Source organism: Fistularia commersonii, chromosome 1 (genome assembly GCF_037954325.1).
Source record: "Fistularia commersonii isolate RoL2024-O1a breed Wild chromosome 1, RoL_Fcom_v1.0, whole genome shotgun sequence".
Lineage (NCBI taxonomy): Eukaryota > Metazoa > Chordata > Actinopteri > Syngnathiformes > Fistulariidae > Fistularia > Fistularia commersonii.
The window spans coordinates 22285116-22429294 of record NC_141284.1 but is presented as its reverse complement, the minus strand read 5'-3'; the positions used below and the strand labels follow the sequence as shown (position 1 = coordinate 22429294).

Below are 144179 nucleotides of genomic sequence, written 5' to 3'. Positions count from 1 at the left end.
GTTCACCCTGGACCCGTTGTCAGTTGATGATAGGGCCACATACAGAGACACACAACCATTCACTCCCTTATTCACACATCTGGGCAATTTAGGGTCTCTAATGAACCTCCTACATGTGGGAGGAAACCGAATAACCCCAACAAACACAAGTCCACACGGCTAGGCGCCCCCCTGCAGGAATCAAACCAGAGACCTGCTGCCCAAGTTTCTCATCATTTTTCCCATTTCAGGTACGACTCTGACTACATGGACAGCTGATACATCAGATGAAAATGAGCCAATCAGCAAGAGGCTGCGCTTGTTTAATTTTCAAATAACCTTCATCTTACTGGACATAAGCAGTCTTCATTAGAAGTGGTTTCAACTCAAAGTTGATGAAGACAGTGATTCTACTTTGTTTACATTTCTTTTCCAAGTTCTTAAGTTTCCCTATCCGGATGATGCATGCAGACCGCTGCTTAGGCTTGGTGTGTTTTCATGTCCCGTAGGTGAGATTGCAAAATCGTAGTGGGATTCATGTCACATTTTGTCCTTTTTAAAGTTCGAAGAAAGACCCCCCCCCCCCCCCCCGAAGCCTTCCGGAGCCAGCTGATGTATGACATCGCCTGCATAGATGTGGAAAGACACCAAGATCCACTGCGGATCCACTTGTCCGGCCCTCTTTAATTAAAGCGTGTGCATTTTTCTATGCCCGACAAGTCCATTTGCAGACAACCATCCATCACACATCTGCCCGCTCGCTACGGGCATCAAATGAATTGAGCAAAAGTGATTTGTGGTGGTAATCCTTTAGAGAGGCTGAATGGAGCGTAAGCATCGCATGTATTTTTTAACCCCCCTCCCATGAATTGTGCCCCATAGGCACCGGTATCATATGGATGGCAGTGAACATTATGTCGAGTCAGGTTTTGGTGCCATTACCACGTATTTCTAATAAAACCAAGGCCTTAAGAGTGACTCTTGGTCTCATTTTTCATTTGCTTTAGTGCCCTTTACCTCCGGTAGTCTGCCAATTTTTCAGCTTTACAATGACCCTACTAATAACTTAACTCTCATTCAGAACATTATGGGAAGAGAATTAGAGCAGAATTTGACCATAATCGAGGTATTAGTGCAGGGAAAGTAGATGGATATTGCTCCCGGACATTTCAACTGTCACAAGGAATGTCATTAACAATATACGCCCGCTGCTGTTTTACTTATTCTTGCCTATCTTTCTTGACGGCCGATTTGTTTACCTTTGTTGCAAAACTGAAATTCAACGGCAAAGGATTACAGCAAAGACCTGTGCGCTTGTTCACCAACTTCATGAACAAAGAAAAAACCTCAGGGATTAAGGACTGGTTGTATATCTATTAGAACCAGGCTGGAAATGTATCGCCTTGTTTCATATGTATGGAATATGTGTTGAACTGTTTTATATTGCAGATTCGGGGCGCTAATCGACATGCTAATCGCCGAGCCAGACCCAACATAAACACCATCGGCCGTATTTATTGCAATGAGACCCGAGTTAAGTGATTTAGCCGACGTGTCTGTTTTCAATCACATCAACCACAACAAAGAAAGAAAATCTGTATCCAGATCGAAAGGATTTACAGATTCAAAACAGAGCTTTAAGAAACTCGGAGCAGAAGAAACCCACGTTGGGTTGGTTTACAAAGCCGCTCCATCTCCTTTTACAGGCGGAGACGTCGTAAGCGGAAAGCGTCAGCATTCGAATAATGAAAACAGTGGAAGCCAGTCTCATCCCACCTCAGCTTTTAAAGTGTTGATGCATCCTTACTCAGTTTAGGAATTATTCATTCATTCATTGATGATCACATTTATCCTGGATTCAGTGTTGCAGGGGGGGGCTGCTCCCTATCCTATCATTGGGTGAGAGGCAGGTTTCACCCTGAACTGGTCCACGGTCGATCACAGGGCCACATGCAACCATTCAATCACTCGCCAAGAAGAAGCATTCAAACATTAACTGTTTCATTTACATGTCATATAGCGACATAAAAACTACCCACCCTTTCATTCACATCTGGACAATAGAGGGTCTCCAATGCATGTTTTTGGACCGTTGGGGAAAAACATGGGATGCACACAGAGAGGCTCCCCGTTGGAATTAAACCAGAGACCTTCTCACTGTGAGGCGGCAGCGCTGACGTGACACCATCGGTTAAGCGTTTAAACACACTTAAAGCCAGGAACTCCGATCTCCATTTTCTAATTGAAAAAGGGATGGGGTTGCATTTACATGAAAGAATATTTATTTAGATGATGATATCTAAATGCGCACTACAGTCTCTCGTCTGGCCTCCTGTCATCGTGGACGATCTGCGTGTTGTTGCGAAACCACGGACATGAACCAGACCATTTGTTCTTTTTTGGCTTTCCTGTTTTTCCGCTTGGCCCCCGCCCTTGCTGGATTCTCGACAAACGACACGTCAGCGATGCAACTAAACAACCATCCTGATAAATGACAGGCTGTTTATATCAACGCCATTGTAGTTTTCACGTTCTGTTATTGTTTTCCCAACCCGGGACTCAGTTCATAAGTTTATCCTGAGCCTCCGCTTGGCCTTTGTGACGTCCTCCTGCATGAGCTCACCTGTGGCTCAGGAGAGCAGGGGGGGTCACGGCCGCATCCCTTAGCGGGCCCGCTCTAGACATGCCCAGCCCTGCTACGTCCCAAAGGCCCTCCTGTCGGCTGTGCGCCTCCACCACTGTCACAGAGTGTTCGTGCGTGTGTGTGTGTGCGTGTGTGCAGCCGCAGAACAAGAACCAATTTGATTTGCTCCACTGGCCTGTGAAGCTCGGCTGTGAGGCAGCACCTCTCTTTATTCCCCTAATGGCTTCCCTTCCCCGCTGCCGCTTACCCTTCCCCAGACACCAGTTATGTGCACTCTTGTAAATATACATATACACGATGGAGGCAGAACGAGAGGGAAAGGCCGTGATGCACAGATGACAAGAGCGGAAGACAGAAAATGAGAAAGGGAGTGGAGTAAAAGTAAGACAAAGGGTGTGGTCAAAAGGCGGGGGGTGGGTTGTTCACGCTCATAACGTGTCAGCGGCTCTTTTTTTGACGCTGACCCCAGGGTTAAGGTCTCTGTCTTCCGCTGATATTAGGGGCCCAAGATGAGCGAGGAAGATCTGCCAATCAAATTGAGAGGGGACGCGCCACACACGGTCCATTTTTCGCTGCTGTGAGTCGAACTTTCCGCCGCTATTGCATCCCACTCTTACCGCTGCAGCGCATACATGTGGCATTGCACCAGGTCTCCCTACCTATACCCCCCCTCCCCCGCCGCGGATCTAAACGGTAGCTCCTGTGAGTTGAACCATATAAGTGAGTGTGATGGAGAGACATGTAAATTGCATCGCATAGGACATGCAATTGGTAGTCTATAGCCGGTGAACAGAATGGTTCTGCTCAAATAGCTCCCAGGAGCATCCATGTGTGACTCGGAGTTTAAATGGGTCATGCTGCACAGGTACAATTCAATCACATATGAAATGAGTTTGCTGCAAGTAAACTTTAAAAATGATTTTTTCTTTGTCGAGTCCAACGTGTAGAGTTCAGGCGGCGGCGCACACGTGGTTGTGGGTCTCGGGAAATTGCAAAGGCTGTGTGGGAGGGGGCGCTAATTTAAGAGGCTTAATAATGACCCCCTACCATTCTCTGCAGGAACTGCCTTCATTCGCCCATCACATCACACGCATGGTATGACATGGAAACAGGAGATGCATGTCATTTTTGACACAGCTTGGCACTTACTGGCTGCAGGGGAAACTTCGACATGATTTTCTCGCTGCAGTACCTGCTTGTTTCAAGGGGGAAGAAAGGAATATGTCGAGAATCAGAGACCCCCCCGCCCCCATCCTTCGACACTTTTTTCCAAGAGTGAACGAATACGCTCACCATTTCACTCTTACAAACAGGAAAGAAAAAAAAAGCCAGACAGTTCCCAGCAATCACATCACCATGCAGACGCCTACGTTGCATGAGATGTTTTTTTTTTTTCAGTTTTTTACAAACAATCCTAATTAAATACATTTCAAACATGAAACTTGCAGAAGAACTAAACTGCTGTAAAACTACTGTAGAGAGGAGTTAAGACGATACATCTCACTCCCATGGACTCTGAAGAGGTGGCTGGGGACTTATTTTTAATTGACAGGCCTTTGTCCACAGCGCTCAGCACACCAACTGACAAGCGCCATGTGGGCCAGCCGGACATGTGGGTGTGGATATGGGCAATTTAAATCTTCCATGCTGTTCAGACTAAATTGATTAATCGATCCAATCCACGGCTGACAAATCAGCATGAGAGCAGTTAGAGAAAATGAGAGGTGAGCTGAGAGGGTGATGTACACTCACCATGTTTGAGGTAAATATCCAGGGATTTCCAGAGCTCAGCAAACCAATTGCATGACCCTTTTTTCTCTTTTTTATTGGGGGTTGGGCAACTAGAAGGCAGCGATACTATTAAAAGGTTGCTTTGAGCTTCACAGAGTATCTGCTTCGCGCGACTGATAAGGCACGTCAGACAACATGAATGAGCTAAACTCGGAGATATAATGACACTGACAGGCAGTAAAACGGTGCGGTGCGTGACACAAGCACGGGCTGCAGGCAGGAAACAGACACTTTGTATGTCACTTAACCTATATGCTTTCTTTGCCATGACTTTTCCCATATTTTAACCAGGGATGTGTAATACATACAGACGGACAGAGAATACAAGTAATAATCTACATCCAGTCTGTTTTTTTTTATGTGTTTCTCTTTGACCGATAATCTATTCTTTTGGTGTAACTTTTAATTCAATGGTAAAAATACAATGAATAAACTGACATTTAAAGAACTTCACACAAAACAAAAGGAACTCGCCAAAGAAACGGGCATAATAATCTCAAAATCTCAAAAAAGAGGAAAGGAGGCCTACTGAACAAAAACTCCCCGGTCCTGTTTTTCACCATGAATGTGACAGGTAATAATGATGTGATTAATTTAAAGTCAGCAATTAAAAGCTTTGTTTTGCTTGTTGGGGCTACGATCTATTTCCATAACTTTGGGTTGAAGTTTCATCAACAAAAAGAAAATGTTGGTTCCTTTTTCCAGGGTAAAGCAAAAGTCCTGCGGGGCGCCGCACAAACGTGGCCCCCTTTGCATTGCCCCTTGATGCAACAGTCACCATAATGCAAGTGGCATGGTGTGTCCGCCGCCAAATGATTCGCATGAGAATCTCTCCCTCCTTCTCCCCTCCATTTATCTCACTTCTATAGTCTTCCTGTCTTTAACTCGTGTAGAATCGAGCTTCCCATTTGGGCCTCCATGCGTCCAGTCATTTACATTTCACCACATTTAAAGCATCCCAAATAGGATCTGAAAGCGTGTCATCACACTGACTGTCAGAGAGGCAAGTCCCGTAATTTCATTTAAATTTTCATGGGTTTTTTTTTTGCATGTCACTTCAGCTGGGGTGGGAAGGGGGCTTTCTCAGAGGTGCCTGTTTCGAATGAATTTTCGGGCTCAAAGTGTAAATGTGAGTCTGATAACAGCCTAAAGTCTGACTAAACCCAAAGGGATATTCTCAATGGCTCCACTTCAATTCTCTTAAAAATCATATCAATCACAGAAGTATAATTACTGAATTGTAACCGATGGCTTTTATAGTGAATCCTCCCGAAGCAACGATTGCAGGTATATTAACACTGCAATATTTAACAAGCCATCTGGAGAACGTAAACATTGCGTGGATGTCTTTGGACACCAGCTGATGTGTCTCTTTCCATCTCATGTTGTCAACACTCTCTCCCGGAGATAATTCTCCAGGATGCTTCCAGTCCAGTTGACAAAGCAAACATTAATATTTCCCTCCTTCTTCTTCTCAAACGTTCCCATAATTTCTTAATTTTAGGTTTGTATATGTTTTCCGTGCATCTTCTGATGTGGGTTTTAAGCGAGTTTTGACTTTGACCAATAACCAGTAGAATAGTTTCTGTTTAATGTTAACGTCACATTTTTTTAATTTTCAGATAGTTGTCTGAATAGTTTCATGCTAATTTTTCATTCATTAGTTCAATATCGTTTGTTTTTTTAATTCTCCCGACGACAGAGAAGTAACATCCACATTTAGCATTTTCTGTCCTTTCTTCTTCCACCATTGTTGTTTCTATTTTCCAGGACATTCAGGCATACTCATATTCAAGGTGTATAGATATCGAGGCTGTATTTCTTTAATTGCAGACACACACACACACACACACACACACACACACACACACACACACACACACACACACTGCTCACTTCCCCTTTGATGATATTTGTGAATTAGCAGTCTTAAATCAAAACATACTGCACCACCAGGTTGGCGAAAATTCTTGTTTTTCCTTTTTTTCCCCAATTATCCCGCCCATCTTCCCGGGTCGGATGTTGTTGGGACAGAGGTTTTTGTTGACTGCACCACCGCGCAATCTTCCCAACTCTGTAATCCAAAAAGAAGCGTGACTCTTTTCAAATCAGAAAGTAAGAGCAGATAAAACAATAATAATACATTTTTCAGCTAATGAAACCGACCACGGTGCATGGAGAGCTTACCGGTAAGCCGGGCGCCGCAGCCTCATCACCGTTTGTCTGGAGCTGTTTGTTTTTACCGCCTGCCATTGTTACTGTTTTTAATCCGTCGAGAAATAAACTTATTTGAATGCTCCATGGATTAAAGACACTGTGATTTTCCACTTCAAACACATCCGGTGCGTCGGCCGATAAAACGACTGCGGCTCAGAGCTGGAGTTTCATTGTCCCTGTTCCTCCTGCGCCAAATAATGTTTATCTAAATGGTCCCTTTTCCCTGTTCCCCTGTAAAGGTATTTATTTGAACGTATTGTTTACCTCCTCAGTCAAAGCCGGGTTGGATAATTTCAGAGCCCACCTGCTCTGAGAGGACTTGGTAGGTGTGTGTGTGTGTGTGTGTGCCAGTGAACATAACATGGCAAAAAAATGCACAGTAATTCCTTCCCTTCTTTAAACCCTTTCACTTTGCTAATCCTCATATGACCCTAACATGTCGGAGAGTGTGGAGCAAAGAGCAAGTTTTTGCGGGGGTACGGAGCAATGTCACATCCGGACTCAAGAGATAAGAGAGGAGGAAGCACGTGTCGTGGAAGGAGAGGGAAGGATTGCAGAAAAGAAAAGGGGACAGCAAGGGAGAAAGGCCAAGTGTGAGGTCAATTAGGGAACCAAATGAAAGGCTCAGTTGTGTTAAGAGGGCAAAACTAAACACGCTCATGAGTGACTATGTGACGTGTAAATGTCTCTAAATGACGTGAATGAGCGAGTGAAGGCTTGTATGTCCCTACATGATGTGTGAGAGGGTCAACGGTTCAATGCCTCCACATTACATGGGAATGAGAGAAGAAAGGTTGTACGTCTCTGTACAAGATGTGAATGAGAGGGTGCGTGCTCGTGTGTTTCTGCATGCTGTAAATGAAAGAGTGAATGGTTGCGTGTATATATGTGGCCCTATGATTGACTGGCGACCTGTCCAGGATTGAACCCTGCCTCTTTTTCAATGACAACTGAAATAGGCTGACAACCCTGGGTGGAGGATAAGCGGTATAATGACAACTGACTGACTGACTGACTGACTGACTGACTGACTGACTGACTGACTGACTGACAGACTGAGTAAATCAATTAATGAAATTATGAATAATTGGTAATCCCAAACAAAAGGGGAGGTTAAGGTGATCTGACAACTTATGGTGGCCATTGTGAAAGATTTTCACGTGTCAAACCGGTAAAACTCTCCTTAACTTCAATGAAACGTGGAAAAATAAGCCCCTGATGAGCATTTATTATTTCACTAATAGCATCACAAAACACATTCTGACAGTAGGACTGTCCCTCCACCCACACTCCGCCACCCTCTGGAGCTGGGGGCATTTTAATTGGCCCACTTCCTAAGTGTAATTTTTTTTCCTTCTTAAATTGCTTGGAGACACTCTGCTCTCCTTTAAGAAAAAAAAGAAAGAAATCAATGCAGATGTAATAATATCTGTAATTGTCTGCCACGCTCCAGGGACACCACAAAAGCCTCGGATCAATGGAGGAAAGCAGGGAAGCTGGTAGGGGTTAATTTTTCCCTTTCTGTAGGTAATGACAGGGAGGCAAAGCTTGGCTCCCGACACAGAAGCACAACTCGCCGTTCCTATAGTCTCTACACTGCCTAATTGGGCCAAATGCAGTTAGTCCCCCCTGGCAGAGGCTGTCGAGGTGGTGATTAATGAAGCCTCCAGTCATGTAACCTGATAAAAAGCAACAAAAAGAATGGGGAAGGAAAGAATATCTTGCGCTTCGCCACTGCTTTTGTCAGTCGTCGGGTATGTCGGCAAGAAGTTTAAATAGTTCGCTCGGCTTATCTTTCCTCCGGCGAGGGAGGCGGCGCGGGCTTGTTGCCACGTTTCGGCTGTAATTTTAAAGGAAATGATGCGTAAAAAGGGACGCCTCGGCGCTTCAGCTCGATCTCTCTACTCCTGAAGTGCCACCATAGCATTCTTTAACGAATGAGCGTCCAACAGTGGCCGCAGCCTTCTCTCTGGCACAGTCCTCGGAGACAGGTGTCAGAAATCCGGGATCGAGAGGTCGCAGGTATTAGCCTCTAGGGATCGTCACGGCCTTTGACTAATTACCTCATTAAGCTGTTTTCAATACTTTCCACGGTGTCTGCAGCTTGGCCTTGTTGCTCCGTGAAAAGGAGGACAGAGTAGTCTTAGAACTCAGGCACGGTGACCTGGCTGAACTGACCGCAGCTTGTTGCAGCCCTGTGGGCGGGAAGAAAATCAATCCTCTGTAAATATATTAGATGCAATTACATCCTGCTGGACTTTGCCTAACACATTTATGGAAGCATTAGGCAAAGTCTTCCTTTATCAACCGCTCCAGGCCATTAGGACAATGACATGTAATTTTCACAAGTAGGTGCTGTCACGAAGGTATTGGAAAAAGAGTGCAGGGGCTGGGCGGGTGAGGGGTCGAGGGGCGGCGAAGGTGTCCATGTTCAACTTTTGATTGTACACAGGAGGAAAAAGTGTTTCTCATTGCTTTCATTAGGTTAATGTCTTTTGGTTGAGATTAATTCAGCGTGGAAACCAGGCTTATGAAGATATCTTAACAACTTTACGGTAATATCTGTTTTGCCGGAGCCCAAGGGCGGGCAGAAAGACGAACGCGGTGCAATCTCACGGTGTCTTGTATTGCGATCGGGGAGGGGCAAATAAATACAGGCCAATTATGAACGGTTCTATCAGGATAGCTGTTGTTATATAATAATATCATTGGAACAAGGCGGGGTATGTTGTTTCATCCCGGTTGTCACATTTTGAAACTGACAATAACGAAATTGCTATAATGAAAAAAAAATGACTTGCAAAAAAAAGGCCGGGAATTAAGGATTCAGCTGCCAAGAAGTCAGATTATGTCAGTCGGGACGAAGCAGTGCCGCAAAGAGTGTGATCTTAGCTCCTACCACACACACACGCAACACAGCAAAAGATTGCATTTTGGGGGAAAAGTGTGAGACAAAAGAAATGAAAAGTGATGACTTTATCCTCTTAGATGAGCCGATGTTTACAATTTGGGATGTCATTTAGAGCTAACAAATTATTAAATTGCAACATATATTTATATATACATAGTATAGTGTCCCTCCCCTAAAGTACGTATTCAGCCACATATTTCCAAATAGTCAGATGACACCTCACATGAAAAGTTGTTTCTCCAGCCACTATTTAATTTAGGGAGAACATATTCCATCCATATAAAACATCTTCATTCATATAAATGAGTTATTATCATGACATTTAATTCTGTAACATTTCATTTCAGGATTTCGCGGCCGTGCTTATCGGCGGGTGATTCATTTCTTTTTTTTATTTTTTTATTTCAATGATTTAATTAATGTTTGTTTTTTGCATATGTTCATTTTGCCTGAACTTGCGTACACAGGATAATTCCTCAATGGGAGAAAGGAAAAAAAAAGCCCAATTATCATACAACGTATGAATGATAATTGCAGAACAATGCAATGTCAATAGCCTCATGATTAATCCCTCTGAGCACAGCCAAATGGCTGGCAAAGTAAGTCAGTAAGCGATAAGCAATTTCATTTGTTCCTAATTATGAAGAACCCCATTTTGCCGCTGTCATGATGAGATTTCTAAACCCTCTTTACCGGCTAAAGCTTATACATTTCCAAAAGCATCATTTTTTAACCTCTCTCTCTCACGCTCCCAAAGCTGTTTCTCTCCCTCCTCATTCTGTTTGGAAGGAATTCAAGGCTAATTACTCACAAGAGGGCATCTGTGCTTACGGGAGCACAAGAGGTGCTTGACAACAAAGTTTATCCCAAACAGCCGAGACTGAAGTACATTCAATTACTTTTCGGGGCAAACCAGCAGTTAGGAATGGGAAAGTGTGTGTGTGTGTGTGTGTGTGTGTGTGTGTGTGTGTGTGTGTGTGTGTGTGTGTGCGTGAATTCCTGTCTGTATTGGCCTGGATGAATGAGCCTGCACAGCGGTGGACCATCAATTTGTGTTCATATCGTGGGGAAGTTTAAGGATTTCAAACCCGATTGGGCGGAATTGTTTGTGGTCATCCATGAAATAGCCTCGGGTCCATGTGCCACAGATTCTTGACCTTTTTTCCCCACCTTTCTCTTTCTTTCAGCAAAGAGTTCGGGGGGGGCTGCTCTGGTTCGGCCTCAAATTCAGCATCACACAGCAGCCTTCCTCACTTTGGCCCGGCAGCAGCCTCAAGACCGCTATTCTGGGTCTCATCCCAGACCTGAATTCTTCGTTTGGTCACACTGCTTGCTCTTGAATAGTCACCTCCGAGGAGATTAACCCTTTCATTAAAAATGCCTGACCGGGGTCAACCTACTGCCTGGCTCTGCAGTCCCTGTGCCTCACTTTGATCTATCAGCTATGGAGAAATTATTAGCAAACTCCTAAGTCTTGCCATGTGATTTGTTTTTGTAAATTTGTAGAAATGATTCATAATCCTATTATGTGGCCAAGGGCAAACCTGCATTAAATATATGAGCCCTTTGTTATCAAGGGGGAGGCCGAGGGGAGAAATGTTGAATCATGGTTGGCTGCATTTATGGGAAAGACAAAGAGTTAGAGATCTGTCCTAATCCTCTCGACCAGGTCCTTTACCTTTGAAAAATAAATGCCGGCGTAACAACCGGATTCCACCCACTCGAGATGGAGGAAATAGCGCCCGTATTTACCTATTTCCAAACTCCATCCCGGCCCTAAGTACACTCCTTTTGTTGCAGACAGGGAATAATTGTGACGTTACAAAGCTCAGTCCCAGCAGCATACATTGTCAGAAGGGCAATGTATTGCATATAACCAGGGGAAGAGGAGAAATCACAATTTTTACACCTCCCATCTCCCTTTCAGGGGCCAATACTTTGCAGAACAAAAGTCAATGTCTCAGCCCAAATCTTGTCTGACAATGCGTAGCAGCCCGTGCTATTTTAGGCTCTTTGTGGTGCCAATCTCCTATCTCTCCCGTGACATTTTTTCAAAGAAAGAGTAGATTTCCTAGAGACTCTGCCCTTTGCAACTTCCACAGTGTATTCTTACACATAGAGTAAGGACCCTCCTCCTTACTCTAATGCCGTCGCTCTCTGTAGTGACCTGAGAAAGGGAAAATTAAGACAGCGTATCAGGCTAAGAGTCCTATCTTTAGATGCCGGAGTGAAAGGACGTTATGCAGATGCCTAATTCCCAGTTTCACGTTTGGTATAAAAGGTGCAGAACCTGGGAAAATGTTGCCCACTAACTACACCCTGAACAGGCGCAATAGACCATTGTCGGACGTTTGATATGAAAATATAAAGCATTTTCATCGCCCTTTCCCCAGTAGGTAGTGTGTTGAATTCAGAAGTGTCACCAGAGTTTTTCCACCGACCCCACTTTTGAATCATCCCGCGTTCCGTTGCGCAATAATTTACCGCTAATCGACCAAAAACTTTTAACGTCTCCGTTTTTTAGATGTACTGGCTCACTGGCAGGCCCCCAACTTCACATTAATCTGGTGTGGCGTCTGAGTGCGCGGGGTCTTATCCGGGTTTGCTTTTATTCAGGGTGAAAAGGTGAGTCGTTCTAAATAACACGGGTCTAATTGGCTGTGTTTTGCACTTAATTTCCATAAAGAGCCCGAGAGACTGTCACCTCGGTTTGGGAGGACAAGGTGCTGCAGCTGGAGTCGTACACATCATCCAGTCATTAATCAGGAAACACACTTTTGCCTGCTTCTCAAAGAGCAGAGGTCAGGAGGGAGGGGCCGACACCATATCTGCACCAGAAACCTATAATTGTGGGAGTGTAAATTTGTGATGGCGAAATGCCCTGTGTCTAAAATTTAGGGAGAAAAAAAGCACATGCTGGGGCTCCAGAAGGTGCAATGAAGGACTGAGTGTCTCTTTGCGTAAGCAGAAAAGTAAGAGTGCAGAGAGTTATTTGGCCGATTATCACTGTAATAAAAACACCACGATAACTAATGAAAAACAACAAGAACAAAACACGATGCTGTTAAAGTGTCACGCCGTGTGGACGTTAATCATCGGACTTATCAATTCAGGACAACGTCCGCGTCAGCAGAGATGGATGGCAAATAGATGGCATCAGATGGAGACATCCGCAAACCGATCAGACGGTTGGATTGCATATATATCAGCCCACATACAACTGTGCGATTCATCTGCCCTGGTTAAATCTGCCAGCAGAGAACCAAGGCGCCTCCAGCATCTCCTGCACGCCATGCGAACATACTCAAACATTACTATCCTGCATATGCCTCATACATATATTCCAAATCAGTTTATTCTTAGTAACTCATCTCATTCTGCATACATGTATAATATACATCCCCTTCTTTTTTTGCATGTGTGTATTGTGTATATTAATATGTATGTGTGTGTGTGTGTGTACACACATACATACACAAACATGAATGTACACACACACACACACATATATATATACATATGTATACTCACATTTCTAATTCCAGAGACACCTCTGCTTTTGGCCATGCCACCTCTTATGTGTGAATGTACCTGGCTACTAAGTTAATTTCCCTCTGGTGTTAAAACAGTCTGTCTATCTATATGTAATTGGGTGGCCATTTCCAGCAATTTGCAATCATATATCAAACGTGTGCCAGAAGCCCCATTGATAGCCTCATTTACTGTTCTATCACAGATCTAAAGCTGCAAGGGTTTCCGTCCTCTCTCTTTTCGAGCTCTGTAAGTTGTGCAGGTGCCCTGATAGTAGCGCATGCGCGAGCACACATACACGATCACACACTCAGCATCAGTAAGGAGATCCGCTTGCCTTTTTATTTATGCTGCTCTGTAGCCTTGTTTGAGGCCAGACACTCGGCTAATGTGGCATACTCAATCCCACAGCTGTGATTTTCCAGTTGCCACTTAGTACCCAGTTGCTCCGGAGCCCTGAATAGAGGTGGCCTCGGACGAGTTGGACCCCAGAATTTTTATGGCTGCCCGCCTGCGATCGGCACTTCTGGTAGTCACAACAGCAACGCAAAAAATCAAAAACAGAAGTCCGAATACCGAATCAGGGAACTTATCACGTGAATTTACGGCGCCACATAACTATACTTGTAATAAAGAAAACATGGGTTGGAAATGACTGTCCTCGAGGTACATTTCAAATTTATGCTGTCAGGAGAGGAGGGAGAACCGGGTCTTTTACATTCTTCTTTCAGAGATACACAAAAAGCTGGCAGAGCCGAACTAAACCGGCTTCATTCATTCAGTTTTAAGTGACCCTATTGGATCCATGAAACACCCAAAACCCCAGCGGTCTACTTAAGTGGCTCACAAAGACATTTAGAGGATGGTGCTGCCAAGTGCGGCTTTATGGGGACAATTTAACATAATGGTCAAATAAATACTGGTGTAAAAAAACACCTGTGAACATCGGTGGCAGGTTGAGGCCCGGCACTATATTCTTTTAGTATGACAGCTCAGCGCTGTACAAAAGATCTCGCTCCATTTTAAAGAATAAATATATAAAAAATAAATGAAGCAGCTTTTGCCTTTTCATTTTTATATGTGAAACCATCAATGCAGCTCAGAAACATCGGGGAAAACAAGAGGAAAACCATGAACAATGCCAGGTTCCTCGTTTATTTACACGCCTTTGCTGGGGAATATCTTGAGATTTCTGACCGAGATCCGAATTTTTTAAACTTCCACAAAGAGAGCACCACCCCAGAATAACCCTGCTCTCAATGTAATTATAGGATTTTTATGGCCTAAAACAAAGAGGATGGTGTTATAGCATTTTCATAAAAGGGAATAAAACTTTTAATGAATTAAAAAACAATTGTAAGAATACATAATGTTGCTCTAATTTACCAGATGAGTAAGATCTATTAGTTGGATGAGGTTTCTGTTGTTGTGATCCTAGATGATGTGGATTTACCTTCGGATGCCTTTTTCACTAGAGGAACGTTAACAAATACCAGGAAAATTCCATTAAATGCATGAGTTGTTTGAGCAGTGTCAGCGTTCACAAAGACTGATAAGGAAACATCCATGACGGACGGCGGCGTAAACAACGGTCAGAGGCAGCGGCTCGGGTTTCTGTCTTTCAATTCTGGCGCTTGCTCGGGTCTCGGGGGGGTTTGCATTAATGACTTGGTTTCTAATATCTGTCGGAGACCTCGAGAATCCAAACCCCCACAAAAAAGACTTATTTTTCATGACGATAACTCGTTATACCTTTATGGTCAAATTTAAAATATAAATACCGGCAGTGCCATCAGCTGATTCGTGAACCTTATTAACAATTTCTCTTCGTCGCTTGCTGTGACGTAAGGTAGTTTTTCCTCTGCTCATTCTTGCCTGCTTATCTTCCCCCTCCTTCCCCCCTTCCACGAATCCGAGAGATGACCCTGGCCTCACCCCCGGTGCCGGCTGTGAGCTGCGTGTCCCAGTCAGACCTGTCCTGCTGAATGCCTTATGACAGGTTGTTTGTGAAACTCCTGTGTTCTGTTTGTTCCCTCTCCCCGGCCCTGTTCCCACTGACAGTGTGCCCATTGTGAACCCGAAGGGTCCTGCTTGGTTTCACCCGCCTCGGTGGAGCCAGTATTGGTGCGAGGAGGAGAGCCTGCTTACACCTCTGCGGACATCTGTTGATTTACCTGCCTGTTATTTAACTTTTGTGCGTGCGTGTGCGTGTGCGTGTGCGTGTGCGTGTGCGTGTGCGTGCGTGTGCGTGTGCGTGCGTGTGTGTGTGTGTGTGTGTGTGTGTGTGTACACAGGGGGATCTTTTTACACCCAATGAACCTGGCAAAAGGCTTTAACAATAAGATCACAAGAATTAAGCTATTAATGCAGGGTATAAAGACTCTTGTGTGTGGAAGTTAAATGTCAGTTATAGAGAATACAGAGAATGCTGTAGTATTTATTAGACAGTGACTAATTTAAAACAATCAGAAGACACAATGCATGCCAATATGAAATATTATATATAAATTTATATAATATTTATATGTTCTGGAAAGATAAAGCTATTCATTCAACAGCAAACTTTGTTGAAGGCGGCTTTACAATGCATTTAAATGTGACATAAATCCAATAAGGGACGTGAATTATTTCATGTACGTTATACTGCCTATTGAATTTTACAACAGTTTATGTGAATTAATCTGGACGAACCAGTTACTAAATGTATTTCTTTTTGAGTATACATATATGAATATGAATTATACATATGTATTTATTTGTTTTTTCCAAAGTCATGCAATGTCTGCTCTGCACTTGGGTTTTCTGAGGTAACGTTCAGCCATACGCGTTATTCCACAAATGCAGTATGAATTATTCTGTATCGGTTGCTCACACCGAATTTGCCCTGCAATTTTTTTTTAGGAGAGCGCATATACAATCAATTTGAGCCTAATGTCTACATCCACTCAGGTACCAAATCCTTGTTTTTCCCTGATTTCCCGCATCTCCTCTTCCTAACATCAGCAGGGAGCGTGGCTAATTTATGAGCGTGGGCAATGCCAACATACTCTCCGAGGAGGGCCTGTTTTAACACCTCCAAATACTGTAATGCATCCCAGCTGACCTTAATTATAACAGCATGTGCCCCCCCATCGCCCAACCCCCACCCCTTCCTCCATCACAGCCACGATTCGCAATCCACAAGGCCGGGAGAGCGAGCCAGTCTTCTTACCTGCAGAGAACAACAGAGCTGCAGAAACCATGGCAGCTCAATGTTAATAGTTGCATCCTGAGAGGAAATCAATAAAGCTATAAAGGGTGATATCACAGTGTGTCTGAGCCCTCGTGCACACACACATACAGCCCGCCCCCCCATGCATCCCACCGTCCCTCGGCGGGACCTGTTTATGTGGGGCTCCGGTGGTCGGCGGAGCAACTTAAAGGTCAGTAGTATGAGGGCTTGATCCGGGGATGAGATGCCCTCCTTGGAAGTGTGGGCTAAACGGTGGAGGGGGACCCCTGACTCATCTGGAGAAGAAGTGGATCTTTTTGAGGGCTTAAAGCTCCCGTGCGTTGTCAAGGTAGCAAAGCATTAGTGCCTGTAAAGGCCCATCAATGCCGCCTGGTTACGATCATGGAAAATCCCAGGAGGTAAAACGGGGGCCTTGCTAAACTGCTGATGAACCGAGGGAGGTATTAAAAGACTGGCTTGCTTTTTTTTTTTCCCCTTCTGTCTGTATTGCAGATTTTTGCCCATAATATTGATATATGCACAGCACGGGGCTCCGGCATCATTGGGCTGATAAACTGCTCATACAATAGATAATCTTTTATGTACCTCCCGTGCACAGCACAAATATTATGACTATTAGTACATTAATTAACTCGCTGGCCTGGGGGTCTTCCGCCCAGCCAAGGTTAAGAGCTTCTTTAATTAAAGATCAATACGGTTTTGCAGTATATTTCTACAGCACCAACAGAGACGCGGAGCTCTTTACTGTCTACGTGTTCGAGTGATATAGTAGTTCGCAGCGGTACATATAGACAGAGATCCCGTACGCGAAATGAGACCCTTCGGAGCAGCGAACAGATATACGGTACATCAATGTGATGATGCCAAAGACATATTAATGCCGGCTTCATAGACTGAGTCAGGTTTGTAGTGATAATGCGGGCTGGAGCTCATCCCCCTAATGAACCCCCTTATTGATACAGCAGCTACTTTCTTTTCTGCGTTGAAGTTTTGTGTTGAAATTTTGCCCATCTTACTCAGCTAATGTGATCCCGCGCGGAGTAAAGTCGACGGGCAGCGGCAGCAACAGCAAAGATCAAAGCTTGCAAAACCTCCACCTCCATCCACATAAGCACATCGTCGGATTTAGGATTTAGTCCTTGTTTGTAGAAGATGGCAGAGCACAGAGAGCACACCTTCACGCTCAAGGCTCTAAAGGTCCCCTCAGATCACCGTAATCCATCTGAATTATGTTTGACAGGAAATGGATTGTCCTGCTGCTCTGGTCCCTTTTCTATTCTGTAGTATTACCAACAAAAGGTGGTTGTGTCCAAAACCCTGACCCCGGATCCGCGGCAAGCACCGATGTGCCTCTGCCTGTAAGAGGCGTGAGATTAAGGATATTTCAAAAGTTAAAGCTGCACACTGTAGTCACAAAGCCCACCAATTGATTTGTTATTGTTTAATGACTTCTCTGATTCAACTTAACCATGCTTTTTCTCACAATTCACATCAAGTTTAGAGGCGGGATTATTCTAATCTGCCACTTTTTGGCAAACCGCAAAACAGAATAAGAAATATATATATATATATATATATATATATATATATATATGACTATTAATTTATTTATTTACTTATTGGCAGGTTAATTAATTTATTTCCCAAACAGTTACTTAATTGATCAAGGAAATAAGTAGCATAAATTGGTATGAAAATATCTTTATAAAAAAATAATTATGCATAAAATGTAATAGGATATAAAATGTGACATCGTGTTTGTACATAGCTGTCATATTCTTTACATCTCATTGGACCATATGTAGAATACAGTGTCACAAAATATACGACCGGTGGGATTCTGGTTTATTAGTCTCTTTTATTCACGTGAAGCCCTCCCCAACACACACACACACATACATACACACAGTTCACACCCTCTCTGTGTCTTTGTTACGCACGCATGCACACACAAACACACACACACACACACACACTGCGGTACTCTAACAGCTCCACTAGCGATGTGATGGATAAGGCTGCCGTCTCTTATCAATAGTGGCCTGGCTTTGGCTTAGTCCACATGGGTCTCTCTGGACCTGCTGACCGGTCGCTCTACAAAACCTGCTTTCTCTCCCTCCCACCTCCGCCCACACCCCTTTGCCACACAAGACTAAGACAGGTTAAACAGTTAAACACCAGCAAATCCAGCACTGCCCTGTGGGAAATTTGCTTCTAATCCCTAACTTATAGGCACGGAATCAAAGCCAAAAAGCCTGAGCAACAAATCTGATCCTCCCCTAACAATCTAAGGCCTCTTGGGAGGGTAGGGAGAAGCTCCACAGACAAGGCTGAGATGGATAAATACCTAAATGATGAGACAGTCTGGGGACAGGGGACTAGTGTCTGGCTATGACCGTTCACCTCCAATTTGGCATCCGCGCAATGAAAGGCAATTGGGCGGCAGCCCTCACACAACAGCCAGTCCTTATTATTATATGTTGAAGTGTGGCTTGGGCAATGATTAATGATGGTGTCAGGGAGAAAACAAAGCACAGCGCAAGTTATCTCCAATCCACCTGCTCCTGTGGCCCGATTGGAAGAGAATGGAAACGAGTGCGAGCAGCACATGGCTTGATAATGGGGAAGAGAGGGTGAAAGGATAGAACGGGGGGAGAGGAGAGGAGGGGATGCGGCAAGACGGGGAGGGGAAGGGAACGGGGAGGGGGGGGTGCAGAGAAGGGGGACATATTGACCACAGCAAGGTGAGGACAAGCTCAAGGGGAACGCGCCGGGAATATACCGGACATACATGCAAATACAGGAACCAAAACCAATCTTGTGAATGTTTCAAATTCCATCATAAATTCGAGACCAAAATAAAGCTCTTTACGCGCCACAGGCATTTACTCTTTGTCTTTAAACTCACCAAATGCCAACTCGCAGGTAGTTTACATGTGAGGTGTGAACACGCTGCTTGTGGCTCGCCAGCGTGATTGATTTGACAGACAGGGTGGACTTTCATGGCGTCTGTGTTAGTAACATCCAGGCCCACTGTCCCCTGCTGTATGGGTGTTGACATTTATGAGACATGTCGGTGGGGGCCTGCTAGACCTCACTAATGAGGGAGCTTAAGCCGACAGCGAATAGTACAGCCAGACACTGCCATCCAGAGGCGCCGTCGGACAACGCATGGTACTCCATTACTGTGTTTACACTTGTTCCACTTCTCTGACCATGCACTCGATTGCACGTCTAAGAGATTAAGGAAGAAAATGCCTTTTAACCAAGCTTGAAAAAGCTAGAAAATATAATAATTACTGTTGTTGTCCTCGATTCAACAAGGTGAGACAAATGGGGTTTACGCTGTGTTTGTGCGCGTGTGATTTGCACCAACCTGAGCACCTGCAGAAGAGGATTGTACTGACTCAGGAGTATTCAATTTTCAAAACGAAATGCCCACTGTCACGACATTAACATCGATTTTTTTTTTTTAATTTTATTTTGACTCTCAAGTATCCAATTACACTAAAATCAAGTTGCGGTGTATCCAAAAAAAAGACGGTTCAGTAGATCACTATAAAAGCACACCTATTTAATTCACATAAAATACTTTTGATTCGAATAATAAATTACAAAATTAATGTAAAGAGTCAAATTTAAGTTTGGCAATTGTGAATGAACATTTTGATATCAGTAGTAAAGGCCAAATTACGATGATGATGGCAAGTGTCGACATTTGTTCCCCGAATCTCCTTCTGTACTCACAATTCTTGCCACGTGTAAAACAGTTCTTCTCTCACGCTCAAGAGCTTATCCGAACATTCGATATTGTTTGCTGGTTCTTTGGTAGCTAGAGGTTAATAGCTGGCAAATATAAACACTCCAGGTTGCCAATACAACGCTGCATCCTTAGCATTGTGTAGAATCAGTGGATAAAGCGGAAGTAGTGCGAAACGCTGGTTTCTGGTTTCATCGTCATCATTTCGATTTTTGAGACTGACCACATTCGGATGACACGGCGGAGCTGAAAAAGAGAGCGAGCCCCTTCGAATCAACTGATCACACATATCTGGATTTAAGGGATATTCTAATCTGACAGTGACCACAGCTCAACAAATTGAACACAAACAATAAATGGCAAAAGCTAGCTGTTAACCGAGGAAGTGATCATTTAGAAAATAAGATCATTTTCCGACAGCGCAGTCAGGGCTGTTTTTGCATCCACTGTTGTCTTCACTTTTCAAACTGGGAACGGCTGTCAGATATTTCTGTGCACTTTTCAGCCATGAGTCACCCCTCCTTTTGACTGTTACCGCGAAACCTTGCTCATTCATGTATAGGAGAGAAGAAATGAACAAAGAAAGGAGTCTTTAATGTTGTAGTTCTTTCCGCCAGTGCCTTAGTCAGGGACCATAGCAGGAGTATTGACTTCCTAACGTACATATTCTCTGTGGAAGAGGAAACCAGATCACAAGGGGGAGAAAAAAACTCTCCGACTTGGAAAAGAAAACCACCATGTAGCCCAAGCAACTGCAGAAGCTGCTCACATATCCGCACCTGGTATGGAAGCATACTCTAAAATTATTAGCTGTAATGTCATCAGGTCTTATCAGGAACAGAGATATGACACAGCAGGGTCCCACTCTGTTAGTTTAAGCAACAGATGCCCTCTAGCAGCCGTCGTGAGCAACAACCGGAGAGAAAAGGGGGTGTTGTTGGGATAATCTCTCCATAGTATGGAGGAATCTAACAAGAAATACCATCCTTTAGTTTCCCTGCACAGCAAGCACTGTATTTTAAAAGTATTGACCTTTAGCTTTAATGTGGCTATTGCTATATTTTTAAATTGTAATGTTTTTAAAGGTATTAAATTTAATCACCCCTGTGATATTTTCTGTATCCCCCCTGTGCACCGGTTGTAAATAAAACCAATTCTGACTGTGCAAAATTATTTTTCAAGATGGATATCGTTTTGGGGTGGAAAGCAACGCGCATCCGGAAGACGTAGTGAATCCTGCAAAGTTTTATCAATGGTAATAACAGATAACGTGCACCGTCTGGCTCACTGGCAGGTGGAGTCTGCCCCATCCTAAGCAATGAAATGCCGGTGAAATGGCGATTTAATGGAGTGATAACATCTGAAACCGCTGCATCAGAGGGATTATCGAATATCCGTGCCATTCATTTCCAACAAACATGAGGAGCCATGAGTCTCAGCCTCGCCAAACAACAAGATTTAAACATTATTCGAAAAGCCCGACACACGGAAAAAAAAATTAAAAATCTCCTTAAGTATCCCTAGATTATTACCAGAGGGCTCAATATAGCATGTTTATCAGGGATTCGCTGATTTACACGCTTCTTACCAGGAATAAGACTCTGGTTAGGGTTCGGGTTAATCAATTGTAACTCGACACTTGTCCAACTTGTTTGCAGCACTTGGACTGAAAGCTAACCGTGTCCTTTAGCTAGCGGTGAATCAAGATCTGTGATCCAAATGCATTTGGCCACTCCGGAAATATGCGGTCATCTTTAATGTTGCAAACTACTTGTGCATGAAAGGTCAGGAAAATGAGAAAATTATTTTAGAAAGGGAGGAAATATGTCCGCTATGACTATAAAACCATGTGCCCTTTTGTAAGGCTTCACGTTCAAGCAAGCTCAAGTCCGAGTGGCTAATTCGAAGTACTGGAAATGTCTCATATTGGTACAAACTAGCCACTAGCTGGTCGTTGGAATCACACGGTGTTTCCATCTGCCGCCCCCCTCCCTGATGTGTGCATGTAAAGCCTTGTGTATTTTGTCACTGGGCCTTGACCAGGTGTTTATTGCGAAAGAAGCTAAAATCCCGCCAAAGACTGGAAATGTCTAATCATCAATTAGTAGGGATTTCTCGGCAAACAACCCGTCAATCATTTCCACGAAAAAAATGTTTTGTTTCTTCTTATGTGAACACTTGTTTTGAGTCATCTCAAAATTGTATGCTTTATTTGACAGTTCCAATCACTTAACACAGCATCTTCCCGCTGCAAATGTGGCAAGGGGTGTCTTCCCTATGTAGTTTTACCACCGCAACATAGTCTGCGGAGGAAAGACTGTTTTGTTTTTTTAATGAGAAGCCATGGTCTCCTCTTCGCCATAACAGCTCTCGTCTGTCTGTAGTGCGGCGCGGCACTGCACAGCGTGCTCCACTGAAATGTGGTCTGTCTATGTGGGATTGCCTGGGCCCCTTTGAAGTACTGAGCTAAGGCTGTTTCCTTTGTGTGTAACAACGTAAAAAAAAAAAGAAAAAAAAAAAAATCAAACCTAAAACCAAAACACCCATAAGAATACCTGAAAGGGGAACAATATAAAGTGCCATATGTATATGAAGCTTTACGCATCTATTCTTCGTTTCATCCCCTCCCCTCTTCCATGATTATGCATGTCTTCTGTGAAGAGCTGCACCGCGTCTGGAGAAACCCCTTGAATGGAAACTGACGCTCTCAAACGAACAACCTAGGGACAAAACATGAATTCCATGCGGTTTCTCTCCTTGTAGTGGTGCAGCTCAGACAAGCTCACATTTAGCACTGGCTGCCATCTCAGACAGTGGGTCCGGTGGGATGTGTAGCTATGTGTTTATCAGAGGATGATCTTCCTCTTTTTATGTGGCACGTTTTCCCCTGTCCCCCCTTCCCCCTTCTCCACCACCATTGCCACCGCCGCCACTACCTCTCCCCGCAGACTGTAGTTGAAGGTGATGCACCGCAGTTCAGAGAGCAAGAAGATGTCGCACAGTCGCACAGAGTTCTGCTCTGAGAACTCGGGGTTTTGACCCTTTGCAGATGCTGTGGCATACTTTCAGTGTTAACACCGTAGGATCCTTGAATATGCATTTTATATCATTATCATGACATACAAGGTCCTGAGCAACATATACAATGTGATGAATGTTTCGGTGCAATTTCTTTTGGTACATTTGTTTTTGAATAATGTGCTATTTTTGATCTTTGTGACTTGTGCAAACCTTTATTTTCAAAGTTAATGCACTTGACGAAAAAAAAAACATGCCACAAGGGAACTGTCATTTCGTGATTAAAAGATCAGCACATTACCTAAAAAAAAGGTATAAATCTATAAAAAAAAAAGTTTCAAACTTTTGAATAAAGTGTTCTGAACCAAGCATTGTGTTGGGGTAAAACTCAGTGTAGTACTGTTGTGTTCCCAACTTGTGATCCACGTATATATATGTTGGTTTTTTTTTCCTGGCCCATTTACACATTTTCTGTGTTTGCTAACAGACTACCACTTAGCTATTGTGGAAATAAGGTAGATACCTCGTGAAACACAAACACAACTGATATATGCTTGATTCAATGTAATGAAATCAGTCCTTCCAAACTGATCACATTAGAGCTTCTAATTATTAATATATATATATATATATATATATATATATATATATATATATTTTTTTTTTTTTTTTTAATTATTAGCAGTATTTTTGATTTGCCTGTAACAATCTTTATGAACTGTATATAATTCCCAGTTTGCACAATTCATTGTATCTTTCTTGATCAATCGATTGGTCGGAACTTATCAGTGTCCTATTAAACTAATCAATATCGTTTTAGATGATGATGTTTTGACCAGAGTATCACAAGTCCAAAATACAGTTTGGGATGCTGAGTCAAAAGCTATCTTTTATGTGATTGAAATCGAAAATGATGGGCATGAATATAATGCCCTCTAGTGGATACTTGGCTTAACTGCCACAAATGGTGGCACGTTGACCATCAGTTCCCCACGGTACCATCAGTCTATAAATACTGGTACTAAATAGCTGAGAAATTGCTTATTTGTTTCCAAAAACCAACGCAAAAAAGAAGAAAGCTGCGACTGAGCCCATACAGCGGAAATTAAACTAAACAAGTCCAGATGCCCCCAGGTTCGAAACCGTAGATGAGGCTAAACAGAAGCCCACATTGGTTGTTTCTTTTTCCAATATGTGCAAAGGTTGTTTCTAAACCCCTGGGCCAAATCGGTGCCGAAATCAAAAGCAAAAACTTTCCAGATATATTCTTTCAATATTTTAATGTTTTGCAAATGTTTGATATTAGAGCAGTTTGTTGTACCTTCATCGCCTACTCCTTTAATGTGAACTTTGTTTAGAAATTAGATGTTTGGAATGATGTAGGTTTTGAGATTCATACCTGAATGTCTGCTATTAACCATATATTTTTGAATACCATCTTTTCTAGATTTCATACTGTGTCTTATATTCCAGTCTCAACAAAAAGCTTGTCTGACACCTTTCTGACGGGAATGAAACAGCACGTGGCGCAAGCGATTGTTACCAACCATTCAACAGTGGTCTGAAATAAAAACGTATAAAATGCAACTTAAATAGAGTCTTAGCAGATGCACTGACACACACACACACACACACATATATATATTAGAATTATTTGTATGTTTTTTGTTGTTTTTTTTTTTTTACCTTTACCTTTTTTACCTACCTACCTTTTTACCTTCCCAACATCTCAATCAGTATCATCACCATAAATCCTCTGAGTTTGGGTCTCCCAGTGACCATAGCCTGATAACTGTGGTGGGTTTCACAGACAAAATAGCTTTGGAACAAGAGTACTGTCACATATTCTCCGGGACAAGAAGGCAGATATTACAAAATATATTACATATTGCAAAAACATTCACAAATTCATAACTTGAAGGGAAAGATTTTGTAAATCATGAACTGTAACTGCATCAGTGTTCCAGTCCTGATGCCCCAGGGGTGAAACAAAGAATATTTAGGCCTGGTTTCAAATTCTGTCTTGAGTAAACGAAGACTTGCCCCCATAAGGAAAAGCTAAAGCTGAAGCCAAACGTCTGCCATGCTGAGGTTGCATATTTGCATATCTGTTTGACTGTAAATCCCCTCACCAAGCTCACTTACAATGCCGACATACAGGAAACTGTGCTGCTTGATGAAGCTGCTTGGTGAAACTGTGACGACTACTTTGGTGTGAATTCTCAGAATGTCGTCCTTTTCTTTTTTTTTAAATCAATCCTGCTAATTCGGCTTTCAGTGACACCTCTGCTATTTAACATCCCACCTTCTTGCGGGTGAAAAGAAAGGTGTCTGAAACAGGAGCTTTAAGCAGATTGCTGGATTAAGATAATATTTGGGTGGAATGGGCTATCAAGATTTCTATGCATTATTAGAACCCCCCTTCATTTTGGCCTTGATTTGGATGTCATATATTTTGTTGTAAAAATAATTTGGCGTGAACAGTTTAAGGATATGATTCTATCCTATAAAGAAATCAAACCCATTTCTACCCCCACCACTATAAAAAAAAAGATCTTATTCATAGTCTCGGGTCAACTCGGAACACTCGTAAGGTGAAATCTGCAGAGTAATAACATCCGTCACCTCAAACCGGAGCACAAAGCCAAAAGGAAACCTGAAGATAAAAACCCAATGACACTGACATGGTATGACTCAAATATCAAAGCAGTTTTTCAGAAACAGGCAGCATTAAACACTCCTGTCTGCACCGCATCCATAAATACTTCGCCTGGATACTTGCACGCGGCCCATCCCCTTCCACCACACCAAGGTTATCAAATACAACAGAAACGGGCCAAGATCCCGTCATCAAGTTGACAAAATATACTTTTAACCACCCCATCGCGCCACACCAGAGAGGAGACTGATGCGTTCTGACTTGTTCGGATCATCTCCTTGCCAGGTGTTGGTGCCGCGGACAAATGTTTTGCCAAGACGCCGCGGACTAATGACGTTGACGGTAGAATTACATGTACTGATATGTGGTGTGTGGTATGTTTGTGCACACGAATCTCCGGTAAACACTGTTGTTTGTCTTTCCAGCATGGTGTGTAAAATGACAATGACAGTCATCCCGTCATGGTGACAGGATGAACACATCGAGGTGATCAAAGCGGCAGCGAGGCGAGCCTCAAGGAGACAGATGTATCTTATAAGTGTTAAAGAAGGGTGTGGGTTTGATCGCAATACAACTATTCAAAAGTTTGTCTCGCCATCTAGAAACATCTGTTTGTCTCTGATAAGTTCTTCTCTCGTCTCCCTCTCATTTGTGTCTGTCTATTCCTTTTTGGTCGGTGGCCTTCGAGCGATGTGCCGCCGCCACTCGACCAGTGACTCACTGGTAGAAAGAGATGAAAGAAATCCTCTATTGCATTAAATCATGCCAAAACAGTCAAAAACAATAAAAAAATAGAAAATAAAAAAACTACATTCAAGTGCCTTCACCAAGACTTGCTTCACTTTGTTTTTAATCAATTTATCGATCAAAAAAAATCTATAGAAATCTTCTGACCTTTCAATGGGTTCTTTCTTGCAATATGTCCAAAAAAATAGAATTGAAAAAAAAAAAACTGTATATGTGCAGTATTTTTGTCTTTGAGACAAAACAGACAAAAAAGTAGAAGTAGCACTTTGCAGGACACACACCATCACCTCCCATGTGTGTGTGTGAGTAAGAACCTCTCCGGTTCTGTGTTATTGTTGGGGAGTCCTTAAGTGGGCCAGTCAGTCATATAGTTTCCATTGAAATGAATCACGACCCTGTTCCATTCAGGGCTCGTCACAGCCAATCACCTGCCTCCATCTAACCTTCTCCTCTGCACCCTCACACCAACTAACTTCCTGTTCTTTGTTCCTCCATCCATAAATCTCCACCTCTGGTCATCCTATAGGCCTCCAGCCTTGCAGCTCCGGCCTCAGTATCCAAACCAAATGTATCATGATATTTAAACAAATCCAAAAAGGAAATGTGTGCCTAGAGTTCACTCTTCAGTGTGAGCAGTAGGAGGCAGTAAAACATTTAGCTAGATGTCATTTCCGCTGCAACAGGCTTAGGTTGAGATCATGAATCATGACAGCTGAATGATCAGTTGATTGGATTTTTTAACTAGTTAGAAAATAACCTATCCCATTTCAATATTAACTCATGGCAAACCAAGGAACAATACTAAATCCATGTTCACAAATGTCAGTCCTATCATATAAATAAACACAACAGAATAAGGGACGCCTTGTTATGTCGGACTTTGTTGAAACTTGACCAGCAGTGCATTATTAAGCATTTCAGTGCCAAACAAAAACCAATCGCTTCCTATTATTCAGGATTTGAGTTCCCTGCAGTGGAGCGAAAGACAGCAAACCTCAAGTCTAGAGTACTGAAAATAATTCAATCAATTATCATCTATTCCGTTTAATCTTCATTCAGGGTCGCGGGAGGGGTTCGAGTCTATCCCACCTGTCATTTGGCCAGAGGCTGGGTTCACCCTGGACCTGTTGCCAGTCAATCACAGGGTATGTATGGAGACACACAACCATTCGCCCTTTCATTCACACCTCCTATAGACATACAACCATTCACTCTGTCATTAAGACACCTGGGCAACCTATTACTTATTTTGGAGCAAACTCATGCAGACACAGAGTGAATATGGAGACTCCACACAGAAAGGACCCCTGTCAGAATCAAACCACGGACCCATCATGGGACTGCGAAACGAAGCGCAAAAACAATAGTGTGACAGCAAAGATTATGATCGGACGTGGATTTTGCTCCGTGTTCTCTCTGAGAGGGAGCGTTTTTCTGAATGTTGGAGATGCTGGTCCATCCCGACACAGCAATTAAACTTCAGACAGGAGACTTGGCTTTTAGCAGAAAAGGCAAGAGGAAATATCTGTCATGGTTTTATGTTTAGAGCTACTCGAACAGGAAGTGGCGAACCTCCATCGGCTCCTCCGCAGCCCGTAACGTGCTCCTCTGGCCAGAGGAGGACCAGAGACAGGAGCCTGGCCGAGGTTCACTGATTGGAAAAACACACTCTTCCCTAAAAGTGCTGGACTGGTTTCAAAAATCTTTTCAGATCCGTGCCGGGGTAAACCCAGGGAACACTTCTCTGAAAACATCAGAGAAAACTGTGCTGGACTTGAAATGATTTTACTGCAATCTTTCTGGTTCCAATGCTGCAATTCTGACACAGACTGTTAGCATTTTGAAGTGTTTTCATGGAGGTAAACTTGACATTAGGAGGGGAAAGGAAGATGAACAGCGGGTAAAACTCATTAAGCTTATCTTCTTCTTTTAGCTGCTCCCCTCGGGGGTCGTCACAGCGAATCAGTTTCTTCCATCCAATCCTATCCTCTGCATCCTTTTCTGTCTCACACAAACAAACTCTTTCCTTCCCATCCACAAATCACCTCTCTGATCTTCCTCTGGACCTCCTGCCTGGAAGTTCCAACCTCACCATCCTTCAACCCAGATCTTCCCCATCCCTCTTCTGTCCATCTCCAAACTATCTCAATGTGACTTTTATCTCCAGAACATCCAAAACATGTTGTCCCTCTGATGGACTCATTCCCGACCCCCTCCATCCTCCTCACTCCCAAAGAGGACGTCAACATCGTCATCTCTGCTGCCTATGGCACTGCCTACTCTCTTCCCCTCAATGTCTCTATACCGGAAACCGTGGGTGCTCTCACCTCTATCTCCCACACCTTTCCTTTCATGCTCTTTTATCACCCCTGACACTTTTCTCCACCTGTTTCAACCTGCTTGCACATATTTCTTCAACTCTTATTCACACTCTCCATTGCCCTTGACTGTTGAGCCTTGGTATGGGAAACCCTCTGTCTTCTCTAACCCGGCCCCCGTTCCACTTGAATCCCTCTCATTCACATACACGGGAGTCAAGTCCAGTCAGATTTTAATTCTATGTCGGCAAATCACAACACAGATGTCTGGTGACACTTTCCATGGAGAGCAGGTCTGGACCACACTCAATAAAATGATCGTCAGAAACCCAACATTGCTCCAACAGCAAGCAGTCATTGACAGCGGCGAGCCTTCTACGGGTGCAGTAACCTTGGTCAGATCCCAGCTCAGCGCAGGTTGCCTTCTGTCTCGACCGGTCGTGGTAGAAAGAGAATGAGAAAGATGGACGGAGAGTTAGAATGCAATGTACAGTAGAACCTCTGCTTGCAAACAGAGTTTTACCGTCAAATTTTGAATATTTTGAATTCAGCTGCAAGCAAGCCTCAGTGCACAAACACACAAACAAAAAATGTTGCGAGCTTTCTGCTTTGTGGCGTTGTAGCGCAGCAACAGTCTTGCGGTTATAAGGCTTTTTTGTGCTTTTTCAGTAGGTTAGCCCTCATTACAGCTCCCAAATAGTTAGAAATGCTGCTGATAGTGGTGTTAAGAGGAAGTTAAGAATTACAGTTCATCTGAAGAGGGAAATTCCAGCTAGACGTGAGAGCGGTGTTCGTGTTGCAGATCTAAACAAGCACCACGACATGGCTAAGTCAACCATCTATATAATCCTGAAGAGCAAAGATGCGCAGAAGATGGCTGATGTGGCTTAAGGGGCAACGTCCTTGACAAAGCAAAGGTCTCAAGTCTTAAAACAAGTAAAAGTTATTGTTAGTTTGGTTCAATAAAGCCAGCTTGCTGAAGATAGCGTTAGTGAGAGCCTCATATGCGAGAAGGTTTTACTTTTGCTGAAGAAACGCAGAGTACAATTGCAGGTAAGAAGAGAAAGAACAGCAGAAACACAGTAATAATTAAGGGGTTTTTTGCCACAAATAAACCCACAAAAAAGTTCCAAAGAGTGCACTATGTTTTTTGGAGAACAGATTAATGGGATTCACATGGGTTTCAATAGGATGGACAAATAATTAATACATTAAAAAAAAAATAACTAAATAGATTGGGTTTGCGGAGTCAAAGAAGGAATTAAATTGGTAGGCTACTGTAATCTGTCTTACTGTTGCTGACCTTCATTCCTCTCCAGAGCATACCTTCACCTGCTCCCTGCTCTCACTACAGATGAGAATGTCATCTGCAAATACTAGCTAAATGTTACATATAAAAACATAAATCATAGCAGAGTCACAATCAGAGGATATATTTTATAAATGAGAAGACAACACTAAGTCATCGAACAGTGCACTTCCATCCTGGTCTAAAGATCACTGTTGCAGAATATTTTGTAAAGGCTGTATGTGGATTTGCAGATAAGGCTTGGAGAGCAGCTGCAATAAAGTCCTATTCAAATTAAGAATCCTAATATATATATTTGCTTTCACATCTGCAACTGTATTCTTAGAGTAGAACAGAATAGATTATGCTTTTATGCGTCCCACAGTGGAACTTATGCAAGTCCTTCAACACAGAGCAAGAGGTTCTGTATTGATTGTTTACTGGATTGAAAATGTCAATGACTACATTATGCAATTCAAATACAACATCCTAAAAATGAAAAATATCAGACATTGGCGTACATAAACTCACTGGCTGTCAAAGCGAACAGCCAGAGAGAACTAGTTAAGCCAGAAATGTATTTTCCAAAGTGTTCAAAACACATTGTTGACTTCCACAAGTCTAAACAATAAATTCCAGAACTTCTTTTCCTCCTTAGAGAAAATCATTCATGTTGTCTGTGTCAGCTTGTTGAGACATATTTGCACCAAAGAATGTCAGACCTCAAGTAAATTTGAGTTTGACTTTATGAAACACATCCTTAGGAGATAGATAGATAGATAGATAGATAGATAGATAGATAGATAGATAGATAGATAGATAGATAGATAGATAGATAGATAGATAGATAGATAGATAGATAGATAGATAGATAGATAGATAGATAGATAGATAGATAGATAGATAGATAGATAGATAGATAGATAGATAGATAGATAGATAGATAGATAGATAGATAGATACTCAACATGCTAGACTCTTAATGCAAACTGCACCCAAAGGCCACAAAAGAAGAATACTTATACTTAATAAGAATAAATACTTCTCTGGACTGCAGTGTATGCCACCAGGGGGCGACAAAAACGTAACCAATGTTACATCACCACAAGGTCAGTATGTATTTTATACAATCCCCCTGTTTTAACGTTCACACAGTGCTGACCTGAACCAACATGCATTTACATCCTCTGAATACATCTCTGTAGCCTGAATGCAGAAAAAAACAGGATCCAGGGCATGGAGGACTCTGGCCTATCGTCATAGTAGCTGCAGTCGGTGGGCACGGAGCTCCATTTGAATCTGGCCTTTCTTCGGTCCAACTTGGTTGTTAAGAAAAGGTATAAGGCACGTTTGAAAACCATCCATGGTGTGTCTCGTACTTACAACGGAGCTACCGATGTTCACTGGGGTTCCTCTGAATGCTTGGATGGCTCAGGAAACTTATGTAACTTCACTGTGCGATATGATGGAGACAGGCAGTTCTTTTCATTTAGTTTTTTCTTTTCTTTGGTGATTTCAACTGTGACTCCAAGTTCGACTCAGCTAAAGTCCAGTTAACTATCAGTATGACAAACACACACACGCACACACACACACACACATCCTCCACTGTCAGTCAGATCAGTCTCAAATCGCAAGAAGCTCGTTGTCGGGCAGGCAACAATGACACATTCACTATCATCCTTGGCTCACCAACGTGTGAAAAGTCTTTGATTTTCTGATTTGTTTTCATGCAGTTCTTCAGCTCTTCATGCAAGACTTCCTCATTTAATTTGTAAGTCTGTATGTTAATTTATTATTTTGTTTGATTTGATTTATTTCGAGAGAAAAATTCTATGCTGCTTTGCTCAAAGAAGAGAGGGAAGAAGAGACTGAGACGGGAGAAATGGTGTTTAATGCAATGGCTTAACATTAAGTCCAGGATGCACAGGATTAAACAGAGAAGAGAAAACAACTTACTACACAAAAATCTATTTGGAGGAGTCGACAGGTGCTACAGTTTCAAAAGAATTCACAAAAAAATAATCTGGTTTTTTTTAGACCCCTTGATGTCAGAGAAAGTAATCATTAATAAAATAATGTTGCTTTGGTTTGTAACATTCAAAGAACATGTGACCTACATGGGAATACATCCATGTACATTATCTCTGTACGTGTGTGTGCGTGTGTATGTGCGTATGTGCATCACAAACTGTTGTCAGTCTTTCCAAACGTGCAGAGCTGCACATTTATGCATCATTCAGAAGGGAACGAACATCTCAATTGCACTTTGGATATTTGACCACAGGAGGGTACTAAATAAACCCAAATCAAATGGATGAGAGCAATTTCTCAAACTAGCATCCGTACAATTTCATTCTCTCCGTAGCCTGCAATAACGGCAATATGGATTTCAGAAAATAATATTGAAAAATAAATTAATACATGAGTAGTTACATATGAGTCACTATTGCACGACTTTTCTTCTTTTTAGTTATGTACCTGATTTGGGTGCGGACTGCTGGAACTGTGTATTCCCTCATGGGGATGGATAAAGTATCTACCTGACTATGAATTATTAACAGTTCAAACATGATGGCAGTTGTTGTATATTTATCAAACCTGTAGTTTTATTTTGTTCTTTGGCAAGTTTGTGTTTTTCATGATTTCATGTTATCTATTCAACCTCATTCTTGCAGGGTTTTTGTTTGTGTTTTTTTGTTTTATTTTGTTTTGTTTTAGGGCATTTCTAGCAACATTCCTGAGCTGAATTTTTCAACTGGCTTTTATCGTTTTTTTTTTTCATTAATTCACTTATTCGTTCATTCAATCGTGTATTTATTAATTCATGTATGTATTCATTCATCTATATATTTATTTTTAATGGGGGACTTTTAAATATAGAATTCACCAAAGAGGATATGACATATTTGATTCATATATTTTGACCGAATAGTCTTCATGTATGAATAATCCCATGACCTGGGTCACAGTTAGATCATACATCTCGCTTTATTGTGCACGATGAAACCAAAGCGCAGTGTCATCCTCAACCACGGGGCGGCGTCACAGACCAAACCAAAACACTGACAAGGAAGCAGTTCGAATTTCGCCTAGCAACACTCCTGCTGCATGTTCATTCACACACCTACGTGGTTACACGTGATGCCCCTCCACATTCACATGTACAGACAATCCATCACAAGTGCATGCAAGCACATGGTCTCGGGTTCAACTGTGTGATGTGCGGACTGCTGTTTTTCTGAACCTGCGGCTGTTTTATCTGCATGCGTGCAGATACAGAATGAACATCCATATGAACATTGAGGAAAAAGACCAAAAAAAAAAAAAGAAAACTAGCAAATCATGCAGCTGTGGAAAGACCTGGCCCACATAAAGTCGCTTTCAATATGAATGGGAAGCCTTTGACTTGGCTCTCGGATCAGGGTCAACAAGCCCTCACAGTAGAACTACTCCCACCGCTCTCGTCCCCTCACCTCCCACTTTCTTCCATTCACCATCTCCCACGTTCTTTCCTCTCACCGCCCCTGTGTTCTCCAACTCTCTCTCTCGCTCTTTCCCTCTCTTTCTCTCCGCCTCTCCCCATTCCACATCAACACACAGACCCTGTTTATTTGTCCCATTTGAGAAATCAGTCTGGAGATCCTGGCGCAGTGCAAGAGATCAAAAAAAGCAATGCAAAAATCAATTGGCTCTGCGAGTCCCAAGACTGCCATGCAAATTGGCTCTGAATGACGGCACTATGTGGACCATCTTTTTTTATAGTTCTTCTTTAAAGAAAAAAAAGTAAAAGCAAAATCTGGTGAATTTGGAATTTGCAGTGCTGTTTTTCTTTGTCCAAAATCATGTAAAGGGACTTATGAGCGAGAGCATGTGATTGGTTTTGTGGTATTGTCCGTCAAGCCTCTTTTTATTGACAGAAACCATCTGTGGTTTTTGATGAAACTTAAGGGTATGAATTATAATATTGTACTCCGATGAATCAATTTTCTGGATTAATCCATCCTAGCATACTTTCATACATTCGGCTCCCAGAGGGCTGAACTTCCCAAGAATAGTCTTAACTTGTCAGGACCCAGAAAAGTCCTACCCGCAGTAGGAAACACGCTGATTACTTCAGATCAATTAGAGTACTTTTCAAGTCTGCATGTGTGCTGGCTGGGGACGGGCGTCAACCGCAGAGGCCAACTTCAACCATACTTCCTCGGCTCTTTCAAGTGAGCTCGGGCTAAAGACCACTCCAATAACGGAACAGATAGCGCCGAACGGATGCACCACAGAAAGGACAAAAATGATGGCAATCTCTTGTTCGTGGTAAAATCAAAGTTTTTTATTTTTGCTTCCCTAGACTCCGGATTTTTTAACGGCGCACAGTAATGTGAGGTACACGCACTGATTTCCCACTCGATTGCTGCTGGTTCTTGAACTGATTCAGTTCAAGTTTCTTGGAATTTCAGTTCAATATGCTGAACTGGGCCGCATTCCCATCGGTTTAAAGCAGAACTGTTGCTTCATCAATGGTGGACATTGCACAACGTCCAACAGAAGAAGACTATCCTTGGATAAGAATTCTTATATATTCAATAGCTGACTGACTGACACGCCAGCGTCTTTCAAATAGCTTTTTGTCCACTTCCTCCAACTCATATTTACCCTGTTCAAAACAAAAACTACATTTTCAGCAAAAAAAAAAGAAAAGAAAAAAAAAACCCTACTAAAGTTGTAACATCTTCAAGGTCAAATGGTTCAAATGGAGCTCTCATGGTTCCAAACTAAACTCATTTTTGGCGTAAATGGTCCAAATTGCTAGTTTAGTAGCTTTGTGGAAGTAGCTGTGCAGAAGTGAGCCCTTCCTGCTGCAAAAACAGCTGCACAACATTTAAGATCAGGATCATGGCTACAAATTAAAGATGGGAAGAACTTGTTTGTTTCTCTTGCATATATATTTGGTTGATTGGTTTGATATATAATGTAAGAAACAGGGGCCAATGGTTTGGCATTACAGGAGTATGCTTAAGGAACTTTAAACCCCAGAAAAGTGTTCATATTTAAGTTGTCTCGGGTGATGGTTCGGCAGATCCGGCATGTTTTTCAAGAATAATCTCTCTTTGTTGGCAGGAAGTTTCAGCACCGCAGCACAACTTAATAAGAATGCGAGAGGCAATGAAATTTGTGCAGCTCCTGCGCAAAAGGAAAATTTAATTGCTCTCAGGTTGCACACACACACACACACACACACACACACACACACACACACTACTAAGGGAAGACCATTCACACCTTTCAAACCAAAACACACGAATGAACACCCAGGTTGCATGTGCAACCTTGGCTGCTGAACCAGTCCTTAGGAATCTGTGGGTGTGTGAGCGTGTGCGTGTGTGTGTACCTCTAACACTCCTGTGCTGTGCAATGAAGGGAAGAATAGGTCCTGGGCCACATTCCAGCCCTGCCTCCCTAGGCGAGAGACGGTATTCAGCATTCCAGTGCCTACATATCAGACCAGGTGCATTCCAGAAAACGCACACATTTGACAACATACGATATCAAAATGCACGCAGTCCCAGTCACAACTATATTGTAGAAACATTTAGTCATACCTGTGCAAATAAAAACACTTGTGATAAAAATGCAGATGTGCGGATTTAAAAAAACAATGCATCCAAATGACACACACTGTTAGATGCAATTAAATGTTCTGCTGAAGGCACCCAAGCTACAAATCTGGATTGGATGGGATGGAATAAAATATAATTCATTATCATCATATCATCAATGGAATCACTATTTTCAAGATTTTCCAGAACGGTTCATCACTCTATTGACTCCATGCTATATGTTGAATAATGAAAGCACACTACACAGTTTTATAATATCACTGGCACAATGAGTCGTTTCATTCTTTTTTTTCTTTTCAACATATGATCTGCTGATTTTCTTTGAAAGTTCTTTCCGATTTTGTTGTTGTTGTTTTTTTTTTTACATTTGGTTCTATTTCCCAGCGTAAATTTTACTTGCTGTAAAAATATGCAGTATTAGTGATGAGAAATATTCTTGAAGGCGCTTGTCTGTGTACAAACATAGGCACTCGAATGATGTATCACAATTGCTGATTTAATACACAATATATAATCACATTCAGACAGCACTTGATAAATATCGATATACTCAAAAACCTGACATATACATATATACATGGCAAAAATGAATACCTGGAGGCTTTGATGGTTTCAGATCAATACTGTTGGAACCATTATGTGGTGAAGCTGATTTAAAAAGATGGCGTTTGCATCTTTAATGCCTGATTGATTAAGTCATTTATAATTCATATGCTTTTTATTTCATTTTATTTTTTTAGAGGACTGAGCTATTAAAAGAGCAAGGGTTGAATGTCCAGCCAGTATCTTTCTGAAGTTCTGAAGTTCAACCCGCGCTGTGATCCACTGAGTCACACATGACACTGTGCATGTGTGTGTGCGTGTGTGTGTGTGTGTGTGTGTGTGTGTGTGTGTGCGTGTGTGTGTGTGTGTGTGTGTGTGTGTGCGTGTGTGCGTGTGTGTCCGTGCATGCGTGTGTGTGTCCATCCGGCTCTTCCCTCTCATTTATCAGATTTGCTTAGGCTTTTTTTCCCCGGGGGTTTGTAGCAGGCGGGAGGAAGACCCAGCTGGAGGAATGATAAGGGCACGAAGGAATCCAAATTAGTGAAGTGCTTATTGAAATACGGATGACAAACAAACAGAGAACTGAAAAGATGAATAAATATAGACATAAGAAAGGAGGGTGTGAATGGCTTGAATCAAAAATGCAGTAAAGTGAAAAAACAGTCTACAAGAGCGAGAAGCAGAATCAGACATGGCTAGGCAGAGCTGATGATCAGACAAAGACAGTGAGAAAAATGAAAAATCCACTCATTGGCCAGAAGACAAATGAAGGCAAGGGCAGAACCCCAACAGAGGTAAAACACATGGTGGTGAGGAAGGTAATCGCACCGGTAGGAAACCAAACAAAGACCGGAAGTTAAGTGTTATATGACTCACAAGAAAACAAATCGTCAAAGTAAGACAGCAGGTCAGAAAAGAAAACTAAAGAGAATACATGGGAAAAGTCATATAAGACAGAAACACATGACATACATCTAAAACAAAAAAGTAGACATAACACAACAGGATGTGCAGGACAAATCACAGATGACACTTGATGACACTGGAAGTAACAATTAAACATGAGCACACAACTAAAAGTTCAGAAATATCGTAAATCGGGGAGTCCAAGAGACACAAGAGCCCAAAACACATATCCAAACAGGATAGTGACGACCTGCCAAGAGTCAAGAAAATGATTAAGGGAATAATGCAACGCGGGCCCGAAGAATAGTACGATAACCTTCTCAGTGTGAGGGAGGAGAGCTGACGGTATAAAGGAAAGGGCTGCAGGAAGACAAATGCAGGAAATCTGGAAGGAGAATGAGGTTGATTTATCTAATCTGCGGGCACAGTCGACACGTGAAGGCCTAACAACACCGAGCTAAAGCGCTATTCAGTGCTAATGCGCATCTTCCCCTTCACACAAGTCGGCCATCAGTGGGAGGAAAAGGTTGCTGATTACATGCTATTTGACAGGCACGGGATTCCATGCTTGACAAGCCCTGAATCGGACCATTCCTCTTTGGCATTCCTCCCTCACTGTCACGGTTACTTCCCCTTTTCATGCACTCCCCTTCATTCTCCATTTTTCTTCTCCCTTTCCTCTCATCCTTCATCTCCGCCCGCCTTTACCCCCGTTACATCCCTGTTCATGTCTGTTGTGTGTAGTGCAAATCAATTCCAGCTCTCTTCCCACCCCCAACCCCTTCACTTCCACCCCTCATCCTTTTCCATGTGGCGACTTTTCATCAGTGAAGTGGCTTCCTGGCTCCACTAACGCCACCCCAACTACTCCCTCCGCTGCTCAATGAATGGACGGATCATTAAGGAGACACATTGAGAGAAAGAGAGAGAGAGAGAGAGGCCTGACACTGTCCCTCCCTCCCCCATGCGAATGCACCACACCCTTGGCTGGAACAGAAGTGGTACGCTCCATAGCAAGAACTGCAGAAATTGAGAGAGCACATTGTTTGTAATCTGGCATTGCAGGGGTCACTTCCTGAGTCGTGTGTCCTCTCCCTACGCCCAGTACAGACTCCCCCAAACCTTCCCCTCCTCCCCATGTCCATCCACTGGTGGAGTAGCCTAAGGCTTTTGGACAACCCCCCCCCCCCTTTTTTTTGTAGGAAAGCTCTGACATCTGAAAACAATCAAATAATCTGGGCACAATGCGTCTCTTCATGGAGGGGTGCTGGTGGTTCTCAGATGAGTGGGGGGATTAAGTTAAGGAGGCCATAGAGGAGAGAAAGAGGATCGGGGATGGGGGGCCACAAAGCTGAGGAGGGGGAGCAATTTATTGTTGCTAGATTTGTATGTGTGTTTTGTTAGTTCTTCTTTTTTGGAAGGGATGTTGTTGGCAAAATAACTGAACATCTTCAAAATGATAAAATGGGGAAAAAATAAGGGGACCTTTTTCAGTCACTGAGTCCCTCTGGTTTGTTGTGCAAAAATATCACAGTGAAAACGATAAAGTTATCGCTTATACTATTCAGCCTTTCCTCCACCAAGTCCAATTGAGATTAAGGATCTGTTGAACAAGAAACACAGAGCCAAAAATGTTCCCAACCCAGCTTAAACACTAAAAGTAATCATCAGAAACATTATATTAGTAACACTTAAACCTGATTATCTAACGGTTGCACGCAAACATCTGATTTTCCTTTTACTGAAAGCTTGAAAGTGGTCATGTCAATTTAATAGGCACATTGACACCACCATCTTGTGTATATTATAAATATAGCCGGAGGCATTTTGGTTCCGCTTAGCACAAAGACCAGAAACACGCTCACCAAAATTGATAAAATAGGCCCAACTCGTAAACTTCATTAGGGTGAACATTCATGCACACTCACCTTTATAAAAAGTTTACACTATTTAATGAACGCAATTATCAATATTTAATCAATCCATTACTGATGCTCTATCAGGCATTTATAATCCAATGTTTAGGAACAGCTTTTGACCAAATTATATGAATTCCTTGAACAAAAGTGATTACTGGACAAAATTATACTCTTAAAAGTCTTAAATCAATTTGCCAATTTGGTACCACAAAAGAAAATACTGGCTAACTTTGGGAATCCGTTCTTATCTCACATGCCCCAACAGAGGGAACCCCCCCAACTCTTTTACGAACTTTTCCTACGGTTACCTGGCAATTTCTGGGGGTCACATCATCAAATCTCAACAAATTGTTCTGTAACCAAACACATATGATCGCTGACATGTGACCAATCATACATACATAGAAACACACCTGCATACATATATAAATACATGCATCATTCTTTTCTCTCCTGTATCTCTCTACGGTCTCCTTCACCAAACCACAATTCAGCAGGAGTCCTGTCGGCATTAGATGTGAATAAGTTCCACTTGGTGGTCCCTCATCAGTTGTATGATTCCAACAGGAGCAGTCACCGGGGCCAACAAAATGGACTCATACTATGTGCTGGAAAAGGTAAAAGACGTAGAATTTATTTGGCTTTTGAGGGGTTTGGAAGCGCAGTATCACATACGCTCTTCTTATCTGAAATTCTGATAGCAAACCGGGGCAAGGGCCAAGACACTGACACGCAAGTCCCACGTAAGTGTAAAGTCTGAGGTCTTCAATAACAGGCAATGCTTGTGCTAGTCCAAAATTTGAAAGTGTATGTTTTGAGTTTTGCCATGAGCCGACTGTCTGTTTGATAGCACGCGAGATACACATAACAGAGCCCTCGTCTTTGTGTTTGCAGGGCAGTTTAGCAGAAATCAAGAAGCTCTGCAGTCCTCTTTTTGGTCACACACTCTTCTATTGGATGGATTTAGGAGATAAAAAAAAAAAAAAAAACAGGAAGAAAAAACAGAACGGGTTGATGCAGATTGTGGTAAACTGGCCCTCTTTCCTAACTTTTCTATCTACAAACATCTGCACATGCATCCACATGCCCACAAACGCACGCGCGCACACACACCGTTCGCAAACAAAACTGCTTCTGCGTCTCTCCTGCTGTTCCTTCTTATCCCCACGAGAATGGTAAATAGTCATCTGTAACTTCCCCTCCAACATATTCATTAATCCCGTCTATCCTGTGGGGCTGGATGATGATTACAGGGAAGCCAACTGAAGCCGCCCAAATAAACACCCCTCAGGCAGCAACAAAGGCCTGTCCACCTCACCCTAAACACAGCTTCCAGAGCTGGATCAGATTTCAATCAAGCCCACGCACAACATACAAACAATAGGAAGTAACAGAGTCTCAATTGTGGCTGAAACCAATTTAGTTTCCTGTTCCTGTATTTGAGACATGAAAAACTGGTGCCGATTCATCTTACAGCAGCGAAAAGTCCAAAGTACAGAAAACTTAACATTGAATCTTGTCGAAGAAGAACACTGCCTCAAATGTGCTATCACTGAATTTTCACAAATCATTTTAAAGTTATACAGCACATTTCTCATGTTTCATCTTAACATCAGTGCATCTTTAAAATCCTTGCCCCTTACATCATAATCAAATGTGATTTTATAGCGGTTTGCGTACTTTGCATTCCGGCCATTTACAGAACTTAGATAATCGCTGAAGTGTGTTTCTCTCAAGGGCTTCGCAGCCGCGATGACCTTCCATCTAAACTTACACCCTTGTGCACGGTCACAAGACTGGCTCTCTGAGCTTGACACATTTTACTCATTGAGTCACCCACATCCACTTCTTATCGTTCTGCGGTACTTGAATAACACGAAAGATAGTCAAGATATCAGGTGAATGTAGGCGGTTGTAGTTTCATAGCGATCGCATCCACATACGTGCAGTCATGGGAGGAGAGCGACAAAGCAAAGACAAACATGCCTGATGACCCTCGCACTTCCTATCCCTCTAGCGTCTACACCTTTTCTACACACAACTCTGCAATTATCATGCCTAAAAGTTGCAGTTTACTTTGATTAGGCCTTTACAAATCATAGGTACGCATGGTCGTGTTCAGCTGCCAGGCGTTTCAAATCCAGCACCTTTGGCTGAGGCCACGCCTCTTGACCAAGATCGCCAACTGTCCACTTTGAGCTCCTTGAACAAACTGGGCATCTCTGGAAACAATGCAGGTGTTTGTTTGAGTTTTCCTATGTTCCCTGTTTTTTAGAGAAACGCCAATAAAACATTTTTACCATGCAAGAAACTAAATCTCACTGATCTACAAAAGATGACCATAACAGTCTTAGAATCCATGAAACAGAAAATTGGATGGATGTAAAACAAATATAAGGATTATGCTTAGAATTAGGTTAGAGAGGATTAGATTATTTACCAGGAGCTGTCATCAGCCATCTGTAATCTTTCTCACTGGATGCCCTGAGGTCTCCGCAGACTGTATGGCGGCAAATACACAGACACAGAATTTCCTTTCCATAGCTGCTGTACAAAAGAGGCCTTCACTCCTCTCTTGTGACCAAAGGGTGCCTGTGATGCTGAAAGCTAGTGATCACATCACCTGTGTTTGAGGTTATCATCTGATTCCAGTCATGGTCTAATACAAGCAAGGAATCTTCTGTCTGTGTTCCTTTTTTTACTTTAATAGATGTCATGAGGTAGAGTTGTTTATTCCTTACATCTATGCATGGCAAACTGATTTTTACATCAGGAAACACCTTATATCTCATTCTAACATATGCAAACATGTGCCTTTGAATTTAATTTTTGTGTGCAGACAACCCTATCCTCTTGATAATCATCAATGCATAAACCCATAAATAAAGCAATACATGATTCATATAAGATTTTAACAGGTTTAACACTATGTCACATATTGACAATGGCTATGTGGTGTGTCACATTGGAAAACATCGAATATTGACCCCCAGAACACAAGAGGGTGCTGCAGGATCCTGTCTCGCTTGACTGACATGTCGTTGACCCTCAGGATGAAGAGGTTTGTATTTTGTACAGGAATTTAGTTCATAAACTGAGGACAAATGAACTCTAAAACTATGTACTCACTATTACATGCATGAGAAGGAAGACACAAAAACAATACTGTATATTCAGTCGTGTGGAATGTGTTGTGACTTTGTCTGTCACTGAAATGAATTGTTGATTGTATTGTTACATCCCTGATGCCGACATTAAAATAATCATTAAAATGAAACGGCACCAATGTCTTCAGAATATATCAGCTATATGTCTAAAAGTCAAGGTATTTCTGCTGGATTCTGCTGAATGAGGTTTGTGTGATACAGGAATGTTGGCTTGTTTACCAACTAAAAGAGAATTGCGATGACCCTGATTGCACTTAAGTGGGGAAGTCAAAGGATGCTTCTGTTAGCTAAACATCCTGTTTCCTGGTTTAAGCACCCTATAATGTGTTATAAGCACAGTGTAAAATACACAGGAAATGCTAAGCATTCACATTTGTGAGATGAGAAAGAATACTGACTTCCTGAACTCTGAATACTCCAAAGGATACAAGTATGCTAGTGGGAAGATTTGTGGCCACAGTTCTTCCTGGTCTATTTAAAAACAGGGGACATATCTCCTGACGTTTATCATGACCCATTCAAAAAGAGGAGAGGAGTGGTTGTCACATTTTGTCAATCAAGTCAACTTCATTCCAAAAAACAATACATATGTATGATATGCACATCATAACTCTATTGTAAATTTCACTTTTCCTAATGTTTAAGCAGCAGAATGGATCTCAAACGCAGAAAATAATCACAGATCAAGTTTTCAGTCCTGCCCTGGCATCGTGAACTATACACGAGTTAACTATAGAAAGTGTGGAAGAGGCCTATCTCATATGGCATAAGGCCGTCGCACAAGCTGTATGAAAGCCAGAGAAATACAAAGAAACTTCTCACACAACATGCTGTCACTATGACAACCAAGCAGAATCATTTGGCCTGATCTCTTGCCATTCCACACGGCACAGAAATCCAATAGCATTTAAGTATTATGCAACCAGGCCAGCGAATCGTTCTGCAAACCTTTTAACACATTTGCAAAAGATTCATCAGTGCAAACATGGATTTTCAAGCAACTTCCTACATTATTTTTAGAGGGCTCTATTGCTGGGGCCCTCTTGTGCGTGCACATACACGCACTCACTGTGGCAGTGTGAAATGCGCAAGGTGGATAGGTTAACCAAACTGTATGACCACCCTCGTCTATTCAGTCACCCTGTACAACCATACTTGCTATTGTCGACTCGGAGACCTGCCATCTCACTCCTGTGCTACAGGTCAATTTAATGTCACATTTATCTGCCATTATAAAAGGCTATTTACTTATTTATGTTTCATCATCTAGACAATTCAACTTGATTATTTCATGCTCACTCTAATAGTTAATAGATTATTTTTTATGTGGACAGGCAGTTTTATAAATTACCTGGCTTTCTCTTTGTAATTCAGATGTTTTTAATTTGTGTTGATATTTAATGCTAGGTTTGTCCTCATAAATCATGGAGGGGATCTGATGTAATTCCACGTGCTTCAGCAGTCGTGGCTGTGTCCATGTTTTACCCCCCTTACTTACACACACACACACACGCACAATAATTTCACTTCAAGGTTTTTGCAAGTAGCCCGAGGGGGCGTCGATCACAACAGGCAAAAAAAACTTAATGAAACAAGCTCGGCTTGTAAATGGCTGTGCGTGGTGTCAGACCAGCCCCACGGATTACTTTCCGCTCTGCGCGCTGTCACGCAGGCTCTTCCCTCTATGTATCAATGCGTGATTGAAGGAAAACTTCTGTTGGGAAGTGCAAGGGGGGGGACTACTTTCTGACGAGCTGCAGATACGCGGACCGTGAATGTGTCGCGTTCTGCGGCGGAGGCACACCATTTAATACAATATTTGGCGTCGTTTGACTAAAGCTGATAAACGGGAGTGCTGATATTCCTATATTAAACGTTTTCGCTCCGCCGCGGAAGGATCTAATTTTCTGAAGCGAGGGTCGACACATCCGCCCAGTTTTCCGATGCCCCCCCTCCCTCCTCCTCACACACTCCCGAGTTGACAATGGAGTTCGATTAAAACAGATGTCCACCAACTTCTAATGGAAATTAAAAAAAAAACTAGACGTGCTTCTTCGCGCGTAAACGCCACTCTTTGAAGAAAGCGCTTTTTTTTCTTCCTGGCTGCCTTCACAGCGCGTTGGCCGGGACACGTTGGCGGAGCGACGCCGCTTTTTTTCCCTCTCGAAGTGTTGTCCCGGAGCCGAAGTTAGCGAATGGATGCTCGGCCGTCGGTCGTAAATAACCTGCCGAACGCCTAGCGGCGTCACGGGCGGTCTTCGCATCGTTTTGAGGACCTACACGCACACACGCACACACATACACATATACGCTCTCACCGGGGACAAGTATTCGTCGAAGAGGATGACGCCGGTGGCTCACTTGTTGTGGTCGGATTTTACTTCCAGGGAGGACAGAATGAATCAACGGTTGTCATCCCCCCTCGCGGCTTCGCGTTAAGCCGCGGCCGGCGGAGGCTAACGCTAAGCTAGCTGCTTCCACAGGGGACACCGAGCGGAGCATGCACCCTCCGCGCGCCGCTCGCCGACCATCCACATCGGGCTGATTTCTACATGTGAGCTGAGCGGAGCGGAGGGTGGGAGGGAGGGCGGGAGGGGGTCTCGTCGGTAAAAATGGTGATATTCGTGGTATTTTATCCCACCGTCGCTGCGTCGTCGATGCTATTGCTAGGATTTGGATCCCCGTGAGGAAGAAAATGAGTGAAGATTCAACAAATCCAAACAACGAGTGAGTGCCGTTCTATTTCTCTCTCTCACACACTCTCACACGCACACACACACACACATACGATACGATTACAGCTACTTTATTAAGGTGCTATCGCCAGTCTATTAGCTGCTTTATTTATTTATTTATATATTTATTTTGGACGGATCCGTGTGTGTTTGTGTCACAGCCAGGCACATGGCCCGGACCGGGAATCGATCGTCATCATTTCCAATCATTCTGTGTCTCGAACAACTTTGGCAGCTGAAGTTGACCCGACTCGATCGCCGTGTCCGCCCCATCGGTCGCCTTCACATGATCGTCTGTATCTATATTTAACGGGAAAATGTCCATGCCCCCGTGATATTGATTATCGCCGTATATGTTGACAGTTTCGGACAAGTGGACACATGATCCGCACGACAACAATCTTGCTCGAAACAGGGGGATTTAGCTTTTAAACGCATGTCAATCGCGACGTGATCGGAAATCGTCCTATTGACAATCTGGATTATGTAGGTAACCGATGTCCGCCATGATTTTGGATCCTATCCGCGGATTAAAAAAATCCCGCAGACAAGGTTCGCGTTTCCGTTCCGACATCACGATCACGAAAAACAACCATCTTTCCAGTCGTCCGCGTCGAAAAGGCTGAAGATGCCACTTTTTTTTCTCAATCACACTCATTTACATATCTCAATCTCCATTCATAAAAAAAAAAAAACGCTTTGAAAGAAAGCCTCACAGCCTTCAGACACACGTCGTGTCGTGAGGGGATTTTGGAGATTTTTTTGACATTTCGTTACGTTTTGTCACACGTCGTGTCTATTCCACGTCTCGGTATTGTTTAATGGGCCGATCCCTTGTGTGCGCTTGTTGACAGTCAGTGAGAAATATCTGCCTCGGTGCTGCGGTCACATGATCCCCTCCATTCATAAAGTACCTGCCAGCCCATTCACAGCGCTGCACAGTGTTTTCGCATTGCAGCGACGATCGCACAACCGTCACATTTCCTCCGCTGCGTTTTCCCTGCACGATGCGTGAGCATGCAAACGGCAGCCCCTCTCTTTCTGTTCCACGTCGCACATTTCCCCGCCGTGTCACAGGATTTTCTTAGATAATGTATTTGTCACAGAGGAAGTCATGTGCCCCCCCCCCCTGCCATTTTCAGTGTCATGGTTCAGTGTTCGAAACACACCCGTTTTTCCTCCATTCCACCCCCCCATGCTTTTGATTTTTCTTTGTCATTCATTGGGGATCTGTCCATTATTATTGTTTTCTTAATGTACCGAACCCTGTATGTCAAGGGCGTCCGACCGTCCGTGCCTTTCTGTCTGGGGATCCTTCCAAACAGTCGTAATTCAGTACAAACTGTGCAAGCTGTCATATTTTTTCAGTGCTACCGGGAAAGGTGAAACCTTGGCTTTGAAATGGCCATTTGATCATACCGTTTGTGATCATGATCAGCCGTTTTGAATGGAATTCAGCCCCCCACACCCCCATTAGCTTGGACTGCCTGCACAAAAATCTCAGCGCACCGCCCACATCAGGAGCTCCAGGGGTTAGGCTACAGATGAGGATGGGGTGTGCGAGCAGCGGTGTATGCTAGGTTTGTGCAGGAACTAAGATGGCGAAAGGATCCAAACATTGTTGCTAGGATTCCAACACCACCTTTCTTGCAGTTGTTTGGTTCATGGAGGAATTGGCAGGATCAATGGGATAAAGTCAAAAGAATTGAGGAGATACAGGAGAACTCAGTTGGCAGCAGATATAACTGCATGTTTATTAAATGCATTTCCTGAATATTTGAAGAGCATCTAATAATTTATGTTTTCAAACTTATCTGATTGATTAAATGTTGCATATATCTGTCTATATATGTAATTTGTGTGTATGTTGGGAGATAAGTGATCAGTGATTTTAGATTCAGAGAAAGAGAGTAAGTTCTCTTTGAAGTAGTAGTGTTTTGATTATTTTAGTGCTTTGATTATTGGTTTGAATCATATTGTGAGAAACAAAGGTCAAATTGTATGATTTTGATATGAAGGTTATTGAAATGTTGCTTTTTTGGAATCTTGTTTCATTACCTCTCCGATAATGGAAAAACAGATTGAGACTTCAACGCTTTCAGGCGTTCCTATTATGAAAGTTAGTCACAGCCCTATGGTTGTCACACAGAGGTTCAAGAGTTTCAGTTTTGTTCATTTAATTTAAAAGAAATCTAAATGATTGTGTTGAATTGGGTGTCGCCTTAGCACTGTCAAGACCACGTGACTTGACATTATTGAATTTGTCACTGCTTTTTCACAGCACAGTACGTGTTGGCTGAATTATACTGGACCCTTAGTAGCCACTTACATTTTCTACTGCATGTGTGCCCCTGCTTCCCAGTGACCCTGCATGAAGCTGTTGTGACATCTTCTTTAGCCACCTTTACACTGTGCTTTCAAGCCAGAAAACTACGCTGCTGTTAGTACTTGCCGTTCATACTGAAGAGCTTCGGCAAAGGGAGCCACAGCACCATTTTGCTTTTTGCGTATAATCAACAGACATATCCGTGTAACTGCCCATTGAAGTGAGTGGAGCTGTGTGTGTGTGTGCACATAGACACAAGAAAAAGCGTTACAATTGTGTTGGGTTTCTTTCAGTGCAGTTGTGGAATCTGTGTGTGAAAAGGGCCTTGTTTATAATTTTTGGCTGTTTCATACATTTTAAGTTGTTCTCTGAATGGAAGAAAAAATAGTGTAGCCATTGGCTCAGCTTGCATCTAATCCAAACGGGATTTCTTGCAAGGTATCTGTATTTGGCCAACATCCTTTATGTGTTTAAAACCTGAGATCTTGATGGTTGAAGACACTGTAGTGTGTTTGACATTTTCCAGCAAACTATTCTGTGTCTATCATGAAGACAAAATATTTCCCCATACTAATAACAAATAATAGTTCAGTAGTTGTGGGTAGTGTTTTTGATGAAGACTGATGTATGATCCAAGTTATTGTAATTTACATTCAAGACTAACGGAAGAATTTGGAAATCTATTGGAGTGTGTGCAAGAATCTCCAATGGCTCTTTGTATATCTCAAATATTTATTTCAATGAATAGCAGAACTCTGAAATATATAGCTATATTTGTGTGCGTGTGTGTGTGCGCGCGCGTGCTATTCAATGAATAGCAGAACTCTGAAATATATAGCTATATTTGTGTGCGTGTGTGTGTGTGTGTGTGTGTGTGTGTGTGTGTGTGTGTGTGTGTGTGTCCACTCATTTTGCCTTGCAATTTAGTTTTAGGGTTCAACCACTATTGAGTTTTTGTGTGTATTTAGTTTTTTCAGGCATGAATAAGACTGAGTCAGCTGATGCTTGAGGCTAGTACTGGAGGATGAAAAATCTTAAGTTTGTCCTGAAATTGACATAAAACAAATTTGTTTAATTCAATTATTTGAGAGAAGTAAAGTGCATGGTCTTTGATGCACTACCATAACCATTCTGAATGGATTTTTAAAAACAAAAAAGTAATTTTCTAAACATGAGGTGAATTTTTGTTGAGATTATAAACTAATGTTCCAGTATAGTGTGCCCTTGAGAGCTATATGTGTTTCATGGCAACCTCCTCTGATCTTACCACAGTGGTCACATTGACCAGCCAATAAAAGATCTGATACCAGTTATATATAGAAAATCTAGGCTGATTATTGGCAGGCCATCTAACCACAATATAGAACTCATCATTTTGATTTTTGGGTTTTGGTTTGGCTTCTGGACTAAACTTTCCTCTTCAAAAACATGAAAGAAGTTACTGACAGTAAATGAGGTTTGTCGCTGTAAGACATGAAACAGGTGTCTTCTGAGATTCCTGTCATAGTCCCCACGGACTGATTTTCCAAGATTAAGCGAGTGCTCTTCATTATCATTATAATTTCAGCTTTTTAAGATCAGTTGCCTTTCTAGTCAAATGAGCACGTATAGGGTAAGAGCCCATTGTTTAAGATTCCAGCAGTGTTGTGTTATTGTCTGTTGCCAGTCAGGTGATCCTCAGTGATTCCTCTTGCTGTGTCCTCTTCCTATCTGTGTGATTGATTTGACAGCTCAGCGTTTTATCTGCCATGTGGGTGTTGTGATCTTATCACCTGAGGGCTGTTTTGCACTCCCATTCCTGCTGCAGAGCTTTCCAAACACATTCCTCCTAAACAACCCCCATCAAGTCACGAAACGACAAAGGGAGTCAGCTACTTCAGCTGTTAGGGTTAGTGCTTTATGACCTGGTTAATTGCACATATCCTGTGGCCATTATGTTAAGCTAAATAATTTCCTGGACCTCTTTTATAGACAGTATTAGTGGAGATTATTAGCAGTGCTGGATATGACCTCTATCGACATTTGCCTTTACTAGCTGGGTTACTCTTAGCCATACATAAATCTTCACTTTTGAAAGTGTCTGCTTAGCTTAACACATTTTTAGTTTTGCTTCTGTATTATTTTGTGGAAGTACTTCTTGTTACACCAGTGGTGTACAGACACTAATGACATTACTTGACAGCCACAGAACAGACTTCAGCCTCATCTGGGATTATTCTAAAGAATATGCATCAGTGCGGATACATGACAATAACCCAACATTTCCATTACTACTGTTCTGTGACAGCCCAGCAGATTTTGCAAGTGAAAATTAGTGTAAGATAAAATTTTGTGTCCATGCCGGTGACTCAGGGTTTACGACTGCATTTGTCAAAATGCAATGATATAATTTTGCCACTCTCCAGTGTTTGTGCTGGTTTGTTTCACTGTCCTCAAATGAAATTTCTGTACTTCCAACTACTTCAACAGAACCACAGTATATCTCATTAGCAGAATGCAACACACCATTTTTCTAAGGGCACTGACTTATTGTATGTTATTGGTTGGGTAGGGTGGAGAAAATAGGCCAAAAATGATAATTGAATGTTTCTGTTTAAAATGCATTAGTATCAAAACCATTTTTTCATATTTTTTGCTGGCGTTATTCCCAGTGATGGTGAACTTCCAATGAAAGAAGCACATTTTGTGAGGATTGTGATCCAACTGTCATTGGAGAGCTGATGAGGCCAAACTTATCTGCTCATATAGACATTGGACATTTGGGCTCTTGTCAGTGCAATTACTCACACTGGCGGTAGTTTAGTTATCATAGCTGTAGCTTCAATTGTTTGAACATTTGTGCTTGCACAAATTTCCAATTTATTTAATTTTTTAAGTTCTGAAATTCAGATTTAAATGGTAGCTTTTTGTTGTCAGCCTCATTGTAGGATCTGGACTACTACACTGCTGTGTTACTGTAACACCAGAGGATTAAGGTAATTAAGGATTTATTTGTGATTAATCAGCCATGTGGAGAAAAAAAGAAGGAAACAACAAAAGAGCCAAAGGTTACTCATTTGAATATCAACTTGACATCACAGTTTAGCTCTCCTGGCATAATAGATATGAATTCTCGCATACTGAATAAAACTTTCCTTTTTTGAAAAATTTCTGCTTTGAACAGTAATTTAATAACAAAATCATCTGAAAATCTCACAATGGCCTGATCTTAAATTAACCATATTGTCTGCGCCACTATGCTTTCAAACAGCAGTATTTCATATTGTTTTCTACAGTATTGCTCAACAGTCTCCCTCTCATACCTGTCTCCCTAGGTCTCCTGTCTATTCAGTGGGCTCAACAGTAAGGATTGGGCCTCCTTTTAGACTATCTGCCTTTTCTTGTCAAAGTAGGCTCTGAGCTTCAGGTCGTCAGACCGTGTTCTGGTGACACTGACATAGCAGTGAGTAGAGACTCTTCTCCTGACTGAAGTATTTGGTTAGCACCACCCTGACCAGAGCTCCAACTGCTGGTCAGAGGACACCAGAACTTGTTTTTGTAGCCGGACTAATCGTTGTTGGAGTGCCGACAAAGTGGCCATTTGATCGAGCAGACAGCGAATAAAATTCATCAGATTTGCAAAAATGAAGTAGCTGGTATCAGGTACTATTCACTGCTTTTCCTTAAGGGAATCCGAAGAAGGTGAGCCTGAACCATCATTGTTCATCCTAAAAATCCTTTATTGCTCAGTCTCATCAACAGGGATATATCCTTTAGTTTTTGTTTATGCTTAATATTATAGCTGTCATCACCCTGAATAAAGCGCCCCTAAACTTGTTCCTTTTCCTGGCCTGTACGTCAGATACTATTTACAGCAAAATGGAGGAATTGCAGTCATCAACTTGCAAAATGTGATTACACCTGTTAGTTTAAAATGATTGTTATTTACTTACATATGCATGGAGAATGTGGACCAAAAATATCATACTGGAATTTTGTGAGCACACCTAATTTTTTTTTTTTTTTCTGCTGACAAACATTAGTTAGTGGAATTTAGTGAAAGAAGTTCAATGGAAGTGATTTAATATCATTTAGTTTCACGGCACCAACTTCAAGAGTTTTTTTTCTCCCTATGTGGTCAGAGCAGCTGGTTGCTAGATCGTGAGCTCCAGAAGGACAAACAATACAAAAGGTTTAGCCTCTTCTTTTGTCATCGAAAATAAGTCGTATAATCTGTATGTGGCTTATAAACTGCCAATTGTTTACTTTGATAACGGACCCCTCAAATAGCCAAGTTGTACCCATGAAAAACAGAAGGTGGTGATGAAAAGAGGACAAGCCAAACCCTCACTTCTTTGTGTCTCCTTTTAGTGTGTTTAAATTCAAGTAGCCTTTGTTTTCTGCTTTTTAATAGTCCTAACTTTCATTTGTCCTTTTAAACTATTGTATTTTCTACTATCATTCAATTAATATTTAATATGCCTGCAACATAGACTTGATGTAAACTTAACAAAATCATGGCTTTTGACCTACATATCAGTCAAGAAGATACTTCACAGACCCTATTCAAGTATACATCTCTCTTCGTATTAGTGACTGAGTGCAACTGCTTTGTGATTCTGGAGGCTCAATAGCTAATATGTGGCTCTGCTGATTAAGACATTTTGTATTGGCAAATAGCATGTTAACAGAGCTTCACATGACACATGTGTTTTTTTAATTTTTGCCTTTACTGGACTTCCATTGTTGATGCTTCTTTCTCTTCGACCCTGCTCCATCCAACAAAGCAACCACTCCTCTGTCAGCTCCTGCCTTTCCTTCTCATTTCCTCAAAGACTTTGATGGACAGACTATGAGGAAATGCACATTGTGCCACTGAACATTCAGAAATCACAAAAGTTTTGATTTGTGAGGATGATGGGAAATGTGACTGTAGCGAAAGAATGCAAAGAGCCACGACCTACTTTTTAGAGTGTTGTGAAGAAAATGTTGCTTACTTTATCTCATTCACAGCGACTTCTGTAAGATGTCATTGTACCATTCTCTATCTCCGATACTGGATTCAGTGAAGCCATCCTATTTCTGATTACAACTGTGAAAATGTTGCTTTAAAATATTCAAAAGATTCACAGTCATGTTGGATTCAGTTGTAGTACCGTATTTAGACAGATAGTGCTAAGCATCCATAGAAATGCATGTTCTCTTGGTCTCATTTGATTAACAGCCACTCAAAAACACCCGCCCTCTTGCCAAAGTAATGTGACTGAGACATTCATGAATACAAAAATGCTCAAGTTTCACTTTTAGGCTGTAAAGTTAGAAGTTCTGTAATCCCAAATCTTATTTTTCATAGAATAGTAATGATCTAGTGTCTGCTTTTTTCTAGAATCCGTCCTATTGTTTGTTTGATTAATGACAATGATCCTCTGTGTAACCAGAGGGCTTGGACTGTCTGTAACAGAGACAAACCGATGAACTGAACAGGCCTTGTATAGCGGTGGACTGTTCATTCCCATGGTCAGCTTTGGGCCTGAGTTCTGTGTATTTTAAAGCTGAGCCACTTCCCTCTTATAATTTTCATTTCCTCCTCAAGTATTTTAGGAACATGCATAAACTTGCGTAAATGTCAGCAGTGTATTTAAGGCATATTTCAAACCCCTTTTTGTATTTTTGAGTCAAAGATTTGGTGTGGACTTATTCTCTGTGTTGCTATTAAGCTAAGAATCTTTTGGATTTTTTGACTCACCATCACAACATCTAGATAGAAAGGCTGAGCCTTTTCTTCCTTTCTTTTTGAAAAAAAGGGGGGGGGCTCTGATGTTCAAAAACCATATCTTAGTGCCTCTAAGATGTGCTTTTAGCACTAAGTGTCTCAATTGTGGATATTGTTTTCAGTTGTGCTGCATGCGGGACCATGAAGGCTGGGCCTTGTTGTGAGCTCTTTGCTGCAGCTGGGCTGAGATAGTTCTTTCCTGCGAGGCCACAGACATAAAAGGGCACAGATGTAAATCCTAAACCTTGTGTCTTTGATTGAGTTTCCAAACGCTTTGAAAACAGGAAGGGGTTTCTGTGTGTGCCTCTGTGCACACACACTTGTGTGTTTATTTCTCTGGGAACATTTGGCATGTGTATGCATTCTGTGAGAGATAAGCCCAGGTCCTAGATGATTGAATTTTAGTAAGTGTTACTTTATGTAAATAAAAAAACAAAACAATGAGTCAATTTTCGCACCAGAAATTATACTTGAGGTTTGTCTGATTCTGCATTTTTCATTGTATTAACTCTAATTTTTTGATCAGATTTGACCTCCTCAATGTCATTTTGATTCTGTTCAATCCAAGAGGCAGAGTTTCAGTGGATAGCTGCTTGAATATGCATCTCAGTGATTTTCAAGATAGACCCATCAGTTAGTTTCTGGTCTTTATGGTGATGGTGTTATTCTAACAACAGGGTATGTTGTAATGTGTACAATGCACTGTTGGAGTTTCTCCTAACACCCACAAGCCAAAATCATTTGATTGTCTTGTCCTCCCCCTTGCTGCTGAGATGTCTTTTTGGTGTTTCCCACAACTAGATTGCTGCCTCGGCTCTTTGGCTTCCCTCTTCCTCCTTAGTTTTGGAATAACTATGACAATTAGACACCAGTGCCTCAAGACTTCTCTTTCATCAAAGCAGGCCAGAGTCGCCGCAGTAGTCAAAATGTGTGGTACGTTTTTTTTTTTTGGTAATGGCAATGTAAGGTTTTAATTAACCAAATTCTTGCGGTTCAAATTAAGATTATCTCAATATGTGGCTTTGATTGATGTTTGAGAATAGTTTTTTACCATTTGATGCACATATGGGATTCTTTCGATTTATGATGTAACAGCTCATTTGCACATAAAACATTGTCGCTGGGGTCACCAGCCCTATCCAGTAATACAAGGTTTGGTTAGCATCAGGCTGAGACTCGATGTTACAATGGCTGTATAAGAGGGTGGTTATATCATTCATGTACTGATTATGGCCTCCCTTAGATTATTCCCCCCTATATTCTACAATACAGTCTAATTTGACACACCGACAGCTGTCTGTGACAGATGGGATGAAAAGTGGTTGTGATCACTTAATTTGTCATCATATTAGCGGGTATTTTTGTGAAAGAAAGGTGGTAAAACTGAAGTGTAGATTTGTGGCGCAGAAGCAATATTGGCTTGTTCTCTGTGTCTTTTTTTCCCTGAGTCAGTTGGTAGCTTAGCTGAATGTTCTTGTGAGGGAGATGACTCACCAGCAGCCTGAGGTGTTGAGAGGAGATAGGGCAAATTTCTCTTTCACTTCTCTTTCTATAGATTAAGCATTGGTTTTCCCTGCAACTAATAAAGCAGGCCTGTGATGCAGGCTGTCTGTTATTGTTTGCGTAGACATTGGCCTATAATTCACTTTTATTCATAGCTCTCAGGGAGCCCCTTTCAGAAATGTCTTGTTCTGTCCTTATGTCATAATTTGTTTTACATCCATGTAAGGTCAAATCTGTATTTGTATTGAGTGTGTCTGCGCCCTTCACGTTGTCACTCCTATTTAGAGGATTTGAACCGTGGCTAAATGGGCTAGCCAGTTTGCACCATTCAGATTAGATGCACTGTTGGAACCAACTGTCGAGTCGGGGTTGCATGTTATTTATTACTCGGTGAGCCATTATTTCTGTGGACTTCACTTTATGATTTATCTGTTTGTTACTCTGGGCCAATACTACTTTCAATAAGTATATTTTTCCTTTGCGAGACAGTTTCATGCTGGATTACAGAAAAGACCGGTGACTTCATTCAAAACTTGGGATTTTTCACTTGTAGCCAGTCATCAGAACTGTTGCTCTTTACAGGAGAACTAGCTAAATCCATGGCATTTTTGTTAAAGCAGAATATTTCATCTATCCATCAAATAGCTACCGAAGAATATCACACATTTGAGAAGGTGTAGAAAATGAGGGTTAGGGTTGCCAGACTAGCTTTACACAACATTTTTCATTCCCCTTTTGCTTACCCTCTTTTTTCTGCAAAGGATAATCTACAAATCCGATTGGTATAAGTAGCTTGTGTTTATTTTGTCTATAATATTCTAACTTTTTCCCTCCTCAAATGCCTTGCAGGCCAAAGGGGTCTAGTGGAGCTTGATAGCTTTCCTCCGGTTTTTGATACAGGGGATAAATGGGGAGGAAAAGGGGTGATGGAAAAATGTGGTAAGGGGGACTTTTCTTCCCCTTTCTGATGTTAATGAAAGGAGGAATGGTTTTCCAGCTTTTAGCTTGCAGAGTGTGTCTCCCCTGCAGCATGCTCCGCTGCCTGGACATTGTGGGAGTACAAAACTCCAGGCTCGGGATCCAATAACGTGAAATTTCAGCAGAGAAGCGGCCATTGTGTGAGAGAGGCAGCCAGGGAGGGGTTTGGTAGAAGGGGGAGACGGAGCGGAGTAAAGGGAGGGCAACTTGGCGAGCACCCAGGCCATATTCTTTCTCTCTCCTCTTTTCTGCAATCCTCCTCTTCCTTCTCCTCTTTCTTTTCGATCTCCCCAGTCTTTCTTTCAATACCCCCTGTGCCCCAGCTCCCCACCTCTCCCCTTTGGGATAGGAAGCCCAAGGCTGAGACAGGAGCAAAGCATGATGGCATGCTGGAGCCTAGAGAGCCATGGGCCGGAGCAGTAGACAAACAGCCACTTTGTCCATTTAGGAAATGGTTGTCCCAGGATCCCCCTTCTCCACCACACACTGGAGCAGCCGGCCTCGCGGCCCAGGCCTGCCTGGTCTGCACGTGCTTCCCTATCACGCCTTCTCTTCTCTTCTCTTCTCTTCTCTTCTCTTCTCTTCTCTTCTCTTCTCTTCTCTTCTCTTCTCTTCTCTTCTAGCTGGAGTTGGGACGTTTTGTCAATTTCCTTTTTTTCCAAATACTTTATTTACTGAATGCCATCAAAAAATGTGCACATCCTTCTTCTGAATAGAAAAGGACCTGTTCACATGCATTTGAGAGCTGTTGACTATCACCTTGGTCTCCACCCTGTTCCCATCCACTGGTGCCTCCTCCCCCACGGTCCTCCATTATGCCCTCACCCCTCCCTCCGTTTTTCTCTCCTGCTTTTTGTCGGAAATGAAGTCAGTCATCCAGCAGAATAACTTGGAATAATTTGGAATGGGGGCTCTTTTCTGTCTATCTTTCCCTCCCCCTCTCCACTGCTTGCAGGCCCAAGCCAGCTGATCTGCTTCCGCTCTCAATTGTGTGTCCAGTCGACTGTGAACTGAGAGTAAAGGGCATGGAGGACAGCCTTTGTCTAAACCATCCCAATCGAAAATTCTAGGGGTGTTGTGCGAATGTGTTTTTTGAGTCACTTACTTTTGTGACATAAGAAAGTAACATAGTTAGGAGAATAGATGGACCCCAAGCTTCCTAAAATTGATTTAATTCACCTGTTGATGTCAGTATTCCAAGGGGGATCTTGCATCAATGCCAGCAATCAATATTTTCCCAGTGAAGTTTTTTTCTTTCATTTCAAGCCATGGCTGCTTTGATTACTGTTTGCAATATACAAAGAACGGTCCACTTCCTCCTGGGCCCTGCCCCCCTTCATATGACTGTCCTGGTTGCTGGCATGTGTGTGATGGTAGGTCTGACGGGTCAGGGCCTGGTCATTGTGCCCTGGTCATGGCTGAGCGACACCTACGCCTGCCTTCTGTTCACCCCAGGGACCCCTGCCTGACTGACAGTCCCTCCTGCACCAATCACCCCCATCTTTTATTGGGGGCCGTAGAGGGGTGTAAGAGCAGCGGTATTTCCTTCTTTTATTGCTTGTTATATGGCTCAAAAATGCATTTCTTTTACTTGTGTGGCAAGGGTACTTGTGTCTTGTCTTCAAAAGCTGTAGCTAGAAAGCAGGCCTCTGGGTGTTTGAGTAGTATAGTCAGCCGGGGTCATTTTTCTACCTCCCATTACCATCTAGATTCTGGCAGGTATCGATAGTGAAACTGAGATATAGCGATATGAAAAAAGATAAACTATGACATTTTATGGCATGGCATTTAATGTGTTAATGCATATTTTATGTGTTAATACCTTGTGTTGCAAGGTAGCTGTGATCAATGACACAGGAAGTTGTCTTGGCTCTATTTTTTTGTTGATATTTAGACTTTCAGGCCTTTAGCAAGGTGCAGTTAGCACAATGACAGAGTTGAGAGCCAAACCAAAACTAACACCTATCTTATTAACTTTGAAGGTACTTTGCTCAGTTATTGTCCAGAAATTGCAGCATTTTGCGACTAAAAGCAAGATTTTCTATCACATCATCTTTGGGAAAAAAAGCAAATAAAAAAACCATCACATCTCCACAAACATGCTTGTATTTAGCATTTTGGAAACTGTATGACTCAAAGAGCTTTTTTCAATGAACAGATATAAGCAACTCAGCTGGCAATATTTTTCACTGACTCCTGCTTCCCAGCAGAAGAAGGGTGGATGGTTGAGGAAGCTTCTAACTGTACTCTTGTAGTTTTCTTATAACAGCACTATTATCTTTGTTTTGATCCTTTTGGGGGTGGACCCAAAAGTCACTCTGCTTCGAGCTGGTACATATGGCTGATGCAATACCTCATAAGGAGAAAAAAAATCTTTTCAATACGAATGTTGACATAGGAGTATTACCTACAGCCTACCTCGTTGAACCACAGCCAATGCACCAAAATATACTTAAACAATAGCCTAGAAGAGTTCTTTCTTTTATCTGTGACACATTTTTATTACAATTTTCTCATTAATTTGGATAAAAATTGGCAGATGTAGTTTACTTGTGTATCACAGTATCTCCTTTGGGACTACTGACACGGTGTCACCTGAAGTGCCAGTCACCTTGGACAATAGAGTCTGCAGTTGTGTGCACATCTAAATTCATTCTTAGATCAGGTGCAGATGTACATGTGAATATGGAAAAAAGTATCTATTTGATAATAGGTCATAAAACTTGACTGTTATTGAGAGGAGTTCCAATTTGACAGAAAATTTCCAAAAACTCCATTACTACTTTTAGCATGCTTGAATGGCCCTGCACCAGCTTATCACCTGGACTTCATTTGAGATATGTTCAGAGGTCCCATATATCCCTTGCAGCTGGTCTGCTAGTCATAGCAAACATCTCAACACAAACACAGTTTTTAGTTACTGGGGCCTGAGTCTGCTAGAGGGATAGAGGGGACTCAGTAGACATTGAAAACATTTGTAGCTTGACTTTTGTATTTGCGTCTTTATCATTTGCAGCTTTATTAGATGTCATTCTTTTAGCCTATTACAGTGTATTTCTGTTTATGTTGAACTTAGCCCTATCCCTGTCCGAGAGCACTATGATGCATAATTCAAGGTATGTAGGGCTTTTTTTTTTTCTCCAAATGAAATCAGTTTGAGAGCAATCAAAAATCTGCTCCGATCCCCTCTCTCACCAAACCCCTCCCGAGGGAGTCACAAAGGGGTTGTTTTTAGTCTCTAATAAGGTTTGTTTTAAGTTGAACATGAATGTAATTCATCAGTATCAATGCCCATTTTCTTAAAGAGCCAGCTGTACCATCAATGTGGCACATGCCTTTCTAAATGGCATGAAATGTCACTGGAATTAGCAGGTATGGAATACAAATAGACGTCTATGCAGTTTTAAGTATTCTAGCAGACATTCTATGGGAACAACAGAAATCCACCAAAGTGACGCAAGTGTGAGCTGTTTTACAATATTTGATATGAGTAATTTTTAGTCATGAACATTTTGCATATTTGTCCTGCTGAGCAAAATGCAAGGCACACCCTACTGTCTTGATATTTAACCCTTTGGCCCTGGGCCTGTCAAACAGTATAGGCCAGTTGCGCTGATGGAAAGAATAACCATTATGTCATATCAATGCACCCCCCACAGGTTCTCAGATGGCTGCAAGTATATCTGCTAATAAACAATCGATTGCATACTTGTAAGAAATGTCGACTGTTTCTTACAGTCTATTCATAATCTTGTGCTGTTTGTTTGAATGGTCATGAGCAACAACACATAGGGTTTCAGCAAATATAAATACATATTTCTTAATCTGTCTCTGTCAAAATATTGAGGAGCCAAGGAAGTGTTCAGACATCTCCTTTGCCATCTCATTGGATGCAGGAATAACAAGAGTCTGGTTTATTGTATTTTAGATTACTTTGCTACATTTAGCACCGGAACAGAAACTGTCAGACACAAACAGAGATAATAATGTGTCCATAAAGAAGGCAGTGATTCAACTGACAAAATGTAAGTCAACCCTGGGGCTTCTTGAGTGGTGATTCTAATCATCAAGAGCGCAGCTCCAATTGCCGTGGCATTGAGTTTTAAGACGCAGTAGCATCTGAGCTTTTCCCTATTAAATCTCATGGATAGTTTTTATTTACATTCAGCTGGGCGCCACCAAAAAATTGTTTGAGTACATTGTTTTGTGAGGCGTATGAGAGTCCCAAGAAGGAAAGGCCAAGGAGAACATGAAATGATTGTAATTGACTAGTAAATGATATCTATGAATCTAGATTTTAATCCTTCATGAGCCTTTATCAGTAGGAAATTTCAAAGGCTCTCGTGACACAGTTGTATAATTGAGCTTTGCCTGTAATGAGAAAAGCAGAGCTTCACAGTAAAACTTGCTTGGGGCAAGTAAAATGCCATGAAGGGTGAGTAAAATCTATACAATCCAAGTATTTCGGCTAGTTGTTTCCTTGCACGTGTTCTTTTTGATAATTTCAGTTTGGTTGTCATCAAAATGAGTTTCATTCATTTTTCCAAGTTAGGGTTGGTCAATTAAAGCAATTGATGTTGAAAATTGGCACAATGGCACAATATATCATGTTGAACTTTCTCATAAACAAAAGTGATTCAGTATCCAAAAGGAAGAGTAACAGAATGTTATTGAATTAGAAATCTTTTCTTGTTGTGTAAAATATTGCTTTGTGTTTTTTTGCACAGCAAATTGATGAAACAGATGTTTATAAAAATAAGGAATATTCCATGGGCGGTCACATTTACATACTCAAACTAACATTAACATACGAAAAAAAACAACTAGAACATTAACAAGTAGGTTTTTCAGCAATTATTCTGCACCCTTTTGAAATGAATTGTCATTTATGCACCACTGTTAGTTTACCATTAATCAACGGGGGGGGGAAACGTGGCAATGATGTTGAATACTCTTAACCTTGTGAGCATTCTAATGCAGTACAATTAACATAGATTCACAAAGTACATGTATTCTATGTCCTGAAGGTTGCATTTGTTTGCTGATAAAGCCTTGCTTGTATGTAGGTCTTAAATAATCTTTCAAGAGACATTGTTGTTCTTTCTCTTTTAGTTCTCCAATTTGCTTCACTTATCCCTTGATTGCATATTATTATTATTCATAAAGACAAACTACCTTCCAGTATAATACTTGCTGACTTGTGGATTAATTACTAACTATAACCTGGGCACAAAGCTTTGCCAAGGGTGTGGAAGGCAGGAGACCAAAGTTGACTGGCATTAAGTAGACAAGATGTATAGGGGAGTGGTTGTGTGGCAATAAAAGGGAGTACATGGCCAGCAGAGGACATGGAGTGCAGAACCTACTATTTAACTACATAACATATTACCGTTTGTCAGACAGTGACATTTTGTACCTCACTCACAGTCTCATGTTTTGCTACTGTCAGAGGAGATTCTCCGCTGAACTTATCAAACTTTGCAACCTCATCTTCATAGGTCGTCTGCTACATAGCAATGTGTCCCAAGATGACAATCAGCAGTCAGATTCTTGACTCTCTTTGCCCACTTCTGTCTACTCTCAGGTCTCCCTGAGTCTTTAATATGTTACCAGGAGTTTCTGCAAAATGCTGCCCTCAGCACAACCTGACCTTTGTCATTTCCGGCAGCCCAATGCAATTTTTGTTATCTAATCAGGGAAGCATCTGACTCCAAGTGAAGAGAAAGAAAGGCAAAGAAGTTTGGAGAGCAAGTGGAAATCAAATAAGGGCAAATTGATATGGAATTAATACGGATAATTAAAAATTGATTTAGCCTGTTGGTGTATTTGCACAGTGAATCCTTTTGTTGAGGCACTATGGGTTATGTTGTCTTTCTTTTCTACCAAATTTTACATTTGAATTGTTGTGGTCTAAAGGTCTTTTTCATATCTGAGGAAAAAACTAGAAGGAAGGGGAGCAGCTGCCATTTATCATTTATTCTGAAAAACAGGTGCTTAAGGGTAAAGTTTGGAAATCCGCAGTGGTTCGAGCCTGAACTTGCCCAAATGGTCACTCACCCTCCGGCTGGGTTTATGCATACACTGAATTACTCTTCCTGAAAATCAGAAATGCTTATGTGGTGTATCAGGAATAGTAGCCTGTAATTCCAATTACATCATATGCTACAACTACATCATATCTAACCAAAGCATTGAATTTCTGACTTTGCACCTTTTCTACATTCTATTGTACAAATTGTCTTTGTCAAAACTTCTTAAATGACCCAACTTGAAATAGATCCCTGGATGATACGATACTGAAACCTTAGTGCGCTGTTATCAAAAACAGGCCGATTCAGTCACTTTGTCTCCTCGGTACATGTGTAATGTTCTCTACACTATACTTTATTCCTACATTGTTGCCCTTAATATGCTGTTTGTAGAGCACTAAGATGACTGATAAGCAGTGAATGTGTAATTGGTCAATAAGTGGGACATGTGAGATAAACTATTTTCTTTTTGTTGTCATCCCTCCTGCCCCCCACCCTCCTATTCCTTACACCCTCCCGTACCACTTCTTTTTCATCCGCCCTCCTTCCTTCACAGTGACAGTTATGCGCGTGTGAGAGCAGTGGTCATGACGCGGGATGACTCCAGCGGTGGGTGGCTTCCCCTGGGCGGTGGAGGCCTTAGCTGTGTCACCGTCTATAAGGTCAGCCGGGCGGAGGACAGCAACAGCACCCACAGCGGAGGCAGCAGAGGAAGCAGCAACAACCTCAGCCCCTGTAGCCCCAGCCCTAGTCCCAGTCCTAGTCCCAGTCCAAGCCCCAGTCCCAGTCCTAGTGCAACTGCTGTGGAGTTCCACATCAAGGGCGAGAGGCTCAAAGATAAATTGGTAAGAAAGGGCAAAACGCACTAACCTGCTCCTTACTTTTTTCCTTTGAGTTGGACTGTTGTTTTCATGACACTGATTCAATAAGCTGTAGAAGCGCTCAAATATTTAGGTTCATATCACATAACTCAATGCGTCTGCTGCAGATTGCTGTCTTTTTTTGTGTGCTTCACTTTATTCAAGGAACTCATTGTTTTTAAGAAACCTGTCCGATTTGTAGCTTAGAGTATTCGCTCTCCCCTGACATAGCAATTGCTGTGCCGTCATTGAGTGAAGGTGTGCCCTATTGGCAGAGCCAAAATGCGGCAAGAAATTCTCAGAATAGCTTTGAAACTCAGGGCCCTCTGTGCAAGTACTGCCGCTAAGAGCTGGTCATTTTATTTTTTTATTCAAATCACAAAGACCGCTTCCATTTGCGAGGCTCTAGCAATCAGCCGCGGGGTAACAGGTTCCTACTTTCTTACACCATAGGGTTCATTATTCCTATGGAATAATTAGTCCTATGGAATAATGAACTCATTGTTTTTATTCCTATGGAATAATGATTATCAAGATCAATAAGCTACAAGACCAGTGTTACCCTTGATAGTGATTGTGAAATTTTCCAAACAGAACACAGTTTCCTGTGTATCGCCCATGTCAATTTCATCCATTCCCCCTTTGTCTCTTAAGCTGATCACAAATGGAGCCAGAAAAAATGTTGCATCACAGATGTATTTCACTCTTTCTGTTTGTTGATTCAGCACTTGAGCAGAATGAACATGGTCTGCATTTTTTTTTCCACAGGTCTGTTGTCATATTTTTAGAGTAAGAACAGTTGCACAACTCAAAAAAATAAAGAAATTCAATATAGGTCAGCCTTAGTTGTAACGAGTTGAAAAAAAATAATGTGTTTTTCACTCTGATAAGTAGAGCACTAAAACTTCAAACCAGGAACTACAAAAGCCAGTGAAGAAGCTGGCTGCTGCTTCAAATAATTAATTTAATGCATTGTTTACTGCTAATGTCATTTGTTGAACAGCGAATACCACCGCAGCCTGTCTTATTGATCAAAAAGTGTCTGCACAATTACGGTAAAAAGTTACATTTCTACTAATGTCAAATCACACTCGCATTACTACACCACAACTAGACTTAGATGTATTAAATATTAATTAGATAACAAGGGCTACATGGATCCACGCTTTCACATAATTACACCATATTCCAAGTGAACTCTGAGTATCAAAGTGGAAATGACCGAAGCATCATGGTGAGGGATTTTCTTCTGCTGTAGCCCATTTGTATGACAGGTTAACATGTCACAAGTTCATAGAGACTCTTCTGTATACCTTTTTGGTAATAGAAATTTATTTTAAATGTTGTTTGCTCATGGACACATATGAACAATGTATGCTATGGTTTGTAAATTATGTAAAAAAAAGTCATGATGATAATATTAATTCAAAGCATAATTGTTCCTCACAAATAGATATTCTTAATTGGTTATGTAGTCATTGCTTTTTTTGATGCACATTCATTCATACATGCCATATGAAGTACAGTCACTTGAATGAGATTTCAATGAGCCCCCCTTTTCCAGCCCCCTACCCCCTATCTCTGCCATATTTATACACACATACAGTACATGCACACAAAGGAAGTGGTTGTTTGGCTTGACTCCATGGCGCAGGTATCTGAAAATAGGAGCAAACTGCGTGATACTGTGATGCATGATTACATCATCGGGGAGAAGGGCAGATTACTCAGGAGAGGAGAATAATGGATGAAGGATGTGGGAAACACTTAGAGAACATAAACGGGACCGAAATGATAGAATAGACTTGCTTGGATCCACTACAAAACACAGGTCTACCTGTTGGGAGAATTGGCTCACTCTTAATCCAGTTTCTTGATTCTATCTGACACCAAAGCAATTACCAAACTTCTGCATGTTAAATCTTCCAATAGACAAAAAAAGTTCTGCTACAAGAAAACCCTCTGCAGTCTTTATTGTAGCTCAGCTGTAGAATGAAACTCAGTAATTTGAATTATTTTTTAATAAAACCCAAGGCAGGGACGACGGGATGTGTGTTGCAGTTTTCCAGACAGCGACAATAGGCAGGTCATGTAAAATTTTAAAAAGTTTAATCTAGTCTATGTTTGTCTAATGAATATCTCAGTGCAGATCTTTGCCAAAACCCACCTCTTATCAAATTAAAACCATGAGAATCAGTGATTATTTGTAATAAATAAAAAGATTAAACAGCATTTTTTAAGTGGGGGCGCAGTTCAGTTCTTCTAGCTCTGGCTTGTCACCCCCAAAAATGACCCCCCTCCATCTGATATTCTAATGTTGTGTCTATATCAAAAAAATGTGAAATAATAGTTTAAAAAGTCTATTTTCAAATTTCAGAAGTTCAATAACTCTACCCATTCAGTTTGCTTTGAAACCTGTAACCTCTGTTAGTTCAATCTCCCTGATTATAGGGATTATAAGGGGTGAAAGAATTGTGCATTTGCTTGATGATTTAGACATGCTCCAAAATATGTTCATCTTTCTGCCTATTATTTTTTCTAACAGCTTATCTATCAGTAGACTGAGCATTACTGCTCTACTGTCAAGTTTCAAACTAGTATTATAGTCAAGACCACTGAAATCTAGGAGATGGAGGCAGGGCTGAGACCAGAGTGTATCTTGACCTAGAGAAGATCAAAAGCTTGAGGGGGTGAGATTAAATCAAGACCAAGACCATGGCAGGACAAGACCGGAGACATGTCCTGAACCAGACTAATTCAAATTCCACACTGCATGACACACTTTGAAAAATGTGGAACATGCAAAGCCAAAGTCACTCATAAGACTGATCTGAGGGCTCCACACTCCCATAAAAAAACCCCACAGAAAACAATATTCCTCTTTATTCACCTCCTTTATTGCAGTACACAGTATATGTGTAATGGTGTTTACAGAGAACACTGCCATTACTCATGCAGTTTACTGATAATCCCAACAGTTGTGGTCTTGTAAAAAAAATCACTCATTTCTGTTTGAGAAGATAGAGAGAAATGTTCCAAAAAGCAACTGGGACCTTCAGCAAGAGATCTAAAGACCAAGACTGATCTTGACCGCTACAATTGTAGACTTACCAAAATATTTAATTCATTGCCGTCACTGTACTTGATGTGGATCATGCTCAGACTGCAGATTCACAGTATGACACTGCTGACTAGTTTGTCTTGACTTTAAATGGAGGTCTATGCTGCTCAGTTATTGCTGCTGGGTATGTTACACAGATGTCTATAGATTTACAGAGTTTTATGGGGTTGTAAAAACCTCTATAATATCTAACATGCTTTGAGTCTTTTTTTTTTTTTTTCCCTTCTTCTCATTTTTGCTGGCATCTTTTGTTGCGGACTGCATATCTTTACATTCTCTGTTGCTTTGGATGTAGTTACCATAAAGTTTCTGAGGATCATCTCAAAAAGTCAAGTTATATTGTAGATGTAAGACTGATCCATTAGTATAATCCTAGGCCCAGTGGTAATGTTAAAGTTAATCGGCTTGTGTGTAGGTGTGTGCATGCACATGCGTGCGATAGAAGTTATATGCCACCATGATCCAAATGACTAGTGTCTTCAGGTGATGGAGACTTTATGCAGTGGGGCATCTAAATCTCCCTTTTCATCTCCTTGACTGAAAAAAAACGTGTGTTTGTGGTTGTCTTTTGTGTGTTGCTATCCAAGTTCTTATGTGGTGGAATGGGTGTGACAGGAATGCTGTTGTTCAGACAGGCTATAGACATGGCTCAGAGACCCCAGTAGCTGTTCTGGGATGTGGTAAAACACCCCTATCCCCGCCAAAATCCCCCCCGCCCCCCTCTAGTTACCACAACAAACACTCAGCCATATGTAGGTCTGTCAGGATGCCACCCAGTCCCAGGGTGTTGGCATCAGTCATAGCTCTACCGACCGTCTGAGGGCATCAGAAAGGAGCCTGAGTGATTGGTCCAAGAAAAATAAGTTGCAGACACTCCCGCATGTGAATTTGCTAGCTATAGTAGAAATACACATGGATAATATCTGTTCTTGATACCACATTATTGCTATAAAATGTGACCACAATGTCTTGATTTCAAAGGTGAATGAAAGACTGTAATTATACTCTATTAATAATCCTTTGAGGGTTGTCTTAAAATGCATAAACATAAAAAGTTTGGTCCCATCTCTGATAGAGATGGCTGAGGGTTTGGGGTGATAAGGCTTACATTCAGAATAGACAGAGTTCTAGTTGACTACTACGGGGCGGTCAGGGTTCACAAGACCCGAGGAATCGTGAAAAGAGAGATGTGTTGTCATAAGGCAGGAAACCGAGGTGGAGCCAGATAGATGGAGGAGAGGTGGAGGGAATGTGTCTATAAGCGCAGTGATGCGGCACAGAGTGTACTGGTGATGACTCAGCTGGCTCTCCATATAGCTACCAATCACTATCCTCCGTGCCCCCTCCCACCCTCTGTCATACTGATTCTCTTACACACTACAGGTCTAATTGGTTGATGATTACTTACGATACTGGCTCTCGGATTTTGACAAATCTCCAGCTAATTTCTTTGCCACTCCACTTTGCTCCTGGTCTTTCATATTCTCCATTTCTGTCGAACTGAATTTTCATACGGTGTAGTTCAATCTTGCTCAAAATAATCTTTCATTCTGTCGGCTCCATATGATCTCTGAGGTTAACCTTATCATTTGTTTCTTCATCTCTGTCAACAAATTATGATTTAATGTGTGGCAGCAATGCGCACACGAATGTCAAGACATGACACACCAAATTTAAATAGCCTTTATGCTTACATTTTTTGTCTTTGTTTTCGCAACTAAAATGTATTTATTAATTCCAAAAAGACAGTAATATTTAAGTATTTTCAAAGACATGTTATCCGGTTGTAATAATGACTCAAATCAAAGTCTGCGTTTTCTGCCATTTGGTGCATGTATATGTAATCTCTCCATCTCCCACCGTTTGTACTCTCGTGCTATCTATTCACTACTCCCTGCACATCTCACCTCCATCTTTCTTCGTCCCCCTCCTCACCTGACGTCTCCAGCCTCCGATCCATTCCTGTCTCTTTCTCCGTCAGGGTGGCTCCTCCCCTCTTTTCTCTGAACATAGAGTGGAATGTGGTGTTAAGTATCGTCCTTCCATGCAACTGTGATACTTCCTCCTCTGTCGGCCTTGCTGTGCACTCACCTTACCTGCCCTGGCTCCATTCAGTCTCGCCTCCACAATCAGCCCCAGAAGCAGAGTCCCACCCTCCTCCTCCTCCTCTTCTCACATTCATCTCCTTCTTTTACCCTCCCCTCATCCACTGACTCTGGGTAAACACACAGGCTTAACCCTTGTCCTTGCTTTACTTCAGGAGCAATTTATGCAACTGGGCCATCATTTATATGTTGATTTCTTTTTTTTTTCTTTTCTAAGTTCGTAATGAATATGAAGAATATGAAACATTTTTTTAATTTGCTATTTTTACAACGGCATTTTCATTACCTGCAATGAATTTAAATAAATGAATACATTTCTTCTTCTAACAGTTTGAAATCGTACCCATTGTACCCATCACCCCTGGTGAAGAACCAGTTCCAAAATCAGAAATGTAGGGTCCGTTATGTAGGGTAGGTGTCCATGTAGGCCAGATGAGCATTGATCATCTCAGCAAATGAGCATGAGATTTGATGTAATAAAGAAGAATTAAATGATAATGATGCAGTATTAATACTATTGAAATATAGTATTCATATATAAGTCAAAGTCAGCTTTATTGACATTTTCTTCACATGCACTAGACAGAAGACGCTTCTCACTTTCCCATGGTGAGAAAATGGTGATAAAAATAATAATAATAAATGCACATCAACAGTAAAGTGCACAGTTAAAAATGAAAAATAAACATTAAACTATAAAGTATAAAGTCAATGCACATACAATATTCTGGTACTGAGTTGAGGGGATGAAAGAGATATAACAGCATAAAACCTGATATACATAGATATATAATTTAAATTAGTAGAGTAGCAGCAGTGGGTTTTCTGTACAGTTGATTGCAAAAACCACTCAGTAAGTAATACCATACAAAATATATATAAATATTATTAAATCAGTACTAATATGATAAAAATCAGAAAACTAAAAATCATCGTATCATTTTGCTTGATAACAATCACAAGTCTCCGTTACACTGAAGATATTTCCTATTACAAAAATGATTGTTTACAAAAAATTCTTCTAACTCCAACCCTCAAATCAACCAATATGGAGAATATTTCAGTTTTGGTATCATTATGGGATCTGGTCTTGATTCCTGAAAACAGGTGAACTTGTCGTTGGGAGAAATGGTCTAATTTTGATATTGGTTGGTCTGTGAAGGTTTCATCGCTTTCTACATACAGCCTGTGCGGTGTCCGCAGGCTTTTCCCTGACATAATATAATGCCATATTTTGTGCTACGCTTCTGCTTTGTCAACAAGCCGTGATGTGTCTGCAAGTGCCTTTCTCAAACTCACAAACACGCACATTCGCACACACTGTCCCACTGTCACGCAACTCTGGAACTATGGCTCCATTTACAAGCTTTTTGTATGAATAGAGAATCTTTTCAAGAGAGAATCGCGATCCATCTAATAATAGATCTTTTTTTTCACCCCCACCGTTGGTAACCGACAATTCTTGCTCAGACTGAAATGTAGACGTGTGTACTTGAGTGACTGGGCTCCCGCTCTGAAACGCATATCACATATCAAACTCTAGTACAGCTGCGACATATCAAGCACTTAAAGAGTGAACGTTGACTGTTGTCCAGAAGCAGGGGGGAAAGTGCCATCTGTTTTCGGTGGTTGAGTATCATTCTGCGCCCCTTATCCTCTGACAAGGCATTTGCCCCATGAAGATGCACAGTGTAGCACTCGGGCCATTGAGCTTTTCATCGCACCAGCTCAGGGGCTGCTCTCACGCAGACTGTCACAGGCGTGCTCTCACATTCACACCCCATCAAGACACTCTTGTGCACGTTTGTCAAAAACCTCAGAGACTGTAATGGCCGTTTCTCATTTCATTTAATCTGCCCTAGAGGAAGGCCAGGAGGCGGCCCAGTAGCCCTGATTAATAATAGGCTTTGGAAACACAGTCTCTCTCTGCCGCACACTTTGACTGCTTGGCTCTAAAACAACCCCCCATCCCCGCTGCCACCACTGCTTTCCAACTTTATCATCATCTGTAATGAAAACCCCACCATTTTGAATATGTTTTACAAATTAAAAGAATATACATAATTATTGGGTTCAGGGTTTCTTTTTTTCATTTCTATTTTAGAAACTCAAGAGTTATGTTTAGTTCCAGTGGTGGGCCACTTCTCTCTTTTCTCTCTCTTTTGCTCATTCATGTTTTTCCTGGAGTGATTGAATATGACACTTTTAAAGAGCTTAGGGTGAAGAGTAAGATGGAGGATTTAAATCTGTGCTCGCTCAGTGAGCTGCTAAGAACTTATAATGTCGATTCCGAGCAGCATAGTTTCAAACTATAGCTTTGGTGTTGTCACATTGATTGCTTCTATTGGAGGAAACCAATTTTGAGATTCTATTTTTGTGTGTGTGTGCGTGTGTGTGTGTGTGTGTGTGTGTGTGTGTGTGTGTGTGTGTGTGTGTGTGTGTGTGTGTGTGTGTGTGTGTGTGTGTGTGTGTGTGTGTGTGTGTGTGTGTGTGTGTGTGTGTGTGTGTGTGTGTGTGTGTGTGTGTGAGATCACACTATTTGTATACCTTTTTATAAAATCTCATCCATGTGCATGTGTGTTGTCAGGTGGTGTTGGAATGTGTTCTGCAGAAAAGCCTTGTTTACAACAAGGTCACTCCCATTTTCCACCACTGGAGGATCAATGACAAGAAGTTTGGACTGACCTTCCAGAGCCCCGCTGATGCTCGTGCCTTCGATCGGGGCATACGCAGAGCCATCGAGGACATCATCCAAGGTGGGCAAACCTATATTCGTTGCTTTGTGGGTGTGGGTGGGTGTTGGTTCGTTTCAAGCTCAGAACAGGTAAGACCAGGTAGCAGTCATGATCGAGTCAGTGGAACTTAGACATCAAGCAACCAGCATCCGCTATTGTTCTTGTATCTTAAAATCAGTGCAGACTATAGTTCTCTTTTTTTCCCACTTCTCTCCCTTTATCAATATAAGGTAGGTAGAGCCCTGCATATTTTATACCCCGCACATTTGTTTGGAAACCATTAAGTAGTCTTTTTTTTTTAACTCTTTACCTGGCTGAGAAATGAAGTCCACTGCTTTTATTACACTGTCTTGTCAGAGGGCCTTCTTAGTCCACAAAGAGAGAGGAATCACAGAGTGTGCATCTGGTGTGCAAAAGGTTTTACAGACGTGATATAATGACTGGATGATGGAAACATTATGGTTGGAATGATCCATCAAAAAAGAAATCAGCCTTACTTCAACTCAGATACAATTAAGTACTTGTTTTTAAACTTATGGTGCTGGGGAGCAAACATTTCTTTTTCATGACATCAGAAGTCAGCGTTGTTTTTAGATGTTTGGTGTCAATTTACCACTAGATTTGGTGGAAATTAGAAAACAAGTTGCAAAATTTGCAATGTTATATTGGTGTGTTATAGATAGATTGCATTCTGGTGAGACCCATCACCAACCTCTATCCATGTTAGCTCGCGTTATGTTTGTAATGGACGACATAGTATCAGCTGCGAAAGATGAAAAGCATTTGTTTGATAACCCAAGTTAACCAATTACACATCATCCGGTAAAGACTTGGAAGACTTTTAATGCTAAACAGGACATTACATTCATGTAGAGTTGAGTCTGAGTTGACTTTGCAGCTTTGGGTCTTGATAAGCATTATTTTTTAGTTCAGTGCTAGAGGTTGCAAAGTCATCCAATTAGTAACAGAATTGCCAGCTCAGCAGTCCCTCTCAAAAGCTCCATGTTACACAAGAGGGTGTCCGACTGGCTAGGGAGCTATAATCTCCTTTACTCTCTAGACCTGGAAACCCTGGGGAGCATCAAGGAGGTGCAGCAGAATATATCATAAAGGCTTATCACTGCTGGGCATCAGGAGCGTCTTGCTCATAGTCGTTTATCTTGGATTTGAACTTCCTGGTTATAAGTCCACATGGAGTCTGGGCAAAAGGCAATCTTTGTGGCGAAGTGGCTTTTGCAAATTATGTTGAAATTCAATTTCAAATGGATAATTAAAAAAATTTTGTCAACTGATTTTTTTTTTTTTTTTTTTAACAAAACGTCACAATGCAATGGTCCATTTCCTCTCAGTCCCTGTTCTACCCAACAAGTTCAACATACCCTGGCTATCCTTTTTGTCAACAGGCTACACTAACGTTGACATTGGCATTAGATATCATTTCACAAAATCAATCCAAGCACTTCAGGTACATATAAAAAGGCCACCAGATGTCCAATAGTAAACACAGAGCAGTTTAAAGTTGTATTCTTAGGTCCATAGGATGGTTTAGGATTGCTGAAACTTTTTCAAGACATTTGCTAATTAAATGTACTTTAATGTACTTAAAGCTAGAAAAAAAATAGAAGAAGAGATTTTGACATTATGCTTTTGTTTTATTTCTTTTATCCATGAAAGAGATTTATATTTTTTGTATTAAATAACTTTTCTGATAATATCAAGCGTCATGTTTCTCTAAACTGCAATTACATTTTTTTATACGTTAATACAGTCTTCAAGTTTACGCTCTCCGGTTTCCAGCTATTTTCACAAGGTTTTCTGTCCTTTCATGTATTTCAGGTAAAACAAAACCCCTCTTATTGTGTCCTGATACTCAAAATCTCACAAAATAATCTTCAACCTTCAGAATGTTCATCGCCATATTTTCAAATGTCAAAACCTCCAAAACCCTAGTGGCATCCCGAGTTAACAAAACATGCCCACCAGTTTTAAAAAAAACAAAAAACATCTTTCGTGTCAGTGCTCTGGTGAGTAGCTCAACTCCGTGAATGCCAATTACATCAGGTGACGGTGAGTTTCAACACCCCAGTGCTTGCACTTCTCTGTCTCCTCTGCCACCCATGCTGTCCTCCTCCCTCTGTTCTCCTCGCTCTCCTGGTATCTTCTGTATTGTCAGTGTTGTGTAATACCTCCCCTCAACACAGACAGACAGGTTCTTCTGTATTCTTCATGCATCGTTCTGCTGCTGGACTGCTGCATGAATGTGTGTATGTTGGGGGGGGGGGGGGGTAGTGAGAGATGGAGAGATAGATAAAGAGCGAGAGAATATGTTTTGCCTGTGTGTATGTTTGTGCACGTGTGTATCAGTCTCGCAGTCCTCTGTTGCCATGGTAACAGTGGGCACATGGCTCAGGCAGCTTTGTGGCCCAACATGCTGCAGAAAGCCTTTTTCTCCCTGTAGTGGAAAAATGCGTTCGCACACACACACACACACACACACACACACACACACACACACACACACATACACCTTCCTCCATTTGATTCAAAGACTGACTGATGGTCAGACTGTGTCTAACACAAGTGCACAGAAACCCTTCTGTCCTCTTCGTGGCGAAGACATCAAGGCCATGTATCGCTGTATTTCCTAACAGAAAGCAGTCTGGCTGACTCAGGAGTTCTCATTATATCTGTGATCATGACAGGAGAGGAAACCAGAAGACGTTAAAGTTCGATCACACCGCCTAGTTTGTAGGAATGCAGAAATGGAACCGGTTGGCGCAGTATGTGACGTGTGTTTCCCTGATTCTGCTTGCTGTACTTTTGATTCAATGAAAAACATGAATGTAGACCACTGACGTTCTTACTGTATTTTTTTTTTTCATTGAGAGTGACATTGCCTTGCATTAGTATAAATATATGAATGAACATTGCTGTTCAATGTGAGAATGAGGGTTTAAATAAGACCTTTATCTTGTATAAAACATGCCCATGACATTAGTGGGGTCTTTTTGCCAGCACTGGTTTACATCATCCACAGTGGTTGTTTCATTCCTGAGTAATGAAAAGCTGTAACATGGTCACCCTGATAACTGAAACATGACCCCTGACCCCAGCATCTGCAGATGAGGTGTTTTGGATGCGGAAATGGCACATGGCGTTTTAGCGAAGGTCGAGGTTACATTATTCAAGGCATGCATATTTCATTAACTTCTGTGTGCCCTACTGACACAAAGCAGCTTTCATTTCCCCGTTTGGCGGCAGTCAGGGAAAGAAGAAGTCTCGCCTTTTCTCATCCTACAAGAACCAGTGTTTTACATCTGCTGGTTTAAACTTGCTTAATAAGGAGTCTGTTATTTGAAATGAATTTGTTCACTATCCTGAAAAAAGGTTTAAAAGACATCTCATGTTAACTACTTGTATTTCATTTTTTTAACCAAGAGGTTTCCCACACTGGTGATGGCTTAATTATACGAGTATTCAAGCTGAATAATATATAACAAGACTGAACATGATCTCACTACTTACATTGTATCATTGATCGGGAAGTGTGATATAACGCTGCCTCCGAACTGTATGTTTGGGAAAGGATTATAGGTACAGCAGTATTTTAGTGACAAGGTTAAGGCATTTAATATAACCACCTCAGCATGATAATGTTTTTCTTTCCTGTTTCTTCTTCTCTTACAGGCTGCCGGTCATTTGGGGAAGGTGACACCCCTGACGATGGACTACCAGTGAGTGACTCATTCGGTTGCTGATGCATTTAGCATTTTCACGCATTCACATTTGGTAGGAATTTCTAGAGCCACATGGATATTTTGGTTAGTGAATTTTGTTTCCCAATTTGGGTGTTTGACAGATACACAGAGGGTGTTGGCTTAAAAAACGTGACACCTGGACCTCTAACATGTTCTGTACATTGATACTTGGTTGAATGTATGTTATGAGAGCAGTGCCATGGATTTCTAACACTGACATGGACTTGAGAGAACTGACAGCACTTTGTTGTTTTCTTAAGCTGCATTTTGAGCCAAAATCTATCTTCTATATGAAAATTTTAATTTAAAAAAATACATGCATTATTTGGGCCCTAAGTCCATTGTTGGTCTTACTGATATTCATTTCCAGTCAGAGGGAAATTATCATTTGGAGGATCTTTAAATCAATGTCTTACCACCATTTAACAGACATCTCTGTGCTATTAAATATGGCCCTGAGCAGCTGGTTGTCACAGACTATTTAACAATGTCATGTGGTGAAATTAACTCTTTCAAGGACGACAACATTTAAATGCTGCATGAAAGTGAGCGAGGTCAGAAATATATATGTTTAATAAACATCTTAACGCTACACTTTGCATAATGAGAACTGGTACTTCAAATACTGGTAATTTCAAATACATTTTGCTGACATTACTTATTTACTTGACGTGCCCAGAATATCAGCTGATGTTTTGTTAATTTTTTTTTACTGCAAAACTCCAGTATCGGCTAGACTAGGGGTAATGTTCTGTAAAATCAAATTAAGCAAGAATCTCAGTGACACAGTGATCATTTTTATACATGTAATGTGCACTCTTGCCAGTGTTCTGTTATGAAACCGTGTCAATCACTCAGCTTTAACCCGGCCTACGATGAGGCAGGTTACAGCAAGAACCCCAGTTGCATGTTGGAGCCTCGACTGGCACCTGCCTTTGATTTCTGACAGTTGTCCTTAGTGATTTACAGGTGTTTAACCAGTTCCAGCCAGTCCACGAGGTTAAGCTAGGTGTTGGCTGGCAAATGTGCTTAAGCAGGCTTAGCTGTGTCCATCATTCCACCTTGATAGCTGTTGCCTTGTCACACTTCATGCTGATATTATCATGGCTGCCAAAGGATGCAGTTGTATAATGACAGTTGGAGAAAGTGCTTTGTTTATGCCGCTGTAAACTGAGTGTCCTATGTTTTACAAAGCGTCCGGTTGAATGACTGAGCTCTGCTGAGATGCGTGCTAAGGACTGTGTGCATTCAAGTCCTAATTCTGCCTTGTGGCTTTTGTTTAACCATCGTACTGTGTGATCAGGAATGCAATGTTCTTTGGCAGGGAACAGGCAGCAGGTATATAGTTCAAGTCTACACGCCCATGTTCATTTGTTTTAGATATCAGCCTCGCTGCAGTCACCTGTTCTACTTCTGATTGCAAAGTAGGTGAAAAGACAGAGCCTGGGGAGAGGCGGTTCTTCTATATGCTACCGTTGTAGCTGACATCAAGAAATTGCTGCATAAAGTAATGCAGTCAAACAAAAAGTACTTGACTTTTTCGCTCAGTTCTATTGTCTGCAATTTGCAGTTGAATTTTCATCCAAATTTGCTTGTGTTTGCAATAGATTGTTTATATAATCCTCTCATGTTAATAGGACATTAGGAACTAGTTAACTATGGTAAGCAGTAAGTGGCTCCCTTTCTCCAGCGAGGTGCTATGAGACATACCACATTAGAAGAGAGGGCAGTGGAGGGTGGAAGTAGGTTTGCCAACAAATTCACTATAACTGCTATAACTGTCAGATATTTGTTTGATTTTATTACAGCTTTTTGTTAAAGGGATACATTTAAATGATAATGCTTTATACATTTTGTAACATTTTATTTTCACATCCGCCATATTCCGTGGAGCTTCCCCAGTAAGATTAATACAAGTATTTCGGCAGTGAATTTGATCCACATAAACTAATCAAACTGTGACTCTTCCTGATGTAAAATTTTTTCGTATCTCTCAGGACAATCCCTAAAAGCAGTGCTTTGTTTTGAGTATACTTGTGCAATTGCTGTTAATTTCAAGGATCAAATTTGTTGGTTTCCTTCTTTTATGATACAAATCAATTTATAGTCCATTTGTGCACGATGTATACCCGATCATGTTCATCATCAAATGTGATGCTTGTGTGTCTATATGTCTGGAAAGATTTATGCAGAGTAATTTTCAAGTTAGTTAGTGAAGCTAGGAAGGTTGAACATCAAACAAGAGCAAACCCCAATTTTTGAGTGGTGAGGTATTTAAGTATTTATTGCTTTGCACTTGCACCAAAGTTCACAGTGTTTGCCACAGACTCATCTCAAGTTTTGACCTCACTGAGTATCTGTCACTCTGAATGAGCAGTGAAGGAGGGCGCTGTGTTCCTGTTCCTGTGGCGAAGTTCCTCTTTAAGGGATCAGTCTGAACATACAGGAAATCCAATGGCACCGCTGTTGCTAAGCAGCCAAGGGGGGTGCAGCGGGAGGGGGATAGAACGGGGTGTTCACAAGGTTCAGCGAGTGAGCCACTGAGGGTGTCACCATGGTGATTTGGCATCCGAATGTTGCGGTCGGAGACCTGGGCTACACAGAAAGAAAAGTGAACCAGGAGCAAGTGCCGCAGCCAGAAAAATAGCAAATACTACCACAGCACAGGGTTCAACGTTGGCTGTGCTGTGTTTAGCGCCATCATAAAGTCACACTGTTCTTTGTACTTGTTTGCTGTTTGTGCCTGGGCTCTGCGAGGATGCTGGCTTGTGAGGAATTCATTAATATCACTGTTCGCATCTCCATTTCTCTGTGGAGACACACATGTCTGGGAAAGCTGTGGCTTCATCTATGAACTACTTCCACTTCCTAAGCAAATGAAGTTATGTATGTTCAGTCATATCTTTATCTGCTCACTGGAATTCATGGTAACCTTGTGCTGTCGCATGAATTTGACTAATGTATTTGTGAGAGGAGGTTTGCAGTGTGCGTGCGTGCGTGTGTGTGTGTGAGAGAATGTACATGCATTCAAGACTGTCCTCTCCACCCACATCCTGTCCACTGAGGTTCAGCACCCACTTATATGCCCTTCACGAGCAAACCACATTCTTCCTCTCACTCAGACACAGGACACATACACTACATACACATGCAACATTTTTCACCCCCGAAAAAAATGCGGTTGCACAACACCCTTCTCAGCTGTAATGACCCAATGCCAAATATGTGATATCTCCACATGCCCCCCCCCTCATTCCGCAAAAGAAAAAAATTGTAAAAAAAAGAAAAAAACAAACATCTGCATCTAATTTAGCACTGGCAGGAAGTTGTCTCTTATCAGTTTAGTACACAGAGGTTTTGTTGGCTAGTTGACTATTACGGCCTTACACATGGAGCAGAAACTCTCAGACTTGTTTGGTGTGGCCTGATAATGCTCCATAATGCACCTTTTTAGACAGAATGGGGAGTGCCTCAAACAGAGTACTTCTATTTTTTAGGGTTGCTCCTTTGATTTATTCTACTTTCTTGCCGAGAGTTGGATGATAAAATTGATTCCGCTCATATCCTCTCAGTAAAAAGGAAAATAGAATCAGTGGATTGTAAGCTCTGCTTTGTAGAGAGTGACCAAGCTAGCCAGGCCTGTCCAATGCCTATCAAGCACTCATCCACACAAATCTACAGCATTTACCATTTCTTGCAGTATGTCGGGCCATTTCTAATCTGATAACGTTTGGATTACTGCAATGCAAAAATGGCTTTTGCACATTTTCATGCGTAGATCAAAAAAACGTGTGTTAACCGTGGATCTTAACAAATGTTGTAGGCAGATGGATGAAGCTGCGCACGGTTTCAGTATGCAAAGCTAAGACATGGCTAGCTTAGAACCGTGAAACCTTTAAGCTCTTAGTTGCAAGAAGTATGAAACATTTCCTGGCAACTCGACAATTACACAAAATAATTAAAAAAAAAAAAAAAGATGAACTTAAGTTGAGACAAAATTTCACCATAGTTTTAGAACCTCATTCTTGGCTATGAGAATGGTATCAATCTTCACAGCTTCTTAAAATTTCTCAACTTGGCTCTACTTGTTTGTTTTGACAAAACATCCTGAACTCAACCCTTCCTTGTTCATGATTCTCATGGTCGACTTTCTTCCTCATCACTGATGAAGAAATTTCACAGTTAAGCTCCGACTATGCCGGGCAGATTTTCAATATGTGGGCAGACGCTGGTCCTCCCTGTCCGGAGCCCCTGTGCCTTTGAGGGCGGAAGTGCATGAATCCTTGATGTTGGTGTGGGGCCAGGTTGCCCCTGGCTCCCACCCCCCTCTGTGCCTCCCCTCCTCTCCTCCCTTGCCCAGCCTCATCTCTAGGGTCAGATCAGCTCCAGATTGGCCCCCACGCATGCCTTTGAATGCCGGGGCTTAGGCGAGCGATTTAAAAGGAAACCCAAGTCTGTTTCCCATTTTGACCCCCCACCTCCCCACCTTCAACACCCCCCACCCCCACCCCCACCGCTGCTACTTCACCACCCCTTGCTCCTTTCTGTCTTTCTCTCACATACACACACAGCTGTCATCTGGCTTTTTAAGTTATGCTCTGCATTTCTCCAGCTGGAGCTGGTTTATGACATTCCCTCAGCAGACTCTTTGGCCTCTCTCTCTCTCTCTCTCTCTCTCTCTCTCTCTCTCTCTCTCTCTCTCTCTCTCTCTCGCTCTCTCTCTCTCTCTCTCTGTTTTACTCACATGAATACAACACAAACTAATTTTTCCTGTTCTATTATTCCTCCCGGCTCTCTCTCTCCCTCTCTCTCTCTCTCTCTCGCTACACTGTCTCCTCTTCCTCACAGTCCCCTGCAGACTCCATGGGATGTGTGTTACACATCTTGGTATGTTTGGAGCCAGGAATGAAGGAGTGTGCGTGCGCGCACACACACGGACACACACAGATGCACCATGTGTTAGCAGTCTAGGGGGGCAAGTGCAGGAGACCGTAGAGGTGGGGGGAGGAGGGTAAGAGGGGGGAGAGAAGTCAAAGGAAGCATCTCTTAGCAACCACAGGACAGTAATTACTGTAGCAGCAGCTGGGAGCAAACCAGATTTCCGCTGTGTGTTAAAGCACTGGCGTGGGCTACTTTACACACGGCACTGACTAACCAGAGCCAGCAGCCTCCTCCACACGCAATGCATAGAGAGAGAGAGGGTGGGAGAAGAAGAGCGGACTAACCCTGCCTTGATGAGGTCGGGGTGTGTGTGGGAAAGAGGAACAGCTAGCCAGTGTGAACAAGGCTCAAGTGCGGTTGGATTAGGATGAAACTTGTGTGGAGGTGACCGCGTGTATTGACATTTTTCCTCTTCTGGTTGCGATTTCAAGAGAGCAGTACATTCGATAACTATAATTGCACCAGTCGAAACGATTCGTAACTCGCACAGTAACAACATTTGCACGCGTGGTTTTGTCATGTTTTCATTCTATGTGATGTAATGTTTCATGCGTGAGCAAGCCGGGATTGGTTCGTGCTGACATAAATTTTGATCCAAAATGTCATTACAGAGCTCTTGATGTAATAACAGACTATCCTCCCCCGTCTCTCCTCACCTCTGCATGTATGAATCATGAAATGCCCATCACTCCTGCAGCGATGAGCACGGAATTTTCTTTCAGAGATGTTGTTTTATATCTGTGGCCATGTGGAAATATCAATTCAGCATATAAATAACCTGCTGTTGCTGCTGTTTGTGATTTTCACAGGATGTTATTTATAGACCTTTACTGATGTGAGCGGTGATCTTCCTTCTTGACTGACACAGGCTTGCAAGAATGTCGTCTTGCTCCGTTTCGGATAATTCTCTCATTTTTTTATTTTTATTTTTCACATCGTTCTTTTTTTGGGATCCACGTTTTTAGATTATACATGTGTCGAACTGTTTGTGGTGGGAACACATGCAAAGGCTGATGGGAATTCTCTTTTCTCACCAGAAGGGCCTGTAGAGATCTCCTTTGGCTTTTAGTCAATCAGACAAGTATGGGTGCAAGATGCCCCCTGGTGGCTGCGCCTGGAACACATGTAGACCATATATCCTCCTCCATGTTTCAATGCCATGTTTAATTCCCCCCCGCCCTTGTTATTGTACATTCAATCCCCAATCCAATTTCTACTGCTTGTCTGGGTTGGGTCGCTGGAGTGGCCACCTAAGCGGAGAAGCCCAGACTTCCCTCTCCCTAGCCACCTGGAAGCTACACAAAAAAAGACAACTTTTCCTTCCACTGGAAACATTTCACGTTTATATTCTTGAAAGTTTTTTTTTCCGTAATTTAGCACCAACATCTCCAAAATAGATTTAAACTACCTGCCGAATCATCCAACAAAAATGATTGCGCGGTCACCAAAAATCAAGAAGATCCACACAAAACCACTTGTGTTCTTACATAGCTTGACAGGATGGTGAGAGATGACTCTCAGGCTCTTTTATTTTGGTAATTCGATCCTCAAAGAGAATCCTTTTTTTGTCTGTCTTTTGCTGTAAAACTGTCTCACAAAGCTGATATATTGTATGTCTCCACCAGGTATGTGATGATCCACCGTCTATCTGCACCCCAATGAAAGAGCCTTTCTCCCCCCTTAACAACGTTGTGTCCAACGAGCCATTCAGGGGCTGCTACGTGCGCGCGCAGCCGTTCGACGAGTTCCCCTTGGGCAACCGCCGCTACTTGCCTCCACAGGTCTGCACCTCAACAACACAACACATCCTTCACTAGAATTGGACTCGTATTCTCCTGCAAGAAAGCAAGCACAGTGTTAAAGTTTCTGTGCCATTTCTTTGGCTCTCGGATAACTCACCGTTCACCGCTTCTTGATCTTCTCTCAGGTGTCCTTTAAAACCACTCGCCATGTCAGCTTTCACATGGATGACGAGGAGGTCGTTCGCATTAACCCACGCAAAGACGTGCTCATCCGTCGCTACGAGGACTATCGCCACCCTGTCATGTGGAAACAGGAAGCCGACCGCGAGGACCTGGACTTCCCCACCGCCTTCCACAAACTGGGCAGTAAGAAGTGTGAGTACCTCTTCCCGGACGGCCCCGGTGGGGACTCCCACTCTGGCCCCGGCATGGGTATTGGAACAGGTATGGGGCTCAGTTTGGGCAAGGACACGGCCATCAAGACGCAGCCCTCCCCTCTGCTCAAGTCTAAGAAGGGCCGACGACGGCGAGAGGATGGCGAGCGCTCGCGTTGCATCTACTGTCGGGAGATGTTCAATCACGAAGACAACTGGCGGGGACAGTGCCAAGATGCCCCCGACCCCATAAAGCAGTGCATCTACAAAGTCAGCTGTATGCTGTGTGCCGAAAGCATGCTGTACCACTGCATGTCTGACTCCGAGGGCGACTTCTCGGACCCCTGCTCATGCGATACGTCGGACGAGCAGTTCTGCCTACGCTGGCTAGCCCTGGTGGCGCTATCCTTCATCGCACCCTGCATGTGCTGCTACCTGCCTCTGCGCACCTGCCACCACTGTGGTGAGGCCTGTCGCTGTTGCGGAGGCAAGCACAAGGCCGCTGGGTGACCCAAGGCCAGACGCAGGGACACCCTCAAAAGCTAGCTAACACAGGAAGTGGATACAAGCGGAAATTAAAAGCCGACATCCTTTTTTCATTACCCTCTTTGGCGGGGTGATGTTGTTGATCCCCAGCTCTGAGGGCTTTTGGAGATTTCAGTTTGTGTTTGTCGCCGACAAGCAGCAGTGGAGAACAAACGATAATGCTTTGTAGGGGGGATCCAAGTGTCAAGCTAAGTCCAGGAGCTTAATCTGAGGAGAGGAGAAGGACGCGTCACGATTAATAGACTCGGAGATGTTACTAAACACACCTGTACACACAAACAAACACAGAAGTCACACTCATGCATTGACAAAGTCAGGCCACAAGTGTCAGAACTCTGCAAGTAACGTGTAACTTTATGAAGGAGAGTTGTCTTTTGTACAGAGCAATGAGTAACAGCAAACAAGAAAACAAACTCAGTTCAAAAAAATGACTTGCTGTTTGAGTACGCTAAAAGGGATATGTTCTTGCTTTTTTTGTGAATTTGCAGTAACAGTGGCCTTTCCTCATGGCTTCTAAATCTTTTTCGAACAATTGGTTATTAGACGGAAAAAAGTGCACTAAAAATGGTACTTTCCACAGAGTTGGTTGGTTACCACTCAAAGGCACGTGTGGCGCATTAACCACCATGTTTTGTCTGATATTAACATTTGGGAGTTTCTATAGTGGATTTATGGCCAATTTGTTCCCTTTTTTCAATTGATCATTGAAAAAAATCTGAAAAAAATCACCTGGTGTTGGCGGATTTTGACCATTTTAATTGCATTCCAAAATAAAGGGATCGATTCCATGATCAGAAGGGAAAATGGTAAACACTTTACCATACCGACCCCCCCCCCCGACAAATATTTCTCTCATATTACAAAAATTTTTTTGCATCAAAATCTGTTGACCCATTGAAAGTGAAACAAACACTTGGCGATATCAGTCTTAGTTCAGGTTTTTGTTTTTTTTTTTTCTTTTTTTTTACTGTTGTAGTGACCTTTTTGTTTCATTATTGTTATGTTCCTGCTCATCTTTATGATAATTTAAAAAAAAAAGGCTGAAATTTTGCTCAACCAGCAAGTTTTGTTTCGGTGAGTGAAGGGTTCCGGTGCTCCTTGGTGAAATTATGAGGCACTTAAATCTGGCTGTTCTTTGACTGTGAATCCCTTTTTAAATTAGTTTTGAACTAAAAGCAAAGCACTGCTCTCCAAGCTTTGGTTGCAGCACTCTCTCCAAAGTCCTATGTTTGTCACAGAGATGTTGTTCTTTTTTTCTTTTTTTTTCCTTTTTTTTTTTTTATTTCCCACTCATATCCTGTCTAAGTTGCTCCAAAACAGCGAGTCCACGCCTTCCATGTGTCTTCATTTAACATCCCCTGACTGAATGAGCGCATTGTTTCAGGAATGCTAAATATCTTTGCCAAACATACAGATGCTACTTGTGTGTGTGTGTGCGTGTGCCTGTGTGCGTGCGCAGGCCTTCGTGTACATTTGTGATCCGATGTTGTGTACCGTCACCACAGCCAATTGCTAGCGTGACATGACTAACCGGCATCCTTGTTTCCATAGCTTCTTCGTGTCCTGGCTCCAAAGCAAACAGAAGTGATGTAACCATCAGAAGAAGAGCTTAACGTTCAGTGAGATATTCTTATTGCTTTCCCTGGCAGTTGAGATGGGCCCAGTAGATTGCCACCATTTGTCTTTCCATCATTCAGCTGGAACCATCTAGTTTTTCTCGTCAGAGTGCGCACTGAAGAAGAAGAAGATTCTCCCTAAAAGTACCTTTCAAATTCACAGATTTACACACTAGATTTCATATTTTTAAGTTAAAAAAAAAAAAAAAAGCTGAACAAGATTGAGTTTAATCTTTAATTTGTCCTTAAAATCAAAATATCTTTTTCTTCTCGTTCCTGCAAACGGATCCTCGAACCTCAGCACGTAGGCCGATGTGTGACACTGGAAGGCTTTTGTCGAAAGTTCAAATTTCCCGCCACTCTTGGACAAACCTGATGACTATGACTGTGACCTGACTGTGATTGAGGCTGGCGGTCCAAGAAACAATTGGGACTCCACCCTCGACACAGACTCAAGACTGTCATGCAAGCTGGAAGCCTCCGGTGCACAAACACTGAACCGGGGCCTTGATTTCAAAAAAGACGGGGGCAGCTCGTTTCCAGCAGTATTTAATTTTTTTTTAATAAGCCTTTATTTAACCAGATAAAAAAAACTCACTGAGATCAGTATCTCTTTCGCAAGGGTGACATGTCCAAGAGTTCAGCAACACATGTCCTAAGCACATTTATTACAGATGTGAAAGGACAATTTAAGAACATAACATTTACAGTGAAATGTGCAGTGGCTGTCACTCAACAAGAAAACAACAATTTAAGAATTTAAAAAGACAGGCACTGTTCAAAGATCTCACACTGTCTTTCCCTCAGGATAGAGCGCAAAACACGAATTACCTGCTCTAGATGTTTTCCGTTAGAATGGTACATAACTTAATATGTTCTGCAGTAACACCTTTGTATGAGGGAAAACTATAAGCTTGGTTTTATCTGTATTCAAAACCAATTTAAGATCAAATGAATGAGACTGGATGACATAAAAAACAGCTTGTAAAAACTCCATAGCCTGAGTGAGTGAGGTTGCGTAGCATAAATAATGGTGTCGTCAGCATTATAATGATACAGTGCATTTGAAAAGTTATTACAGAGATTGTTTATATGGATTGAAAATATATGGGTCCCAGCACTGAACCTTGGGGAACCCCTTTGGTAATGTCCAGAAAGGGAGGGAAAGTTTCAGCTACCCGAGCACATTGTGTTCTGTTGGCTAGATAGTTGGCAAACTATGCAGCTGCATGCTTAGATAAGCCAATGTGATGTAAGGCTTGTATCAGCAGCCTGTGGTCTACTGTTTCAAATGCTTTTGACAGATCAATAAGAAGAGCGACACAATATTTTTGCTGTCCAGAGCCTCTGTTAAACCATTTTGGTTCTTATAGTGCAGCTCTGACAGGACTGTGCATTTTTCCAGATTTAAGTGGAGTAACAATATTGACTAAAAAATGTATTTTGTTGGTCACTGATGATACTCAAACAATTTGGCTAAAATACACAATTTGGAAATTTGTCTGTAGTTGTTAACATGTGTAGGTTTTAAACGGGGGGGGGGGGGTAAAGGCCGACTTCCAGATTTGATTTGATTTTTCTTGCTGGAAAGAATAAGTTTGAAAATATGTGAGCGAGGCTCAGCAATAAAATCAGTGACCACCTTTAAGAAAAAATTGTTCAATTTAATCAGGTCCGACAGCTTTACTTTTGTTCAGCCTCTTTTTTACACAAATATGAACTCAAACGGGCAAGAGATGGGTTCACTCATAGCCTGCAATGTCAAGGGTGAGTCAACACTCACCAGACCAGGGTTTAGCAACTCAAACAGGAGAAACACCACAATTTAAATGATTATTAAAACAATTCAGAATGTCTTGTCTTATCAGACGGCGTACAAGATTGGGTAATTAAAGAGCTTGGAAAGTAATAATCGTCACATGATTTGAAGAAGATTTTATGACTTGCCAAAATTTCTTAGGGTAATTTATATTTTTATGAATTCATTTGAGTCGAAGTCAGACTCAGCACTCTTAATAAGGGAAGTACAGTTATGATGAAAACCGAGCCAGTCTGCTTCCGTTAAGCCCTGGCCCAAACAATGTCTCTCTCTCTCTTTGAGGAGGTTTCAGGTTTCAGAGAAAAACCTGCCATCATTTTGTCCTATTACCCTAAATTTTCCAAAAGAAGCATAGAATTATATTGATTGTACTGATTTGATGTATTTATCATACATCGGAATTCATCCTAAAAGTATCCCAAAGCCAACTCTTTGTTGTCGAATAGAGCAACTCTACTCTGCTCAAAGGTAGCTAAGTCATGCATAAAAGCTGAGATGCAAAGGTGTTAATATATCTTTTGCATATGATATTGAGTTTTTACTTTGGAAGCTTCGAGTTTCTTAAAGCTGCAGTGGTATAGTGATCACTCATGTGGTTTGCAAACACACTTGTATCCATTTACTTGTGGGGAGCGTTTGTTAGGATAATGTCAAGTAAGAAGGATTTTGATGGATTTTCAGTATTCGGCCGAGTTGAAGAAGGACCTATTGAGTTCAATTTAGCGAGTCACAGACCATTTTTAGATTATCAGCCGGTCAAGATAGAAATCTCCAACCAAAATAAGCTGACTGGTATTAAACGCAGTCACTCAAGATGCAAAGAGGCTCGGGCTTCGGGGGAGGCAGAAGGAAAATGTCTGGAATGAATGACATCTGCGCATTCATACACCAGAAATTATTTAATTAGGGAGAAGTTGTAAGTGGCATTGAAAGGATTTAAACGTGATACTTAAATGTATCTATAAGAATTGGAGTCAGACACTCATCCATGAACGACCAAATATTAGTATGCACGTTGGGATGGGACTTTACATGTTTCGAGACAGAAAACTTCCCTATTGACACTGTAAACATTTTTTTATTGTATTTTTTCTATGCCAAGGTTTCTGGAGATTAACCCTAAATATCAATTTATTAACTTTAGAAGGACCACCAGCCAGTTTATGTTGCTTTCAGACATGAGCCTGACAGATGATTCCAGCTACATTTAAATACTTACACAGGGTACTGTGAGTAATGTGTATTTAAAGTATGAAAGGTGAATATACTTTGGAAAAGGCCCCAATTGGTATTTTTGTTGATCAAGTATTTGCTGTAGGCTCCAGACTCATGTTGTCCCCCATCTAATCTACCAGGATAAAGCGATAAGAATATTCCTCAAATTGACAAATTTTACTTAAAAAATGTTGGGGAAACAGGAACTAGGCAGGCCTTAAGGCAGATGTGAGGTGAGCTGCCTGTCATCCCTCTCCTCGCTAGAGCAAGCAAAAAAGTGAGCTTTGCTCCCAGGCCTGTCGACAACAATCACTCTCGAAGATAATTTTTGGCGCACATAAACTTTTCAACAGGAATACCAGTTCATTTATAAAGTCTGGCTGCAATAACTGAAATGTTTTTAAAACCGTTTTTAAAACACGCGCCAGTCGTAACACACCTGAGTTTTGTGACATTGAACCCGTCGCTCGCATGTATGCGCACCTGTCACTCCAGGCTAGAAAAGGTGTTGTGCAACTTCAGTCATTGAGACAGAACTGGATTACTGGAGTTCCCTCCGTGACCACACCGACTCTACCCACACAGCACCGACGCTCTCTTTACTTTCTATGCAAACTTTTTAAGGCGGGAAACACATTAACCTCTGCATGCCGAGTCAGTGATGGGACAGGACACTTTTAATGGCTTCGTAGGTAGAGAACCGACCCCCGGTACCGAACTCCGAAAACCTGTAAATACCCAACACTGTATTTAAATACTGATTATAATCCCAGCTTATTTTGTCTTTGGAAATTTTAAAGATAGAGCTGTATTTATCGTTGCTGTCAACATATACTGTAGCTTCAAATGACAGCAGTATGTACATAGGTCACCTTTTAGTATTATTTCACATTGAAAAGTAGAGGGCGCTTGTGATGGAAGTGACCGTTGAGCGTGTAATAGATTCTCTCTGGTCACATGAGGTAGAAGGAAGGCTAGTGCTAACACGGTACAGTAGTGGCAGTCCACTTGTTTCAGAAATTTGATATATTAATGTATATATGCATACATATATGTATGCATATATATATATATACATACATACATACATATAAGGCTGCTAGATACAATCACTAATTTTATTGTGCTGACAGAGAAAATTAGTTCTAAACGACTGTTAAACCCTAATTCTCCCAACAGCATATACCGTGTGCGAGCGTGCGTCATTCTGTGTCCATGAGCATGTGATGTGCGTTTGTGCGTCGTTCTATGTCCAGGAGCGTGTGTGATGTGCGTTCGTGTGTGATGTGCGTTCGTGTGTGTGTGTGTGTGTGTGTGTGTGTGTGTGTGTGTGTGTGTGTGTGTGTGTGTGTGTGTGTGTGTGTGCGTGTGTGCGCATGCGGGGTTGGTGTTCGACCAAAGGTTTGGCTGGTTGTCATATTCTCCCATTGGAATTGGATTACCCCGCATTGTTGCAAGCTGAACCAAGGTTTGATGAACCAGATTTAAAACTTGCTGGCTGAGAAGCAAAATGTAGGACGTGCATTTATCCAACATGTAGAGAATGCTGAAATAACACTTCTCATTCTGCATTAACCAGCACAGTGCAACTTCCTGTCATGTACTGTATTATATATGCAACATGTGTCTGTCCGCTTTAATATATATCTATATATATATATCTATATATAGATATATATATATAGATATGTATATGTATATATATAGTTATTATTATTATTATTATTATATAAGACTTCAGTTTTAACCACTTTGCTGCTAGTCTTTTCCTCTTTCAATCTTGGAAATTGTGCATAACTTTGGGAATGCATACAAATGTACATTCTTGACATTGTGTAGATTAAAGAAAACAAGAAAAAGCTATATAAACCAGTTTCTCTTCAGTGTATTGTTTTTAAAAAGTTTACTTTTCACAAAAGTTGAGTGTTTTTCTTTCGATTCTCCGATGCTTTGGTGCACTGATAATATTCTGTGTAAGCTTTTTCATCTTACAGCGCTTGATGTAACATTTATGTGATTAGTTCAAAATAGTGGAAGACATTTGTGTTTTGAAACTTGCAGTATAAATGGTACTACTCTTAACTATTTTGTAAACACTGCCTGTTTTATTTTTCTTTTGTCTTACTTTAACTCTCTCTCTGCATATTTCTTTCCCCTGCATCTTTGTTTCCTTTAAGTTTCTTCGTGCCATCAGCTCTCACATCCTGACGACCTCAAAAAAGTGCCTCACGTCCATCCTAGTTTCCATCTTACAACTTAACATCTCTCACCCTGGTTCTATTGGTTTCTACACTTCTTGGTACTTCTTATGGTTCAAGAATACCAAGTATATGATGTAAAATTTATAGTCCCAATAACTCATGTCATAGTTGTATTTTCTTTATACAGATGTAGCTTGTTACTTTTCATAAATATATAATGTAAATATGCATACATATGTTTGTAACTGTTTTTATGTTACATCATACACTTGTAATTTGACATATCAAATAACATTATCATAATAAAATGGTGAGTTTTAATCTTTTGCTGTGCATTTTCATTATGTTTCTAAGACTGTCCACATCTATACGCATCTAAATAACTTCATTGGGTTTCCATTATACATTGTGCTCAAGTGAACCAGACAATGATTAGGTTACAGGTTTTTAGCTGTGTGTGTGAGAGAGAACGAGTGTGTGACCCAGTGTAGATGGTCCATTTTTTCAGTCACTTTTAGCCCATATATAGAAGCAAAGGTAACTTATTTTTCCCCACAGAGAGCAGAAGAAGGCAGACTACATAAAGATTGCTGATACCAACCACAGAAGACCAAGCCTATGGCGCCTTGTAGGAATATCAAATGAATTCATGATTTCCCATGTTTAATTGTAATACAAGTCAGTGTAACAATTAAGAAGAAGAAATAGTTAAATAACTGCTAAATATCTAATATAATTATTTCATAGTACGGGCTCTGTGTATTATACATTGGGAGTTATTTCATAGAAATTCGCTTGACATCATCAGTTGTCATCTTGTACTTTTTCAGTCTCATGCAGACCAAGGAAGTTAAAGTATTTCTATGTAAGGTGATGCTCATTTTTGCAATAACGTTAAATTAAGTCATTTTCATGTGTTCATGATAAAGTATACAGACATTAATCTGCATCCTGGTATATTTACAAAAGAAGCACTGAACGGAAGGGAATGTGTTGTAATGTGGTGTTAATACTTCAATTCGTGAAGACTTAATTGCAGTGATACTTTTCAATGGTAAAATAATTACTGGAAAATAATTCAGAACCATGACATGAGAGTTTCTTTTATATGACTACTTGTTTAGATGTTTTTTTAAAGATATTTTTGGCCATTCACTCGCTTCGGGTGCAGCTGCAATCAACTTCCGGTGAGCGGAACCTTTGTTGCGGAACGGAAGTTGGAAGTCGGAAGTCTTTCACTGCCGGAACAGCATGTCGGCAGGGGGAAGCCAAACGCTTGCTAGTTTAATGAATGAACGTGAATCCGTCGGAAAACGCGGCTCCCGCAGAAACCTGGCCATGTTTTAAGAGGTTCCGCGCGGATTGAACGATGGAGTGTGATATTTTGGACTCTCTGGAGCAGCTCGGGTGAGTTCACCCGTGTTTTCCTCCGTCGTTCTGCTCGGTTGCGCGTTTCAAATAGCTAACGGCGTGATGTTGCTTCTGCGCTTTCTTCCCCCCTCCTTCTCCTCTTGCGACGAACTCGCAGCTACGACGGTCCGCTGAAAGGTGAAAATGCGCTGCTCGAAGCCGCAGAGGGAGGCCTGTCCTCGGCGGAGTACGCCGGGCTTTGTCGCTGGCTGTTGAGCAGGCTGGAGCCGCTAAGTGACCCGGAGGAGAGCGTCCATCCCGGCTCGGGTCAGCGACCTGATAATGCCATTTGAGCACGAGTGCCATGAACTGTACTTCTTCTTCTTCTTCTTCTTCTTTCGGCTTTTCTGTCAGGGGTCGCCACAGCGAGTCAACTTTCTCCATCTAACCCTATTCTCTGTACCTTCCTCTCTCACACCAACTACCTTCATATCCTCTCTCACTACGTCCATAAATCTTCTCTTTGGTCTTCCTCGAGACCTCTTGCCCGGCAGCTCCAATTCCAGCATCCGTCTACCAATATATTCTCTATCCCTCCTCTGTACATGACCGAACCATCTCAGTCTGGCTTCTCTGACCTTCTCTCCAAAACATCGAACATGTGCCGTCCCTCTGATAGAACTGTACTAATACTTTGTTAATATATTTCTGTTTTTTTAACGGCAAATGTGCTCATTGAAATCCCCCAAATAAGATCCGAAGTGTTTAATGTCATATATACAGTCTAGAAACGTGTATTAGTATTGATAAATAAGTAATAATAATAGTAATAAACAACCAGCTGTAACCCGATCTAGTAGTACAGGAAAATGCAAGCAGTTCCCGGAATGTAAACATCATTGGTGGGTTTAGAGCGTGCAAGTCACACAATGTACATGCAGATTGTATGCAGATAATTTAAAAAGACTTAAGTGATATGAAGTTCAGTGTAGCACTGGCTGTGTTTGTTGTAAAGTGCAGAATTGTACTCTTCTGGCCTTATAATGGGTAACTAAATTGGCTGTTATGTGCAAGAGATAGGTAAAGATAGAAATTGCCTATCAGTAGCCAAGAAATGTCCTTAAAGTAAACCAAAAAAAAATCAAACAAAGCAAAACATGAAAGTCATTTCGTCTTCTTCTTCTTCTTTTTCTTTCTTTCTGCTTCTCCCGTCAGGGGTCGCCACAGTGAGTCAACTTTCTCCATCTAACCCTATTCTCTGTATCCTCCTCTCTCACACAAACTACCTTCATATCCTCTCACTACGTCCATAAATCTTCTCTTTGGTCTTCCTCGAGACCTCTTGCCTGGCAGTTCCAATTCCAGCATCCGTCTACCAATATATTCTCTATCCCTCCTCTGTACATGACCGAACCATCTCAGTCTGGCTTCTCTGACCTTCTCTCCAAATCTAACATGTGGTGTTCCTCTGATAGACTCATTCCTGATCCTATCCATCCTGGTCACTCCCAAAGAGAACCTCAACATCTTCATCTCTGCAACCTCGAATTCTGCCTGCTGTCCTTTGGTCATTGTAACAGTTTCTAGTCCATACATCATCGTTGGTCTCACCACTGTCTTGTACAGCTTTCCTTTTATTCTGGCTGAAAGTCTTCTATCACATAGTACCCCTGACACTTTTCTCCACCCATTCCAACCTGCTTGGACCCGTCTCTTCACCTCTTTTCCACACTCTCCGTTGCTCTGTTGACCCTAAGTACCTGAAATCTTCCAGCTTCTTGATCTCCACTCCGTGTAGCCTCACCGTTCCACCCGAGTCCCTGTCATTCACACACATATATTCTGTCTTGCTGCAACTAACTTTCATTCCTCTCCTTTCCAGAGCATACCTCCACCTCTCTAGATTTTCCGCTACCTGTTGTCTGCTCTCACTAAAGATCTCAATGTCATCCGCAAACATCATGGTCCATGGGGATTCCTGTCTAACCTCATCTGTCAGCCTGTCCATCACCATTGCGAACAGGAAGGGGCTCAGAGCTTATCCCTGATGGAGTCCCATCTCCACCTTGAACTTCTCTGTTACCCCTACAGCACACCGTGCCAGTGTCTCACAGCTAGCATACATGTCCTGCACCAGTCTAACATACTTCTCTGCCACTCCAGACTTCCTCATACAATACCAGAGCTCCTCTCTTGGCCCCCTGTCATATGCTTTTTCTAGGTCTACAAAAACACAATGCAGCTCTCTCTGGCCTTCTCTGTGCTTTTCTATTAGCATTCTCAACAAAATAGCATCTGCAGTACTCTTCCTAGGCATGAAGCCATACTGCTGTTCACAAATGCTGACTTCTGCTCTCAGTCTAGTTTCCACTACTCTTTCCCATAACTTCATTGTATGGCTCATCAACTTTATCCCTCTATAGTTGCCACAATTCTGTACATTCCCTTTATTCTTAAAAATAGGCACCATCACACTTTGTCTCCATTCTTCAGGCATCTTCTCACTCTCTAAGATCCTGTTGAATAATCTAGTCAGAAAATCTACCGCTGCCTCAGCTAGACACTTCCACACCTCCACAGGTATATCATCAGGACCAACTGCTTTTCCACTCTTCATCCTCTTCAATGCCTTCCTCACTTCACTTTTACTAATTTGTGCTACTTTGTGGTCTACAATAGTCCCCTCTTCTACCCTTGCCTCTCTTTCATTTTCCACATTCATCAGCTCTTCAAAGTACTCTTTCCATCTTCCCATCACTCTTCTAGCATCAGTCAATACATTTCCCTCTTTGTCCTTAATCACCCGGACCTGTTGTACATCCTTTCCATCTTTATCTCTCTGTTTCGCCAACCTGTATAGATCATTCTCACCCTCCTTACTATCCAACCGAGCATACAAGTCATCGTACGCTCTTTGTTTTGCCTTTGCTACCTCTATCTTTACCTTTCGCCAAATCTCCCTGGACTCCAGGAAGCTCACCCTGACCACCTAGACCCTTTCTCAACTCCTTCCTGAAAATCATGCAACACTCCTCCCTTTTCAGCTTCCACCACTTTGTCCTCTGCTCTGCCTTTGTCCTCTTCATCTTCCTTGTCACCAGAGTCATCCTACAAACCACCATTCTATGCTGTCTGGCTACACTCTCACCTACAACTACTTTGCAGTCACTGATCTCTTTCAGGTTACCTCGTCTATACAAGATGTAGTCTACCTGCGTGCTCCTACCTCCGCTCTTATAAGTTACCCTATGTTCCTGTTTTTTCTGGGAAAAGGTGTTCACTACAGCCATTTCCATCCTTTTTGCAAAATCTACCACCATCTGTCCCTCTGCATTCCTATCCTGGATACCAAATCTGCTCATCACTTCTTCATCCCCTCTATTGCCTTCACCAACATGTCCATTGAAGTCTGCACCAATTATCACTCTCTCATTTCTGGGAATATTCTGCATCACTTCATCTAACTCATTCCAGAACTTCTCTCTCTTCAGATTCACATCCCACCTGCGGGGCATAGCCACTAACAACATTGAGCATCACACCTTCAATTTCCAGTTTCAGACTCATAAGTCTATCTGACATTCTTTTCACCTCTAGGACGTTCCGAACAAACTCCTTCTTCAAGATAACTCCATTTCTCTTCCTGTCATTACCATGATAGTACAACTTATAGCCTGCTCCTAAGCTTCTAGCCTTACTACCTTCCCACCTGGTCTCCTGGACACAAAGTATATCCACCTTCCTTCTCTGCATCATGTCGACCAACCCTCTACCTTTTCCTGTCATAGTCCCAATATTCAAAGTCCCTACTCTCAGTCCCCGGCTCTTTCCTTTCTTCCTCTCTCTCTGCTTCCGAACACGCACTCCTCCTCTTCTTCTTGTGCTTCTTCTTCGACAAGAAAGTCATTTAACTTTATTTTATTTTGTTCCCAAATGTGGTGCTCCTCCCTTCACTTCCCCTTACTTGCCAGTGTGTGTCTCCACAGAGGATGTGGACAGCCTGCAGGAGGACATGAGCAGTCTGCTGAAGGACCTGTGTAGCCCCTACGATGTGTCAGGAATCGTCAAGGGAGATAAGAAGGACCGCCTGAAGTTTGTCCGTATGTTCTCGAGCATGCCCAGCTCATTTGCCGGCGGGGGACACGGGGGATTTTTAATGCTGAACGCTCCATTTTCCTCTCAGTATTCCTGAGCTCAGAGCTTCAGGCGGCTCAGATCCTGAGGAGTCGGCGGGGAAAAAGAGGAGACCGGAGTTTGGAGCATCAGGAGCTGCTGAACATCTGCAACACACTGCAGTTAGAAGGACAGGATGCAGCAGAGGTTTTCTGTAACATACAAGAAAAGGTGGGTGTGTTTGATTCTGGCTCTGCTGATAACCGTCTCATGTGTAATGTTGCATTTTTTATGGTACAAAAAATATTACTATATCATCTTGCAAAAAACTCTTTATCATTATTAACCCTGACAACCATCTTGCTTTGGCTCCAGCTCTTTAGTTCTTAACTGTGTATTCTTTTGAATGATGTTAAAGATATTTGTCCCTCAAAATTACCTCTCTCCCAATGACAAGTGTGTGTCACTTGAAAATGTATCCATATGTGTTGGGCCTCACACCGATGTGTTTTTTTGTTGTTGTTGTTGTTTTAGGTTACTGAGCTACTTAAAGGTCTCCCAAATGGCAAAGTCGGAGACCCAGTTCTGAAGAAGCCCCTGAGCGCTGAGCAGTGGGTAGGTGATGAAAATCGGAAGTAAAAACCTGCAAGTGAAAAGTTGTGTTCCAGCAAATGTGTCAGAGATTTTATTAAACAAAACCAATGCTTTGAAAAGGCGGCACGGTGGTTTGCACCGACGCCCTGTATCTCATCCCAATGACAGCTGGTATTTTGTAAAGTTGTGAAATATTCGGCTGAAATCTCCTGACGCTGTGTTTGGCTTCAAAGGAGAAGCTGCGCGACATGAACGCAGCCCTCTCCTCAGAGTACGAGTGCCGGCGGCGGATGCTGATCAAGCGCCTGGACGTCACCATTCAGTCATTTGGATGGTCAGATAGAGCCAAGGCAGGTTCACACACCCGTCACCTTCTGGTTCACCGGGGAATCAACCTGCCTGCTGTAGATCTGCAGATACCAATACCTGCGTTTGTGTCAACGACTTCGGTTTCATAATGTTTCAAAATGTCAAATAAGTGATCAGCTTGTTTTCTACACTCCCAGCAGGACATGACTTATCTTTACAAGTAGGTGTTAATGTGTAGAGATGAGATTTTGATGGTTTTTTTTTTGTTTTGTTTTTTAAGTCCGGGGGTTTGATTTTTACAGCCAGTTTTTCAACTTCAACACAATCACAAAGTCCTTCCATCTCTGGTGGGCGGTTTGCGCCACTGTTCACTTCCAGTGGGTGCAAGAATGTGTTGGAATTAGTGCACGCACGGCAACATAAAGACGCAGCTGAAAAGACCCCTTCTTTGTAAATCTGACGGTTTCATTGCAAAGTCAGATGACTTAAATTAGGGTTTCGTAGAATCATTTTAGGACTTCCATCACTTTGTCTTCTCCCCTGGGCAAAATAATTCATCTTCAAGAAGCAGCTCATTTCCCTCCTGTCCGTCTGGGCTTCGCCAGGTGAGGGTGGACCGCATGGCGCGGGCCTATCAGCCCCATAGGCACGCTCTGAAGCCCCAGTCTGCTGTTGACGTGGCAGCGCTCCTGGCGGCCAGAGAGGACATCTGCAACGTGGTGAAGACCAGCAGCGGCTCCAGCCGAGAGAAGACAACGTGCGCCATCAACAAGGTACCGAGGTTCCTTCCCTTCTCATCTGGCATCTTCGGAGGGGAACCGCCGACACAGCCTCTCGTTTATGACCAGGTCCAAATGGGGAGGGTACCGGACCGAGGAGGACGGCCCGGGGAGATGGACGTGCCGCCTCCCGAGATGCCCCCTTGGAAGGAGAGGAAAGATGGAGGAGGACGGGGCGGCGGATGGGGTCAAGGAGGAGGAGGAGGAGGAGGAGGAGGAGGAGGCTGGGGACATGGAAGAGGAGGCTGGGTGGGTGGTGGCCGAGGTTGGGGAGGGGGCGGAGGAAGAGGAGGAGGCTGGAGTGGCAGTGGCTGGAACCAAGGAGAACACAGTGGACACGGAGGGAAGCGAGGACGATACCGGTATTGATTTTTAACCTTCCAGTTTTATAAACTGCAGTGTTTAGGATGGATTCATAGATTTTGGACTGAGGATTTTCTTTTTTTTTTTTTTTTTAATTTGAAATATCCCTCATCATGTTTTAAGTGAAAAAAGCCTTAATTCTTTACAAGTTTGCATTTAGTTTATTATATATTGTACTATATTAAGCATATAGTTTACTTGGGAAAAAAAAATTAAGAGAAAAGTTAAAACACACTTCTGTTAGACATTTTTGTGTTTTTTTATTTTACTTTATCACACCTCTAGAGATCCCGGTAGTGTTACGTCTATAAGTGTGTTGTTTCTCTTGTCTCTTTGGCTTTGGTTGGCACACGCCAAACTGGAAGTTGTCACTTTCAGCCTTGAGCAGCAGACGTCATCCACCATTTTGCCACGTTTTCCTTTTGATTGTGTAAAGAATCACCAGTCTTCCAGTCAAGGTATCAGGCATTGATCATCTCTGAGGTGATTAGGTTGTCTTCAGAGCCCCAATCCTCAGATATCACAACAGAAGCACGTCTCTGTTGGGCCACAAAATACATGGACAAATTAATCTGGACAAATTTGTGTTATACTAGATTTAACGGAGATTTCTTGAATCCACTTTGGGAAAAGCAGCCCCCCCCCAAAAAAAAAACAGTCAGACAAAGAGCCTCAGTCCTCTGCCTGTTTAATATATCAGAGAATACAAACTAATTTGACTTTCTATTTTTCTTCTTTAATTCCCTTTTAAGATGCTTTGACCATTTCTGTTCCAATAAGGTAGACACTACACCTGAAAAGGAGAGGAATTTAATAATTTGAAGGACACTGTTCATTAATATGAATCCGTCGACTGAAACAGCTCCCTGACCGTTAAGTGATTTACGATCTATTATTTATTTGTGACTCTCAAGTTTCACCTGCTTCGAAGGAAATGTCATGTTGTTGTTTTTTTTATACCCTTTTTATGTACGCCTCTGCCTCATGTTCACTTCACTCTGAATGTGTCATAAAAGATATTCAAAAAATCTCTTTCATTGGTTTGGATCACGGCTTTTGATTTGTTAAATTAACCAGTGAAGATGCTGTGGCTGTGGGAGGAAAAAATATTTACAAATATTTATTCTTGTCAAAAAAGGTTTTCTACACTTTTTTTACAGCAGTAAAACCCATTTTGCACAATAGATACAGTTTATACAGGGTTTGTACAATAACCGATGTTCCTTCCAAGAACCTTACATTGTGTACATTATCAACAACAAACCGATACATGGACAAAAAACACTTCTAAGTTGCCAAAAAAAATCTAAGACTCAATCAGCATTTGAAAATCCAAAGCAAATGAAAAAGGGCTTTAAAAAAATATCCAGTTCAAACTCTCATCCTGTTTCATCTGCCTTTGTACCTTAAAAGCAAAACTAATCAATGAAAACAATCAGGAAAAGCAAATGAATCACCAAAGAAAAGATGTCCTGCTCTTTGTCACCGTCCCCTCTGACTCGGTGACCCCGACAACCGAGCTCTGAGGACAACCTGTGTCGGTAGCAGGAAATGGACCTAACCTGCCGAGAGCCTCTGTTTAAATGCGACTGCAAGTGGTCATTAATAGTTTGTAACTGTAGTGTCAGCGCAGAGGGACTTTTCTGACCAAGGTGGCAGCCAGCGGGATGAAACTGGAGCCGGCTTTTCCCTCACCGGCACTGCGGCCTCCTGAGGTGGCGTGAACACATGCGCACCGCTCAGAGCTGGCGCCTCCATGTGAATCATGTCAAGTGACCTAATTTCCCTGGAGAGGTTCTTACAACTTGCTCCACGCAAACGGGCCCTGCACCCGAGACCGATTGAGCATTTGGGTACGTATCCCTGCTGCGAGCTGCAAACTCACGAGGGGAATAACTAAGTTGTGAGGAAAAAACATTTCTGTATCTCCAGATGCTGAGAGGTTTGCTGTTTTGTGTCGGCGACCAATGATCCTATCAAGCATCTCCAATTGAATTTTACCAAAATGAAATATTTGGGTTGATCCCAGAATTACATTGATAAGTATATTTCAATATTTTGAGGTCAATGGCAACTATTTTTTCCGCTTTTCTAAATTTTTAACTTTTAGTCTGGTGTCCTGATAGGACTTGTGAATTGGAGCACTATAAACAAAATTTGACAACTATTCCGACACGTTTGGCACATTTATACCTAAAGTCGTCAGTTCTGTTTTGCTACTTTTAAGAAATCGGAAAAATGTCCACCTGTTTTGTAGATTTCCACATTTCCAGTCAGTTCTCACTTAAGAATTCCTCACATTCCGCTTTGTTATTGTGGACACATTCACACAAGGACAGAATGAAAAGCTGACTTTTCTTATTAAAGGTTAGGGAATTCTAGAAAAAAATTGCTGTATGATTCTTTGCTAAATCACATCCCTCAGCTATTCAACAGGTTGCATTTTAAAAAATTATGAGTTTCTACGGTCAATTTGCTTCCCTCTCAAACTAAAACCCTCCAGTCTTCTTTATTCATCCACCCAAAATGATTTTTAAACCTGAGGGATAAATTCCTCCTCCACAACAATCCCGTGTTTGTCACCCATCAATCTTGTGAGGAGGATCAGGATACACACAGATGTGACTCAGATTTGTGTAGGACCCTCATTCTTGTCCTGTGTGATGTTTGCTGAGTGGGCAGCATTTAGCAGATGTACGTGAAGGGAGAACAGGTGACTCACTAGTTTCAGTGTAAAGGATATTGTCTGCATGTAAACTTAAGGTAGAACCTCATGAGGTCAAACCAAAAAATCTAAAATCTTAAACATTTGAACTCTATTAACACCTTCATTTCAGACAATTTCACACATTTTCTGGTTCTTTAAGCCACCACTAAAATCCAATCAACTTGAAAAAAAAAAAGTCACCTTAGTCTTATGAAAATACATCATCTTCTCTGATATATAATCTTAATAGATTGTTTAAATGCAGCATAACATTGGTTCATTATGTACAGCAAAGTACTGTGAAAGTGCTGGGCTTCATTAAGCAAAAATAAATGTAAATAATACAAATAATACTGTTTGGAGTCAGTTCCCAAATCTTCATGCTCCAGAATTACGCAGGGGCCGTCTTTCCACCGGCCTGGCTTGATTTGATGCTCGGCCAGCGCAGGGTCCGTCTAACACCCACAGGAGCACCCCCACCCCGACCAGACTAAACGGCCGCACCTTGTCTCCGGCATTTTGGCACAAACCTGAAAGTCCACTGTCCATGTCTCCGGTAGGCCGGTGAGTATTGAGGGAATGCAGACCTGCTAACCTGGAACAAAGGAATTGCGTAGCCACCTGGTGCCATTGAAAATTTGGGATGATTATAAATTATCCTGGAAGCCTGATATTACTCTGACACACCTGAACACTGAGCAGGAGGCAGAACAGTAACGCTCTAAACGTTTTGTCCAAATAGATAAAACAGCCTGATGTTCCTTAAATAAATATTGTAGGAACTCATGAAACAGTAGTTCACTTCAATAAGCCTTCTGAAGGAGTCTAATGGGAACCCATTGTACCCCCAACTCTTCCTCTGGAAGCTGCCAGGCAGGACCAGGTCAAGATTGCATCTGTGTGTCAGGAGACCAGAGAGGACTCCAGGGACACTCTCCAAACACAGCTAGACTTGTCTGAAGTGGAGCAGCTTGTACTTTATTTTTGTTCTTTTTAAGTTGCGTACTGCCATTTATATTTCATGGCTGCTGCTGCTGCTGCTCTGTGTGTTTTGTTTTTTTTTAAGCACTGCTAATTGCTGGTATTTTTCAAAAATTGCGAACATGCTCTGGGTCCTTTCGCTCGGGCCATTAATTCGTCTCATGTGGATTTGATAGCGATACTTGAAATTACCAGCAGTAAGTTGCATAGTTGCCATGCGACAGGGCTTACAAACATAAACATGAGGTTATGCAAAGAATAACATTATACCACTTACCCACTCTCTCTGGTCCCCCTTTGCCAAGGAACTGAGGCAAGAGTCACAGAAAAGCAGTGGGGTGGTGAGGATTGAAAGACAAAGTCAACATGGCACTGTTGCTGATTTGTGGCTCTTGGTTAATGAATGAGGAAGCCTGATTGGTCCAATTTCTCATCTGACTATTTTCCTTTTCTAGAAGCTGCTCGTGTCCGTTGACTTCTAACGCCCCTGATGGCACCAGGGATGAGTGCACTGTAGCGCGACAAACTGGGAGGGCTTATCATGAAGCCTAAACGCAGAGCTGCTACTTGAGGATGCGCACAGGTTGGCAGGTCTGGGGGAATGGAGATGAGCCGGGCTCAGATGAGCCTGGAGTTGCGGAGGTACTGGATGAGGACCTTGTAGATGAAGGTGTACTGGGACAAGGTCTGAACCATCAACATCCTCTGATCGCGCAGCTTTGACAGGACGGTTCTGACGTCCAACATCTGAAAGACACACACTTCAATTGTGAGTACACCATCTTTCACAGAAAAAGAGTGGAATGAGATACAGTGAGTGAACAACTTCAGCAATTTAAAACAGGATGACCTCATTGTGCTCCAGACAGGCTATCATGACCTCAGAGAGGATGACCACTCCGGTCCGTCCCACCCCGGCACTGCAGTGGACGAGGACAGGTGGAACGGTCGTCTTTGGGTCACTAATGCTGTTCGTGTGTCTCCGCACTGACTGAATTTCTTCCAGGTAAGCTTTGGATTAAAGCACAACATAGAGGTAAGCCAGTCCATAACGGCAAGAGTACCAAAACTTGGCAAAGAAACCTAACAGATCAAAAAATCAAAAAAAGTCAGGTACCCTGCTGGACACTACTATTGATATACCTTTATGTCAGGGGGTGAAATGTTTTATTCGGAGTAGGGAAAGTGGCTGACTGATAACGTTAGGCAAAGAAATAATAAGAAGGATAATCAAGTTCAGGCTTACATGTAATTTTATATGATGTGGCACTGAAGTGATACCTTTCTTTTTCAGCTGTGTTTTTACAGACAATTCACCAGTTAAAAAATACATTTTTCAGTGATTCAATTTGGAACTTAACGTACAAAAATGACTAGTGCTTTGAATATTTCCTCAGAGTAATTATATTGCTCTTGATGACAGAATTTTACATAATGATCCTTAAATAAATTGTCAGGGTATGTTTAATAGCAGGCTACATTTTGTGCTGTGAAATAAGTGGTGTCAGGTGAAGCCTGAGGTCCAACTCACTGAGAAAGCCCTTGAAGTCCTCCGGGCAGCCGTGGTCGGGCCAGTCTGTGTACTGCAGGTGCCATACAGTTCTTTCTTGACCGGTCAGCAGGTGTTTTATTTTCAGCCCGGTGGTGGCGTAGCAGCCGGACTCTGTGCGGAACCGCGTGGTTATCTTAAAGCGCCCGTACGTTACCGTGTTATGCCGTGATCCGAGACGGGGCCAGTATCGGAAACTCTTTTCTCTGCCACTCTCCTGGAATAACGAGTGACACACGGGAATCAACACAGATTATTTTATTTATTTATTTATTCATTCATTCATTCATTTATTTTAATGAGTCTTTAGACATCCACTCACCTCTTCAGCAGTGACCATAGCAATGATGGAGACCCCCTGTTCCCACACCATCTGCCAGAAGTCCTGGCATGTATTGGAAAGCGGACCCTGCGTGGCGATGTAGCTCCACTCCTGTCCACCTACAATTATCTGTGAACACAAAGTTGATCTTTTGAAATTATCACTCAAGAAGAGATAATTGAGCTAATTTCTTGCCAATCTCATGGATGATTTGGGGTAATTTCTTCATGAAGACACCCTTTTTTGGGGGGGAGGGGGGTCTTTGCTTTTAACGTGAAGAAAAATGGTTAATAAGGCGATAGTCGAACTTACTTTAACGTGCGATGCATTGATGTAGCCTGTGTTGTTCTCTTTTGTGGGAACAAGCTCCACGCGGGTGTCATCATAAGGCAGGACATCTTGGAAACGGTTCTTGTCTCCACTCTCGGGCAGCTGGGCGGTGGTGCATTCCCCTGATGGGCGACGCTTTGGGATACTCTCGTATTCCTTCAACAGCTCGCCCCTTTCCATATGCTGCTCCAGCACTTTACACTGAAATACAGATCAACAAGGCAAGAGTTACCATATCACTGCCTCAAAAGAGGTCAGGTGACAGCTGTGTGGTGTAGCATCTCATATCCCTATATTTGTTCTGGATCAGCCATGACACAAAACAGTAAAAGGGAAAGGAAATGTTCAATTACTTTGATTTCCCTGCAGTAATATTGTGCTCAGCACTTAAGGACAAAGTGAACCGTAAACAGTGATTGTGTACACCTGTTACAGTAGGATACAGACAACCTTTTGATTGCATGATGGCATTCTTGAAACTGTTCTTTACAATACGATACACAATACACAGGTTGTCAACTAAATGCTGAAGCACAGAGAAACGCTGTGAGATTTTTCTGTCAATAACTTAATTATTCAAAAGCAACATTTTTACTGCAGTAAATTTATGTGGAAAGTATAGATGTCTAATGATTGGGGTTGTCATGTCTTGTTTGTATGCGACATACAAATAAAAAACTTGGAACAATGAAAGAGAATTTGAGTGCATGTTGAAACAGCTGATCTTTGTTTTTTGTTTTTTTTAAGTTAGGCGCGTCAGCTCATAGGTTCAGATTGTGTTCCATCTACGAAAACTGCATATGAGCAAAACTGTATCACTCCAAACCTCTGTTTCTGGGCAACCAAACGAGTACGATTGGGGTGTTCGGCAAAAGAAAACAGTAATAGTTATACCATGATTGATTCGTTTGATCACAGTTCATTCACACCTTTCTTTATTCAGATGAAAAACATTTCAGATTGAATAGAGGAGCTCACCGAAGCATTGTTTTTATTTACCTTACAAGCCCTTATCTTTCAAGGTAAAAAACAGGCAAAACAAGAAACTGAAGCACCCTACCCTCTCGTCATTGGACGCTCTCTCTGGCTCATCCTTCAACTCGTTGTGCATTAGCTGTCTGGACACTGACAGCCCATTAAGATGGGCCATCTTCAGAGGGCCCATCTTCTTCCCCTCTGACCTTCCCCCTTTCTTCATGCCCTGGTATAGCAGAGTAGACGGAGAAAGAGATACTTCAAGGGTAAAAGTACTGAAAGCTTAGTGACGGAGAGAAAGTTGACAACGGGGGAGGGACAGCGCAGCCATTACAAGGTGTCCTCTCTGAAAGAATGTCACCTATCCAGTTTGCCAAGATTGGCCGTCAACATTCTTTCAATGTGTCTGTATTATTCGGGCCTGGTTGGTGAGCCACCGCTTTGGCTTTCAAAATGAATACAAAAGTAAAAACGCTTGACGGGATTTAAATCTCTGTACAATCTATTCCAGCAAATGCTAGTTTCATTAACTTGTCAAATTAAGTACATCAAATCGGCAATGACTGTTCCTTGTACAAGTGTTAGAGAGAGAGACATTAGTGTATGACTTTTTTGTGTTAAAATGCATCTCTGCAACGACTCATATTGGAAACAATATTTTTATTCAACAATGACCACAATGGCTAATCCATCGCGCGCACTTCTCTAGTATGCTCTCAAACACCTCCACACTATCTCTCTAAAACATGACATCCAAATTTAATATTACTGCAGATGTCACGTGAAACATTATCGGCTGGAGGGAATTATAGAACCACGATCATGCTACAGTGAGTATGAGATTTAGGTACAAGACTTACCAGAGGGGGTAAACCTTCAACTGTTTTCTTCCCAGGTGGGACATCAGAAACAGGCCTCTTCTTGAAGTCCTTTTTAGCCTTTTGCTTGGCCTGACCACTCAGGTCTCCCTCTGAAACGGAGGGCATGATCCTTGGCTGTCGGATATCTGACAGGAGGTAAAGAGGCTCATTTTCATGTATTAGGGAGTGAACTTTGTAAGCCAAAGAGCCAGTTAAAGAGGGATCTAGAGAGGAGCCTATTGGGTATGCAGGAGGAGGCTCAACAGGAGTCTGCTGCTGATGTGACAGCGCTGAAAGAGATGTAAAGGCATGGTGCTGCTGTGGCTGCTGCTCAGGCACAACTGATGCAATTGCATCTTGAGAAAGTGGTGTATGACGTCCAGCATCATCCTCATATTCTTCTTCTTCACCACTACTGTGAACCAGCATTGTGGCATCAGAAAGCGATTTCTTGTGTCCATAGTGAACATCCTCCTTCACATCATCTTTGTCCTCAGTTTTGGCACGTTCCAGGAAAACATTGAGCTGGGACCCCTGAGAGGTGCCTCCGTGTATGACGGGTGGTGGGGTAGCTGCTTCAGCCGGAGAAGATATGGTTCGCTCTTTAAACCTCATCCCCTCAAGACTATGTGCCAGTCCGGCAATCTCAATTGAATTACGCTTCTGCGCAAGCTGTGGGTGTCTATGTGGAGCTCCACTGAAAAGAGGTTCAGACACCTCCTGTAAGGAGTGAGCCACAGGCAAGCTGTCCTCCTGGAAAGTCTGGACTGAATGATGCACACGGCGAGTGATGATCAGGTCCGGGTTGCTACTGCTGACATACAGGTGACGTGAAAGGTCAGGTGTGCTGTTAGCAGGCCTGGGATGGGCATACGGGTAAGGTGGCGGGGGCCGGTACACGTGTGTTCTCATTATGTTTGGGACTGGATACTCCTGGGCCTGCTGCAACTGGACATTCGTGAGCTCTGGGACACTGACCGCCCCCACCACAGGCCTCCTTTCAGTAGGATAAGGGTAAGGAGATGGGCTATGGAAGCTGGAGCCCAAATTAAAGGGATAGTGATGGTGTTGTGCTGCTCCACCGTGCTCCCCCCTTATCTCTGGCTGACTATAAACGAGCGGGTCAGGCCTGCTGTAGGCGTACGAGTTTCCGATGTTTAAGTTCCTCATGGAATGGCTCTGCCGGTGCTCTTGAGACAAAACCATTCCACCCCCTCGGTTCTTTTGACGCATAACTGTCTCATAATCAGGAGTGGCTCTATAGGAAGGTGGGATGAGAGCACTATGACGATGCGAGGGAACATAGTCCGGCCTGGTGATATCACTGGTGATCGAAGGATTGGAAGACATTGGCGAAGGCTGGAGATAGTGTTGGGGATTTGTTAGAGAGCTGGTGCTGTGGGCGCTGTATACACTGCCATTACGTAAACGCCCCCCACTGCTGTACTCCAATGGGGGGCAATCCAAGCTGGTTTGGGAGTGGTAATAATATCCATTCTGACTATTCATATAAAGGTTGTCTGTGAAAGAGCACAAGAACAAAACCAGTTGAACAGGATGATCTTTTAAATATTGAGCATACAGCTAGAAATCAAAGAAAACACAAGTTTCATTGCATCTAATGCTATTTCATGGCGTCTGTTTACAATTGCAAGTCTTCCTTCAGGGGTTACCTTGTGATGACGTGTAAGGCTCAGTGAAATGTCCATTGTAATGCATTTGTGGAGGGGGCATCATGTAGCCCTGGGGCTTTGGCTGAAAAGTGATAAGACCGTGATTAACTTACAGATCATGTGATGTACATACTTTCTATGAGCATAAAACAAAAATGGTCATGCAGAGCCAATTTAAGCCAGACCTTTAACTATGGTTCATCAGAAATGAGAAAAGGTGCAACTGAAATTACCAGAGATATTCTTGTGGAGGATCTCCTTCTGACTTGGTTGACAACTGTGGGTTGGGTTTGACTGGTGAGAATGGTAAAAGGTGTCAGGCAAAAAGCAAGATCATTGTGGTAGACCGTACATTTCGAAATAAATAAATTAGCAAGACATTTACTATTGAGGAGCCTTTTTTGAATGCACATTCACAGCGAGCACACTAAGAACCGACCACAAGAATCGGGCTAATGCAAAATTTATTGAGGTTTTATGATCGTCTGCTTCACCGCTCTATTTTGCAACATGAAAGTATAACAAAACTGCATGCCTCTGGATAAACATTGGACAAACATAACGGGAGATGTAACTCTTAGCTGAAAAGGTAATAAAGAGACAGAAATTTTAAATTCCAATAATCATTTGTAGTTGAGGTCAATTCAAGTTGGCTTCGGAACATGTTACATGTTACGTGTAAATGTAGCACCATATACTTGAAAAAATATAGGACAAAACCCAGATGCCGAAAATTCTCAGACACAGATGTCACTTAATGCAGAGAATTCCAAAATGTAATTAGGGCGATGTACTTTGAGTCCACAAGAGGAATAAAGTTGCAAGGAAATTTTTAAAACCTTTCTTTTCATTTCATATGACTCTGACAATAGCTTTTCAATTTGAAGCTATTTTGTCTCTGGCAAATATATAATATATTCTTTAATTCAATCACCGGGAATGGACAGCAACAATTCAAGGATGTCAGGACAAGGAGCCAGTTGCATTGTTTGTTAGACAACCAGTAAAGGATGGGTCTTAGCAAACTAGGTGGTGGCTGCATGTTGCTCACCCCTTATTAGACGGTAGAGAAGGACGAGAGAGCATTGGAAAACGAGGAAAAGATAGAGTGAGAAGGCACTTCTGGAAGCCCTCAGAAGGCAGGGGGTCAGATTCCTCTCTGAAGAGAGAGGATGAGGATAGAAGTGAGGCTATATCAAAGAAGAGCCTGAGCAGAGGGAAGAAAACACAAAAAACAAAACAAGAAACCAGGTACGCGTATAATCAAAAAACACTTACAGGCTACTCTTGTTAATCTTATAAAACTTGAGTCTTGCCAGACACATCCGACACACATATTTAGAGGTTTCCATGTCTTCCTACACAAAAAGGAAATGAGACAAGACAAATGGTGAGACAAATAGCACAGTGTTTCACTAGTATGCTCTCAAATACCTCTACGCTGACTTTCTTTTGCTTGTATGTGACATAATGACCAACACATAAGTGACAACCATCCAACCCCGCCCACATGAACACAGATGCATTGTTAATACTAGCTGCCAGTAAACTGTACCACCAAGAACATTTCCAATCTTGCTAAATCCAATAAGTGACTGCAATATCCCGGTGGATGGGTAGTAAGGAGTAGGTGCAATGGAAACACAAGCTTACGGTCTGGAATTGAACACTCTCCTCTCTGTTTGCAAGCTCCAGGGCAAAGAAGGATCTGTTGTGACTCATGTTGTTAATTTCATTCCACCTACAAACCATTTGAGTGTCAAAAAAGGGGAAAATGATGTCAGGAGTCACATTTTTAACCACATGGTATTTTTAAAGAGGATAAGGAAAACACTGAACAATAAAAACTACACAGAGTCAGAGGGCATCTGTTTCTCTTGTCTTTCCTTTCAGTTTGGATGTAGCAGACGGAGGACTGAAAACTAAATTTCTCACAGTTCACATCAGCTATTGCAGACAACCTGACTCATGTTCTCTGCAGCCACATTAAGGTTATAAGAACTTTTAGGAAAAGCGGTGAGTCATTGTCCACAAAACTGAATCCATCCTGGCAGAATCTCTTGGTTCAGAAAAATCACTCCAAAGAGAGCTAAATAAAAAGGTGTGTGCAACATACGTGGAAGTAGATGACTATTAAACACTGTCAGAGAAGATGTTGATGTAATGAACTTCTTTTAGACATACCGAAATAGATGAAGAGGTCTGCCACTTTTATGTTTTACAAAGATGCCATCAAGGCAGGATCCAAGGGTAACATCTGTGCCTGTATTATCCTGTTGAGAAGAAAATGAAAAGCAATTCAAATTAAAGAGAAAAATAAAAATACACTTACTTACACCCCAAAATCTTAATTTACCATGATGCATTTCATGACATCAAACTCTTAAATTGCTTAATTTCAATTTGAGCAGCAAGAGATTTGCTGGCTGGACTTACCTTGGCTTGAAAGCTTTCTTGACCATAGCCTTCCATTTTCTCCACCTCCTGCATGTACAGCATCTCTGCCTCCGGGGCTGGTAAACCCCTGACAAAGACAGAAATGTATAAGAAAGACACTTTCGTGTAAAAGAAAAAACCTCTGCCAAGCAAAAGAGGTGTTATGAGTTTTACAGTTTGATTGAGATAATCACATTTGAGTATGCAATACTGTCTGAGGCCTGTTATATCTACATACACGTAAAAGATGTTCATGACCATAATGGGCAGGACCTTACTCCAGGTAAAATGGCAGCGGGCAAACAACTAATCAGCAGATCTGAATCAGCAAACAGTACTCATGGCAGCCTTCAAATAACCTGCAAATGACTTCTTAGTTTCTAATGAATTCAAATCAAAGCAAAGATTCAGCCAATACATTCCTTGCAAACAGCTTTCCTACATAAATATTCTCACTGCTATACTCTTCTTTTAATATTAGATGAGAGACTCTGCTACACAAAGTTCAATGTACAATGCAAACAAATATTTGTTGTCAAAAAATAGAGAGATTCTACAAGTTATATAGTTCTTCTGTAGTCTCCCTGTCTCTGGGGAAAAAAGTGTTTCAAAAGTGAGAAATTAGGGGGAACTGTTTCGCAACTTTGCAAGCTCATGATGGAACTCAGGAAAAATGTTTTTTTTTATATTCGCACCAATATTTAAATGGTGATTTCTTTACACATGTTCTGTTAGTCCAAGTTTCGTGAATAACTGTGAAGCCATAATTACGGGAAATGTTTGTCGGTGCACACAGAACATAAAGATGTGATTTTGAAGATAATCTCACCTGAAAGATTGATAAAGAAGAGCCACTTTTTGCGTGGCCTCTTCCAGTGCTCGTTCATCCTGAATCCCATCCTACAAAGATAGACAAATGAGAAAAAAGAACCAAATGAAAACAACACATCAACAACTTTTTTTCCATTTCACTGAGGAATACAAATGAAAGTGCTTACAATTGGAAACAGCACAAATTTCTGGAGGAACTCCTGTGAATCATAACGGTTGAAGTCCCCAAAGTCAGCTGCAGGCAAACAAGACAAAATGACAATTGCTGTTCAATATTTAATACTGAGGTTTGTGCGATTTAATTCAAGATTTCCAGAATGGTGCTCTGTAAGAGGACAAGATAGATTCATTTTCAAAGGAGAGTCCATTGTTTTTGAAAGAAATTACTTCAGTGTCTAACAATTTGAAGTCCAAAACGGTTACAGCTCTAGCTGGCAACACTCACAACTATGTTGGGTATTCCCAGGCATCAGAAATACTCAGTAGCTACAAGTGCCCTTTATTTTAAACTGCCTCTGTCAGGAACACATAACAGAAGCAGGATAACTTAGGCTACATAAAGCCACAATAGTTGCATGATGATTTAAGCAATGACAGATTCAAAAAAATATTTTTTTGAAGACTTGCAAAGAGTTTCTTTGCAGCACAAATTACAGGTCATTTGAACATGGCTGCAGCAGTAAGTGATCCCAGTGGCTTTGCTATGCTAAAATCCAGGCCAGCAAGCTGCAGAGCCTGATATAACTTTGCCAGCAGTGTTCAAGATTCTTCTGGCAAGGCAAAAGCAGGAGGAAATACAGGCGCACAATAAACCCATGAAACATATTTATGGGCCTTTTGAATTTTGACTGCAGTCGCGACGAATGTCATTGACAGCAATCGTCATAATAAATGTAAGTGAGTTAATAAAGACCAAATAGGGAGAAAATAAAGTGTGGAGCATATCCTTAAATCACAGAAAATATGTTTTAACATTTGATTATCCTGTAACACTGGCATTACTAAAATAAATTTATATTGTAATCATAAATATTACAACTTTTAATTTCTAACAAATTTTCTGATGGAAAATTTCAGGTTATGGTTTGAAAAGTGATAGGCCTAATGTGTTTTTTTAACACACTAAGCCCAAGAAATATGCAGTTTAGTGGAAATATTGATAGACACCAAGCATCCAGCAAAGATTGCTCCAAATGATGAGTTCCATTCCAACTGAATTTCAAAGTTTTAGAGGTAATTGGGTGTTAAACCATGTATTTTATATGGGTCATTTACAATTGCCTCACATCTTTGCAATATTCTGCAGACAATGATGTAAATGGAAATTCGCTTTGAAAACTAACGTTCCATTCACAACACTGGTACTTAACATTATATTACCTTGCACCGCTAGGCTAGCTAGCCGGATAGCTTGTTCTAAAGAGCATAAGATCTTGCCCTCCAGGACATCCTTCTTCAATTGTAGATAATACTGATATCTGTGAAGAAACAAGTCTATTTGGTACAGACAACTGATAGTGTGAACAATCGAAACGTAATTATTTCAAATCGAAATGGATAAGACATTATTGTATTCTTGAAGCTACATTTTTTAATGTAATTTGTTGGTTGGACAGAACTTTGCTGATAAGGATGGAACTGTACCTTGTAATCTCCTGTTGCAGTTGGGTGACACTAGGTATGTAAAACACAACTCCAAAGTAAACAGTTGGCTCCAGTCCATACTTGTCTAGCTGCTTTTTTAGGGGCTTCTCCAAGTCAATCCATCTTTGCTGGTTCTGTTTGTTGAAGTACCATAGACTAAAGTATGTGATCTAATAGGAGAAGAAAACAAATGCGATGAGGGAAAATTTTGATTCAACTGCCTGCATTTTTAATTTGAAGCAAAAGTTGGTGTGACAAAACTGTTGGTTAGTTCACAATTAACATGCAGTGTGACAATTTGATGGTAGCTCCTGAATGTGAACGAAAATATATTGTTCAAAGGATAATTCCTTTGCCAGTACATCTGTTTGAATAACATTCAAATTAATTTGCTTATCAACCTGTATTAGGCAAGTGTGACTAGTCTTATCTTTTAACTGACACCGAACTCAATAGGTAGCATTAGAGATACTTGTTGATTGCTTGTTTTTAACTTGGGGTAACCTTATTTTAAGGTTATTTAATGATTTTTTTTTATCATGTTAAATGTCCACTATCCACTAATCAAAGTGCAACAAACATTTCATGAAAATGTATTTTAATGTTACATAAATATGTGCATTGCTATAATTTCTGCAAATTCTAAATGCATAATGTTATTAATTTGCTGGGTAAATACAAACATATTAGCTACAATTTATTTTATTGCAAGGATCTATCTAAACAATTGTTCAGTACATTGTCCAGTTTTTTTAATGTACAAATCTGATTTTTAACCAGAGCAAAGTCCAGACCTTTTTGTTGTATGAGAAAACACAGTTTTTCTAGAAAGCTATACTGCAGCTGTATTGCGCTTGTTTTAATGAATTTTCCAGTTGATGTAGTCAAAATTTAGTTTTGAAGATAAACCATCACTGAATAAGTCACAACCAACATCCAGGGTGGATATATTTACTACTTTCATAACAGTTACTTATCAATGTATTTTGTAAATGACAAATATGAACCTTGTGTAACAGCAGCAGACAACAGTCAATTACATATCTAAATAAAGACAAACTAATTTTACTGTTGCTACTGATCTATTCAGTTGTACAAGAAAGAACAAGACCAAAATACATAACACACAAAGTGTCATGAATCATTAAAACCTTACACAAAAAGAAAAATCAGTATTTGGAACTGATAACACAGTCATACCTCTCTTAACTCCAGTCTCTGAGCAACTGCCTCCAAACATTCTTGCCCGGTGCTTTCCACTGAAAGTGTAAATTCAACAAACTCTCCATTGAGCTGCTGAATCCGAGTGACAAGACAGCTCTTGCTTGAAACGATATACCTTCGAGTCCTTTTGAGTTTCAAGCCAAATGGCAATGGCATGTTTTACGCTTCACCAAGAGTGCCTTTTCACTTAATGTAGAGAGGGGATTCTACTTGCTGACTCCACAAAGAGAACCAGGGTATAAAAAGCAATGTGGACCATTGTAAACAGGCAAACCTGAGGGATGACAGCGAACAAATATGTCAGAGGCATTAAAGTACAATAGACAAATGACAGAGGATATAATATCATATAATATATGAGAGCAAAGGACATGAGTCAAGATAACTTCGATATGTAGCACGTAATTTAAGCCTCGATCAACACATCTAAAGTGACGTAATCCATTTCACTATTTTAAAATGACCTTTGTTTATCACCGGCTCCTTTTATGATGTCTTCTCATTCTCATCTGAAATAATGCATTCTAATGTTTTAATTTCAGTTTTTCTTGTCTAACTTATGTTTACATTTTAAGCCATGGTTTAGTCGTTTTTAAATAAAGCTGTTATAGTCACAAATAAATCAATAAAATATTGAGATCAACTGCTACGTTGATTAAATGAACTGTAAAAGGGAGCGTGGGTTAGAAAAATTGGATAAATAGCTTTCAAGCAAAGTTTTAACAGATTACTGATGACCACGGTTGAGAACGTAACTGTTTTGTTTTGGCTTCTGTTCCTGTGGTTTCAGCGACTCCCTTCCAGCAATTGGCTGAATCCAAATATTGACAACAGCGACCAGATTGAAATCGAACCATGAGGAGAGTCCATTGACCGAAGGATCGCGGCTGCCTCGCACCTCCACCGTATCAACTTACAGAACTTACCGTTAGCAATATTACCGTTTCGGCTAATGTTTACTTTGCTGCAGCTCAAACTAGGTTCACTCCCGACGCGTATCTCTATTAAGGGTAGCTTTCCAAGTTCGCTAGTTTGCTCACGATACCCTTGTCGTCAATAATTACCCACAACTAAATTAGCTTTTCGGCTAACCTGCTAACTAATCTTCCAGCAAATAGACGATGCCCTTGGGAAGCTGACGTCGCCGGTAAATATTTTGGGCAAAAACACTTGACGTTACCGTTAGTCGTCGGAAATCCGTTTAAAAGTTCCAAATAGGATTGCGCTCCGATGCTTCTGCCACCGAGGTGAACTAACGGCAGTCGTTTTCACACGGAGCTAAATTAACGGCGGTTTGTTATCCTTTGGTTTGTTTCTGGATCAAAAAGAATATAACCCTCCATGCCTCTTGGTCCTACAGTTCGCTCAGGTTCCAAGCGTGTTTCGCTTCCTGGGATTGGAAGAGCAACAAGTGTATTCCGTCTACATCCGCGGATCTATAAAGTCATAAATGCTGTCTTCAACTATAAATATAACTCCGGGATAACAAAGAAAAGCCAATTCACCTTTGCAAAGATACGAACCCGTGTAGTTGATTTTAATTCCTTTCGTGGAGAATTCCGAATGATCCTCGGTCCCCATGTCGCGGATGGATACTAGGAGGTATTAGGAGTCATGACATCAGACAGCTGGAATGCCGAGCGGGGAGAATGCCAGAAATGGGACAGCTGCCTGGAACTGCTGTCCGCTGACCCGTCTGTGTTTACCGTTTGCGCGGACTGATAATAGTTGGTGTTAACACCATAAAACCCGCTTCACAGTAAAATAATTGCACGCGGTATTCACGACACAAAAAAAGCAATATTCATTATACTTTGATGTGGTAATAATGGCGGTATTAATGCTGCCCAAGCCATAGTATTTAAAGTTGAATTGGGAATTTAATGGAATTTTAAAGACACTTCCTGGTGAGGCTCGCTCGTAGCTACATATCACAGGCAAACACAATAAATAATTAATCAAAATCAGAACTGCTTTCTAAAAGAAACAAAAAAAAAACTGTCAGTATTAAAACATGAAAGCTTACTGTCCCTGCAATCCACAAATTAATTTATTGGTTATTTATTTTACTGTGCAACTAAAATGGCTGGACTATGTTTGCAGAGTGAATATGGCCAGGGCATTACCTTAGAGATCAGCAACTCAAAAAAGTGAATTCTATATCCTGTGCACTTCATTTACTGATTGAATGTATTCTTAAGCCTGGCTCGCTTGTATGACATCCTTATGATTTTCTAAAAGAATAAAACATGACATCTGAAATACCATGTAGGTAGACTTGAACAAACAGAGTGTGAAATATTCTTCACATAAAAAAAAGACATGTATTAAAGGAGAAAACTCAAAACTCATCATCACTGACAGAAGCTATTGTGTTTGTATACTGATCATTGACCGTCTCAATATCGTCACAGCAAGTATTGCTGGAAATATGCAGAGTCTCTGACAAACGTCTTTCTAGGTCCTGGAACTCCTTGTGTTGCCCTTGTTCCTCAGCCTCTGTTTGGTCTTGATGGACTCCCTCATCCCTGGACGAAGTAGAACATTCTTGGTTGGGGTTGATGACTTTGCTTGTTCCTGTATTTTTAAAATCATGCTCAGTGTGTACAGCAGAGACAGAAATATGCCCCTGATGGTCACTTTCATGTGTTGAATGATCGGGTTTTACTTCCCAAGTAGTCATTTTAAGAGGGCACAGTGCTGTAGAAGTCAGTAATGGATCTGCAAAATCTAGTGAATCACAGTATTTACTATGTGAGGCATATGGGAGGGGATCGCTGTCAGCTTTGGTCTTTGCCTTGTTTGATGACACTGATTCCAGCTCTGGTAGAAGAGTATCAAACAGGTATGACTCCTTCTGTTCAACTGGTGCAGTTGAGAGGGATGTGGTGGCTGGTTCATTAAAATCTTTGCGTAGAACATCCAGAAGGTGGCGCATTTTATACTGAAAACAACCAATGCAATTGCATTCATGTAAAACTTGAAACTGTTCACTCAAATTGTGCCCCAAATTTTCACTCCATATATTTGGTATCTTTAGGAAAATTATTTACTTACTTCATTGAGTCGATGCCGGTTCATGTCAATATGCCGATTCATCACACGGTCAAGGACCCTGTCACAAGATAGACAAAGTTGAAACTTGTGCCATAGGGAGCTATTGTATCAGTTACTTTATAATGGTTTTTAAAGTGTCTCCTGACTGAAAATGCACAGTGACCTTATTTGGTGAGACTGTCAAAAACTTGGTGACAAGCACGTAAAAGAACAAACCTGTCAGAGATGGGTCCTTTGGACAAGATATCCTCTGTTACAGCAGAAATGAATTCCAGGTACTTTAATTCTTCTTCTCTGTTAGAGAACAGATGAGGACAATATTTCAAACGTTGTATGATGTCAGGTGGGTCAGACAGGGAAATGTTTACAGTAAAGAAAGGCTGACTATCCAAAGCTAATCTATAAACCCAAAGTTCTTGAGAACCACTTACTCTGCAGATATGCTGTTCATAATGGGAGATTTTCCACCTTCTGAAGAGACCCTAAAAGGTAAAAAATGTAATTCTACAAAAATCTCATTATACACAATATTAAACTATTTCTTTTTATTATTTTACCTGGATGCAGATTCAAACAAATCACTGTCTTTGTTTTGGTTTGCGTGACTTTGTTGTTTCACCGCTGGCAAATATGTGCCATTGAAGTCATCTTCTGACCACTCATGCTCTGGACTATATCCCTGAAAGATCATGACATCAAGAGGAATATTCATAATAATTTGATTTGTTCTGTAGTTCTCTGTAATGACTGAAATGCCTCACTTTCAAATTATGTCATTTTAAAAAATGTCAAAAAAAGAATTACTGACCTTTATTATATTCAATTTTCCTCATTGTTGATTTACCTTCTCTTATCAGATCAAGTTAATAAATTTACTCAAGAGTTGCAGAACACTAAACCTGTGAGAGCCATTTTCACACAAGGGATGTAAAACGATAAAAAAGCAAATACTCTTTCAACTTATTTTCTTAATCTCCAATTAAACGTGCTTTGAGTAGAGGCTGGGTGGCATTCCCATTATGTATTATGAAATGTGTTTGTTTGGTGATAATTCTTGAACCCAGTTCAGCACTAATGTGAAAATTAAATACATGACTTTGACACCAAGCAAGGGACACTCCAAAGTATGTTGAATAATTCTAAGAAATTCTGAAAATTACCTGAGATGTGTCATAGCATTCCTGTGCATACTCCTTGGTTCTGATGCTGTGTAAAGGAGGACATGATATGGATGTCAAATGAAACAAAACAGTTTAAAAGATATCATACATGGCGTTGAGTAAGTACCTTGTATGATATGTTTCCTGCCTCTTCAGTCTAGAGCTGGTGCAATCCTGAGAAGGGTTTCTGTGTGGTGCTCTATAGTAGCGGTATTTTGAGAGGTATGAGCTTTTATCTGATTTCAAAGTTTTGGGGGTAAATGGTTGGTCCTGTGTAAAGTGCTGTGAATGTTTCTGAAGCAAGTCACCACTGTAAGTCTTCTTGATCGGATCCTTGAACGTCTTATAGCAACTTCCATCTCCTGTATTGCCCAGTGAACACAAGGACTGCTTTCTGTGAGATGTTGAACCAGGGCTCCGGTAGTTTAATTCTGAAGCAGAGCGACGATAACGGGGATGGCTTGCAGAACCAGCTTTACATGTGGGATACACTATCTCTTTTACATTAAAGGAGGTGCTGAATCTTGGGCTGGAGACTGTGGAACTTCTTGAGCAAAGGAAAGGGCCATCTTCATACTGCACAGATGATCTACTCTAAAAAAGAAACATATTTCAACAGATATTATATATGTACACAAATATATGCTGTTCAATCAATGGAAGCAATAAGGAATGAGAGACAATAGATGTTAATGGTTACAGTTACTCAACCACATTGATGCAGCTGTGGTAAAAGTTTACCAGAGAATTAGTAGTGAGAAATAGATTGCCTGTAAGAATGCCTATGCTAAATTTATTAGTCAGATTAACAATCTGTTTTGGGTGAGAAATAAATTTAATTCAAAACATTAATCATTGATCCTTCTATGGGACGATGAGATTGCTAACAGCTTTCCATCCAATCCTTCAAATTGAAAATAGCCAATATGGCCAGTCTCATCACTGAATGTCATCTTGTTTGCCAATACAATGATGATGGTCATTAGGGCTAACTTTGCTAACCCAGTTTAGCCATGAAGTGAATACTAGTGTATGCCTATTAGGAGGTTAAAAAAACTGTGCAGCGGAGTCATCTTACCAGAGCTAAGGGGGAGAGTGCTTGAGTGTTCCGCTCAGAGAGACAGTGAGCCGACTGTGGACGACCTTCTTTCCTCAATCGCTCTTGTCTGATCTGATCATTATCTGTTGACAGACATCAAATACAAAACAAAATATGAATAAAATCGACTTTCAAAAATGAACATGTTTGCAGTCTTTTTTGAAAAATATTATAAGCCTTTTACTGTACATACACTTATGGGCAATACATCCTATACATTATGCAATAATGCTTGGTCATCCTTCCTTGTTAGCAATTTTACACATTTGGCTTTTCATAGGGAGTTTAAATAGATTGGAAAGGATGAGCAACATTATGTTGTTGAATTAATGTTTAATTCAATAAGTATGTTTTTATTATCCAAGAGGAACTGAAGACGCCTCTTGGATGAGAGGTGGAATGTCTTCGAGTGAAGAAATTCAAGTCCAGTTCCCACAACAAGAAGATTTTGACAAGAAGTATATATTGTCTATTTACTGTCATTATTATTTGAGTGTGGGGATGTTTTCATCAATGAGACCAAGTTGTTACTAGGGATCATTATTTAACTATTTTAAAAGTTCATCTAATTCATTACTGTATTACTTACACTTCACACTATGTGTCAAACTTTTAGGTACTGATGTATCAATGGCAGCTGCAAAACAGGAATAAAATGCAGAGTAAATACAAGTTTTATGTAATAGGCAATTACCAATTGAACATGTATGCAAGAGACAAACGTGATTGATCAGATTAATCGTGCTGAATGCATCAAATTGAATTTCACATTCTTCACCTTTAGCTGAGTAAACCCTCTTGTAATGTGATACCATGTGGTTTTTAACAATGGACTGAGTCAACTTGCTGGAAGAGTGAGAACAAAAAGCTGAAAAGAAAGAAAAGGACAATTTTATAAGAGTCAGCAACACTGTTTTAGACTGGTCAAATAAAACAGATTTATACTTCGTACTCAAATAATGCAATATTAAAAACTCAGCTAGTTTTCGCAGGCTGCCCTCTGATATCCAGGCTGGAAGCTGGTACAGGCGATACAATGCCTTAAATGATAATTCGTGAAAATGTCCATTACTGGTCAGCACGAATGGAGTATAACTGAAATATGATTACGTAAGGATAACAATAGTTTGTTAAAACACCAAAATAATATTAAATTCATACACTGTGTTATGCATTCACGCGTAGTAGGTGAAATATTGTAAAATCATTGAACGAGGATTTTATGTCAAATTCATGAAGCCGGACGTTACGTGGAGTTACAGTGACTTGGCGTACGACACACTTGTGATCCTAGTAGTTTTCATTTACTGGATAGTGAAGATAGTCGCTAGGGGAAAAACAGAGAGTTAAGCTTAAGCCGCATTAGATCTAGATAAATAACAACTCATGCTAAGCGTTGACTTTTCGCGTTCATTAGCCGACTAGCTAATAAATGCTAACGCTAGATGCATCAACATACTTGTTCTCGAGTCCATGCTAGTGTAACACTCAGCGTATCCCATTTTCCAAGGAAATATTCATGGACATCGATGACAGACCCTCGAAACATTCAGAGAGTACTGGGGCGTTTCCTGCAAACATTTCTGACACGGCGCGGTGCCCGGTCGATGCAATAAAACTCCATATGCTAGCTAGTAAGAAGATGAGGCGCTGGGTAAAGCTTCACCGTCGCCATGCTGGTTGCTATGAATAACTACGTCATCACGCTCCTGCGTACAGGGGACTTGCAGACAGAGAAAACATGTACTGCGGTTTCGGAGTACGTTTAGATTAAAATGATAATAACAGATATTGTTATTTATGCGTTAAGCAAAAATTATTTTTTGATTAAAAAATATAAATGCCAATTGAAAATACTATGGTGAGAAATAGGATAAGATAAGATAAGATAAGATAAGATAAGATAAGATAAGATAAGATAAGATAAGATAAGATAAGATAAGATAAGATAAGATAAGATAAGATAAGATAAGATAAACTTTATTGGTTCTACTTGGGGAAATTCCTTTGTCACAGCAGTGTAACAGTTATAATGTCAAACAAATAAAAAAGTAAAATAAATATGAATTTAAATAGAGACAGAAGACACAAATACATAAGACAACAGCAACAACAACAACAGCAGCAACAACATCAGGAGTAATAATGGACAACACAAAGGAACAGTAAGAGTGAAAAATACGCAAGCAGAACAAAACAACAATATAAATAGAGTGGCAATAGCAGTGACAAGAATAAAAATAAATGAACAAAAACAGGCAGGATGTGTGCGGCCTGGGTGGACAAGAATAAGAAAGACAGCACTGATTGAAGATGGTCCAGGTTCAGTCCCACCACCGAGTGGGCTTTCCTCACTATCTTGTTGATTTCTCCCTTATATGTGTAGCATAGCACAAGCTGTAAAAATATTGAATGCATCATTTATTCCATGGAAATTTATGTTAAAATACAGAGAGATTATGAATGTGGACACACTGTATTTTTGGAACCACAATTTGTTCATGGGACAAAAAGACTGAGGCAGGTGGAGTCACAGTGAAGGCAATAAACAGCAACAAAGAAACAGTCCATTGTTACCAGTGGCAATAAAATGCAGTGGTGTGTACAAAGCCCTTTGCCTGCCTGTCAGTTAAAGGCTGTTTAGACAGATGAATTTAATTCCATGCAATCTGTCCACACTCTTATTAACTTCCAAATAACTAACTGCATTTGTCAAACTGCCCAATGTGTGTCTCTCAAATTGCCTCAACTATCTCGGGTCTAGGTCCCTTAATACCAGTGCATTCTCATCTCTGTGTGCAGGGTGTGAATGTGACATATTTCAACTCACTGTTTAGCTTTCTGTCTGACCTGTTTCCAAGCTGGTTTCATTAGTGATTGGCAGGTTGTCAGAGGACAATATTATCCATCCCATACATTTTGTAAATGTTTCAGAAATCTAGCATCAATTGTTGAATGTCTATTGTGTTTCTGCTGGTGTGTTCTGGTCATTTTAGGGGAGCATACCTGACCTGGGGTGCATGTACACAATGTATTTCTGAGGAGAGCATGATTTTAAAAACAAAACAGTAATTACTCCCTTTTTATTTATTAACAATTATTTGCTATTTTTTCATCAATGGTTCTTTACTTTTTCCTTGTCCATGTTTTAATGTGTCTCTTTATGGATTTGTTTCAGTTTACATTTACAAAAAACAATACATATAATATTGCTTACCCATATGAATGTGACTTGACTAGTAACCCCATTATTTGTTTGAGATGGCATTGCGATTCTTTCTGGAATTTAAAAATGTCTCTAATGTGTGACATGGACAAGGACCTGGTTGGCTCTGGCTCCCCTGAGTCATACAAGGATCTCAAAGGCCTGTGTCCATTATATGAAACAAAGGGTACATCAAGTTGCACGTGCACCAAGGCAGATTGTGACATATACATACCATAATTAAAACCAAAACAGTCATTTACAAAGATAACCAGGGTGAGAAACTGACCAATGTGGAAAAATACAGTGTGCAACAGTTGCGATTAAACTGTCATTCATGGGAAAACTCTGTCAGCATCATATTGTTAATGCTGACGTGTTCCTCACATTGTTTGATAGACTTTTGACCTCTTTCGTCATCTACGAGCATAGTATTGTAATTTTTTTTTTAGTCATTGTGTGGAACAAGCAACTTTTTGAACAACGGTTTGGCTCCTCCACATAGTTACTTTTGTTTCATTACTTCTCCACACCGTAATTTCATGGCAATTTTGTTTGTCAGTGTTAGTTTTGATTTCTAAAGACTCAAATTCATGCAAAGTTCTCTATGACCTCACTCAGACATGAGTGAACAATAACATCCAAGTTCAGCAGCGAGCCTCCGAAATCTACACCTCACATAGAATAGAACATATTAGTCCTGTACATAACCCTGTATATTATCCTGCGATGTACTGAAATATACTGATATTACTTTATTTTACTGTTTTAATTTAGACGGACATATAGAACAATTTCAATTATTACTTCATTAAAAATAAATGCTTATGGTTTATATCTCAAGGGGAGGTTCGTTCCAGCCAGCGCTTGCCCCCCCTTTTTGTGTTTCAAATTGCCATGCAGGAGTTTTGTGTTGTTGGTCAGCTCACCTGAAGACAATCAATGGTAGCCAGTCACTGTGTGCTGACTTATTTAAAGGCAGATACAACTATTCAACTGGGTGGCTGATGTACAATATGGCCAGGGTGGGAAAGAAACATGCTGGGGACCTACTGTGCGGGTGGCTAGGGTTGATACTGTTAAATGCTATGTCCTGTTTTGTGGGTTACCAAGGCTGGTACTGTGTGGTCTGTGAAATTCAAGGTGGCAGCTGATGTGCAGCACGCCAAGGGGAAACAGGGGGGACTTGTGAGGCCAACTACTGTGTGCTAAGGCCAATTCTGTGTGGATGTTGGGGTCACCGACTCCGATTTTTTTCCTCCTGCGGTCAACAAGGTAGCTGATTTGGTCTAATAAAAACTCCCTAGGTGTCTTCTTCATTTCGTTGTTTTGAGCAGCAGGCTGTCTCCCCCTTTTTCCTTATTATTGTAACTCTGCACCTGCTACTCCAGACTTTGGTGATACACAGCTTTACTAAATACATTACATCTGGTTTTATTTTGCCTCTCTGAGCCAGGGTGCAACATTTGGCAACGCATTCATCAAAAGCACCCAGGCTTTTAGGACTCATGATTTTTCTTGTATCCTGTGAACACTTGGAATCGATTGTAAATCATTTCCCATAATGGTCATCTGCATCTTCTGATGATATAGATAAAGCGCGACTTTTTCTACAGCTATATGGGAAGTTCATAAATAATGCAGCGGTCCATAGACACGAGAATGATGTAATGGCTTAAATCTACCTCTTGATTTGGCGTACATCTCTGACTTGCCGCCCTGCGCCATGTGCTCGGTGCCTGCTGCCAAAAGGATGCGATTCTAATCCTACTTTTGGAAGGAAAACAAACCTATGAGTGAGTATTTTGAGAGAGGGATGACAGGAACGCGGGGAAATGATTGAGATGGTGTGACTGTGCAGAAGATCCAGGGAAAAAATTGCAGAGGATGAGCAGGTAGCGCGCCGAGGGAGGAGAGAGCATCCCTCCCCGTTGTTCTCTCCGCCGGTCCAACGTGTGCGTAAAGTTGCATGTTTGGATATGTTCCGAGGGTTGTTTCTAGATCGGACCATTGAAAGTGTGCGTCGAAGAGTCGGTGGGATGTGGTTTGGTCCTGCGACAACCCCAGCGAAAGGACTGAAGTGGCAGAGCCTGCCAGACGGACACCACGCGTTCGAGCGAGGTGGAGAGAGAAAAAAGGAGGGGATTCAGACAATGCGGTTACGTGTGCGTTTATTTCTCCCTTATTTTCACATCCAAATACTTTTCTCCTGAAGATGCGGGAACCTGTTATTGCGTGATTTTTGCTCTTTTTTTGCCCTCCGAATTTAAAGAAAAAATCCATTGTTTTTGAATATTGTATTTGTATCGCGCCGCACACGTTTCTCTGCGTTTTGATTGAGTGAAAGAAAAAGATGAAATTTCCAATTGAAAACCCAAGAAAACAAGTTAACTGGGACCTCGAACAAGGTTGGTAAATTCAGCTTTCTGATTGCTGCATAACTTAATCTACGAAATTGAAAGGCTTTTGCCTGAACACACTTATGACTGCAACAATTTTACGGCTCGCTCTCCTGTGATTTTGCTGATGTTTCTTTGCCATTTCACTTTTGTGTGTTACTATAACGAGAAGAAAAAAGCGCCTCAAGACAAAGAGGTAGAGGGTATTTCTTTATTCTCCATCCTTGAGCTCAGCTGTGCAGGGCAGAGCCGCCAGAGCGTTTAACTGGCGATATCAAGCTAGCGGAAATAATCCACACCAAACCGGAAAAGAGGGCAAGTTAAGATTATACTGCAACAACAAAAACCAGAATGTGTGAAAAATATCTTCACACGTGCGTTATTTTGTTTTTGATTGGTCTCCTGAAACACTTTGAGGCAAGCAGTCCGGTCCGCTTAGACTCGACTCCAAGCAAGGGATTTTATTTTGGTATATATTTAACCGGAAGCCGTGCTGCTCGGCATGCTGCTGCTTAGGTTTGCTTGATGCCGTATGGTCAGGCTCAGCTGGTGAGTTAAACGCCTACAACCTGTCTTGTGCCATGGGAAATAACCGGGCCATGAGCCAGCTTGAGCAAACCCCTAATTTCTCTTCATGTTTACTAGTCCTACAGCAATTGTTTTTTTTTCTTTTAAATTCTCGATTTCTCTCTTTTGCCCATATTTCCAGTCAATACATGTCTGAACTGCTGACCAAATATTTCAATGTTACAATTCCCATAGAAAGAGATATGATGCCCTATATTGATTATCATAGTTATTTTGAGTCATTTTAAGTTGTACAGCAGTTTCTGGCAGAAATGAGGAGCATCCCCTTTTATGAATATGAGATCCTTATGAACCTTTCCTCCCCCAACATCCTCTGAGAGGACGGAGCAAAAATATCAGATAGTATCACATGAAAACGCTCTCCACTTGGGCCTGATTCAGTTAACAAAAATCAATATGAGCCAGCTTCAGTGCTTTGAATTTCAAATGAATACCAGTGCTATATGTCAAGAATCAGATATGGGAAACTCCATTAAGCTCATCAGTTTTATTTTTCATGTGGGAGTTAAAATGTTGAAACTTACACTGTTTTACTCAATCACTTTAATGGATACCATTCTGATAGAGCTTTGTGACCCACCCTTGCAGCCCCTGTCCCGCTGTATACTTATTCCATTTCCCTCAAAGCAATATCTGAATAAGAGATTGTCTGTGGAGGGTTTTGGTTTTGGTCGTCCGCATCATGGTGAATTATTGTTGAAATCTTCTGGTCTTGGCAACTGGACTCACATTTCTTCACTTGAAGACGTTTCACCCCACATCTGAGAGGCTTCCTCGGTTCTGAACTTCAGAACCGAAGAAGCCTCGGAAGAAGCCTGAAGAGGAAGACTCTTGCCAAAACCAGAAAATTTTGACAAGAATTCTGAATAAGACTCGTTATGATTGTTTTAATTTGCTACTTGTTGTGAATAGTTGTGCAGTGTTAACTATAACTGCACCCAAAACAACATAGGATTTTATGTTATTACCCTTTCACCTTTTCATAAAAAAAAACATGCCAACGCATCCCGTGTTCTAAAAATAGCCAGCCGCCGCCCTTCGAGGCACCCACTGCATATTGAAAGTGTGAGTTTTGCACCTTCTGACATCACTTTTCCATTATTGATCCACTCATGATACATGGAATTGCTAACAAGATTCATAGCAGCTAGAATAGTGAGTAAAGCACTTCCTGGATGCCCTTGACTCATAACGGCTGTGTGTGTGTGAACATACATTCAGTTTACATTATCTGCAAAATTATTCTATCCCATTAAACAAAAGAGCTTACTCCTGCCTCTGAGAGTCACATCAGGTATCCGACATCACCCTCAGCAATGAGGGTAGTACTTTTATCAGACTGGGAGGGCATTTGGTTTGAAGGCGGAAACTCTGAGGAGGTAATTCAATGTGTTTAAAACATTAAATGAGTCAAAATTTGGCACTTGATGACCGACTTCAAGCTTATAGATATCATAAAACTGATCAAAAATCCAATGATAGTCTATCAGAAAAATCGTCTTTCTTGTAAAGACCGTTAGGGAATTTGTACCGTAATGGGTGCGATGATCGTGGCCATGTTTTTTAGATGCTTGTCTTGCCGCATGCATATTTTCTTGTAATAAATTAAATGACTAAATCAGGTGTATTTCTGGCGCTGGGTTTATTCATTCATGTAATAACAAGTAATACATTTCTATGAGGTTTCCTGCATTAGTAATGAGGTGGCCGGTTTGAGCTCGAGGCTAGATTTCATATGAGTAATAGCTTTTATGGGCCGTGCCCAAAATGAATTCTTAGGATAGGAAGATGTTAGGGCTGCCTTCTGCACAGCTGCAAAGGCATTTCTATTGATAGCTTGTTTAGTGAAAAGCGTTTAATTGGCGAAATGAAAGAGGGATTAAAAAATAAATCATCTTTTAATGCCTTACACAGATAGGAACCATTTCATTGAAACCCTTCCTTACACACATTGTATCTTGTTTCTTTTAATTCTGCACTACATCACACATGATATAAAAATATGCAATCAAATAGTCGATCTTTGCACCGGTCATACAACAGGTCCACATCAATGTGTTCTACAGAAAAATTGTATTAAAGGATGGAAAAATTAGTTGAATAATAACGTATGAAAACTGATCATAATACAAAAAAAAAATTTTTTTGTATATTGAGATGCAAAAAAAGATGCATAGATTTCCGGGAATAAAAACAGTATATAAGCATGTAAGAGTCATACAAAAACAGAGATAAGATTTCTAAAGGATGGTCTTTGTCATTCATTTTGAGAGGTCGGACATAGTTTAACATGCTTTTTAATTTGGTCAAGGTATTTTAATAATGGAAGTTTCACTATATAATTGAGGTGGCAAATGTAACAAAAAACTTTTGCATGTGAGTTAATATTACATTTTGTTTTCTTATTTATGCAAATGATGCCGAGAGGCCATTATCAGTCATCAGTCATGCTTAAGAATATTTGTGTTCACTTGGGTCCCCTTGGTATTAGTTCACACTTGATTTAAGCCATGGAGTAAACTGAACCTGTCATGAAAGTAATTGGCGCATAAATTTCATGGGAAGCTGTTGCTCAAGTCGGATTAGAGCAAAAGGGATAAAAAAAGATGTGGATTTATAGACATACCCGCACCAGGAATTTATCCGGAATCTTTTGGAATCTACAGGTTTTATCTAATCCTTTTCAGACGGTCCGTGACGCATTTCAGGTTAATGTTGTCAACTAACAGGTCATCATTTGCAGATTTCCTCATATCTTTCCATTGAAAATAAACAATGCATATTATAATCCAGTCTTCTTGTCCACCTCCTTAGTGGCGGTCCAGACCAACTTGGTCCCACCTAAAAAGGTCCAGCCTGGCATGGTGAAGTCAAGCCTAGTCCAGGCCAGTGTGACAACCATGCAGAACCCAATGGGTTGTGACCCAAAAAGCAACGGTCACTGTCCACTGCCCCGACTGTCCATCTCTTCCCGTTCGGCCAGCGTGGTGGCCAGCATGGATGCCAGTTGTGACGGAACAGCTGCGGCACTTCACTCTGTGATGAAGTGGAAGACGGTGCTTGCAGTCTTCATTGTGGTTGTCCTCTATCTGGTGTGTGGAGGTCTGGCATTCAGGGCTCTGGAGCAGCCCTTCGAGAGCAACCAGAAGACCAGCATCACACTGGAGAAGGCTTCCTTCCTGGCGAGGCATCCCTGTGTCACCCCTAACGAACTGGAAGCTCTAATAAAGGTGGGTCAGACAGTTTTAGGCTTCTGAAGATAGTGTGGATGTTCAATAGTCATTGAAAGATTAATTAATTTTTCTCCGCTAAGCTCAAACATTCAAAAAAATGCATTGTTTTTCTATTACTAAGGTTGACTCCATTCATCAGCAGCATACAAGCCTATGAGGTGGATATGAAGATAAGACAAAACGGTGAATGATTATGATTGTCGTTTGTTTTGATAGCTTAATAAAAGGAAGATATTTGTAGGCTTAACCTTCATAGGAGTGGGTTTATTAATGACGGTTGATACCAGGGGTGATTGAAGGTTCAGGAGCTAATTAATTCTGGTTTCATTAGCAAATCACAACTTTCTTTGGATGCAACATCCTTTTCACCCAGCTAATGAAGTATAAAACAGAAGGCAAAGGTCTCTTAATTCTATCCAATAGTTTTTTGTTATGTCGTTAAACTTGTCCACTTTGTGGTATCACGTAGGGCCTTGGGGTAGGGGGTCGTTCACTCAAGTATTTATCTATTTCAGGACACAGAAAATATCAGAGAATTTCTGTGAAACATAGATCATTAAACACAGCATGAATAGAATTAAGCAAGTCCGTCCTGTCCTGTCCTTACCATTGCAGGGTTAAATATTCATTCTCCAGGTGTGTCCACGGTAGATTATAGTAAAAAAAAAAAGATGGCAAAACTTTCTGTTTTAAAGTAAAGTAGAAGGGCATGAACAGCACTCTGACTGGCACGATTCAATTATCCATTACGATCTACTCAGACAGGGTTGATAAGCAATGAGTTTGCCAAGTTGCCAACCGCATGACACTGATTTGATTGTCGCGATTGGAAAAAAAAAGTAAGATGAAGTCCATATACAGACTTGATCTGACTTCTATACTTGCATGTATGTATGTTGTGTGTGAACACATGAGTTACTAAATATCACTCAAAGCCTTACTACCTGACATAAATGTCCTATAAATGACTAAAGATGCACTTTTACCCAAGGTCGGTGGGCTGATGATGGCTAAGTGACTTAACCTGAAGCAGCTTCATCCTCTAACGGCAATAACATTCCCCACAGAGATACCCATTATGCCCATTGACAGCTAATATCTGTTTGCAACTAAATTTTACAGGAGGTATTTGTGTCGACCTGTATATTAAACATAGCTGAACACAAAACCTGGCAGGAGAAATGTCTGACTTTTTAGTCGCTTGCACCCGGACCTTCTTTTTGTATTCAGATGTGCACAGAAAAAGCCAGTGAGAATTGGATTTAAAGCTATGTGTTGATTTTGCTGCTTTCAGTAACGGAAAGTACATTAAGTCAAATAGTGTGTTGAAATTACATTTGATGCTACCTTGCTATTCCTTTCCCTTCAGCAGAGAGGCAACTATGCAACCCTTAGCTCCACTTCATGTATTTGACTATGACCTTTTTAGACAATGACCATGTAATGAAGCATCATGACATTATAAAAAGTATGTGATCTGGCCTTGTGTATCTTTAAAATGAAACTGAATCACATGACTGGCATTGATTTCATTCAAGGTAACAGACAGCTGGATATATCGGTGCATTCGTGCACTGTATGAATTGGATCTGCAAGCTTTTGTGGACCAGTGAACAAGGAGGAATAATAAATAAATCTGCGGTACCATCGTATTTCAACTGCACATTTTATCAGGCTTTTATTTTTTTTTTACGGAGTCAGCCACTTTATAACACAGAGTATGGCGATGTCTCAAGCTGTTCCGTGATACCAGGCCTGGAGGTATTCGGTCAAGATTTAAGGTCACTACATCAACTGGGAGCAGGATTGGAAAATGATTTGATGTGTGTCAGTGTGCAGCTAGCTGAGTGGAAAGCTTGATTTGTAAGGGAGTGAGATGATAGAAAATTGTGGGAATCAGATCAGTCAAACACTCTGGAAGATAGATTTCACAGGAGGAAGGAAAAAAAGACCATTTAGTGCCAGGGGGTGTTGTATTGAAAGAATAATGGTTTGTCCTATCAAAGGACCACATGGCACTGACTTAATTTACTTACAGCAGGGCATGGCAAGCAGCATTAAAAGATGCCGAAATACATGACCTCCTGTTTTAGAATGCTAAGTTTACATTGAGACAAATGTGGTGAAGTAGGCATGACAGCAGATGGAGTTTTTATTTTTGTTTGAGAAATGTGCTTTCAATTAGAGCTGTGTATTTGCAAAGACCTCTTGATCAGGGCAAGATCAGCACAATGTGGTGTCACATGAAAGATTAAACATTTCTATTCACTCTTGAGATATTGCCATTATCTTGCAAGAGGATTTAAATCCATGCAAAACTTAAAACCAATTTTTTGCTACTGGTCAGGTAACCCCTTCAAGGTTGCATGATATTATCTCAGGAAACACTCCACCTATGTTGTGAAAAGATATTCAGTACAATTTCGTCCAGTTGAACAGCAAAGTTTCTTATACGTGAAGGAATTAGACATTGATGTTAACACAACTGCCAGGTCCTCTGATTCTCTTCATTTTGAAATTTTAAACCAACTACTTGGCATTTGGTGTGCTCTACTTTTTCGCTACAATAGTACCATGTGATGTGAATGTCTTCAGCACTGCTCAAACAATGACTGGACTTGCCTCCCAGAATTTCTCTCCTCCACTCCACACCCACGTTCTTTCCTTTTACTCTATTTCAGAGAACCACTAGTTCTTTTTTTGCTCCAGCAATGTAAAACCTCTGAACCACAGAGGTGCTATCATGAAGTTGTAAAAATCAATGCCAGTTTTTCCCGCAGAGAAGTGTGGAAATAAAAAACCTTTGGCGTGGTGTGCCTGCTGTCCGGAGGGAATCTATTATTTATCACACAGGCCAGCAGTCACAGGCCTCCTGCCGTGGAAAGCAGCAGTCCTAGTTGCAGAAGCTGAATCACTGACAGGACCGGCTCCCGGACAAATGATAAGATTTAGACATATTATCTTGATCCCTTGGAAAAAAGAAGCTACAAAGCTCTTTCTCCCAGAACTGATTTGCAATATTAAATTTATCAGGTTAACCCACTGGTGCAGTTTAAACTTAAGGATAGTTTACATCATATTTATATAATAAATTTAACAAACGCTTCATTCACGTGGCGGTTTATGAGCATGACACGAGTGGCTGCATTTTCATATCCTAATTTATATGCTTTCATTGGCTTCCACAAAAGTATATTTGACAAAGTGTGAGGTGAAAAAGAAAATCAAACTAATGAAGGTAAGATTTCATTAGATAAAATTAAGTTGGCTAAAAAGCCCGAGATGCTATTTGTCCTATGACACCGCCTTGTATTAATTTTTCATTGATTTTAAGATTCAATAGACAACCTTGCCTTGGCCGAGAAGGAGAAAGTGTTTTGTGATGTGAAAATCAAACTCCCAGAGTTTGTGTACATGTTTTCTTAATAGGAATGTATTTATTTGATGCATAAAAACGAAGAAGACTTACCTGATACCCTACCGTTTGGATCCCCTTGTATTCCTTTATTAATATATTTAATGAAAGGCTGCCAGATAGTGATAGATATGCTCAAATGGCGGACATAAAACTCAGATTAGCTTTCTCCAGTCTCACTCTGGCTTGACTTGGTCATGGTTTGTTGGTGCTGGAAAGAGATGTTTTTTGTGGCATTGGAGCAGAAGTGACTCACTGTTGTCAAACTGTTTTGTGGAGGAATTGATGGGAAAAGGCCAACCTTGGGTGGTATAAATAAAGCATGCGTGCATGACAGGAGGAGAAATTTCAGAGTGAGCACTTGCAGCGGTTTTCTCTACAGCACGAGTTCATTTAGTGTATGTGAGTGTACATACAGACGTTCACATTTTTTCACCTCTTCATGTCTGCTTTTGTGTCTAAGCCGTCCACCTTCCCACTGAGTGCCCACAGTGACAGCAGACCTAATTGCTTTTCCCCGCACTGTAGAGATGACTCACACTGTGACACGATGTGAAGCCGCGCTGTTATTGACACCAGTCAGGTCTGTTTAACAATGAGTCAGTTTTGTACAAATATAGTTTTATACAACAAGAAGATACCCGCGTTGTAATCTGCAGAGAGCACTGCTGTGATTTGAAACAGCAGAGATCTAGATCCTGACGTTGTCTTGCACAATCTGATGAAAACACTATTGAAACTAGTCCTGCACAGTCATGAGTCATCAAATGTTCACATATAAACAATTGCGGCACAACAATCATGAGAATCTGATAAACATGTTGGTTAAAAGCAATACCAACATCAGACAATTGTAGGGAGTTAATTGAAATAAAGCTGAAAAAGGAAATTTTTACTTGACTTTTTCAACTTTCTCTTTGTCTCATTCATTCATTCATTCATTCGTTCATTCATTCATTCATTCATTCATTCATTCATGAGCTATACCACTTATCCTGCACTCACATGGCCACATATAGACATATAACCTTCCACTCATTCACATGAGGGCAAATAACCTTCATGTTTTTGTTATTACCAGTGATGATAAATAATACAACCATGTTAAAAAACTGGCGATGAATCGCTAAAAACAAGCATAAGTTACTTTGCCTTCTTGCAACAGCACTTTATTATTCAAGCATTGATTGACTGACATTTAACATGAAGCATATCTGAGACACCAGGACAGGAACTAACAGAGAAAACAGGGCTGACGGTGCCCCTGAAAAATGCCAGAGCCTCATTTAGTATATATTTATAGAGCAAAGTGTTTTTATTTTCATAGCTCATAATGCAAATAAAACATGACACTTTTATGCCAGTATTCTGCCTCGAAGCATAAAACATATTATATTTCATGAATTCCCAAGAGCAATATTATCAAGGGTCTTCTAACAGCAGCAGGTTTTAACAGTTAATGTTACAACAGATTTCCTAAAGAACTGAAATCATAAAAATGAGGGCATACCTTTTTAAATACAAACATTTATTATTGATGAGTAATAAAAAAGATTGGCGATTATATGTGTCGTGTTCTACATGAAACTGTATAAAAAATCAATTTTAATAGTTTGATTCCCTATAATGGTTAATTGAAGAATCAGATATGGCCTATAAAATGTAAAGATACTTCAGAATTACATAATAAAAACAATTAGTAGCATTCGTATTCCACAGTTGAAATTATTATGTATATTTGTTCATTAATTCAAACTTTTGGTGCCATATTTCATACACAGCCAGATTATCCCATTGATTTAAAAATTCAATCTTGCCTCTTTACGCTTGTGTCTTTCAAGCTTCAAGTTTTGTTTGAGAGAAATGTATAGATATAATGCAGTGGCGAAAGCGCTGCCAGAGGGTATATTTGGCTGTGTATCATCTGCGAAGGAGGAGGAAGGATAGAGTCCAGCAAGCAGTGCACTTGCTGGACCCCTGCTGTCGCCTGCTGTGGGCTAAAAAGAAAGTGAGTTGACTTGCTCTCTAAGGATCCCTTATAGGAGAGGATGAAAAGCACTGATTAGCTAACAGCCTGTCATGATCACTTGTTGGTGACTGCGTGCCTGCAAGAATGTAAATGTGCTGATTCGCTAATGCGAACCTCTTGGTGCAGAGCAAGTGTGAAACTATAACGCTTTGTACTTGTTAACATGCAGCAACACACCCAAAGTCATCGTCCTCATGTCTCCATGCGCACGTGGGAGAGGAGGATTTTCCACATCTCCAATGCAGCAGGAAACTTGGCAAGGAAAAGGACGAGGGACAAAAATAGACCATCTCATAAAGTATTCAGATACATTGCTGGGCTATTTATAACTCTCCCTTGACTCTAGAATTAGGTTATTTAGGGTTTATCATATAATTACAGCTTTGATATTGCCCCCATAAAGTAGCTGTGTCTGCCAAAACCTACGAAATAGCATTACTGTAATTGGCTAATATTAGATCCAACAATTGGTCTCATTAGGGGGCTGCACTGATTGAGCTTAGGAAATCACATGCAAGATTATGAGTAGGCATGTGCAGCGATGTGTGCATCGAAGTGGTCCTACATTCTCTCTGCTTTGAGATGTGTGTCACAAGAGTAGATACATATTTTATCAAATAGGGGCTTCCAAACGGCTCGCTCTGCTGGATGCTATGAATGGAGATATGGAAGCATGATGACATCAAAATATGACAGGAAAATCCACAAATGTTTCTGATGTTGAATCTTGATTTTCCACAATTTTAATAAAATCCAAGAATACACACGTGTACATAATGAAATTGCAAAGTGGTTAATTCCCAGTTCTGCATGACTGCCTGGAATCTCAAAATGTTGTTATGGAATTTAGATTTTCATTCATTGGGGGGGTTGCTGGAGAAAATCCCAGTTGGACCAATCGCCAGTCCATCGCAGGGCGACATTCAACCATGACTCTCTCATTCCCACGCAGTTCTCCAATGATCACTCGCCATGTATTTGGACTACGAGAGGAAACCGGAGAACCCGAGGGGAAACCCATGCAAACACAGACAGAAAATATATTGGAATCGAAGCGTATTTACATGCAAATGGGTCTCAAACCTCTCCGTTTATCTTTGTTTTTTCGAGAATTCCTTCCACAAAAGTATGAAGGTCGTAGACCAAAATCGACAATAACAATGTTGGCCTAATGTTTGTCAAAGAGCAGGAGTACACACATCATTCTTCTTGACACTTTTCAGCTCTTGGGAAACTCTCCTTTCTCTGTGACTGGTAATTTTACACGTCAGCCTCTCACACGCTCACAAAAGAGTTCATTTTGATGCTGACAGAGCTGTAACACGGTGACACGAAGCTCCGACGGCTGCCGTGACTTGATGGGCCTTGAGAAGAGCACAGTTTCACAGTTCCAAAAAATATGCAGATGTGACCAAATATTCTGTGAATTGTGTTGTCACAGGTAAAATTTGATGTAATTTGTCAACTTTCTTTGTGATCAATGAAGGAAAAAGTAGATAAAACTGGATGACTACTGCTGGGGCCTTAAAAACGTAGCAATGTAACCATGACATTTTACAAGAGGCTGTCAATAACATGGATGTATGACTGACAAATTTGGGGTTTCACTTTGAAATGGTCAAGTGCACAGGTGTTTTCAAATGAGGATAATACAGCACAGATTATGCAGGGATTTGCATCATGCTAAAAGGTTTAAAAACATTTTAAAAAGCTTGAGGAAAAGTCTGGGCTTGCACAAGTTATTGAAAAACAATTGATAGTGAATAGTCGTATGTATACGACAAGTACGAATAGTAGTATGTCTCTATACGTGGCCCCCGATTGACTGGCGACTGATCCAGGGTAACCCTCGCCTCTCACCTGATGACAGCTAGGTTAGAGTCCATCCCCTAATGTCCCAGGCTGCAGGCTGCAGGCTGCAACCTTTATAGATGATGATGAATGAAAGTAAAAAAATTTGGATGTGCTTTTCTATGGTTCCGTTTACTGTCTGTTCCAGATATGGCCTAATTATCAACGGATTAAGATGGAAATGTAAGCAAAATCTTAAAAAGCTAAATTGCATGTCCATGGGATTTTTTTCTGTTCTTCTTTTCAGGAGCCCCTTGCATCTTATCTATAACAGGAAACCACAATACATTACAACAATGACACATGATGGTGACCATATGGCATCATGGTTACCCTGGGAAGCATATAAGAAATATTGTCATGTGCGGCTTACCTAATTCTCTGCCCAATTTACCTTCTCCTATCCCTTTTTTTATGACTGCACGCTTTCACACACATTCAACCCCCTTTCTCATTCTCTTTTACTGAGTAGTGACCTTCCAGGGTTGATGTGGAGAGTCACACTCAATATATTTCTCATGAGTATTACACAATCAACAGCATGGGAAGCCCGTACACACAAAAACACACAACAGACACCTGTATAGATAGACAGACAGATACACTCACACAGGCGCACAAACCATACATAAACATCGACTGAGGGGGATAAATGTGCTGATGCTCTCCATGCCGTGACTCTGTGGAGTGAGAGAAGCAGAGGATGCTCATGAGAATTTCTTTTTATTTTTGTTTACCTCAGCCAAAGTTGCATGCAGTCATTGCAGGGAATCTTTATGAGAATTCAAGAGTTAAAATCTGAATCAGGTGTCCAAATCTGGCTTTTTTCCTGTGAAGAGAGCATCTCCGTATTTCCACATATTCTGTCTAAGTAACATTCTGCTCTTGTCCGTTTCCTTTTTGCAGCACTCAATAGACGCTGTCAGTGCAGGGGTGAGTCCCATTGGAGACACGTCCTACAACTCCAGTTACTGGGACCTGGGCAGTGCATTTTTCTTCGCTGGAACTGTCATCACAACCATAGGTATCACTAAATTTACTTTTCCCAATTGTATGGTGCGGTTTTAAGGTTTACATGTTGTGCAATTTTGTGTATGTTTTGAATAAACAACATGCTCTACCGTGCTTAATATGGAAATAATGGGCAATTATTTCTTTAGAGCTGTGGCACAATAAATAGGTTTGGTCCTCGTTAATTCTGTTGTCTCATTGCATTTTCCCCATGTCGGCGTCCTCGAGTGAGTTTTACAAATTGCAGGGCCTCGTGAGGATGTGGGACGCGGTGCCATGCCAAAGCACTGTGGGACTTTACAAGCTGCAAAGATCAACATCATCAAGGCAAACAGTATTGGCACAGATAACAGGGTTATTTTAAAGGTGCAGCTTTAAAGATCGACACAAATTTCTGTTTCTTTTGTAAACACCATGCTGACATTTTGTATGGAGTCACAAAACCAAAAATGGTGATAAGCGCTGGAAATTGTTTTTCTGGGTAATTGCATTTCATTGAGTCACAATTTGCACTATGGTTTATCTGAATTATATCACTTGACAGCAAGAATGATTGATTAAGTGTTATTATGTTAGGAACATGCTAATAAACACTTTAATAATATATTAATTAGCAGTGTACGCCAACAACTTTATTTATTCTGTGATATATCATTTGACCATACCTTGGCTCTTAGTTGATGGTTATTTCGGCATTAACCAAAGTGGTAGCGTGTTAAAGCTGTGCTTTGATTCACACAGATCGAGAGATATCTCAGTGTCCCTTATGTTTTGGTTTATTTGGCAGTTGACAGATTCCCTCATTTTCACCCACATCGATATGAAACCAAGATCCATTTCACCTTCATCTACACCGTCATCTAAGTATTTTGCAATGGTTCTGTTAAAGGGTACTATATGTGATAAATGTAGGTGTGGCCTCCATATGTTAGTATAGGGTCACGATGCTGACAATTTCATCCAAGGGAAAGTCAATTATATCTGGGACCCTTTTGACCCCAGACTTGTGTTCCAGGAACTATAACATAAGGGTTGCCATTGATCATGTTGCATAAGATCCGACTGTCCCCAGCATCTCCCCTTATCCTTAATGCCCTGTTTGATCTGCCTCCCCCCCTTAAAAGATGTGGCTCTTCTTCTGTCATCACATCTCCTCATAGTTTCTAAATGGATATTGTGTATTTGTTGCCATCTGTTTCTACCTAAGTTTGTTTGTGAGCAGAATTCCACAAAATGACAATGCCATTTTTCCCCCATAAAAAAGTATTGGAATATGATCTTTGACCAAAAGCCACTTGTTTATCTTTTTTATTTGTCACAGTTATGTTGTTTGGATTTAGAAAATCACATATCAAATGCTCGACACAAGCAAATACGTTAGGTGCTTCCCCAGCTTACTGGGGAGCTGTATTCTCCTTTTAGTTATTTATTTGGAACTATTGTGGATTTAATTATCTGCTGATCTGACAATGAAATAATTGTACTGACAGTGACTGCAAAGAAAAGTTGATTAAATCAAATTAATTAGAAAAAAATGTAAAAAAACATACATTTACCTTTGTTCTATGGAGATAAAGTATTAAATGAAAATTGAATGGCTAATTTAAAAAGTGTGATGATGTATGAAGTATGCTTTTGGAAACATTAGATATCAATGAGAGAGGATACAAAGGTATTTGGTGTGAGAGAGGAGGATACAGAGAATAGGGTAAGACGGACAAGGTCGATTCGCTGTGGCGACCCCTGAAAGGAAAAGCCGAAAGAAGAAGAAGAAAACATAGATTTTGATACATCGCCTAGCCATTCATGATGTGTTCAGTTTTTCTCAGGAAATACAAGAAACAGTGTTGCACTATCAAGCGTTTTCATTTTTTTTTCCTTTTCTGTCTTCCTTTTGCTTTCCATGTTTTTTTTTAACAGGTTATGGGAACATAGCTCCGAGCACCAAAGGCGGGAAAATCTTCTGCATTCTTTATGCTATATTTGGCATTCCCCTCTTCGGGTTCTTGTTAGCGGGCATTGGAGATCAGCTGGGGACTATCTTTGTGAAAAGCATCCTGAGAGTTGAGAGGATATTCCGGGTAGGTGTCTTTTTACTTCATCATGGTGCGTAGTACTTTTCTGGTTTTCCTAATGAGCATAAAAAACATGCAAAATCAACAAAGTCTGGGTTGTTATTTATTCAATCTACCGGGTCGCATGAATGTGCCTTCATGTTGTTTCTCAGCAAAAGCACAAACAGATCAGCCAGACAAAGATCAGGGTGACATCCACCATCCTCTTCATCCTGGCCGGCTGCATCGTCTTTGTCACCATCCCAGCTGTCATCTTTAAAGAGATCGAGGGCTGGACCACGCTGGAGGCCATCTACTTTGTTGTGATCACACTCACCACTGTGGGAATCGGGGACTATGTGGCAGGCATGTACTTTTAATCATGCGCTTTGCTCCTTTATTTTTCCCAACAGCGCTCACATTTTTCCTCCCTGTCAAGGTGGGGACCGCAGAATCGACTACAAGAAGTGGTACAAGCCGCTGGTGTGGTTCTGGATCCTGGTGGGTTTGGCTTATTTTGCGGCCGTGCTCAGCATGATCGGAGACTGGCTCCGAGTGCTGTCTAAAAAGACCAAAGAGGAGGTGGGTATAATTTAATAACGCCGCCTATTATTACATCAGAGCAGTAAAAAATAAAAGGTCAGTCGGCTGCCGCTTTCCATCTCTGCTCATATTAATTGTCGCTTGGATCCAGTCAGACAGCTCTGGAACCAGCTGCCATTGTTTCGGCGCTCAGACGAAATCCTTTGAGTTCGAAACGGATGAGACAATAAGACAAGATGAGCGAGGGAATTTAAAGGGGTTTTGGCGTGGGCTTTAGCAACAAGAAAAGGAAAGTGGGAGAATCTTTTTTTTTTGATTGAATCCATCATCCGCCCCTCTTTAAAAGAGTGTTAGTTATTTTAAGATAAGTTTACAAAAATAGCCAGATGACATTCTTCCCATCCTGTTTGAAACATTGAGCAGCATGGACCAGACAATAAATGCACATCAGCTGTCTCAGATTTTCTTATTTGAGACCAAACAGGAAAAAAGGAACATGCAGGTTTTATGCGTTATCAAAATAAGGAAAAAAAATGAAACAATATATATCTATATGTGTGTGTTCAAATGGATAATGATACAAATTAAAAAAAACTATCAAGGTACATAAAACAGGACTAGGTAAAAAACAACCGGTATCAAGTAGTTTAATTGACAGGTGTAATATGATGGTATATCAGCCATAAAAATGTCAATCATTTAAGTAAAGGGGATTGAATGATCGGATTAAATAATAACAATCACACATGAAAACATAAAGTTGTAGCAAACACATCATGGAAGAAATGAACGAGTGGTTCTTATTTCATTCGCTTGGTACTCTTGTCATTTGTACAGTTCTTTGAGGGAACATACTCCATAAATATATTTATTAGAAATATCATTAGTATTGTTTGACCCTCAAAAACAAACCAGAAAAAGTAGGGACTGCCAAAACACAATTATGATAGGTTCCTTCTTCCTCACATTTTCCTATAATACATAAATCTCTCTCTCCACAGGTTGGGGAGTTTAAAGCTCATGCAGCCGAATGGAAAGCGAATGTCCGAGCGGAATTCCGTGAAACGCGGCGGCGCCTGAGTGTTGAGATCCACGACAAGCTGCAGCGGGCCGCTACCATCCGCAGCATGGAACGCCGCCAGCTGGGCCTGGAGCAGCGAGCCCACTCCTTGGACATGCTGTCCCCAGAGAAGAGGGCTGTGTTTGCCAGCCTGGACGCTGGTCGTTTTAGGACCTCCTCCCAGGAGAGCATCGAAACAAAGCTGAACAACCTGAGGCTGAAGGGGGCCTGTGAGCCATATGACCACCAGGGTAGTGATCAAACATCGCACACGGCCTCGTCGTCTGAGGAGAACCTCTTTAACCTGCGCTTTGGATCCCTCACAAAGCTGGCCAGGCGCCACAAAAACCGCGAGCTCCGCAGGAACATCCCTGAAGATGCTCGACGGGCAAGCGTCGGTGTAAACAACGGCGCTGCCGTGATGGGTGAAGAGCGGACAGAAGAAGGCGACGAAAATGGCGAGCTAGATGAGGAAATCAACGAAAGGAAAGAAGGGAACACCAGTTTAACAAACCTGTCTCAGTACACGATGGAGCGCGGCAAGTTGAACGGCTTCATCTCGGCCAAAGACCGGGACATCGACGATACTTTGAGAGGAGAAACACATCAGCCGAGCTTCGCGAGAATAAGAGATATTTAGACGGCGTCAGAACATGAGGCTTCAGATGTGTCAAGCAACGTGCCTTTCTGTTCCCTCAGTTAGCTTGGAAGCGCTCCCAGGAAACTCAAGACATTGTGCCATAGCCATGGGAAGAAAATCTGTTGCCAAAAATGAACCAAACTGTAGAGACAAACTGTAGAGGCTATAGTTCAAATACCTCACTTTGGATGTCGTATGCGGGCTGCTTAACTTTATGGACGGCTCCCGTTGTCTTTGAGCTCTCAGTATATTCACTGAGTGAAAAACTTTGGCAACCCCTGTCTGATCATGTTGAATCTTATTTTTTCACACAGCGGGCAGGACGTCCAGAGAGCAGGATTCATGTCATCCATCATCAGAAACGTTATCGATCACAGCTTCGCCATCTCACGCCACGGTGTCTATTTTTTGCAAGAAGCCAAGTCCTTCAATGTTGAAAGAACAAAGAGTGGGAGGATATTTTTTTCTGCAGGTTTTAGTGGAGAGCAGCAGCATTTATCTAACTGACTTGTATAACTATTCCCATGCAGGATGTAAAAATTGTAGCCGTAGGATATAAACTATGACCTTGTAAGCGCTCACATGGATTGCGCATGGATTTAATTTACAGCTGCGGCAATTTAGGGAAAGCTACTTGAGAGCTTAGAGTCGACGCTGTTTTCACATTTTGAGCGAAATCCACACATCTCATTTTGAGAAAAAAGATCATGTATGGCTATAATTGCCACCATATTCCTGCTAAAGCAGCCGGTATCCACTTGACAGTGCACGTTCGGCCCTGAGATTGTCATCGTGATTATAAAGAAAAAAAAAGAGATACTTTTTCTATTTCTGTGACGAACCTCACTTCTTCACTGATGTCTGTTGTTGAGCGAAAACCTAATTCATGAATGTGGCGCTCCTGATTTTCTACTCGCCGAGCATGTGTTTACACCTTTTTATATCAGCGGAGCACTTGAGTTGTATTTTCCATTCAACTGTAAGATAAACACTAAAAATGTTCAAAGGGTCTTTTTTTTTTCTGTATTTCTTTCCTGACCGTGGTCCAAGACGGAGCTAACAATCATCTCTGGACTTTACACGCTGAAATATTTGATACTATTGCGTTTTTAACAACATGTACTGTTACTACTGCCCGTCATTTCAGCTTCAAATGAGCTTAACCTGCAGCTGCAGTACTGGTGTGTGTTGCATACATTTCTTACAAATGATAAAAACAACCTAGTTGTATTTGTTACCTGTTTATATGATAGTAATAGCAGTAGCCTACTCATGACCATTGACCTGTGATGACTTTTTTTTCTGTGTGCATTTTCTTAAAAAGATCACATTAATTGTAGTGAGTGCCTTTTTCCAGATAATAAATATGACAAATGAAATGTAAATATTAATATTCACTGTATGCCTGTATTGTTCTGTTTAATAGAGGACGGACAACGCATGTTACATTTATTATAGGATGCACAGGATACACGGGTTCAAGGGTGATGAGGAGAAGAAGAAACAAGAGAATGTACCTAAAGAAACACCCTGAAAGCATGCAGAGAGTACTATATTTCATCCGAGGAGTACATTTCTTTGTTTAACTCAGTTTGGGGTTATTGCATGATCGAACTGGTATTGCCTCCCTATTCATTTGTGACAAGAGTATATTTGCAAAGCGCACTATCATGAATCTGAAATGTCGTCTATGGGGACACTAAAGTAGAATCATAACCTCAAACCTTTGAAGATACAGGGAGCAAATTGGGGATTTGCTACCCAGTAGAAATTTCTCCTTAAAGAAGACATTAAACCTAAATGGGATGAAATATTAACAGAGTAAATGAATCAAGGAGAACACGGAGCCTCCACACAAAAGGGCCACCCGTCGGACTCGAACCCGGGACCCTCTCGCTGTGAGTAGGCGCCACAGTGTCACTCAGGTATAAGTTATTCAGGTAAATACCAAAAAAAATCAGTTTATTTCAAGAATATATGATATGAAATTTAAAAGCGATTGCCGGAAACAGTCTTTAAAAGTGTTATAGGCACTTACAAGTCTCTCTAACCATCCCCTTTCTATCTTAAATCCAAACAAAACGTTCATATAGCCTGATAACAAACATAAACAAACATGAGCCTGAAAAAGCCACTTTTTAAGTATTTTCACTTTGCTACAGTGTTAGAGTAAAATAAATTGAGACGTGTTGGATCAGCCGATGTGCGTGCACTCCATGAATTCAGATCTATCACTCTTGTTATATAACAAATGCATTTGAGGTCACGTACAGTCGGAGTGTCCTCTGATGAACACATGTATCTTTTAACTGAAACAAATGGAGCATTACTTCTACTAAGTGGCGATGGAGAATTATGAAGCATGTGATGCCAGTGAAATTGAAATTTGACCTTGAGACACAAAGTGGTTGGAATAGTCCCTGCCTGCCGTGTGGTAATTCTATTATTCAAATGTTCGAGCCTATAGGAAGTAAGCCTTAATACACATAAACTGGCATTCAAAAAGGAAGGAATTAAGACAAGAAATAGCCAACGAGTCACATATGGACACGCCCATTTAGTATAATCAATCAAAATGCAGAATGTCAACAAAGCGTTGTCTCACGTGGATTATGTTGGTGTTTTTGCTCCTCATAATATTTTTCTTCACACATACATTGCAATTATTTGTCCTAATATAGCCATTGGGTAATTAACTCACGCAATTTCTCATTATGTAACTGACTTCTGGCGTGTTGTAGGATGTCAGCGCCCAGGGTTTCCAGCCATGCATGCGTAGCTTTGAGCCACTGTCACGTGTGTCAAAATGTGTATGGCGCCCTTTAACGGCGCCAGCTGACAGCGCCACGAAAGAAATTAATCAGGTTGGGCGGTCAGTAAAGACCCGGCTATAAATTGCATGCAGTAGAAAGGGTGCATTTACTGCATCTTCCTTCAAGGTGGAAGTGACCTCAACGTGCTCCAGCCCCCCACCCTCCCCTATTTCATCCATTCCTCGATCCTCCCGCCATCTAAACATCAACTGCAATGCATCAACCGGTGTTTAATTAAATGCACGCGTTGATTTGTCTGTTTACTCGTCTCCAAAGACTGTCAATCATTATACTGTAGTGGAGGTGGGAGCGTGTGTCCCTGAGTATCTCAGGACAAACATCAATCTCTCCCCAAACAGATGGTAAGGAAACCACTGGTATGTCAATAACACAAACTGCTCTCTTTATTATGAACATTTTTTACATGAACAGCTTTGCAGTATTATCCTAAAAAGTAATCGTACATGCATGTAATGACGATATGTTTTTGTGTCGAAAACAAATTTATCCTGCTGTCCAAAAAGATCTTCAAAATGATGGATTAAAAGTTGGTATTTCAAGCCCAATCATCAGCGATGACAGTGTTGCAAATACAATACTATTTTTTTGCAGGGTGTGTCATGACTGTAGCCGGTGTGTCATGACTGTAGACGGAATAAATTCCGTCGCATGTATCATAAGATCTGTCTCAATGTGGGAAACTTGTGTCCAAGTTGCAGGGAGAGGTTGAAAACCCCCCGAAAAATATTTGCGTTGTGCTTAAAAGTTGGTTTGTGTCTCGCCCCGGGAAACTTCAGCATGCAGGCGGGAGGATCCAGGAATCAAACCGCCAACCATCAGATTGGAGAGAGCTGCCCTTTGTCACACAAGCACAAGTGGAAAAACTGGGTGGTTCCAAGGGCGAGGCAGGAGGGCCACGTGAATCTGATCGGTTCCTGAAATGGCCTCGGCATAAATCCCTTGATAGGTAAGTATCAAGTATCACAGCATCGCCCAATCGGCGTTTGCGGTATCAGAAATCGCTGGACGTTGCATCGTGAATATGAACGGCCGCAAGACAACTCAAGCTCACTGCCAGCTTCCATTAGAAAAACGATCATGTCTGGTTCTCTGCCAGGAGCTGCTCTTAGACAGGACAGACACCATGATAATGATAATGATGATGGTGATGATGCTTGCATGGACAATGTGAGTAAAGACGGAGGGCGTGAGATATTTTCTGTCAGCCGCAATGTTTTTATTCCTAAATTACCGGCTTGAATAGAAACGGTCAGCTGCGAGATGAATATCTGTAGTCAGTCAAATTCATCATCTGTGAAGCTGACTATCTGGTCATTTTCAGAAACAGTGATGGTTTGTGTGCTGCTGGTTATTGTAACAAGCAGACAACAATCCGTGCGTAACTGTTTGTCATGCTTCGGTCGTTCATGTGTCTTGATTTTGTTTGCGTGAATGTCCGGGTGTTGAATGTCAACAATTTACAAGCTGCTTTCTTAGTTTTGCTTTGTCTGAATGAACGTAAGAATACTAATTGGCCTCATTGAAGCCCTGGATAAATCGAGTTATTAGAATCACTTTTAGGAATAGGAGTAGAAATACATATTTTGTTGAGAGCCTGTTGATTTAGTTTTTTCTTATAGAATTCCCATTTCCAATAGAACTTTCAGTTTGAAATTGTTCTTATTTTTAAATTATAATAATTTATGATGAAATTATGAAATATACAGTGAGGAGAACAAGTATTTGTTACACTGCTGATTTTTCAGCTTTTTACACTTGCAAAGCATGTAGAGGTCTGTGATATTTAACATATATATTCTTCAACTGGGGGTGACATAACTAAAAGTAAAAATCCAGAAAAAGACATTGTATGATTTTTAAGTCATTCATTTGCATTTTATGGCATGACATAAGTATTTGACCACCTACCAACCGGTAAGAATTTATGGCTCTCACAGACCCTTTTAGTTCTTCTTTAAGAAGTCCTCCTGCTCTCCACTCATTACCTGTTTTAACTGCACCAGTTTGAACTCCTTACCTGTATAAAAAAACACCTGTCCACACTCTCAATCAAACAAACCCCAACCTCTCCACAATGGCCAAGACCAGAGAGCTGTGTAAGGACCTCAGGGATAAAATGGTAGACCTGCACAAGGCTGGGATGGACTACAGGACAATTGGCAAGCAGCTTGGTGAGAAGGCGACAACTGTTGGCACAATTATTAGAAAATGGAGGAAGTTCAAGGTGGCAGTCAATCTCCCACGGTCTGGGGCTCCATGCAAGATCTCACCTTGCGAGGCATCAGTGATCATGAGGCAGGTGAGGGATCAGCCCAGAAGTACAGGACTGGACCTGGTCAATGACCTGAAGTGAACTG

At 41.3% G+C, this 144179-nt stretch overlaps 5 protein-coding genes across 13 annotated transcripts; 3 read left to right on the top strand and 2 right to left on the bottom strand.

Moving 5' to 3' along the window:
• The first annotated feature begins 44855 nt into the window (after positions 1–44855).
• On the top strand, positions 44856–83574 carry spred1 (sprouty related EVH1 domain containing 1). Its single transcript, XM_086154896.1, has 6 exons — positions 44856–44975; positions 62128–62416; positions 70245–70413; positions 74080–74126; positions 80717–80872; positions 81019–83574. Exons 1-6 carry the CDS (start codon positions 44944–44946, stop codon positions 81715–81717), a joined length of 1392 nt encoding a protein of 463 aa, XP_086011022.1. The 5' UTR covers positions 44856–44943; the 3' UTR covers positions 81718–83574.
• A 6279-nt stretch (positions 83575–89853) lies between these two features.
• Positions 89854–97803, top strand: tslig3b (tRNA splicing ligase complex subunit 3B). 2 transcript variants are annotated; one of them, XM_086154954.1, is made up of 8 exons: positions 89854–90011; positions 90133–90281; positions 93941–94054; positions 94138–94298; positions 94602–94682; positions 94895–95011; positions 95576–95743; positions 95819–97803. In XM_086154954.1, exons 1-8 carry the CDS (start codon positions 89974–89976, stop codon positions 96116–96118), a joined length of 1128 nt encoding a protein of 375 aa, XP_086011080.1. In that variant the 5' UTR covers positions 89854–89973; the 3' UTR covers positions 96119–97803. The 2 variants fall into 2 exon arrangements, with proteins under 2 accessions (XP_086011080.1, XP_086011089.1); XM_086154963.1 differs by lacking the exon at positions 90133–90281 and having other exon boundaries at positions 89866–90011.
• Positions 97205–113251, bottom strand: ptpn21 (protein tyrosine phosphatase non-receptor type 21). 5 transcript variants are annotated; one of them, XM_086154918.1, is made up of 20 exons: positions 113168–113251; positions 111621–111918; positions 110421–110590; positions 110157–110254; positions 108944–109011; positions 108775–108845; positions 107946–108033; positions 107694–107782; positions 107163–107250; positions 106788–106867; positions 106561–106668; positions 105743–105803; positions 105510–105591; positions 103837–105356; positions 103062–103202; positions 101984–102202; positions 101672–101800; positions 101332–101566; positions 100651–100811; positions 97205–100547 (listed from the first exon to the last, which is right to left on the bottom strand). In XM_086154918.1, the coding sequence occupies exons 2-20, from the start codon at positions 111798–111800 to the stop codon at positions 100419–100421; spliced, it is 3717 nt and encodes a 1238-aa protein (XP_086011044.1). In that variant the 5' UTR covers positions 111801–111918; positions 113168–113251; the 3' UTR covers positions 97205–100418. The 5 variants fall into 5 exon arrangements, with proteins under 5 accessions (XP_086011044.1, XP_086011052.1, XP_086011035.1 ...); XM_086154926.1 differs by having other exon boundaries at positions 113150–113224; XM_086154909.1 differs by lacking the exon at positions 113168–113251 and adding an exon at positions 112825–113013.
• A 265-nt stretch (positions 113252–113516) lies between these two features.
• Positions 113517–118627, bottom strand: spata7 (spermatogenesis associated 7). Of its 3 annotated transcripts, none has more exons than XM_086159301.1 (12): positions 118420–118627; positions 117941–118287; positions 117739–117828; positions 117550–117597; positions 116940–117043; positions 115989–116455; positions 115862–115907; positions 115259–115380; positions 115133–115183; positions 114918–114995; positions 114702–114759; positions 113517–114588 (listed from the first exon to the last, which is right to left on the bottom strand). In XM_086159301.1, the coding sequence occupies exons 3-12, from the start codon at positions 117773–117775 to the stop codon at positions 113986–113988; spliced, it is 1614 nt and encodes a 537-aa protein (XP_086015427.1). In that variant the 5' UTR covers positions 117776–117828; positions 117941–118287; positions 118420–118627; the 3' UTR covers positions 113517–113985. The 3 variants fall into 3 exon arrangements, with proteins under 3 accessions (XP_086015427.1, XP_086015255.1, XP_086015337.1); XM_086159129.1 differs by having other exon boundaries at positions 117941–118000; XM_086159211.1 differs by lacking the exon at positions 117941–118287.
• Positions 118628–121869: 3242 nt separating this feature from the next.
• Positions 121870–140353, top strand: kcnk10b (potassium channel, subfamily K, member 10b). Of its 2 annotated transcripts, none has more exons than XM_086159003.1 (7): positions 121870–121961; positions 125967–126382; positions 134587–134704; positions 136612–136772; positions 136919–137111; positions 137185–137327; positions 138290–140353. In XM_086159003.1, the coding sequence occupies exons 1-7, from the start codon at positions 121958–121960 to the stop codon at positions 138986–138988; spliced, it is 1734 nt and encodes a 577-aa protein (XP_086015129.1). In that variant the 5' UTR covers positions 121870–121957; the 3' UTR covers positions 138989–140353. The 2 variants fall into 2 exon arrangements, with proteins under 2 accessions (XP_086015129.1, XP_086015044.1); XM_086158918.1 differs by lacking the exon at positions 121870–121961 and adding an exon at positions 122219–122573.
• The last annotated feature ends 3826 nt before the right edge of the window (positions 140354–144179 follow it).

What these genes read in the sequence shown, in the direction of transcription:
- spred1 (XM_086154896.1), top strand. Translation starts at nt 44,944, where the DNA reads ATGAGTGAAGATTCAACAAATCCAAACAACGA. An exon ending in CATCGAGGACATCATCCAAG is followed by an intron (nt 70,414 to 74,079) that starts GTGGGCAAACCT and finishes CTTCTCTTACAG; the next exon opens with GCTGCCGGTCATTTGGGGAA. An exon ending in GCCGCTACTTGCCTCCACAG is followed by an intron (nt 80,873 to 81,018) that starts GTCTGCACCTCA and finishes ATCTTCTCTCAG; the next exon opens with GTGTCCTTTAAAACCACTCG.
- tslig3b (XM_086154954.1), top strand. Translation starts at nt 89,974, where the DNA reads ATGGAGTGTGATATTTTGGACTCTCTGGAGCAGCTCGG. An exon ending in GAGCGTCCATCCCGGCTCGG is followed by an intron (nt 90,282 to 93,940) that starts GTCAGCGACCTG and finishes GTGTCTCCACAG; the next exon opens with AGGATGTGGACAGCCTGCAG. An exon ending in CCCTGAGCGCTGAGCAGTGG is followed by an intron (nt 94,683 to 94,894) that starts GTAGGTGATGAA and finishes TTGGCTTCAAAG; the next exon opens with GAGAAGCTGCGCGACATGAA.
- ptpn21 (XM_086154918.1), bottom strand. Translation starts at nt 111,800, where the DNA reads ATGCCATTGCCATTTGGCTTGAAACTCAAAAGGACTCGAAGGTATATC. An exon ending in AGAGACTGGAGTTAAGAGAG is followed by an intron (nt 110,591 to 111,620) that starts GTATGACTGTGT and finishes TTCTCCTATTAG; the next exon opens with ATCACATACTTTAGTCTATG. An exon ending in AGACCTCTTCATCTATTTCG is followed by an intron (nt 107,251 to 107,693) that starts GTATGTCTAAAA and finishes AATGGTTTGTAG; the next exon opens with GTGGAATGAAATTAACAACA.
- spata7 (XM_086159129.1), bottom strand. Translation starts at nt 118,462, where the DNA reads ATGGGATACGCTGAGTGTTACACTAGCATGGACTCGAGAACAA. An exon ending in ATGAACAGCATATCTGCAGA is followed by an intron (nt 114,996 to 115,132) that starts GTAAGTGGTTCT and finishes GTTCTCTAACAG; the next exon opens with AGAAGAAGAATTAAAGTACC. An exon ending in ACCGGCATCGACTCAATGAA is followed by an intron (nt 114,589 to 114,701) that starts GTAAGTAAATAA and finishes GGTTGTTTTCAG; the next exon opens with TATAAAATGCGCCACCTTCT.
- kcnk10b (XM_086158918.1), top strand. Translation starts at nt 122,519, where the DNA reads ATGAAATTTCCAATTGAAAACCCAAGAAAACAAGTTAACTGGGACCTC. An exon ending in GAGTTGAGAGGATATTCCGG is followed by an intron (nt 136,773 to 136,918) that starts GTAGGTGTCTTT and finishes GTTGTTTCTCAG; the next exon opens with CAAAAGCACAAACAGATCAG. An exon ending in AATCGGGGACTATGTGGCAG is followed by an intron (nt 137,112 to 137,184) that starts GCATGTACTTTT and finishes CTCCCTGTCAAG; the next exon opens with GTGGGGACCGCAGAATCGAC.